The sequence below is a fragment of the Oryx dammah genome, unplaced genomic scaffold (assembly GCF_014754425.2).
Source record: "Oryx dammah isolate SB20612 unplaced genomic scaffold, SCBI_Odam_1.1 HiC_scaffold_28, whole genome shotgun sequence".
In the NCBI taxonomy this organism is placed as follows: domain Eukaryota; kingdom Metazoa; phylum Chordata; class Mammalia; order Artiodactyla; family Bovidae; genus Oryx; species Oryx dammah.
In genome coordinates this window covers 92,044,835-92,170,598 of record NW_024070212.1, presented here as the reverse complement: position 1 = coordinate 92,170,598, position 125,764 = coordinate 92,044,835, and the positions used below count along the sequence as shown (strand labels likewise).

Here is a 125,764-nt window from a genome sequence, read left to right as displayed (position 1 = left end):
TTTCTACTAGACTGCAGAATCATGGTTGCTTGGTGAACACCATTGGGATTAAGAGATCTATGAGCAAAATTTCCTTATATCTTTTCTAGTTGTCAGAGTAGTCAGCCTTCTCTAACTCCTAGTTTGCACATGACATATACAAGTTATGCTTTTTATTGAATGAAAATCAATCACTCACGCTCATTTTACATTAACTATACTTCACTTTCAAAAAGAAAGAAAGGAAAAAAGAAAAGGCAAAAAGATAGTGAACTTCCAGATGTTCAAGTTGGATTTAGAAAAGGCAGAGGAACCAGATATCAAATTGCCAACATCTGCTGGATCATATAAAAAACAAGAGAGTTCCAGAAAAACATCTATTTCTGCTTTATTGATTATGCCAAAGCTTTTGACTGTGTGGATCACAATAAACTGGGGAAAATTTTGAAAGAGATGGAAATTCCAGATCACCTGACCTGCCTCTTGAGAAACCTGTAGGCAGGTCAGGAAGCAACAGTTAGAACTGGACATGGAACAACAGACTGGTTCCAAATTGGGAAAAGAGTATGTCAAGCCTGTATATTGTCACCCTGCTTATTAGCTTCTATGCAGAGTACATCATGAGAAACACTGGGCTGGAGGAAGCACAAGCTGGAATCAAGATTGCCAGGAGAAATACCAATAACCTCAGATATGCAGATGCCACCACCCTTATGGAAGAAAGTGGGGAAGAACTAAAGAGCCTCTTGATCAAAGAGGAGAGTGAAAAAGTTGGCTTAAAGGTCAACATTCAGAAGATGAAGATCATGGCATCCGGTCCCATCACTTCATGGCAAATAGATGGGAAAACAGTGGAAACAGTGTCAGACTTTATTTTTTGGGGCTCCAAAATCACTGCAGATGGTGACTGCAGCCATGAAATTAAAAGACTCTTACTCCTTGGAAGGAAAGTTGCGACCAACCTAGACAGCATATTAAAAAGTGGAGACATTACTTTGCCAACAAAGTAATGTCCGTCTAGTCAAGGCTATGGTTTTTCCAGTGGTCATGTATGGATGTGAGAGCTGGACTATAAAGAAAGCTGAGCACTGAAGAATTGATGCTTTTGAACTGTGGTGTTGGAGAAGACTCTTGAGAGTCGCTTGGATGGCAAGGAGATCCAACCAATCCATCTTAAAGGAGATCAGTCTTGGGTGTTCATTGGAAGGACTGATGTTGAGGCTGAAACTCCAATACTTTGACCACCTGATGTGAAGAGCTGACTCACTTGAAAAGACCCTGGTGCTGGGAAAGATTGCGGGCAGGAGGAAAAGGGGATGACAGAGGATGAGATGGTTGGATGGTATCACCGACTCAGTGGACGTGGGTTTGGGTAGACTCTGGGAGTTGGTGATGGACAGGGAGGCCTGGGGTGCTGCAGTTCATGGGGTTGCAAAGATTCAGACATGACTGAGCGACTGAACTGAACAGAAGAAGGTAGTAGCTTAAGTGTGGATGTCATTTGCAATGTTCAGATCTTTACAAGGTTCAGATCTGTGCCCCAGTGTGAGTCCCTCATAGCCAGCCTAGGAATGTAGATCTGCTGGCAAGTCAAGTGTTTTTCTCTGACCTCTTCAGCAGGTTGCCTCATTTAACAGAGAAAATGGTGCAGGTGCCTGGAAGTCACCAGAATGTATAAAGCAGCTCTAGAAACATAAGGTTTGTGAGAGGAGTAGTGGAAGAGAGGGCTGGAAAGAGAAGCAGAGGCTGGCTGGTCTAAGGCCTTGGAAATCACATTATTGGGAATTTACTTTAAAAGCAAAAGGTTTGAAGCAATGGAGTAACCTGGTTATTTATGCATGTAAGAAAGACAGCTCTGGGGCTTTGTGGGTTGCTCAGGGGTAAAGAATCTGCCTACCAAAGTAAGAGATACAGGTTTAATTCCTGGGTCAGGAAGATCCCCTAGAGGAGGAAATAGCAACCCACTCCACTATGCTTACCTGGAGAATCCCATGGGCAGAAGAGCCTGGCAGGCAATAGTCCATGGAGTCTCAAAGAGTCAGACATGACAGCACACACACATACTCGCACAGGCTGCAAATTACATTGGAAACAAAAGAAAAGAAAGATAGCTCTGACTGTGGTGGGTGTGATAGATGGAGTGGCAAGGGTAGGGAGCAGGGAGAAAGCAGAGAGGGAACCCAGGTAGAGATTGCTGTAATAATCCAGGTGAGAGATGAAGAGGACCAGAACTCACGTCAAGGTATGGGGAAAGTGGGAGGTAGAGGGATCCAGTGTGTACTTAGGAGCTGGTGGCAGATTAAATGTAAGATGTTGGGGAAAGGGACTCAGCAGAAACAACCAGGTAGACAGTGGAGCCAGTCACTGGTAATGGGAATGGAGAAGTTCCTTCAGGTTATGTTTTCCTGTATAACAATCACTCCCCAAAGTTCAGTGGGTTAAACAGCAATAATTTATTATTTCTCACAATTCTGTGGGTGGCTGGATGGGTTCATTTGCAGATTTTGTTAATATCTCAGATCATTTGTGAGCAGCATTCAGCTGGAAGGTCACCCCTAGGTCTGGCAGTTGGTGCTGCCTGAGGGCCGAGTGCCATAGTTTTTTCCCAGGAGGCTTTTAATCCACTGGCAGGCCAGACCAGTTCACATGGTGGTCTCGGGGCAATGTTCCAAGAGAGCAAGGCAAAAGACACAATCTGAGGCCTAGCCTCAGAAACTGCAAAGCATCCCATATGCTGCATTCTATTGGCCAAGTCCAGTCACAAGCCTGGCCCAGATTCAAAGGGCTTTTATTGAGAAGAGCAAAGTGACTTTACAAAGAGGCATGAATAGAGATGGGAGGAATCTGTGGCCTTTAACCAATCTACCACAGGGATAGGAACAGATTTGGATAATGAGAAAAATGGTTAAGTATTCCAAACACCACTTCTTGCACTAACCAGCCCTTCTTTCTTCTCTGTGCCTCAGTCTTTTCATTTGTAAAATAAATGAAAATGCGCAGTGAGGACACTGCCCCATCACCAGCGCACACTGCTGTCCCCATGGGTGGAATCACACACACACAGCAGTTAGCATGTGAATAGTCAGAACCCAGGTCCCACCCACCACCCCTCTCTCTTGCCCACCCTACCAATCCTTCACCAAAACCTATCTGTACTATTTCCTGAGAGTGCTCCATTCCGTCCCTTCCTTGCCGCTGCATGACCATAGCCTTCTCACTGTCCTAGACCCACAGTAGCCTCCAAACTTCTCTTGTAACCACACTCCAACACTGCAGCAGAGGACTCTTCCTAACCCAGCTTAAATCTGTTTAATATGTATATATGGCCTCTTGTGGTCTGGCCCCTATGACCTTCTAGTCTAATTAGTGGACACTCCCCCATCTCGCCCTAAGCTCCAGCAACATTAAATTACTTTTAGTTCCCAGAGTGTGACCTGTTCCATAACATTGCCTTGAATTTGTCTCAGTTTCTCCCACTACCTTGAATTCACTCACTCATTCATTCCCTTACCCACACAGCAAATAGTCCTTGATCCAAGATGCTCAGGGTCCATGCAAGATAGCAGGTTTTGAGACCCACTGACCTGAGTTCACAAAAGCATAGGCCAAGCTGCAACCCAACATGATCTAGATCATTCTTAGACGGGGTCGGGGATATTTGCTGAATAGATAGGCATATAGATATTCACAAAAGATTTCTCACATCTACCATCTCATTCACCTTTCACATAAATTTATGAAGCAGGGATTAATTCATGCCATCCTGGATGAGAGGAAGAACTAAGTAGCCAATGGTTTCTTAGCTACTGAAAGTAAGGAAAGCCAAGATTAAAATCAGCCACATTTGGCAAGACGTGGCTATTTTCTTACTGTGGAACACATCACTGGAGAGAAGCCTAAGCATTAGGCCCCATGCTGGGATGCAGCGTTGAGACTTAAGCTGAGTCTTTATGGGTAAGTAGGAGTTAAACTCAGGGAGAAAGAAACTAGGCAGAAGGGCAGGCTTGAGCCAAGCCCAAAGGTATGAAATTATTCAAAGGCTTCAGGGAACTTCAGGGATTGTAAGTCTCTGGAAGCACAGACATGATGAGCAAAGTAGGTGATGAATGAGGTAGGAGGGTAAATCAGAGCCAGAGGTCAGCCAGGGCCTGGGGAGCCATGCTGAGGATGATGGACTCAAAGATCAGGGCAATGTGGAGCTGTTGCGTTGCTTTCTCCAGAGGGAACATTTGGTCCACTTTATACTTTAGAAAGAACTCAGCTTGGGGGATAATTACTTTACAATACTGTTATGGTTTTTAGAAAGAACTCAGTTTATACAGCGGAGATGGATCAGAGGTTCCAAGATACAGAGGACAAGGAGACCAGAGAGAAAGCTGGTGCAGTGACTTCAAAAGAAATTATGAGGGGACTTCCCTGATGAGCCAGTGGTTAAGACTCCATGCTTCCACTGCAGGCGGCACAGACTCCATTCCTGGCTGGGGAGCTAAGATCCTACAGGCCATGCAGTGTGACCAGAAAAAGAGAGAGAGAGAGAATGAGCTTGAGCTGGGAGATGCAGTGGGACATAAAAGGATGAAAAAGATAAGATTTGGCAACTAATTGGATATAGATGGGGGAAAAAGAAACGGAGGCAACTAGGGGAGTTTTGTGACCTGGGTGGTGCCAGTCCCTATGAGAATGGGAAGAGAAGTGACAGACACATGGGAAGTGGGGTCCAGAAGAAGGGGAACAAGAGCCCAGTGGTAAGAGCAGCAGCTGAACTGGAAATGATTATTCATAAATGTCTTCATTAATTTTATTTAGTTTTAAGCATGCCAACCAGAGGATCAGATGGTTGGATGGCATCACCAACTCAATGAACATGAGTTTGAGCAAACTCCAGGAAATAGTGAAGGACAGGGAAGCCTGATGTGCTGCAGTCCATGGGGTCACAAAGAACTGGACATGACTTAGGGACTGAGTAACAACAATCAGCATCTCAGTCAGGCCTTTCCCACAAAGCCCAGAAGCAGAATCTAGCACTATCAACTCCCTCATCTCTGCCTCCCCTGCCCTCTGGGCCTCCCTTTCCCTGTTAGAGAATATTCAGTCCATAATTTGACACAGACAATGACTAGACAGCATCCTGCTACCAGGGTTTTGGCTCAAAATCTAATTAAGATTTTACTGGGGAGCTAAATGAACCTCAGATCATCCCTCCCCCACCATCCAACAAGGGCCCACATTCTGTAGCCTTGGGGTGCTCACTTCCAAGGATGCAGAGACAATCTCCTCCAAGGCAGATTGCTTTGTCTTTGGACAACTCTTGTTGTCATGAAAATCCTCATCCTTACTGACACTGCCTGTTCATATCGTTCATCCTCTGCAACTGGTCCTTCACCCTTACGTCATTTATTCATTTTTTTCTACAAAGATTTGTTTGTATGTGCTAACACTTAGTGTTTCTGGCACAGAGTACACCAATGTGAACTAAACAGACAGAACCCTTGCTCATATGAAGGTTATGAATCCTAGAAGGACAGACAAACAGTAAATAAGGAAATAAAATCTAACATAATTCAGTTAGTGATGACTACATTTAAAGGTGATGGGATAGAAAATGACTGGCTGGGGCTGGTTTAGTCTCTGAGTCATGCCCGATTCTTGTGACCCCCATGGACTGTAGCTTGCTCAGCTCCTCTGCTCATGGGATTTCCCAGGCAAGAATACTGAACTAGGTTGCCATTTCCTTCTCCAAGGGATACTCCTGACCCAGGCATTGAAGCTGCATCTCCTGTACTGGCAGGCAGATTGTCTATTGCTGAGCCGCCAAGAAAGCCCAAAAGTGACTAGGGGAGGGGCTATTTTAGAAAGAAAGTCTCTCTAAGGAAGTGACATTTGAGTTGAGAGCTGATAGAAGAGAAGTCAGTCTGTTTTAGGGATGAGGCACTTAAGGGGCAGAGAGGACAGAAGATTCTCTGAGAATGAGACGATGGCTAACTGGTCTCACCAAAGCCTCCCGCTCTTGCAGAGTGTTTCCATGGCAATGGCATTGGCTCAGTTATGGTCGGTGGCTGGTGGTTCTTGTGTCTACAAGCCCACCCTAGGGACAAAATCCCCCTCAATCTCATCAGTTATTACTCACAACTGACCAGTCCTCTTTCTGAACCATTTCTGTTAAATAGGGGATTTAATTAAAATGAACTCAAAGGCTTTCTAAGAGGACCAGTGAGGGATAATCAAAAGGACATACACTTTGGAATCAGAGAGTTTGTTGTTAATGTTGTTTAGTTGCTAAGTCATGTCTGATTCTTTTGCAACACCATGGACTGTAGTTCAAATCCAACTTTCACCATTTGCTAATATGTGATTGAAGTACTGTTGATCATAGGTTGCTGATCTGTAAAATGGGGGTCAGAATTATTTCACTGGCTCCTTAAAAAAGTTCAGTTAAAAAGGATAGTGTATGTAATTTAGGGCATGCTCAATAGGATATTCAGTAACATCAGATACTTTTAGGGATCTGACAACTCTTACAACTAGGTTTATCATGCTTGCCAATGACTTCTCTCATCAAATACATGTCTAGGGAACTTAAGAACAGTTGCCACTTTCTTAGAAGCTATAAAGTGTCAGGTTGCCTCTCTAATCTTGGGAAAATATCTATGTCCTCTTTCTCAGAGGGCTTGCTGAAGGATACTGCTCAGGCTGCCTTGTGACCATTTGCCAAAGCTCATTCTCGTATTCCCCCTTGTGCTTGAAAAGGGAAATGCATTCTCTCCTGACTGATCAGTCTTTAGTCCGGCCTGAATATAGGGGCTGAAAGGAAGGGATAAACATTTAACTTAAGGAAATTTAAGCACTTAAGGAAAGATATACCCATCTGAATGCAGAGTTCCAAAGAATAGTAAGGAGAGATAAAAAAGCCTTCCTCAGTGCACAATGCAAAGAAATAGAGGAAAACAATAGAATGGGAAAGACTAGCGATCTCTTCAAGAAAATTAGAGATTCCAAGGGAACAGTTCATGCAAAGATGGGCACAATAAAGGACAGAAGTGGTATGGACCTAACGGAAGCAGAAGATATTAAAAAGAGGTGGCAAGAATACACAGAAGAACTATACAAAAAAGATCTTAATGACCCAGATAACCATGATGGTTTGATCACTCACCTAGAGCCAGACATCCTGGAGTATGAAGTCAAGTGGACCTTAGGAAGCATCACTACAAACAAAGCTAGTGGAGGTGATAGAATTCCAGCTGAGCTATTTCAAACCCTAGAAGACGATGCTTTAAAGTGCTGTACTCAATGTGCCAGCAACTTTGGAAAACTCATCAGTGGCCACAGGACTGGCAAAGATGAGTTTTCATTCCAATCCCAAAGTAGGGCAATGCCAAAGAATGTTCAAACTACCACACAATTGCACTCATTTCACATGCTAGCAATGTAATGCTCAAATTCTCCAGGACTAGCTTCTTCCATGGATAGACCTAAACAAAGGAAAGAACGGAAAAAATCAGTGATGTTTATTGCATGATAGGATAAATGCAACCTCATTAACAAATTCAACCAAGTCCTTTTCTCTCTACATTCATCTCCCACCACCAACCCCCTTGATCCTTGTTCTCTGGATATGCAGAATGACTTACAACTCCCAGAACCTGCCTTACAGCTAGGCATTTTGCATAGGCCTTTGTTTCTACATCGAGTGCCTTCCTGAATACTCCTCCTTTATAAAGAAGACTCCTCCCTACTCATCCTTGTGTCTATCTCATTCTTACTTGGAGGGAATTTAATCACTCCCTCCTTTGTACTACTTGTGGACCTTAGGATTGCAGTTGGTACATGATAGCTAAAGTAAAATGTTCAGCCCTAGGAAACTGGGCCCATGCTTTAATACAAGTATTCATTTATGGTATACTCATGGATTAAGGAGCCGGGCAGGCTGCAGCCCATGGGTGTTGCAGAAGTCAGAGACCACTTAGCTAAAGGTTCTGCGCACCGGGGCTTCCTTAGTGGTACAGTGGTTAAAACTCCATGCTCCCAGTGCAGGGAGCCAGGGGTCGATCCCTGGTCAGGGATCCTGTGCGTGCAGGCTAAGTCGCTTCATTCGTTTCCAACTCTTTGTGACCCTATGGACTGTAGTCTGCCAGACTCTTCTGTCAATGAGATTCTCCAGGCAAGAATACTGGAGTAGGCTGCCATGCCCTCCTCCAGGGGATCTTCCCGACCCAGGGATCGAATCCATGACTCTTAGGTCTACCTGCATTGGCAGGGGTTCTTTAGCACTGCCACCACCTGGGAAGCCCAGATCCTGTGCACCACAACTAAAACCCAGTGCAGCCAAATAAAAATAAAATAAAGATACTGAGCACTAGAAATACAATAATAAGCAAGCCAGATACAGTCCCCAGTCTCACAAAACTTACACTCTAGTAAGGAAGGCAGACATTCACAACTAATCACATCAGTAATAACCACTGTGATCATTGTTTTGAAGGGAAAGTGATGGGAGATATAAAAGAAAGAGCTGTATTGGTGCTGTGATCATGGAATATTTCACAAAGCAACATTTAGGTGGGATTTCTGAAGAATGAGTTGGGCAAATATATGGTGAAGGACACTCCAAATAAAGGGAAAAGCATGTGTAAAGATCATTGAGTACCTTGGAAAAATGGAAAGAAAACCAACGTGGCTGGAATTTGTGATAGAATGAGAGAATGACAGGCAGTGCAGCTGGAGAGAGACTTGGGAGCCAAATTATACCACCCATTTAAACAACATTATTGATTTTGGACTTTGTCCTGGAACTAATGGAGGAGAATCAGCAAAGAGTATCAAGCATGAAAAATGAAACAATCAGAACTCTGTTATAAAGAGAGCAGTCCCTGTGGAGAACATCTGGAGAGAGGGGCAAGGATGGATGCAAGGACACCACCTAAATAGCTATTCATTTATTTAGCCATCTCATTAATATTTATTGAATGCCTACCACATGCCAGATTCTATACTACACCTTGCTGCTGCTGCTGCTGCTGCTGCTAAGTCGCATCAGTCTTGTCCGACTCTATGTGACCCCATAGACGGCAGCCCGTAGACCCCATAGACGACGTCCCTGGGATTCTCCAGGCAAGAACACTGGAGTGGGCTGCTATTTCCTTCTCCAATACATGAAAGTGAAAAGTTAAAGTAAAGTTGCTCAGTTGTGTCCAACTCTTAGCGACCCCATGGACTGTAGTCTACCAGGCTCCTTCACCCATGGGATTCCCAGGCAAGAGTACAGGAGTGGGGTGCCATTGCCTTCTCCGATACTACACCTTGAGGATACAGCAATTAACAAGATGGATAAAAGCCCTACCTGATGGATAGTACACTGTAAAAGTCTAGGTGACAAATGCTGGTGGTTCAGACAATGGTGGTGATGATAAGGATGAAGAAAAGTGTGTTAGCCAGCTTGGGCTGCCATCATCCAGTACCACAGACTATGTGAGTTAACAACAGATTTGTTTTCTCACAGTTCTGAAGGCTAGAAGTCTGAGATCAGGATTGATTTCTTAAGGCCTCTCTGCTTAGCTTATACCCACTCCAATGTTCTTGCCTGGAGAATCCCAGGGACGGAGGAGCCTGGCGCGCTGCCATCTATGGGGTCGCACAGAGTTGGACATGACTGAAGTGACTTAGCAGCAGCAGCAGCAGCAGCTTAGCTTATAGAGAATCATCTTCTCCTTGGTCTTCACGTGCTCTTCCCTGTGTGTGTCTATGTCCTAATCTCTTCCTCTGAGAATATAAGTCATATTGGATTAAGACCTACCCATATGACCTCATTTTAACTTAATCACTTCTCTAAAGGTCATATCTCCAAATATAGTCACATTCAGAGGTTGGGGGTTAGGTCTTCAACATATTAATTTGGAGGTAGATACGATTCAGCCTATAACAGGATTTAAAAGATATCTAGGAAAACGAATGAACAATAATTGATGATTAAGGAGTAAGAGAGAAGGAGATGTCAAGGATGGGTCTCAGGTTGCCTGTATGCTCAGTCCCTAAGTCGTGTCGGACTCTTGTGACCCACCCCATGGACTATAGCCCGCCAGGCTCCTCTGTCCATGGGATTCTTCAGGCAAGAATACTGGAGTGCGTTGCCATTTCCTTCTCCAGGGTCTCAGGTTTCTAGCATGTGAAATAATAGGGTGATGCTATTGACTCATTTGGTAAGGAACACTGAAAGAAAGTTCACTGTTCACCAGGATCCATTTCCTGTTTTTCAGTAGTTGCGGTTCTCTTGGAGTACTGAAGCAATGTACAAAAATATATAGTTTGGCCAGGAGCATATCACAATGTTTATTGGCACATGATATCAAATACATGGAGGAGGGATTGGATCATCCATGCAAGTCTGAATGAGAAAGAGCTTTCAAAAATGACTTTATCAGCCAAATTTTCCTCATTCACTTCCAATCTCATATCTCCAGTTGCCAAAGCCAAAGTGTAACGTAGAATGTTAAAGAGAGAATGAGGTGAGGAAAGCTTGACCATATGTGTGCTAAGTCTCTTCAGTCACGTCTGACTCTTTGCACCCTATGGACTGTAGCCCGTCAGGCTCCTTTTGTCCGTGGGATTCTCCAAGCAAGAATACTGGAGTGGGTTGCCATTTCTTTCTCCAGGGGATCTTCCCGACCCAAGGATGGAACCCAGATCTCTCATGGCTCCTGCACTGGCAGGTGGGTACTTTACCACTAGCACCCCCTGGGAAGTGGATCAGGCTAAATAGCACATAAGTCCACAGATGGTTTGTTTTTAGATAAGAAAATACCAATGCTTATTTACATTTGCACAGGAATAACCCAATAGGGATAGAGAGATTAATTATATAAGAGAGAAAAGGGAACATATACAGAAAAAAAAAAAAAAAAAGTCTGAAGACAGGTGGGGGATGACTCCAGAACTCAATTAGCCTCTGAAAAGTAGAAATTGGGCTTCCCATGTGGTGCTAGTGGTAAAGAATCCGCCTACCAATGCAGGAGAAGCGAGAGACCTAGGTTCAATCCCCATATCGGGAGGGTCCCCTGAAGTAGGCAATGGCACCCCACTCCAGTGTTCTTGCTTGGAAAAGTCCATGGGCAGAGGAGCCTTTTGCGTTTTAGTCCATGGGGTTGTAAAGAGTCGGACACTACTGAGCTACTGAGCACGGGACAGAAGTAAAAAATATCTCTTTCACTGGAATAAAAGGATAGGATAAAAGGATGAGACAGATGCAGGGAAGGTGTGTAGATTTACCAGTAAAAAGTTGAGGGAGTTATATTAGAAGATCTGGATAAGATTAAAGTGTAATGGAAGATACTGATCAGTTAGGTTGAAAGGATAAACAGTTGATTGTAATCAGAGAATATTTCTGGATTCAGGGTTTGAAAGGTAAAAGAGTTTTGAGTGATAACACGATGAGACCATTGGAGTGGGTGGGTGGCTGAAATAGAGTAGAGGTTATTGATGCTAAGGAGGTCAAATAAACAAGAGGCCAAGGTAATAGATGATGGTTTTTCATGGATCTTCATGAAAATGGAAAACCAAACTTCAGTTGACTTAACTTATTGGAATATCAGCTCATACATCTTGAAGTGCACAAAGGGGGATACAAGGTTGACTTAATCCACTCCTCCAACCATGTTTCACTTCAATTTTGTCAGTATTTCATCCCCTTCACGTGTTGGTTTCACACTCCATCTAGTAGCAAGTAAGAATATCCTGTGAGACCTCTCAGAATTTCTAAAATATTAATTTGAGTTATAAATCATTCCAAGAGATAAATTGTTATCCAAACTTATTTAATCATGGAAAGTCTTTCTAGGGGCACTAGTGTTGCATGGAATATACTTTGGGAAATGCTGCTATAACCTTGTTAAGCAACAGCTATTGACTCCTACAGTGGCTAGCCACAGAAGCTTATACTCTGGTTTATGTAAGAAGAAAAAAAAAATCATACTTGTTAAACAACACTGACTAGATCACAAACTACCTGGGGATGCTGGAGTACCAGGCTTGGGGGTATACACTGAAGACTTGCTGGGGAAGACACAATTGCTGTCACCACTAAGCACTAAATTTGTACTGCTAACACCACTAGCCTCCAACACTGGACAGCTCAGTGGGCACTATAACCACCACTGCCCCAAGAACTCAGTCTTCCTGCAAATGGTGTTATCTTGTGCTGCATGAAAGTGTACCTGCTTGGGTGAGCTGGGGTCATTTGCCTATAGTCTAGCTGCAAAGGGGGCTGGGAAAGCAATTATCTGGTATTTCCAACCTCTAAAACGGAAAGAGGGTCCCACCTCCCTCCAAAACTTAAAAGGTAAAGGATTTTTAGAACCTAAGAAAGATAATTTAATAATTTTTAAATATCTATATAATATACTAATTTCTTTGCCCAACCTGAACTATATTATTTCCCACCTAGTCATATTTAAACTTAAAAATACCTCAATATAAAGCAACTCAAAATACAATTACCCATTCACCAAAAGTGGTACAACCCAAAGTCTCATCACTTATGACATCAGTTACAAATGTAGAATTTTCAAGTGATATTTTTGGAATATCATTTAGATATGACATCTTTTCTAAAATATGTGTGTATTTATGCATGCATGTATGTACATATTTGGCCACGCTGGGTCTCAGCTGCATCAAGTGGGATCTTTAGTTGCAGCATGTGGACTCTTAGTTATGACACTTGGGGTCTAGTTTCCTGACCAGGGATCAACCTCAGGCTCCTGGCATTGGTAATGCAGAGTCTTAGCTACTGGACCACCAGGGAAGTCCCCTGTATATATGATATCTTAATTAGGAAGTTCACCACTATAATAAGCAAGGTCCTGTTGTAGATAATAGGAACCATGCTAGCTATTTTTAATCAGAAAGCATTTAATACAGGGAATCAGGTATTGAAATGATCAGAGGAACACACATTAGCCTGGTCCCCAACGAAGGACTCCAAGAAAATCGTCATCTGTCCTGACATGGGAAATGAAACTTGACATTAATCTGGAAGGTAGAGAATCAGGAATCTGCTCTCTAAGGTTCTGGTTCTGGAATCACACCATCTTGGCCATCACGTAATCTTAGCCATCATCTGGCATTAAGGAAGCTGTTGTCCTGGAACACACTATGATAGTTATTAACACAACCTGAAATCAGGAAGCCGCTGCCAGAATAGTTGACTCCAAGGCCACGTCACACCTGTAGTCACACCAGCAAAATGGAAGCCTCACACTCTGCAACTCTTCCCCAGCAGTTCCATCTTCAGATCTCACATGCAAGCATCACTGTAAAGTGTGTTCACTGCTCAGAAAATACTGAGTGAGACAGCATGGTGGCAGGTAGGGCGGTCAGCAAGTGGCACAGATGGTGGTACCAAAGCAGAAACTTGGTGGAAGGGAATTCCAGATTAGGAGTCCAATAAAATCAGATCACTGCTTCATCTGAGATCAAAGGGATCCAGTGTAATTAAACTGACACGAGGGGGAATTCCCTGGCAGTCCAACAGTTAGGACTCAGTGCTTTCACTTCCAGGAGCACAGGCTCAACCCCTGGTCAGGGAACTAGAAGCCTACAAGCCGAGCAACATGCCTCCCCGACCCTTAAACAAAGCACAACAACAAAAACCTGACAGGAGGTCCCTTGCTGGAGTGTCCGGATTGTGTCGCCAAGTCTAGAGATTCAGGGTTGTTTGCTGCAACTGGGAGTTTGGGCACTCAGCAGTGACAGGTGGCAGGTTATCCTTGGAGAGGTTGTATAACTGTGATCGGCGGCCCTGATGTTCATGGCCTAGGGTGGCACAGGAGAGCTACCCAATGAAGGGAACAGAAGTGGTGCTGAGGAGCTGGAAGGGCCACCTAGAAGGGCCTTACTGACAAGATAAAGGGGCCAAGTGCATGGACTGAATAGTGGAGGCTGATAAAATAGACATCCCAGCAGATGCCTTCATGGAAAGTTGTGCCAAGACCAGGTAGCATACATTATACCTCAGAAGATGCTAGCCTGGGCAGTGTCTCTTATCTGAGGTCCTGACATCATATAATTCTCTGAGACTTAATGCCATCCAGGCGAAGAAGAAAAAGAAATCCTGAAGTTGACCTAGTTTAAACCTCAAATAACCTAAAAAACCTTGAGCCTGATTTTAAGAGGTTTCGCTGTCTTCATGCAAAATGACAGTTTAAAGAGGAATTGTTATTGGAATATACAATTGTTTCTCTTTTTTTGTAATTGTATTAGTTGGTTTGAAGATTTATACTTGCTACACAGCCTAAGTCATTGATGCAATCCTTGAGTTGGTTGACTTGAACAAATTACCTAGTATGGTGTAGTAAAGGCATAGATACAGTGGCCAAATTGCTCACATTCAAATACTAACTCTGATCCCAGTAGCTTAGGTGAATTACTTACCCACTGTGTGCCTCCATATCCCTATCTATATTTTATAAACTACAGATGATGATAGAAACAGAATCAAATCCATCAGGTTATTGTTAGGATAAAATGAGTTAATGTGACTGGAGGACTTAAAACAGTTCCTAGCACACAGTGCTGTATAAATATTTGCACCTTCAGCTGAAGAATGTTTGAAACCTGTAGTCTTGAAACTTCTATGGTTGCATGATCCCTGAAAGAATTTTGGAAAACTATGTACTTTCAAGTTGACATCTAAAAGCGTCACCATTTAAATAATTGCAAAGGACATAATTTTTACTGTACTGTAAATGTTAACATTTAGAAAAAGTTATGTCACTTAAAAAAAATATATCCATTAGAGCCTAAGTACCGCAGGAATTTTATATCCACTTACCCACTTAATTTTTTTCTATCTTATTCACTTAAAATTAATACATGGGCAGGCTCTTAACAGTTGGGAATTTTACATCATTCTTCTTTTTGAATTTTTATTTCACTCTATCCACAGAATTATAAACTAACATAATATATTTATTGGAGTAGGAAATGGCAGTACATTCCAGTATTCTTGCCTGGAAAATTCCATGGAAAGAGGAGCCTGGTGGGCTGCAATCCATGAAGTCATGAAGAGTTGGACATGACTGAGTGAGCACACGCAAAGGATTTATATGTTTAAAACTCTCTTACTGATTATCACCATGTCATACCTCCCAATAGTAAATATATATATTTAATTGGAATTAAAATGCTAAAATTTTCTTTGGCTATAAGAATCTAAGATATGTTAGACAATTTTTGTACCCTACTTTACAACCTCTTGATCTTTTTCCTGCTTTGGCAGTCACTGTGGTAACCAGCTACATTCGGAGGTTGAGGACACCACCATAAAGCTGCATTCCCTTGTCTCTTGTTTTATGCTTCCATGGCTTTGTCGCCTCTGTGTCTGTTCTTCCAGGAAATTAGCTCCTCGGTGCAACTCTGGACCAATGAGGTAACCAGCTCAATAATATCCTCTACTTTGGTTCTCCCTCTTGTGCTTCACTTTCACCAGTCCCTCATTCCTGTTCCTTAGAATCTCTTCCTAAAATATATTACCTGTATAGGCCTTATCTCAGGCCCTGCTTTTAGGGGAACTTAAGCTAAAATCTTAGAGTTAAAATTTTTCTTCCAGATTCAGCTATTGTTACAAGAATTAGTATTAGTATGTTAATCAAAACAACACACATTACAAATTATAATAATTAACACTAAAGTTTTATTAAAACTTTAATAAAACTATATCTCAGTGACATGACTTTTTAAAAATGTCATCATATATCTGTGGAAAGAACATTACTTACAGCTATGAGACAGGATTCAGCATTAACTATTTTTATTTCGAGTATTCTCAAAATGTTTAAAAATTTTTTCAAACAGATTTTAAGCATATGCAAAAGTTTTAGCTTATTAATGAGGACCAGCAAGATGAAAAAACCAACTCAAAGTTGAAATAAGATTATTAAGTCAGATACAAAACTGGTTAATGGACCTATCTTCTCTCTGGGAAAGAAATCACTTGCTTATTAGTTTTCTGTAAGTTAACATATAACTCTATAAAGCGGTAACATGTCTGTACCTAATTCATAGTAAATCAAGGACTTCCCTGGTCATCCAGTGGTTAAGAATCTGCCTTGCAGTGAAGGGTCGGCAAACTAAGACCTCACATGTTACAGAGCAACAAAGCCCAAACGCCGCAAGGAAAGACCCGTTGTGATGCAATGAAGATCCCTCGTCCCACAGCTAAGACCGACACAGCCAGGTCAATAAATATTAAAAAAACAGTAAATCAAACTAAGCTATGTTCTCTCAGAAAGTCAGTTAGCCTTTTAGGCAGGCTTGTTACAACAATGCTCTGTGCTTGTCTGCTCAGTCACTAAGTCATTTTGTGACCCACGTAGCCCGCCAGGATCCTCTGTCTGTGGGATTTTCCAGACAAGAATACTGGAGTGGGTTGCCATTTTTTTTAAATTCTCTGATTTACTCATTTAATAAATATTTATTTACTAAATATCTCCTTTGTGTCAGACATTTCAAGAATCTTGTCATATACTCCGAATAATACTGATGAAGTACTTGCCTTCCTGCAGCTTACATTCTCAAAGAAAGAGGTAGAGAATGAACTTGTAACTTCAGCATAGTTATGAACAGCGCCCCTGTCACTCTCAGCGTTCCAGTGGAGGTGATACCTTATAAGATCCCTCTTTTTATACTGTTGAAATAACACACAGGGTAAAGAAAAAGAGAGTATGGGGGAGGGTAGGCTGTTACTATTAATAAAGTCAGTGAAGCTTTAATGAGAAATGATGGAGCAAAGCCTGTAGACAGCACAGGGAAGAGTGGTCCAGGCAAATGAAGCAGCAAATGCAGACTCCGATGCAGGGAGGCCCCAATATTTCCTAATGTTAATATTATTTTCTTGAAGGAGGCAGGAAAGGCTTTAAGCAGGGGAGTGACATGGTCACATCTGTGTTTTAGAAAGATTACTCTGGAGGAAGTTAAGGAGGATGGATGACAGGAGAGAATATCAGAGGCAAGTAGTCAAGTCACAGGCTCTAACAGTAAATAGGAAGTAGAAAAGGCCTGCCCTGGACAAAACAGTGACAGTGAAGATGGAGGGAATTTGGATATCTGAAAAGTAGAAGAGACAAGCTCTGACGTCCATTAGATTGTGGGAGATGCAGGTGTGGGAACAGCCCTAGACAGAGCTCTTGGATTAGGCCCTCAAGGTTAGTTTTCTTCCTAAAGTGCTCTCCCTCCACTCCCCAGTAAGAAAAAGGCCATCACAACACATTTCCTTTTAAAGTTTTATTAAAGTTTAATGGAACAATTAATATTTTTTCTTTTTTTGTTGTTAATCCCAGTACAAAAATACAGTTGATGACTTGACAAAAATGGCTCAATCTAGGGCTAGAAGGTTTCTTCAACAGTTAACGGGGGAAAAGAAAGCATGCTTCCAGCTGGGGCCAGTCCAGAGCACACAGCCATTCCTGCACACGCATGCGCGCAGACAGGGAAGCCAAGCCAGAGAAGAGGAAGGAAGTTGCAGGCATTCAGGAAGAAGCCCAAGATTATTCCCAGGAGAAAAAGAAGAGATGGGCTGAGCTCCTTGGTGGGGCAGAATTACAGCTTTACATTTAGAATTTGTCTTAAATAATAAGCTCTTTCCGCAATTTTTAACATTATAGAGAAGATGCTTCTGGTCTCTTTTCACCACCAAGGTGAGTTAAGCAGGAGGAAATGGAAAGATTCAAATACTGCAGTGTGAGGAGTAAATCTCCAAATGGCTCAGGTTTTATGTCAAAAGGTGTCATTCTTTACCTTCAATGACAAAGAGATATTTAGGTGAGGGGACAGGACAAGGAAGTCTGCCACACTCTGCTGGATCACAAACATGGAGACCAGTTTCTGGCAGCAGAATTCTTCCAACAGTGAGGGGGCCCTTCTCATGTGGGAAGGAGCAAGGTTTTCCAATCCATTCAACTGTTCTGATTCCTCAGTATTCTCTTCCCTGCTGCTTTCTTCCAGAACAATATCTTTGAGGAAAGAAGGGATGCATTCATGTTACAACTCATCTTCCAGATGTTTCTCTCTGAAGGCATCACCCGTCAGCCTTTCCTGAGCTTCCTTCATCCCCTGGACAACTGTGAAATAAACATTGAGGGGAAAAGTATGAAGCAAGTCTTTCATTTGACAACCAACACATAATTTTCTGTTTTAGGAGAAATGTAAGAGGAGCATAGGATCTGGATTTAAGATCTAATTCTGGATTTTAGCCCAGCAAAGTCTCTTGAATTTGTTTTCTCATCTATAAATAAGGTGATGTTACAAACTTCAAACAGATTACAAAAATTAAATGAGAGAATGAATAATAAATGTCCTTTGTAAACTATGAGGTCCTACAAAAATGTTATTTAGCAGTTACTTTGGCTTACCCTCCAGGATTAGTGTTGAACCCCTGTCATAAGCTGGAAATATACACGACACTAAGGGAATAGAAAGCATCTTCCTATCATCTCCATCACCTGTTTGGGATGAATGCTGCGTTTATTTCATTTTCTGTGGAGGTTACACTGATATGTGAGCAAGTATGTGTGCTTACAGGGAGGATGGTTCTTCACGGAAAGAGGTGGTTATGTCCAGTACCAATTATGTATGGAAGAAGTCAAGTTCTCAGGCAAAAGAGAAACCTAGAAGGCAAGCCCTGGGTAGACAGGAGATGAGTCTTCTTGTCTATCTCGGGAATCAAAGAGGGAAGCTGGGTACAGGCTCCCTGTACAATGGCAGGCCAGGTGTTAGGGTTGAGCCACAATCTGTGGATCTCAGAAAGCATACCAGGTAGTAAAGTTTGTTACACCCATTTAGTTTTGCCCAAGCATTTAGTAAAGTCATGTTTGAATATTTCAGCTTCATGTCAGCTGAGCCATGGGGAATTCAGGTAAGGGTTCTGTGTCCATATCTGGACTAATATATTAAAGGATGATGCCCATGTCAAGATGGCAGGGGTAACTGCATGAAATTCTGAAAGGAAGGTGAATTTCAAGGGTCAAGAGTTGGGGACCTAAAGTTCAGTTGCCCTTCTCCATGTGGAAAACTTCCCTCTAATACCAGCCTCCAGGGATCTGCTTTTGGCTAGGGAAGATAACATTCTCCTTACCCATGGGAAGGAGAGGATAACCTCTCCAGATCTTTCCTCTCCCTATTCTGAGAAACAAGAGTGCTGAGGACTCAAAACATAAAATGATCAACAAACTGGCAGCATGACAAAGGAAGACACATGGCAACTTAGAAATAACCCTCTTTTACAGATGGCAGGGAGAATTCAGAAGGAAAACAGTGACAGTATGTGGCATGAATTCCAACTTCTGCCTCTAGAATGGTTGCACTCAGGATTAGAGAACAAAAAACCATGACTGACTTGTGATTTCAATCTTCCCTCACGTGTTTGTGCTGACGCTGTGCCCTCCGCCTTCAATAATGCTTTGCACATCCCTCTGCTGGTTAGGTCTCATTCTGTTATCATCACCTCTGGCATGACTCATGCACTCTCCACGTTGGGCTACACCTGACACACTTTTCCCTTGCTTCCTTAGCTTGAAATGTCCTCTTCATATCTGACCAAAGAGACAAATTCTGATCTGTCTAGAGCAAGTTAGTTTACTATCTATGAAACCTTTCAGAATTGATCCTCTAACAGCATTCCCCTACCTTTGAATTCTTACAAGAATAGTGTTAGTGCAGTGGAAAAAAACTAAGTTGTAGACGGAAATCCTGGCTCTGTGACTTATTAACTGTGAGTCCAAGGGCAAGCGACTGTTTCTGGAAGCCTCAGTTCTCCAGTTTCCTATGGGTCAGTTAGCTTCCTACTGGATTGTAGGAAGCTAGAGGAGGGGCTTGCTCTTCTCTTTCTTCTATATCCTACATAGCATCTAGCCAAAAGCTACATGCAGAAGATGCTTAGCGAACATGCTGAATTAGTTTCCCATCAAACCTCGCATGTGGTTCATTCTAGTTAAACCTAGCAGCAACCCTCCCTCTTCTCTCTCAACATAACCATACCTTGCTCAGCACTGATGTAGAAATACTTGTAGCTGGGGTTTCCATTCTCATTGATGATTTCAGGACGCACTTTGCCACTGGGATCTATTGTAGACAAAATGGCACAGGGGTTGCAATAACTACAACCGACAGGTACTTCAAGCATTATATGATATACTAGGCCTTCTGGAAAATGAGACCTGCCCATCTTTGCAGCCCATTATCTCACCACCCTACCCCCTGTGTTTTACATTGCAATCAAAATGAATCCCTTGGAATTCCCTGAACACAACCCACCCCCACCCTCAACCATGCCAATATGCTGTTCCACCTTTCTGGCATGTTCCTTTTCTGCTTGATGATAGTGGGATCCTATATTTTTATTTGTATTCCCCATAGAACCTAGCAGAATGCTGATCAAAGACAAGGTGGTCATTAAATATCTCCCAGGAAATTGTTTCTGAAAAGATATTTGTCTGGTTGCAGTGTCCCATTGCCTCAGCTGTGCTACAGGGCGAGGGTGGGAACTATGGCTTCTCTCGGCTCCTGTGGTGCCTAACTTGTGGCTGAAGCAAAGATGATTGCTAAACGAATAAATAAATGATCAGTACTCTCCCATTGCTCACAAAAGCAGTTTGGGTATGCCGGGGGGAGCGGGGGGAGGGTGTTTTATTGTTTATCACAAAAGCAGCTAGTTAATGGGAAAAGTTTTCTTTCAGACCTGAGGCTCTGGCATTTAGAATCCATCACTCTCTTTTGAAAATGGCTTTTGTTTTTAGCCATAACAATATAATTTCACTAGGTGGAGTCAGTGCCTTGATGCACTTCTCTCTCCTTCTGTATGGATCCCAAGATTAAGACCTTTCACCTTACCCAGGAACAGGATTCGTGGAATATAACCCCCATCGGGGCTGAAATCTTCATCTTTGGGCTCCTCTTCATCCTATTAAGTGTAAACCTCAAGTCAGATCATGTTCCTTCTCTCCTCAAAACCTTTCAGTGGCTTCCCCTCCCACTCAGGGTAAGTCCTTGAAGTGGCCTGAGAGGCCCTACATGACCTCCTACCTGGGCACTTCTCTAATGTCATATCCCACCTCTTCTTTAGTTTTTCCCAACTACACTAAGTTGCCTGTTGTTGCTATCATTAAACAAGCCAGGCATGCTCCCCACTCAGGCTTTTGGACTTGTTCTTACCCCCTGCCTGGACATACATCCCCCTTTATCCAGGTGGCTCACTCCCTTTTCTGCTTCAAATCTTTGCTCAAATGCCACCTTCTTTTCTAACCACCTAATTAAAACTGCAAACTGTCCCCTCCATTCTTCATTGTTAGCCACAGCACTTACCACCATCTGACATATTTTATTTATTTGTCTGCCTCCCCATATTCAAGTCCTCATATGTAATTTAATGCCAGCAAAGAAATTTGTCTGTTTTGTTCATTGCTTATTCGCAATACCTACATTACTGACTTGCACAGTTTTTCTTGAATGCATGAATTGATAAGATTGACATTTTAGTACAATTGTGAAGTTACAGTCCTCCCAGGAGACATGACCACACAGCTAGCTTTCTTTTTAAGAAATCTCTCAAGTTGGGGAATGCTCATTGAACACATTTGTGTTTTCTTTGAGTGGTGATTCTAAGTTACCATAGAAAATGGTGAGGAGTTGAGATAGGAATCAATAGTAACTTTGTCATTTATAGTGTGATTCCCATTTCAGAAGTTATACCAAAGAATATAACTTTGCCTTCAGTGAGGTGTGTTAGCATTCAGGCTATCTACTAGCTTTATTTTTTATTTTTTAAAATTATTTGTCTGGGTGTCAGTAGTTGTGGCACATGGGCTCAGTAGTTTTGAGTCCTGGGCTCTAGAGTACAGGCTCAGTAGTTGTGTTGCATGGGCTTAGTTGCTCTGCAGCATATAGGATCTTCCTGGATCAGGGATCGACCTGTATCTCCTGCATTGGCAGGTGGATTCTTTACTACTTAGCCACCAGGGAAGCCCCTATCCACCAGCTTTATAAGCAGTCCCTTAGCTACCTCAACATTAACTGTTAATGTGTTCAGATTTCCAGTCCTATGTTCAAATAAACATCATTTTACAGAAACACAGGGCTAGGAGGATCATCACAGAGTATCCAAGAATCCCACATTTGAAGAGTACACCCTAAGAGGCAGTACAAGTAGATCACAGTACCTATTCTTATCACTTACTCGGCTCTTGACTAAACCACCTAACTCCTTCAGGTCTAAGATGCTCAATGTGTAAAATGGGAATGGTATCATTGGCCTAAAAATCCCTTCTAACTCCAAGGTCTGATATTCTGACTTGGGATTCTAAGACCTCTGGTCAATGTGAAGAACATAAAAGATATCTAACCAAGAAAAAGGAAGCTGTACATATAAGCCCAGCACAGAGAAGGATTTCAACTGAATCCTATTTTTCAGGGAATTGTGGCCTGCACGTATGACTACATTTTTAGTTATACAAAGATGTAAAACCATGACATAATCACAAACTAAAAATGAAAGAATCTTCACTTAGTCATTTTAACCAATCTTTCTTTTCCTACTTCCTCCCACAAATGGGGGCTGGATGGTTCTACCATATCTGATACAAGCTTTAGTATTAGAGTGCAGAAGAAAAACACATACATACAAGTAGACAACTCTGCTGCGTAAGATTTTATACCATCAAAGATGTTAATTCTGTAACAGTGAAGACTTAAAATCACAGCAGAAAGGAGAAACTCTGGAATTCTTACCTCAAGATTTACCATAACAAAATTATGGGAAAGTTCTGAAATTTCTGTAGATTCTGCAAATTTGGGCTTTAAAGCTGGGGGTGGGAAGCAACAGAAAAAAACATCATTGTCATATCCAAACCTTAATTTGCTGAGATGATTCATGTAACTGACAGTTGTTCTAATCTTAAGACCCAGAAATCAGGACACCTGAATTCTGGTCCTGCTTCTGCCACTGACTTGCATAGCTGTGTATCCTTAAGTGATTGACTTCATTTCTCTGAAACTTTCACCTCATTTATAAAATATAGATAAGGAACACTGATGAAAAAATTACCACTATTTGCTTTTTTTACATATTTCAATAACATCTACTTAAGAACAGATGTAATAAAGACAACAGAGAAACAATACTCTACCATTAATGCACGTGTATTACTAAACCAATGGTCTGCACTAATTTTTTACTTTTTCCAACAAGATTTTATTAAGTGTAGCATACCAAACAAAAGAAGAAATCCACCTGGGAAGATGCAGGGTGGTGTAACAGAGAGAACACATGCTGCATAGTAAGAAAACCTTACTAATTCAGTTCCCACCTCCTCCAGGAAGACTTTGATAACCAATCGTCATATCTTTTTTTGTATATACAACTCTTCATACAACTACAGGCACTTAATCCCATACTCTATATAACCATATCTTAATTGCCACATCCTTCAATCCCTTGCAAATACTACTGTAAATTTCTTGAGGGCAGGGAATCTGTTCCATGTATTTCTTTGGTACTCCTACAAGCAATAAACAGTGCTGAGGCAAAGTTAGTGCTATTTTTAAAATGTTAACATTTGAGAACACATCTGAGGTCTGATCATTTCCACCTACCTTTGCAAGCTCCACACCAGGACTTATGGATAATCACCATCAGGGGCAATCCACTTAAAAACAAAACAAACAAATTATAAACTAGTAATTCCACTTTTTGAAATGCACTCTAAAAAATGACCAACCAATGAAAACAAAGATTAATGTACAAGGATGCTCATGGAACATAATTTCAATAAAAAGAAATTTAAGACAATCTATTCAATAATAGTGGATTATTATAACAAAATTATTGCTAAGTTCTGATGTTCCAGTAAATTGTGCAAATTTGGGCTTTAAAGCTACAGAGAAGAGATTTTTTTTAAAAATTACATTTTCAAATGTTATGGCTATATAACCACTGAAATGGTAACAAAACTTTTCATTGGTACACTGTTAAAATAAAAACTAGAACATAAAATTATTATCTGTGTTGTTGTTGTTTGGTTGCTAAGTCATGTCCAAATCTTTGCAACACCATGAACTGCAGCACACCAGGCTTCCCCTGTCCTTCACCATCTCCTGGAGTTTGCTCACACTCATGTTCACTGAGTCAATGATGCCATCCAACCACCTCATCCTGTCGCCCCCTTCTCCTCCTGCCCTCAATCTTTTCCAGCATCAGGGTCTTTTCCAGTGAGCTGACTCTTCGCATCAGGTGGCCAAAATATTGGGGCTCCAGCTTCAGCATCAATCCTAACAATGAGTATTCAGGACTGGTTTCCTTTGGGATTGACTGGTTTGACGATCTTGCTATCCAAGGGACTCTCAAGAGTCTTCTCCAACACCAAACTTCAAAAGGATCAGCCTTCTTTACGGTCCATCTCTCACATCCATACATGACTACTGGAAAAACTATAGCTTTGGTTGTGGACCTTTGTCAGCAAAGTGATGTCTCTGCTTTTTAATAAGCTGTCTAGGTTTGTTACAGCTTTCCTTCCAAGGAGCAAGCGTCTTTTAATTTCATCACTGCAGTCACTGTTCACAGTGTTTGTGGAGCCCCTCAAAATTATTACCTATAGTTTCAATTATACAAACTATTTAGAAAATAGTCTAAAAGAAAATGTTTTAAAACATAATAGAAGTTATCTCTAGATAATGGGATTGTGGATTTTATTACACTTTTTCTGTATTTTTCAACTTTTCTACAATTAAGTGTAATTTTTTTTTGGAGGGGGCAGACCTGTGGGATCTTAGTTCCCTGAGCAGGGACTGAACCTGGGCCCCAACACTGAAGGCACCAAGTCCCAACCACTGAACTGCCAAGGAATTCCCAATTAAGCATAATTTTTTTTATCATCAGGGAGGAAAAAGCTTTTTCTTTTATAAAATAATAAGCACCATATTCCATCTGAGTCAGTCTTGGCCAGCTGAAGCTCCAATACTCTCAAGGCTCAAATGCCAACTCGTAGAAGGGTCCTATGTAAGCAGCCACTGGCTTTCTCCGTCATCCACCCCCATGTCACGACATTGTCACAGGCGTATACTACTATCAGAGCATTTGGCACACTGAACTGTATTTATTATTTACTCATCTCCCCTCACTGGCCTTAGAGCTTCCTAAGGAAGGGCCTCTTAGCTGTCTCTATATACTCTAGAACTAGTACAGTATTATTGGTAGCCAAAACGTATATAGTATTTACTATGTACCAGGCACTACTCTACAGCAGACTGGTTCCAAATTGTGAGAGGAGTATGTCAAGGCTGTATATTGTCACCCTGCTTATTTAACTTATATTCAGAGTAAATCATGCAGAATGCTGGGCTGGATGAAGCACAAGCTGGAATCAAGATTGCTGGGAGAAATATCAATAACCTCAGATATGCAGGTAACACCACCCTTATGGCAGAAAGTGAAGAACTAAAGAGCCTCTTGATGAAAGTGAAAGAGGAGAGTGAAAAAGTTGGCTTAAAACTCAGCATTCATAAAACAAAGATCCTGGCATCTGGTCCCATCACTTCATGGCAGATAGATGGGGAAACAGTGGAAACTGGCTGATTTTATTTTTCTGGGCTCCAAAATCACTGGAGATAGTGACTGCAGCCATGAAATTAAAAGACACTTGCTCCTTGGAAGAAAAGCTATGACCCAACTAGACAGCATATTAAAAAGCAGACATTACTTTGCCAACAAAAGTCCATCTAGTCAAAGCTATAGTTTTTCCAGTAGTCATGCATGATGTGAGAGTTGGACTATAAAGAAAGCTGAGCGCCGAAGAATTGATGCTTTTGAACTGTGGTGTTGGAGAAGACTCTTGAGAGTCTCTTATACTGCAAGGAGATCCAACCAGTCAATTCTAAAGAAATCAGTCCTGAATATTCATTCGAAGGACTGATGCTGAAGCTGAAACTCCAACACTTTGGCCACCTGATGCAAAGAACTGACTCACTGGATAAAAACCCTTATGCTGGGCAAGATTGAAGGCAGGAGGAGAAGGGGATGACAGAGGATGAGATGGTTGGATGGCATCACTGACTTGATGGACATGAGTTTGAGCAAGCTCTTGGAGTTGGTGATGGACAGGGAAGCCTGGCGTGCTGCAGTCCATGGGGTTGCAAAGAGTCAGACATGACTGAGCAACTGACATCTGTTTACTACTAATTTCTCAAGGGCAAAGACTATCTAAACCATCTTTCAAAAACATAAGCACTTATCTATTATTTGTTTAATGAGATAAATGAAAGACAAGTTTAAAGGGCTTTTGCCTTGAAGAACAGAATGAAGCACCCAGTTAGGGAAGTTGTCATGATCGTGACTCCATGTTAAGACCAAGACTCACTGAGAACTAGCAAAGTACTTCTGATAGAAGGCATAACAGGGATACATCTCTATCTAAAATGTTACATTAAGTAAATTATATGAAGAATATAAAGCTACATTAAGAGAAAGAGATGCCAGCACACTTTTTATAAAAGATTTTATTAAATGAAATAATCTAGTAGTTTTATCTTTCAATTCCACTAGAACCAAAGCTTCCCAAGGTTAGAAACCAGTGGATCTATCTGTGACCCCAGGCCCCAGGTCAGAGACCAGCCAAATGCAGGCACAGTACTTAAAAAACTGGTATGAAGAAAAGGTCAGCACAGATGCAGAATTGTGCTATGTTCAGTTCTGTTCACAATTATTATAAACAATTCATCCATCCTGTCTGCTCTCCCACACTTCAGATGTCAGAAATCAATGGTGTGTGACAGCCCAAACAGAACTCAATCTATGCAAGCTCTGTCCACTCAAGCTCTGTCCTCTAGAGAACTTTGCCTAGATCCTCAGACAGTTCTCCATTCTCTGTATCAAATTTGCTGTAACTCAAGGCCTGGCACAGAGGGGTCCAGGAGGGTATGAGTACCACATACCAATATATCACGTCAATATATTCTGCAGAACTTTATTCTTCCCAGACAAATATTGTAGTGGTTAGACAAGAAACCATGGTTTTCCCACTCACTTGCTCCGGTTAGTGCAGGCTCTGGCTCAGATACTGCAGAAACATGTTGGCCAGTTGAGGCAGGTTCTCATTGTTGGGATGCATTTTGGTGTAGGAAATAAACTGACGACGGAGGCGACTCAGCTCTGCCATGGTCAAAGGCCTGGTAAACCGCAGGTGTTCTGTGGTGCCAGGAAGCTTAAGCAAGTCTCCGGGGACTGCACTCTTCTGCGCTTCCATCAGTCCTGCAAGCACCTGGCTGGTGACCTGGTCCAACTGGTGCAGAAAGCTGCCAGAAGCAAGTGGCTGGGACTGTGTAGACTGATGGGGTGGAGGAGCCCGGTTCTCAAACAGGGCAGCTCTGATCTCTGCCAGTGGCAACGGTTCCTCTAAGCCCACCACGGTGAACAGGGGTCGGTCCCAGCGATTCCGGGAGTCGGGAGCTTCGAAGCGCAGCGCTAGGGCCTCCAAAAGTTCGGGAGGGTAAAAAGCACCAGACACATGCTCTGCAGATTTCTCGGATTCCGAAGCCACGAGAGCTGGAAAATCTGTCGCCCTGGTTTCCTTTGGCTCGGATTCCGTAGGTACTTCTGCCTGGGCTCGCCTATTTACTACAGAGGCCACTGCCTGTGGTTCCCCGAGGACATCGGTGCCCACCGCCAGAGGTCTCCCTCCCTCCTCAGCTCGCGGTGTCCAACTCACACTGACGTTCCGGTTTGGATTATCCACGGCGCCTGCCATCCGCAGTCCCCCGTTCAGACTGCCTGGTCGCACGCAGTAGACGAGGCAGAGCGGAGTGCGCGCCGCCCGCGCCAGGCAGTACAGCTCGTAACGGAAGCCCTTGATGTAGTTCAGCGAGTCGAGGATGACCACGTCCTGGCGACTCAGGCGCCTCTCCACAGCCGCTCGCAGGGCCCCACGCAAGGCCTTCTCACGGGCTGAATCGCCATACACTGTTGCGTCTTCCGCGCCGAGCACCGCCGCATCGTCCACCACCTGCACCGCGCGGCCCTCAGCTGTCAGGGCCGCGCGGAGTTCCTCTACGCGCCGGCTCTTGCCGCTGTACGGCAGCCCGCAAAACACCACGAGCGGCATCCTCCCAGGAAGCGGCCATGTGCAAACGCGCCGCGTCAACTTCCGGGTTGCCGGCGGCTCTGACGCAAGCCGGAAATGAAAGCCGCACTTCCTGTATCTTTTAACTCTTACAGGCCCTCTTGTTGCTATGGAAACAGGAGCAATAAGCCAACTAGAATCAGGTCCTGCTCTCTGCAAAAGGAGCTGGAGCTTAGAATGGCATCTGTAATCTATATCAAATATTGTAGGTCTTGGAGAATGTGATCTCCTGATGGTCAATGACTGTGTCCATCAATTTACAGTGGGGGCCTTAAGTAGCATTGAATATTGCTCAGCTATCAATACAAAGAAATAGAGGAAAACAATAGAATGGGAAAGACTAGAGATCTCTTCAAGAAAATTAGAGATACCAAGGGGGCCATTTCATGCAAAGATGAGCACAATAAAGGACAGATATGGTATGGACCTAAAGAAGTAGAAGATATTAAAGAGGTGGCAAGAATACACATAACTATACTAAAAAGATCTTCAAGACCCAGATAACCATGACGGGGTGATCACTAACCTAGAGCCAGATATCCTGGAACACAAAGTCAAGTGGGCCTTAGGAAGCATCAGTATAAACAAAGCTAGTGAGGGTGATGGAATTCCAGTTGAGTTATTTCAAATTTTAAAAGATGATGCTGTGAAAGTGCTGCATTCAATATGCCAGCAAATCTGGAAAACGCAGCAGTGGTCACAGGACTGGAAATGGTGAGTTTTCATTCCAATCCCAAAGAAAGGCAATGCCAAAGAATGCAAACTACCGCACAATTGCACTCATCTCACATGCTAGCAAAGTAATGCTCACAATTCTCCAAGCCAGTCTTCAACAGTACATGAACCGTGAACTTCCAGATGTTCAAGCTGGATTTAGAAAAGGCAGAAGAACCAGAGATCAAACTGCCAACATCCGCTGGATCATCGAAAAAGCAAGAGAGCTCCAGAAAAACATCTACTTTTGCTTTATTGACTATGCCAAAGCCTTTGACTGTGTGGATCACAATAAACTGTGGAAGATTCTGAAGGAGATGGGATACCAGAGCACCTTACCTGTCTGCTGAAAACTCTTTATGCAGGTCAAGAAGCGACAGTTAGAACTGGACATGGAACAACAGACTGGTTTCAAATCTGGAAAGGAGTATGTTAAGGCTGTATATTGTCACCCTGCTTATTTAACTTATATGCAGAGTACATCATCTGGAATGCTGGACTGGAAGAAACACAAGCTGGAATCAAGATTGCCAGGAGAAATATCAATAACCTCAGATATGCAGATGACATCACCCTTATGGCAGAAAGTGAAGAGGAACTAAAAAGCTTCTTGATGAAGGTGAAAGAGGAGAGTGAAAAAGTTGGCTTAAAGCTCAACATTCAGAAAATGAGGATCATGGCATCTGGTCCCATCACTTCATGGGAAATAGATGGGGAAACAGTGGAAACAGTGTCAGACTTTATTTTTTTGGGCTCCAAAATCACTGCAGATGGTGACTGCAGCCATGAAATTAAAAGACGCTTACTCCTTGGAAGGAAAGTTATGACCAATCTAGATAGCATATTCAAAAGCAGAGACATTACTTTGCCGACTAACGTCCGTCTAGTCAAGGCTATGGTTTTTCCTGTGGTCATGTATGGATGTGAGAGTTGGACTGTGAAGAAAGCTGACTGCCGAAGAATTGCTGCTTTTGAACTGTGGTGCTGGAGAAGACTCTTGAGAGTCCCTTGGACTGCAAGGAGATCCAACCAGTCCATTCTAAAGGAGTTCAACCCTGGGTGTTCTTTGGAAGGAATGATGCTAAAGCTGAAACTCCAGTACTTTGGCCACCTCATGTGAAGAGTTGACTCATTGGAAAAGACTCTGATGCTGGGAGGGATTGGGGGTAGGAGAAGGGGACGACAGAGGATGAGATGGCTGGATGGCATCACTGACTCGATGGACATGAGTTTGAGTGAACTCCGGGAGTTGGTGATGGACGGGGAAGCCTGGTGCGCTGCAATTCATGGGGTCGCAAAGAGTCAGACAAAACTGAGCGACTGAACTGAACTGAACTGAAGGATGCCAGATAAAATATAGGATGCCTAGGGCTTCTTTGGCAGTCCAGTAGTTAAGACTCCAAAATTCCACTGCAGAGGGCACGGGTTTGATCCTGGTCAGGGTGCAAGATGTGGCATATATATATATACACACATATATCACATGTATATACATATATATACACACACAAATATGTAATATATGTATACACACACAGAGGATGCCTAATTAAATTTGAATTTCAGATAATACATATTGCTTTTAAAATAAGTATGTCTCAAATATTACTTGGAGCATATTTAAAATTACTTACTGTTGGAAATTTGCTGTTATGACTCAGGTAACTCAACCTGGGGCCCTCTAACAACCCAGAGGAGTAGAAAAGGGTGGGAGGTGGGAGGAAAGTCAGGAGGGAGAGGACATATGTACACCTATGGTGAATTCATGTTGATGTATGGCAGAAATCAAACCAATATTGTAAAGCAATTATCCTTCAATTAAAAATAAATTTTAAAATAAATGAATAAAATTACTTTTAATCTGAAATTCAAATCTAACTGGGCATCCTTTAAAAAAATTTTTTTATTGAAGTATAGTTGCTTTACAATGTTGTGTTAGTTTCTACTGTACAGCAAAGTGAATCACCTGTATATATACATACACCCCCTCATTTTTGGATTTCCTTCCCAGTTAGGTCACCACAGAGCACTGAGTAGGGTTTCCTAAGTTAGACAGTAGGTTCTCATTAGTTATCTATTTTATAAATAGTATCAATAGTGTATTTATGTCAATCTCAATCTTCCAATTCATCCCACCACCCCTCCTTGTCCTCGTGGTGTTCATAAGATTATAGTCATCCTCCATTTGTGTTTGCTAAATTTGGCAACTCCACTCCTGCAGAAGATATGAGTCTCAGAGCCATGAAGCTATAGAATCTGTTCTAGCAAAAGCAAGCATTATCATTTGGTAGGTACAGAAGTATGAATGTTTCTATGCAAGGAGATGTGTGTATAAAGTAAGTGCAAACATACTGGATTTTTGTATTTCTCCAGTACAGTATAGACTATTCAACTTGAGACTATTAGGCAGTATGTTTTACTGGCTGAGTGTAGATCTGAAGTGTCTGGGTACAGATCTTGGCTCTACCACTTAACTAGCTATATGATTATTTAACTGTTCTGTGCCTTAGTTTTCTCATCTATAAAATGAAGATAACAACAGTACCAACCTCAGAAGAGTTGTTGTTAGATGAGTTAATTCACATAACAAATGTCTGGTGCATAGTAAGCACTTAAAAACATTAGCTAGTATTATTACTTTTGTTGTTATGCAACTACTCCACTGCTCTGCCCTGGCATAACCCTTCACCTGAAATTAATGCTAAGTTGATGGCTGGAAGGTGTTCTAGACAAGCGAAAACCATATCTTGTACCTGGCAGCTGCTTCCTTCTTCCCATCTTCTAGCGTCCTCCAATGAATGTGATCTCCAAAACCTGGAAGGAAAGAGCCTCATAAATATTCACACATGAACAAAGGGCAAAGACCCATGAAAGAAATGTAGCATATTCACAAGATACTCATAAAAAAGGCTTTCCTTTGTCAAGAGCATGGTGTTCAAGTCTCAACTCCACCGCTTTCTAGGTGTATAGAACCATGGACAGTCCCATACCTCAAGTCTCAGTTTCATACCTGCAAAATGGAGATAATGTCACCTAATTCAGTTTTTAAGGAGATTAAATTATTAATGGTATGAAAACCTTTGTAAACTAACAGAGTATGCAAATAATACTATAAAGAATGAATGAGAATTTTCCACAGTTATCTTAAAGCAAGTCCTAACAAATCATTGCTAGTTGGAGTCAACATAGCAGTATAGTTTAAAGAGTCAGAAAGACATTAAATGTGTGAATTTTGTAAATGAAGTAAGTTCTTGAAGTCCCAATTTCTTCATCTATAAAATCAAGAATAATACCCATACCTCCAAGTGGTGGTGTAAGGATTTTAAGACAATATATTTTGAGATAATATAAAGTTATTCTTGTTATTTTTCCCCACACTTCAGTTAGAGTGATCTTTTAAAATCACATCTTTGCTTGGTAAAATATCTTTCAGATGCGTTTCAAAGCCCAAAAAGGGAAGGTCAAACTCTTATAGCAGGGTTTCTGAAGCCTTTCAGAATATGGCTGCTACCCACCTTTCCAGCTCACTTTCCACACTTTTCTTAAAATCTTACACAAAAAACTAATTTTCAGGAGCAGTTCTCTCAGGATTACTTGAGATGCTGTCTCCCAGGCTTGAAATCCTAAAAATTCCCACCAAACAAAACATAACTCTCGAAAAATAAAAAACCAACACTAATTTTCGTTTCCTTAAGCCCAATATGCACCCTCTCTCCCCTTCAGCCTTCATAATCACTGCTTCCTTTGCCTTTCCTCCCACTGTCACCTCCAGTTCATTCTTCAGGTATGAAACTAGCAGGCATTTCTTCTGGTAAATCTTCTCTGACTTCCCAAGCACTCTATTCTTATCCCATTACAGCACTTCCCAGGCTGAACTGTAAATGTTTATGTATATGTCTCCTTCACTCTAAAGGAAATTCCCTATGGGCTGGGACCATATCTGTCTTATTCCCTCCTGTTTCCCTAGCATTTAGCACTACACAGGGCTTCCCTGGTAACTCGGACAGTAAAGAATCTGCCTGCAATGCAGGAGACCTGGGTTTGATCCCTGTGTGGGAAAGATTCCCTAGAGTAGGAAAGGGCAACCCATTCTAGTATTCTTGCCAGTAGAATCTCATGGACAGAGGAACCTGGCAAACTACAGTCCATGAGGTCACAAAGAGTTGGACAAAACCAAGCCACTAACATTTTCATTTTTCATGGCTATAGTAAGTGCTCCACAAAATATTTATTGAGCAAATGAATAATAGGCCATCTCACATAAATAACTTAATTTTGCATCTTGAAAATAGTGACCATAACAACACTAGCTGTTATTTATTGACCAATTTACACATGTCCTGCACATCACACGTTATCTTATTTAAATTTATTCTTAACAATAACCCTTTCACTGAACCTCTCTATATTTCCATTAAAATACGCATAATAATAGCTGTATCTTGCCTTTCCAACCCTGGTGGCACAGGGAATATATATATAATATATATATGTATATATATGTATGTAATATATATATATATGTAATTTAATGTTCAACAACAATCTTATGAGATGCAGGTTTTCTATTGGTTTTTCGTTTTTGAGGTTCTATAACTTAATTGAACCATTAGCAGTTAGTTCTCATCCACATTTATTATATATATATATCTTAAGACAGTGCTTATCAGATTGAAAATGATCAGTAAACAGCACGTTTTGTCATTCTTTACAGTTGAGGCTTTTGAGACTCAGAATACACAGCCTATACCAGGTCACATAGCTGATAAATGGCCAAGTGGGGGTTTTAAGTTCAATTTTATGACTTTTGGTTACTACACATACTGTCCTTGAGGCCTTTCTTTCCCAGAAATTTCCATCAGCTTAGCACAGGGAAATAAAGAGCTCATCCAGATTAGCAGTAAGAGGCAGTATCCAAACTAACCATCACTTTTCATTCCAAACAGCATGGGCTACTGGCCAAGGGAAAATGTGTCACTTGCCTACAGCCCAAAGTCTAATCCTGGAGAGAGAACAAACAAGTGACAGTGAAACTGGGAAGATCCCCAGGAGAACTGGAAGGTGCCTTACTATGACCATCATCATTGTACCTGTCAAAACCTAAACTCAGGCAACAGAACCCTGCTTTGAAGAGATGCCTGACTAGACAGTCTGGAGGGATATCCACCTACAAAACAATGAAATCCTACATAAAATAGACTTTCCAAAAGGCACCCACTGGGCTCAAAGTAATAGACACAAACACAAAGTAAGCTTAAATCAGACAAGGAACAATGAGCAACAAGCAAAAGGCAAGGCTAACCTGAACGCAAATGTCCATCATCATGTGGCAAGATGAAAGAGATGAATCTGAGACTCCATTTTAACCCAGCTGTCAAAAGCAACTAGAGTGATTCCAGGGCACTAATTAGTAGCCCCTGGTTTCCAGATGAATCAAATGCCAAACTTTCCTAGAGGAAAGCATTACTAATGTTAGGCCTCCAGGATAACCTATATAAATAACCATTATGAGCTTACAGTCATAGATCACGAAACCTATAAGCAAAGAAGTCACCACAAGTAAGAGCAGAACCAACAAATAGATAAGAGGACTTCAGATATTAGAATGATTAGGCATAGGATACAAAAATTACTGTTATATAACCATTGAAAGAAATAACATATGGCATGACAAAAATATGCATCTAACAAAACACAAAATAGGCAAAACTGTAAAGGCACCAAATAGAAGTTTTTAAACTAATGTGGTTTTTGAAATACAAAATCAATGAATATTCAGTGATACACAGAAGTGAGTTATTAAGCCATAAAAAGACATAAAAGAGCCTCAAGTGCATACTGGTAAGTGAAAGATGCCCATCTAAAAAGGCTACATAACGTAGGATTCCAATTCTACGGGACTGGTGTTCTGGAAAAGGCCAAACTATGGAGACAGTGAAAGACCACACTAATGCCGGGGAGACTGGGGCAGCGAAAGGCGTCGTGGAAAAGGGCTCACGGGGACTCTGCGCTTTCTGCACAATGTTTCTATAGGTCTTAAACTGTTCAAAAATAAACTCTACTTATTAAAAAACAATTCAATGGCTAGGTTAAAATAGCAAACTAGAGACAGGTGGAAATGTGAATCAGATGTTATCCAGAATATAGCACAGAGATAAGAAGACAGAAAATGTAAAGGAAATAGACAGTAAATTAAGAAAAGGTTGGTATATATAAAATTGGAGTCTCTGAATGTAAACTTGAAGGAAAAAAACTTATCTGAAGAGATAATATACTGGGGTGGGAACTGGATGACTGAAAAACAAGAGTAGAAGGAAGAATATACCTCTTAAAAGTATTAAACCATGCTAATGTATCATATCTATTTAAAAACACATTTGCATTTTTTAGAATGAAAAAAAGATGAATGATAGCATTTTCAAGAACCAAGATAAAACAAGGATCTGCAGATAGTAAGAAGCACGATGTATAGCTGACAAATTACCAAAACAAATCACACACATATAAATTGTAGTGAAACTGCAGAACAACCAAATACTAAGATCTTAAAAGCATTTCAAAGAGAAATGACATATTTCCATTCAAAGACTGACAATTAGACTGACAGTAACAAATTGGAAATCAGATGGCAAAACATCACCTTCAACATGCTGAAAGAAAATATCTCTAAATTTAGAATTATGTACCTGGCAAAACTATCTTTCAAGAACAAGGCCAAAATAGACATTTTTAGATAAACTGAGGTATTTTTCTACCATCAGGTAGTCACCACTCATTATTTCAGTAAGTATTTATTGAGCAGTATTATGTCATGGTTAAGAGCCTGCACTATGGACCTGGACTCCCTGGCTTTGATTCCTGTAGTTCTGTAGCTAACTAGCTGTGCGACTTTGGGCAAGTTACTTAAACTCAATTTCTTCGGGTGTAAATGAGAGTAACAACAGCACCTACCTTGTTGGGTTGCTTTGAGGATTAAATAAATCATTATGTTAAAGGTCTTAAAACACACAAAAGACGTTGAATTGCCAAAACAATCTTGAGAAAAAGGAACAAAGCTGGAGGCATCGTGTTCTCTGACTTCAGACTATACTACAAAGCTACAGTCATGAAAACAGCACAGTAATGGCACAAAAACAGATACACAGATCAATGGAACAGAATAGAAAGCCCAGAAATAAACCCACATTCTTATGGTCAATTGGTCTATGACAAAGGAGGCAAAGTATACAAAAAAGAAATGACAGTTTCTTCAATAAGTAGTACAAGGAAAACTGGACAGTTACATGTAAAAGAATGAAATTACAACACTTTCTCATACTACATACAAAAATAAATTCAAAAGGGATTAAAGACTTAAATAATAGACCTGAAACCAGAAAACTCCTAGAAGAAAGCATAGGCAGAACACCTTTGACACAAATCACAGCAATATTGTTTTGTATCTGCCTCATAAGGTGAAAGGAACAAAAGTAAAAAGAAACAAACGGTACCTAATTAAACTTAAATGCTTTTGCACAGCAAAGGAAACCATAGACAAAACAAAAAGACATCCTACAGAAAGGGGAAAAAAATGTTTGCAAATGCTATGACCAATAAGAGGGTTAACAACCAAAAATACATAAATAGCTCAAACAGTTCAATACCAAAAAACCAAAGAACCCAATTAAAAAGTGGACATAGATAATTTTGCTAAGAAAATACAATAGAAATTATCAACTGGCATATGAAAAAATACTCAAAATCAAGAGAATGCAAATCAGAGCCACAATGAGATATCACCCCATACCTTTCAAAATGGCTATCTTGAAAAACACAAGAAATAATAAATTTTTCTGGCCTTCAAAATCACTGCAGAGGGTGATTGCAGCCATGAAATTAAAAGATGCTTACTCATTGGAAGGAAAGTTATGACCAACCTAGACAGTATATTAAAAAGCAGAGACATTACTATGCCAACAAAGGTCCTGTCTAGTCAAGGCTATGGTTTTTCCAGTAGTCATGTATGGATGTGAGAGTTGGACAATAAAGAAAGCTGAGCACAGAAGAATTGATGCTTCTGAACTGTGGTGTTGGAGAAGACTCTTGAGAGTCCCCTGGACTGCAAGGAGATCCAACCAGTCCATCCTAAAGGAGAGCAGTCCTGGGTGTTCATTGGAAGGACTGATGTTGAGGCTGAAACTCCAATACTCTGGGCACCTGATGCAAAGAGCTACCTCATTTGAAAAGATACTGATGCTGGGAAAGATTGAGGGCAGGAGGAGAAGGGGATGACAGAGGATGAGATGGTTGGATGGCATCACCAACTCAATGGACATGGGTTTGGGTGGACTCCAGGAATTGGTGATGGACAGCTGGTGATGGCCTGGTGAGCTGTGGTTCATGGGGTCGCAAAGAGTTGCACACGACTGAGCGACTTAACTGAACTGAACAGATATTAGAGAATAGGTGAGTGAGTGTCGCTCAGTCGTGTCCGACTCTTTGCGACCCCATGAACTGTGTAGCCCACCAGGCTCCTTCATCCATGGGATTTTCCAGGCAAGAATACTGGAGTGGGTTGCCATTTCCTTCTCCAGGAGATCTTCCCGACCCAGGGATTGAACCCAGGTCTCCCGCATTGTTGGCAGACGCTTTACCGTCTGAGCCACCAGGGAAGTCCTAGAGAATAGGTGGAGAAAAGGAAACCCTTGCACAGTTAGTGGGGATATAAATTGGTGCAGCCACTGTGGAAAACAGCTTGGAGATCCCTAAAAAAACTAAAACTAGAACTGCTATGTGATTCAGCAATTTCACTCCTGAGTATATATCTGGAAAAAACTGAAAACTAATTTGAAAAGATACACATACCCCAATGTTCACAGCAGCTTCCCAAGTAGTGTTAGTGGTAAAATGGTAAAGTGGTGTATCCTACATTGCTACACCTGCAAGAGACATAAGAAACACAGGTTTGTTCCCTGGGTCAGGAAGATTCTGTGGAGGAGGATATGGCAACCCACTCCAGTATTCTTGCCTGGGAAATCCCATGGATAGAGGAGCCTGGTGGGCTACAGTCCATGGGGTCACAAAGAGTTGGACACGACTGAAGGGACTTAGCATGCACTCTGCTTTACTGACTATGCCAAAGCCTTTGACTGTATGGATCACAATAAACTGGAAAATTCTGAAAGAGACTGGAATACCAGACTACCTGACCTGCCTCTTGAGAAATCTGTATGCAGGTCAGGAAGCAACAGTTAGAACTGGACATGGAACAACACACTGGTTTCAAATAGGAAAAGGAGCACGTCAAGGCTGTATACTGTCACCCTGCTTATTTAACTTCTATGCAGAGTACATCATGAGAAACGCTGGACTGGAAGAAACACAAGCTGGAATCAAGATTGCTGGGAGAAATATCAATCACCTCAGATATGCAGGTGACACCACTCTTATGGCAGAAAGTGAAGAGGAACTCAAAAGCCTCTCGATGAAAGTGAAAGAGGAGAGTGAAGAAGTTGGCTTAAAGCTCAACATTCAGAAAACGAAGATCATGGCATCCGGTCCCATCGCTTCATGGGAAATAGATGGGGAAATAGATGGGGAACAGTGGAAACAGTGTCAGACTTTATTTTTTTGGGCTCCAAAATCACTGCAGATGGTGACTGCAGCCATGAAATTAAAAGACGCTTACTCCTTGGAAGAAAAGTTATGACCGACCTAGATAGCATATTCAAAAGCAGAGACATTACTTTGCCGACTAAGGTCCGTCTAGTCAAGGCTATGGTTTTTCCTGTGGTCATGTATGGATGTGAGAGTTGGACTGTGAAGAAGGCTGAGCACTGAAGAATTGATGCGTTTGAACCCTGGTGTTGGAGAAGACTCTTGAGAGTCCCTTGGACTGCAAGGAGATCCAACCAGTCCATTCTGAAGGAGATCAGGCCTGGGTGTTCTTTGGAAGGAATGATGCTAAAGCTGAAACTCCAGTACTTTGGCCACCTCATGCGAAGAGCTGACTCATTGGAAAAGACTCTGATGCTGGGAGGGATTGGGGGCAGGAGGAGAAGGGGAAGACCGAGGATGAGATGGCTGGATGGCATCACTGACTCGATGGACGTGAGTCTGAGTAAACTCCGGGAGTTGGTGATGGACAGGGAGGCCTGCTGTGCTGCGATTCATGGGGTCGCAAAGAGTCGGACACGACTGAGCGACTGAACTGAACAGTGTTGACAGCAGCATTACTTACAATAGCTAAGATATGAAAATAACCTAAGTATCTATCAACAGATAAATGGATAAAGATGGGTATATATAGGGAAATCTGCTGGAGGTCCAGTGGTTAGGACTTGGGACTTTCGCACGTGGTGGCCCGCGTTCAATCCCCGGTCAGGGAACTAAGGTTCATAAGCCACATAGTGTGGCCAAAAAAACCAAAATGGCGTGTATATTCATATATACAATGAAATACTCCTCAGTCATAAGAAAGAATGGAATTTTGCTATTGCACCAATATGGACGGACCTGAAGGATATCAAGTTAAGTGAAATAAGTCAAAGACAAATATCATGTTTTCATTCATACATGGAATACAAAAACTAAAAGAAATGATTGAATATACCAACAACAACAAAGAATTTAGAACAGTGTCTGGGACTGAAGACTTATGTATTTGCCATTAACATACCAAGCAATATTTTAAGTACTTCACCAATATAGATCCTCATAACAACCCTAGAGATAGGTACTCACTAACCCCATTTTATAGATGAGAAAACTGAGGCAAAAAGTTTACATAACTTTCCCCAGTTCACACAGCTAATGAGTATCAGATTTGTAATCTGAACCTATGCACTTAGGGTCCAAACTCCTTGCTCGAAAGCACTAAATGGCTGTCCTTCAAAGTAGAAGGAGGCAAGGACAATGAGGCAAGGGAAGGAGCAGGCAATACAGGACCTCAGAGGCTTCTATAAAGACTCTGGCTTCTAGAAACTTTTAGAGGGTTTTGAGCAAAGTAGTAACATGACGTGATTTGTAATTTAACAAGACTGCTCTGGTTTCTGTGCTGAAAACAGATTACAGTGGGTGTTACTACAGTGGATGTTGAACTGTGTGTCTCTAATCCCCAGTGCCTCAGACTGTGGCCTAATATGGAAACAGGGTCTTTACAGAGGTAATCAAATTAAAATGAGGTCATCAGGGTGGGGCCTCATCCAATATGACTGGTATCTTTATTAAAAAAAGGGAAAGTGGACACAGACACATACACAGGGAGAAGAACACAGACATCTCTAACAGGCCTGGTACAGATCCTTCTCTCAGCCTTCAGGAGGAACCAATGCTGCCAGAAGCTTGATTTTAAACTCCTACTCTCTAGAAATATGAGACAACAAATTTCTGTTGTTTAAGTCACTCAGCTTGTGTTACTTGTTATTGCAGCCCTAGTAAACTAATACAGAAAAGGCAAAGGCAAAAAAGCAAAAGAGACTAGGAAAGTGGTTACTGCAATAATTCAGGCATGTGATAACAGTGGTTTGGACTAGCTGTGATGGTGGAGGAAGCACATGCCATCAGATTCTGGACATATTTTGAAGGTAAAATCAAAAGGATTTTGTCCTGGATAGGGGGTGAGAGAAGTTAATGATGACTCTAAGGTTTTTTGGCCTGAGCAACTAGAATGGAGTTGTCATTAATCGAGATGGGGAAGAGAGTAGGTGGAGTGAGTTTTGGAAAGAAACATTAAAGTGCCTGGATATGGATACACTCATTTTGTGATGCTTACCTCTCTGGTGGCTCAGATGGTAAAGTGTCTGTCTACAATGCGGGAGACCTGGGTTCGAGCCCTAGGTTGGGAAGATCCCCTGGAGAAGGAAATGGCAATCCACTCCAGTACTGCTGCTGCTGCTGCTGCTAAGTCGCTTCAGTCGTGTCCGACTCTATGCAACCCCATAGACAGCAGCCTACCAGGCTCGCCTGTCCCTGGGATTCTCCAGGCAAGAACAATGGAGTGGGTTGCCATTTCCTTCTCCAATGCATGAAAGTGAACAGTGAAAGTGAAGTTGCTCAGCTGTGTCCGACTCTTAGCAACTCCATGGACTGCAGCCCACCAGGCTCTTCTGTCCATGGGATTTTCCAGGCAAGAGTACTAGAGTGGGGTGCCATTGCCTTCTCCGACTCCAGTACTACTGCCTGGAACATCTCATGGACAGAGGAGCCTGGTAGGCTACAGTATATGGGTTCGCAAAGAGTCTGACAGCACTGGGTGACTTCACTTTCACTTCACTAGATATCAAAACAGAGATGCTGAATAAGCAACTAAACATCTGCGACTGGAATTCAAGGGACAGTTATCAGCATGCAGATGTTATTTAAAGCTTAAGAGTGAAAAGGATCACCAAGGGAGTGAGTGTAGATAAAGAGTTCAGGAACCCTGGAGCACTACTAGATAAGGGAGATAAAGAAGCAACCAAAGACCAGCTGGTGACAAAGAACAGGCACCAGCAGCACATGGAATTCCAGAAGTGTTTCCAGGATGTTTCAAGAAGGAAGGATGATCCACTGACTCCAGTACTCCTATTAAATCAGAAACTTCGGGATTTAGCAAGTGGAGAACACTGCTAAAGCTGAAACTCCAGTACTTTGGCCACCTCATGTGAAGAACTGACTCATTGGAAAAGCCCTTGATGCTGGGAGGGATTGGGGGCAGGAGGAGAAGGGGACGACAGAGGATGAGATGGCTGGATGGCATCAGTGACTCGATGGACGTGAGTCTGAGTGAACTACGGGAGATGGTGATGGACAGGGAGGCTTGGCGTGCTGCGATTCATGGGGTCGCAAAGAGTCGGACACGACTGAGTGACTGAACTGAACTGAACTGAACTGAACAATGCAGACCTTGACAAGCCCAGTTTCAGTAGGAGTGAGAATGAAAAGATGATTAGAGCAAGATCAAGACAGCCCAGGGGAAGAATTAGGGAACAAGCACACACAGCTCTCTCAAAGAATTTTGTTGTGCAGGGGCAATTGCTAGAGGGTGCTGTGAGTCCGTGAAGGGTTTGTATTCAATATGGAGGAAAGGATAGGATGTTGAAAGCTGATAGAAATGATATAATAAAGGCAGGAAAATTGAGGATACAGGACGAAAAGGGAGAGCCAAAAATATCGAGTAGATGAAAGGAGATGGGATTTCCTACTCAAGTAAAGGGACTAGCCTTTGCTAGGAGCACTGACAGTTTATCTAGTAAAGACAGAAAAGGAAGAACATATGGACACTGGTACTACAAGGTGGGTAAAATCAGTAAAATCAAGGTGACAATTTTTGACAGATCTCTTCCAAGTCCTTCAACCTTCTGTTAAATAGGAAGCATGGTGACTGGCAAGGATTGTGGAGAAAGTACTACTTTTGAAGAGACAAAGGTAAATATGAGATAGTTCTCTAGGAGAGAACCAGAGAAACTAAAAGGATACTAAAGGGCAAGTTTCAGGAAAGAAGTGATTCCAGAATAAAGCCTAACTACAAGGAACAGTGAGCAAATTAACTGGTAAACATGTGGATATATCCAAATACATTTGTATAAAAATTTTAATGCTCAATTTATAGTTAAAAAAGAAGAGAGAGAGAACTAAAGTATTGGACAACATAGCTTATAAAGAAAGAGGAAGTGACTGAAATTAGAATGCTCTAAGGCCCACCAACTATTGGGGGGGTTAAGATATTAATGTTAGATTTTGTTGTTAAATATGTGAGTAAAATTCCACAAGTAACCACTAAAAGAAAAGAAGGGTGCCAACTTCCAAATTAAATAAAGGCAATAAAGCAATACAAGAATCAGCAAAATTCAACCCCCAAAGAAAGGGAGAAAAGAATAGAAAAAAACAGCAGCGACAGAAAATTGGATGAGAGAAATAAGACCAGCTCTGTCAATAATCACTACAAATATAAGTGAACAAAACTTGCCAGGTAAAGGTAAAGAAAGAAACTGTCAGATTTTGGTTTTAAAAAAAATCCTCTATGATGTTTACAAAAGCACCTAAAACAGAAGGACTTGTAAAAGTCAAAAGTAAAATGATTGAAAACTATATCCCAGACAGACATCAGGCAAAACAAAATTAGGCAAGCTAGATTACTATCAAGCAAAATAAAATTTCTCCATAAACATGGACTACTCAGAAGCTAGCTGACAAAGCCTACAGTCATAGGTTATAGCTAAGAGAGACCCTAGGGGAGTGGGGCTTCCCTGGAGGCTCAGATAGTGAAGAATCTGCCTGCCATGCAGGAGACCCGAGTTCAATCCCTGGGTCTGGAAGGCCCCTGGAGAAGGAAATGGCAACCCACTTCAGTATTCTTGCCTGGAGAATTCCATGGACAGAGGAGCCTGGCATGCTGCAGTCTATGGGGTTGCAAGAGTCGGACACAACTTAGTGATTAAACCCAGGGCAGTGCTATTTAACTGATCTTTCTCCAATGACGGAAATTTCTATATCTGCACTGTTCAATATGGTAGCTACAAACTGTTGAGTACCTGAAATATGGCTAATGCAACACAGAAGCTGGATTTTTAAAATTTAATTTTAATTAATTTAAAATTTGAGTGGTAAGGGCCTATCACTACTTCATTGGACAGCACAAAGTTGCAGATCAGTCCAATCCTCTCACATTACAAAGGCCTGGAAAAGGGAAGAGGCTACCAGAGACCACAAAGGAAGCCACAACCAAAATTTAGTCTGATTCCCAATTAAAATGCTTTCCCAGAGCCCAACACTTCCCTGGCTGCCTTAGTGCATTGTTTCCAAGAGTAATTCCAGAGGTGTAATTTGAAACAGTTCACTATGTGTAAAAAATTTCTTTGAAAATTCATATTAAAAGGTAAATTGGAATTTTTCATAAGTAATAATCACCACCATGATGTTTTGAGTGCTTACTCTATGGAATAATGATGATAATGTGTTGTGTGTTAGCTGCTCAGCTGATTCCAACTCTTCGTGGCCCCATGGACTGTAGCCTGCCAGGCTCCTCTGTCCATGGAATTCTCAGGCAAGAATTCTGGAGTGGGTAGGCATTCCCTTTTCCAGGGGATCTTCCCAACGAAGGAATTGAGCCCAGGTCTCCCGCATTGCAGGTCAATTCCTTACCTTCTGAGCTAATAGGGAAGCCCTGATTATGATAATATAATAATATTAATAATGACTAACACTTATATGGCATTTACTATATGCCTGGCATTGTTTTTCATGCTTTTACATGTATTAAATTATTTAATCCTTACACTTATGAGGTAGAAATGCAATTGTCTTCATTTTATAGACAAGGAAGGTAAAGTTAAATAGCTTGCTAGTAAATGCCAAAGCGGGGATTAGAACCTACGTGGTGGAGTTCCAGAGTCTGTAGTTTACTCACCATACTTCACTAACTCTCCTGCAAAGATAAACATGAATAAATGAATAAAGGAACGTGGCTTTCCCAAAGCAGAAGGAAAACACAGACTTCAGTTCTGGAAAACCTGGGTCCTTATGTTTCCCTTCAAAAATAACTTGAAAACTTGAAAAGGCACAGTGCTTACCTTGTTGCTACCTACACCCTGACAGCACCCACACTCATACCCATGCCAACATGGAACATTTGAAGATAGTCCAGCTTCCTCAAGTATCACCTGCACAGCCACTTTATTTATGCCAGTTATCTGCAGAGTGAGCTGAAAGTTCCCACATTAGCAGCTCCTTCGCTAACACATTAATTTAAAAGGTGGGGGAGGAAAGTAAGTGACTGTTTCCAAACACAGGATTTACATCAGAATTCCCAAGCCCTTCAGGCTAAAACTGTTTTCCTGAGGGTAAGCTAAGGACATCAGAAAAGTATTACCCACCCTCTCCCAGCTGACAGAACAAAAGGTTAAGTGTCCGAACTGGCAGCCAAGCCTCTGAAACAGGGAACACTGTACCTGAGAGGTAGAATAACACCACGGCTAAATAAAGTCTGTATGCATCAAACAAGTCATGTATGTGAAATATGACTAACAAAAATATCTGTCTCTTAGGCTTGTTGTGAATGTGAATAGGATACAGTATGGAAGGTAAACACCCCATATGTGTCAATGCCAAATGGTTATTTCAGAGACTTGACAAAGTCATCCATTTCTGTTTCAGGCAGGAGAGTGTATGAACCGCCCCCACTGATAACTTTCCCTTTTCTCCTTCAAAGGAGTCTCTACACTCAGAGCAGGAGAGGCGTACTGTTGAGGACAAAAGCTGTGGAATCTCCATCTCAGCTGGTCCACTTACTAGCAATGTGACTCCTGTATCCCATTTTAGACTCTTCATCTGTGTAATGGGGATGATGATTACATCCCTTATCTACTTATCATGAGGATTTAACCAGTCAATACATGAAAAATACAAAGAACGGTTCCTGGAATATAGCAAAATGTACAGTAAATGTTAATCACTACACTTCTTCCCACCGGTGGTACATTCCAAATGTTGAGCACACAGAGAAGATTATTTTAGAACTCTAAGATATTAGAGCTGGAAGGACTCTTAGGAATCATTTCTAGTCCAACTTTCTCATTTAATAAATGATCCCCAGGGAAGCCAAGAGCTGGCTGACCAGGATTAAAACTCAGGCCTCCTGATTTCTATCCAGTGTTCACATCACATCACTGTACTTCCTCTCTGCAAACTATCGGCCATCATCTGGAAAGAGTCAAATCTGCTTAAACTTCTGGGAAGAAATCTTACTTATCACTGCTCTGGGTAGCACTTTTCTGGGAGGTGGGGTGGGTGAACTATAATCTGTTTTCCAAGAATCCATACCCAGGAGATACAAAAAAAAACAAACAAAAAAGTTTGGTTTCTTATTAATTTCTTTCAGGAACAAGTCAATATTTTTCCTTGGGTAAATATAGTAAAAAGCATTAAATAAATACTTTCTAAGTTTGTAACACAGTACTAAGTGCCTTTTGTTTGTTCATTTAATCCTCACAGCCCCTTCCCCACCAAGTTGCCCTTCTATGTGTTCCTGCAGTTACCTGCCATTCCCCTGCTGACAGTACATATCACAGTGCCATGTAATTTGCCTGCTTCTTTGTGCTGATAGTCTTCAGACCATGAGCTGAAAAAAGACAGGGATCCCAACGATCATGGGTACCATTCATTTCTTCTTTCAACAAATATTCCTGAGCATGAATAAGACAGAAATAGTCCTAACTTACTAGGGTAGACCATACTTTCCAAAGATGATTGCAGTAATATCTCCCATTCCACAAGCTCTTTTTACAATGTGACCTCAACATTCCTCCTGTGGGGAATGGAAAGGAGGTAGTTAATGTCCCTTCCCCTTGAACAGGCGCATGGAGTACAGTGGAAGTGATGCCACGTGACTTTTATGACTAGATGACAAAAATGCCATGTATTTTCACCTTGTCCTCTTAGGGTGCTCACTCCTGGAATCCAGCTGTCATACGGTGAGGAAGCTCACACTAGCCCACGAAGACAAAGCACATGGGGAAGTAACCAGCTCAGCTGAGGTCCCAGACTCGGAAACAAGGGATACACGAGGGATACACTGTGCCCTGTTTGACTTTCTGGCCCACAGAATCATGAGCATAATAGAATGATTTCTTTCCACCACTTAATTTGGGGTGGTTTATTATGCAGCAGTGGTAAATGGATCAACCACATGGAGCTTAACATCTAACAAAGAATACTGAATATGTGATGCCAAGGTATTGCCTACGCCTAACACAGTTAACTGGAATAATAACTGGGTAATTATTTGTTGCATGTGTGAGATAGCTGTTATTATGCCCCTTTGGCACATGAGGAATTGAGCTTTGAGAAGTTTTAGCAACTTGTCCTAGGTCTCTCAGAAGGCAATGGCAACATACTCCAGTACTCTTGCCTGGCAAATCCCATGGACAGAGAAGCCTGGTAGGCTGCAGTCCATGGGGTCGCTTGGAGTTGGACACAACTGAGCGACTTCACTTTCACTTTTCACTTTCATGCACTGGAGAAGGAAATGGCAACCCACTCCAATATTCTTACCTAGAGGATCCCAGGGACAGGGGAGCCTGGTGGGCTGCCATCTATAGGGTCGCACAGAGTTGGACACAACTGAAGTGACTTAGCGACTTAGCAGCAGCTAGGTCTCTCAACTGGTTTGTGGCAGACTAAATTAAAACTCAAATCTAAACCCACTCCTAATACTACACACTAATGTCTCCTTCAGTATTCAAAATTTTACACAAATTTTACAGTAATCTGCTTTAAAATGGGACTGTCAGTACTTAAAACATTTTGGCCCAACAGTTCCCTGTGGTTTCATCACTGAGATGGAAACCCACATATCACCTTCTCAGAAAAGCCTCCCCTGACCTTCCTAGCTCAAGTAATGTCAGCTCCCTCATCCTTTCTCAGTCTTTCTACTCCATCAGTTTCATTTTCTTCCCAGAACTCATCCCTAGCTGAAATTATCTTGTCTATTAATTTGTTCATGTACCTACTCTGTCTCTCTGAATTGAACACAAGCTTCATGAGAGCAGGAACTTTGTGTGTCCTGTCCACTCCTATATCCCTGGTGCCTAGGATCATGCCTGGAATATGGTAGGTAATCAAAAATTATTTACTGGATGAAGGAATGACTGCATTCAGGTGCACTGAATGTCCACCCAATCTCATTACCCACCAATAAATGTGCAAATAGGGAGGATAAAACACAATTTAGAACAGCAGGGCTGTAGTAAAGACATTTCATACAGTAAGGTCAGTACAAAAACGAAACAAATGAAAAAAGGAAGGGAAAGGAAATACACACTACCTACCACACAACCACCTAGAAAAAGCATAAACCCTGAGTTCCAATAAAGATGTAGACAATGGGATGGATGGAGTAGGGGGGTCACACCTCTTGTTCTCCATTCATAACGACTGTCCCCTCACCCTTCAAAAAAAATCAGTTTCTTCAGACACACTGACTGAACTACACCAAGGACAACGGTTGAGGACCGTCTAACATCAGACCTGCGAGCCTTCATCCAGCCCTTCCTTTGGCATCAGTCACTGCTCCCTGGGATGCAGGTGCTGTTCCCTACAAGGTAAGGAGGCAGTAACCTAGCTCTTCAGGGAAGAGGGGAGAAGGGAAATCTTCAGACCCAGGGCAAAGGTCTAAATACGCAGGTCCCCAAAGGTCCTATTTCTCCCAGGAGGGAAGGTAACAGTGCCTGAGGACCTACCATGTTTTTCGAAATATATAGGCCATTTCTTATCCCAACCCAAGAATTTAGGGAGGCCTCAACTAAAACTTCCCCATCTCAACATCCCCCAGACCACTACTCCTTACCCCAAACTCCAGGAGCAGTTGGAGAGGATACAAAGAAATCTAGCGTGGCCAAAGAGACAGAACGGGTAAGGCAATCGTGTTAGGACAAGAAGAGGGCTGTACTGGGCTAGGGCCCAGGATAAGTAAAGATTAAGAAAAGAATGCAGTCTGACCCTTTCCAAGCCCACTAGGTCCATCAGAAGAGGTGACGAGGAGCAGGAAACTGAAGCCCAGCAAACAGGTGGCCCCGAGACGAGGCCATAGCTCCATGGTGGTAGATGCGCGGAGCCACTGGGCTGAGCAGACGTTGAGCCGACGAAGTCCTAGGAGAAGGTCCGTGCGGTTTCCCAAGTGCGGATCAGCCCAGCCGCTTGCGTTCCCAGATTTTTTTTTTTTTCCTCCTAACCCTGAAGGAAGTGATGTTAGACGGATGTGGGTGGCGCCTGCGAGGTCCGGTTTGGGACGGAGTGAGAGTTTAAAGGTGCAGATCACGTAGAAGGTACGGGAGTTGCTTTGGGGCGCTATTTGCTTCACCTCGGGTTCTGGACGTTTAGTCCGAGGACCGAGAAAGAAAAGATGGGCCGAGATAGTGGGGGTGGGGAGTCTCGGGAGAACCGTTGCTGGTTGCGTCCCCCAGCAAGCTAGCCCCTCCCCCTCAAGAACCACTGCACTTAATAACTACACAAATTACTGATCGGTGAAGTCAGCCGCTCCCAACAGTGGGCCTGTTGCCCATTGGCTCCGGGTCTCCCTTTCCCCACCGCAAAAAAAAAAAAAAAAAGGCAGACAACCGGATTTCATTCTCAGGTTACTGCTCGGGTCTGGCACAGGTCTGCCAAATCTGTTTTGCGGTGCGTGGTCTCGTGCCTGCAAGAATGCCCCTTTCTGCTAGAGAAGAAGCACTGGACTTTATTTGCCCTTTTAACCTAAATTCTTCATCTCAGGAATGATGCAACCAACTGACGCAAGCTCCGAGAAAACCAAACTTGGAATGTCTCATTGCAAAACTGACCTAGCTCTTCAGGGCACCAGGTCATAATTCACTGCAGGTACTTAGAATTGCAAAGCTGCTTCTTAAATCTACTTGTTTTTGTTATTTTTAAACTGGGTTATTTCTCAGTTTTCCTCTCCGATGCAGAGCAAACAGGTCAGAATTTCCCGTCTCTCCTCCGGAATGGAGGCTAATTGAGTCCCCACACTAGTGAGATCGCACTAGTTAAGTTTGGCAGTGCGCGTGCGTACGTAATGTCCAGTGAAAGACAACTAGCAAAAGGACAAACCTGAACAAAAATACACACCTCCCCTTTATCAGACTCCCTACAAATTGCAGGCACGGACACAATGGAACTCCAGGGGGACTGCAAGCTCCAGAATGCAGCGCGGCCACTGCACCTGCCGTTTTTCTATTGGGAGGCGCAGAGCGGCTTGGCTTTTGTAGTTCGTATATGCGATCCCAGGATAGGCTGCTCTGGTGAGAGAGAGGCGGGGCAGGATGTGTCACGTGGGTCCCACTCCCGCCGCCGCGGCCGCCTTCGTCTTTCTCTGTCTCGACTGAGGTAGCCATCTTGCTCTTGCCGCGTGCTGGTGTTGGAGGACCCTCCCTGCTTCAGGTGAGACCCCCGGCGGTCCCGCCACTCCACGGCCATAGGCCGCTGTGCACGGTCTCCCCCCGCCCTCTTCTTCCGACACCCGCCAACCGCTTGGGCTGCCACTTCCGCCGTGGCGCGCTGAGTGGGGGCGGAAGCGGCTGGCTTGGCCTGTCGGTTACCGGCGGCGCAGCTGGGGGTCTGCACCTGAGGGAAGGTCCCCAGCACCACCGCTTTCCGTGGGGGCGAGCGGGCCAGCGCTTGTTGCCGCCCAGATCAAGTCCCAGGAGGCAGGTGGTCCCTCGCCTCTGTTTTGTTACTCCTCATTATTCACAACAATAACGCTGTGAGCTTTTTACTACCTATTTGCGGTCACCTCATTTGATCCTCCCACTCGACAGCTAAGGAAACTGAGGCTAGCAAGCCCCGCCCCCAGGCTCTGGAGACCGTATTCAGTTGCATTGCTGTTCACCTTGTAATGGCAGGATTTGTTTACAAGGCTGCCACCCTCGCTGAAACATTGCCTTGCCCATCATTCTAGCCCTATCACACTGCCTGGTGCATAGTAGGCTATCAGGAAGTTGATGATTGACCGACAGGCAGTGTTACACATCTAGTGAATGGCGGTTTCAACTTCCGTTCCCACGGTCTTTCACTGTACCAGCTCTGTCCCTTTAGTGGTAACAACAGTTACCAGTTTTTGAATATCTGCTGTGAATATCCCTGTGCTTGATAACGTAATCTTTACCTCTGAAAACAAAAAAATACTGTGAAGTTTGTGGTGGTACACTTTTTCTAATACGGAAGGAATACAAGTTCAGAGAAGTAAAATATGTTTCTGAAGCCCTAACTAGTAGAACCTTGATCCTTCTGATTCCAAAGCCTGTTCCTCTCTTAGAGGCCACATAATAAAATGTCACGATTAAAGATTGAATTTATTTTATCTCTGTGTAAAAATGAGGTATGTGTAAGTGCCTACTATAATGCTTAAAACTTAGGCACTCAGTAAATGTTGGTTATAACCTCATTATTTGCACCGTTTCTTGAATCCTTGGGGAAAAGACTAAAAGATCCTAGGATCCCCAAGGAAGAACTCACTAATCGTGGCCTTAAGAAGTTACTTCTCCCTTCTAGGCCTAGGAGGGCCCTTATTTCCAAATCTGTTAAATTGGAAGGGATGTGAGCTGTTTTGTGTATTTCTGATTTAAACCCTGCTGCTGCTTTCAAGTATTTGAGATGGCATCCTATACAGGACAGAAATAACAGGTACAATAAAAAGAAAGGTTGATTGAGGAACAGGGAGTTAAAGCAGGTGATCTTTGAGATCTCTTCCAGATTCTGAGCTTGACATCTCTTCTCTCATGAACTGAATCCAGTCCACTTTCTTACTTGAATTCCATGCACCCTAACCTGGTAGTAGACAAAGAACCACTTTTCTTCCCCTTCCAACTTTGAACTTCCAGCCTCCCTAAAATGCTTTTTCTCTGAGATACTCCTTGAGAACAAGTTTTTGATTATACTTATTACCTGGAATGGAATCTGTTTTTGTTTGCACATTGATTTTTAAAAGAGTTAATTTTGTTCTGGCTTTGTTTCAAACAGATCAAGGCTCTATTTTGACTTCCATCTCTTCCATCTCTTCTCTTGGGGATTGTTACTTCCAAATGCAGAAAAGCCCCAAAAAGTTTATCTTGTATCTGGTTCTAATATTTTCACTTAGCCCCTTTTTTAATAAAAAATTCCTTTGGCTCTTTGTTAGTTCACTACACCTTCATGGCCACATTACTTTGAGAACAGTGAATTTTGGTCCTTTTCTATAGAAACTGACTGTAGAGATTGGGATTTACATCAGCAGATTTAAGTCAGTGTCAGATTTAAGTTGAGATTGCCACACACTTAACCCTTTTGATTTTGTACTCTATTCACACTTACTCCTATAAAAGAATTTTTTTAGCTGCTTGAGCGTTGTGATACAGTGATGAGTAAAGATTGAAGAATTGTAAATTCTAAATGTTATTTAGGAACTGGACTTCGCCCTTAAAGCAGAGAGATACACAGGTTTGTATCTTAAGTACAATGTCAGAATACAGAATGATTAGTACTTATATAATCTTTGATTCTTTCATCTCTAAAATGAAGAAAACTATATCTTTTTTCATCTGGATGATGTTTATAAGGAGTTTAGAGAATCAACCAAAAAGTTTTGACAACAGCCTTACCCTTTATTCCCTCTGCTGTATCTCAATAGTGATCTGTTGATCTAAGAACAAGTAAAATAAGACTTTTAACATTGGTTTTTATTTGTTTATATAGTGTGGAATGTTATGACCCATTATAAACTGAAGAACTTTTTTTTCCTTAGTAGGAAAGGGCTGACCAGACTAGGATTCTTGACTTTATAATGAACTTAGAGTTTTCAAAATCAAGATGAGCCTTTAAAAGTTTATTTTTAAGATTCTCCTCTTCCCTGCAAAATTTTGTATTAATGTAGCAGAGAGAGGTTTTTGTCAAATTGTGCAAGGAGTCATTTTACCTTCTGTGCAAGACTGTCTTGACAATTATGACATACTATGTTAGTGCAAGGTGTTGAATGAACTCTGTGGAAAGTGCTGCAGAAGCACCGAATGTCTGAAAATCTGGTTCTCTTTTCCTATTATTAACATATCAACTAACCTTGAATATAGGATGCCATGACTACCTCATATCTTGACAGCTAGATAGACTATTGAATTTTTTTCTTTGTCCAGATTTTTCTTTCTTTTGTCTTCTATCTATGATTTTAAAAAATAATACAGAATATGATTTGAGAGAAAAAGTTGTGGTAATTTGCTAATAGCTCTCTTCTGTAAAAATCTTTGGGGAAGAAACTGGTGTACCTACAGAGATTTTAGAATTGGTTAGGTTTTATTGAGTACCAAAGTACTGAATTACACTTTTAAGGAGGGATCTTCAAATAAGTAACTTTAAATCTCTTTCTATTTTCTGTTTGTATATACGGCTCCCTCTTGGTATTACTTAATTTTTGTTCTTTTGCTATCTGACTTATGAAGCTACAAAAAGTTATTAATATTTTTAAAAATATAGACAATATTATCATGGTGGTGGTGCATATTACAGGTTCAATGAACCAGTAGGTACTGTTAACAGTTATTTTGTTTTGGTAAATAAAACGGTGACTTTAACAAATTTATTTTTCCCCCCCTAGATTTACCAACAGCATGAATCAAGAAAAGTTAGCCAAACTTCAGGCTCAGGTCCGGATAGGGGGCAAGGTGAGTGTGGCATAAGAAAAATTGATAGGAGAATGTGTTATTACCAGATAGTAGTATTATTTTGGATTTGTGGTCATTGAAGATCTAAAGTTTTTTAAATTAATCAAGATTAAACCACATTCCAATTTGAAAATAACTTGTCTAGATCTAAAATAGGTAATTAGAAGATATCTCTCTGATGGGTGCAATTGAAATAGCCACCTTTGAGATCTTTTAACATTCTGGTGGTTAAATGATATGAACAAGTTATTCAGTCTTGTTAAACTTCCATTTTTGCATCTGTAAAATAAAAATGATCCTACATAAGATGCTTCTAAATATTAGAGTAATATTTATAAAGCACCTCAAACAGTGTCTGGCACAGACTAGACACTTATTAAAAGACAGCTGTTATTATGTTAGACCCACCGTCAGATATTCCTGGATATTGAGGTTACCTTATCTTGACTGGATACCCCTACTGCTTCAGTTAGGTTTACAATGGGAGATGCAAAAGCTGATGGTACATTTGTTCATTGCTAGGTTTTCCTCCCAAATTCCTACTTGTTTTTCTATGTTGGTGAAGGTGAATGTGATCATTCTTATTCCATGTACTTTGAAACTTAAGTTAGAGTTAGTTCTGATCACTGACAATCTTTTATTCCCTTTAGTTCCAACCCTGGGATCAAGGAGAATATTCTACCTTTATCTCTGCTCAATACAATCTTTGTAAAAAGAAAAGCAAGAATAGTGTTTACCTCAGACCTAGGGAGGGGATAGGTAGGACAGTATGTAGCAGCCCCACTGTGTCATTTACTTTGATAATAACTATAGCTCCTGGGGATAGGAACAGGAGAGGGGGAAGGGAAGAAACAACTAGTATTAATACTTTCTCCTTCTTTCCTGCTAAGTCGCTTTAGTCGTGTCCGACTCTGTGTGACCCCATAGATGGCAGCCCACCAGGCTCCCCCGTCCCTGGGATTCTCCAGGCAAGAACACTGGAGTGGGTTGCCATTTCCTTCTCCAATGCATGAAAGTGAAAAGTGAAAGGGAAGTCGCTCAGTCGTGTCCGACTCTTAGCGACCCCATGGACTGCAGCCTACCAGGCTTCTCCGCCCATGAGATTTTCTAGGCAAGCCTTCTTTCCTAGTAATGCAGTTATCTGACTCCAGACTCATAGTAATAAATTCATGTAACCAAAGTACTAGTCACATTGTAGCAGCAAGTAATGTAATGTATCAGTACAAAAGTTAGGAATATTCAAGAAACAGGGAATATGCCTGGAAGAGCTTGATACAGCACATCACTATTGTATATTTTAAGCCAGAAGGTTGGCACAGTCATTCAGCTAGTTTATTGAGCAACTGCTAATGTGCCAAGCATATAATAGATAAATAAGTCAAGGTTTCCTGCTCTTGACACAGTTCAGCTTGGAAGGGAGATGCACTCATAATTACACTACAGAATAGTAAATATTAAAATGAAGTATAAGGTGCACCTGAGTCAAGGAAGTCATCACTGAGCAGAGATTTGAAGAATAAACAACAGGTATGAGAACAAGCAGATAGGGTGAAGGGTGAGATTGTCATTCTCACACATGCAAAGGCTTATGGGATGCTAAGATGCATAGTGGATGGCATGATGCTTAGTGGAATGGCTTGCTTTAATTTGTTACAACTGGTGGCTCAGAGGTTAAAGCGTCTGCCTCCAATGCGGGAGACCTGGGTTTGATCCCTGGGTTGGGAAGATCCCCTGGAGAAGGAAATGGCAACCTACTTCAGTATTCTTGCCTGGAGAATCCCATGGATGGAGGAGCCTGGTAGGCTACAATCCACGGGGTCGCAAAGAGTCGGACACAACTGAGCAACTTCACTTTCACTTTTCACTTTCAGAGTTTAATTTAGAGTCAGATCATAGTTTTGTTTGTCATACTAAGGAGATTAGGATTTTATCCCATACGCAAGGTCAACTACTGAAGAATTGAAGAAAAAACAGTAACAGTGATTTTAAAAGATCGCTGCTGGCATTGTGGAAAATGAAAAAACAAGTTTGGCATAGAGGAGAAGCTACACCTTGTAGTACGTGGGACACAAATTTAGGGTTTGTATGTGACACAACTTAATGATGTGGGGGACAAAGGTGAGAGAGGAGTCTAGGATAGCCTCCAAATTTCTGGTTTTAGAGCTACGAAAATTAGGAAGTATAGGAAGAATAGTTTGGTGGACTGATGAGCTTCTAGACAAGTTGATTTTAAGGTACATAAGGATCATTTGAGTTGTAACCAGTAAGCAGTTGAATCAGGAACACTTGACAAATTAATGGCCATCTATCTTAATCGTCTCTCTTAGTCCATCCTTTAACTAGATTTCATTACAACCTCTGCTTCTACTCATGGGGCTCTCTTTCACTCCCACCAGAGTTTCTAAGACTAAGCCTCCTGCCTACCCTTTATAAGGCTGATTTCCTGAGTAATACTACAGAAGCTACCCAGAGATTAAAATCTCCTTTCCTTTCTTTTTACTCGTGGCAAGTCTCAGAAAGATTTAGCTTTCAAGATACAGGCTACTGTTTGTAGTGCTTCAGCTCTGCTTTAGGTTATATTTATTTAAATTGGCTCAGGAGTTTAATTCATTGTCTTAAATAGTTTTTCAATGGAAAAAATTACTTAGAGTTTCAAAATATCCATTTAGAAATGAAGTTTTCCTATCTTGGTAAATAGTATAATTTTCATTTGCTCAGGTCAAAATTCTAAACATCATTCTAGATTCCTTTTTTCCCTCATATCCCATATTTAGTCCATCAGCAAATCCTTTTGGTTCTTCTGACCATCTTAGCTCTCATTATCTCCACTGCCACAGCCCTCATCTCTTGTCAGGACTTCTACAGTAGCTTCCTGATTGATCTCATTATAGTTCATTTTCCACAGCAACCTCAGTCATCTTTTAGAATCATAAATCAGATCAAACCATTCTCATGCTTAAAACCTTCCAGCAGCTTCCAGTTGCAGTTGATATGAAGTCCAGTTCCTGCTCATGGCACATGAGGCTACGTGATTTGGCCCTTACCAGTCTTTCTGATTTCATTTTCCTTTACCTTTCCCATTATTTATTCTGGCCATACTGGTCTGCTCTGTCTAGAAATGACAGGTTCACTCTTGTTTCATTTTTCTTGGATCACTCTTCCCCTAAATCTTTTCATGATTCTCAGCTTGTATGCCACCTCTTCAGAGGGACCTTCCTGAGCATTCTAATAAAGTAGTGCTTTGCCCCCACCCAATATTTCTGTTGCTGTTTTTTTTTTTTTAACACACTTATCCTGTTTAAATAATCTAATCTGTTTATATATTGACTTTTCCTTCCCATTGTAATGTATGCTCCTTGAAGTAAAAACTTGATCTTTTTCATTCCTAGGTTCTAGGACTCTAGAACACTCATATAATAGGCATTTACCTGTTATGTCATAATCTCCAAAGTTTCAGAATATCTTTAGAGGGTGGTAGACAGTATAAAAAACTTTCCTTATTTGTTGGAAATTTGAAGTAAAGCACACTTCAGGATATTTTGAAGTTAAAAAATTATTTTTTTGTTAGAAAACTTTTGAAAGAATGTATTAAAATGACACAGGGTAGATATTGGAAAGAATAAGAATAATTGGCTAGAAACTAACCTTCAAAAATCTGAGTTAGGCTGACAGTCACAACTCTGTGACTATAAGAAGTCTAATTAACCATTACTATTAAGTCTGCAATTTTTTCTGTGAGTTTTAGGAAGAATATTATGGAGAGGAAGACAAGTGATTACAGTTATCAAATGCATGGCATGCTAACACTTTTGTTTGGTTATCTTTCAGGGTACAGCTCGTAGAAAGAAGAAGGTGGTACATAGAACAGCTACAGCTGATGACAAAAAACTTCAGAGTTCTCTAAAAAAACTGGCTGTGAATAATATAGCTGGTATTGAAGAGGTATGATCACTTTGTAAATTGTTATGTGGATAAACAGAACATTCACAAATGATTATCCAGACTTTCAAATGCAACATATCAGCTTAAATGAATCTGAAACTCTCTTTTTGAAGGACTGGAGCTATTGAATTTGCCTACTGTATGAAATTGGATTGTCAAAAAAATGATTTTATTAGATGGTTAAGGAATTCATTATACTTTTCAGACTCAAAGTACTGGGTTAGCCAAAAAAGTTCATTCAGGTTTTTCCATACTATCTTACCAGAAAACCTGTATGAATTTTTTTGCCAACCCAATATTTGCATATATGACAAAATTATGGACCTACTCTTTAATTCTAATGTAAAATAAGATTTTTTTCCTAATAATACAGAAATAAGGAAACCCAAAATTTCTTCCAATAAGGTGGACTTTTTTCCCATAAGAGTACCCTTCTGCTCTTCACAGTCTCTCAAATTATTACTCAGAAAGCTCTTGCAGTAGCTTTACATGAATTGCATTTCTTATTAGACCACTTTCAAAAACTATTAATTTAATTCTAAAATTATTTTGATGATACTACTTTTCTCAGATTGGAAGCCAAAGATTGATTTATGCAAGAAAAATTTTAATAACACCAGCTATTTGTGATCTGTTACCATCTAGATCTACTTCTACCTGATGATTCCATTTCTGATAGTTACCAGTGTTTAAATTTTCACTACTATCAGATTTCAGTACATCATTACCAGATGTAGTACTACCTCACAAGTTTTAGTAGATTATTAAGGCACATGTGCTGTAAAACGTAGATCAGAAACAGTGTAGAGGTGAGGATCACTATTAAAGAAATAGAAGAGTAACAAAGAAAAGGCAGTGAAATGGCAAAGTGCTACATATTCCTTCCACCAGGGATATATGGACAAATAAATACATTGTTTAAATCTGCTTTGTACTTTCAAAATTAACATACTGATAAAATAGTAGGGAAGGTAAGTCACATGTATCTTTTCTCCTTATAGCTAGATATAGCTGCATTCTTACCCTGATAAGTATTAAAACTTTATTTGCAAGTCTTGAAATTAAGTATTTAAAATGCTTTTTTTCCCCCTGAGCTATTAAAAGTTTTCATATATTTTCATTGACCTAAAATAATTTTCAGAGAGATCATTCTCTATCTGGGACATATTTGAGAAAAAGCAGATCTAAGCTTCTCTTTAAAAATTACAGCTTCATTTAAAAAAAAAAGAATAAGTGGCAATAATGGACATGAACTCTGATAATATTAAACCTAACCTACTAATAAGTGTTTAGGCAGTCTTATATCTTTGCCTATCTTTCTACTCTCCCAACTCCAACCCCTCCCCACTCAACCTCAACACTATTGACACTTTGAACCAAATAATTCTTTACTGTGGAAACTGTCCTGTGCATTCTAGGATATTTGGCGGTATTCTTGGCGTCTCCCCACTAGATCTTCAGTTAAGACAGCCAAAAATGTCTCCAGACTTTGATGCAGGTCCTTTGGGGGGCAAATCACCCTTCGTTGAAAACACTTCTTTAGAGAGAGGAAAAGATTTTATTTACCTCCTTGAAGTATAGATTTTATCTCCAAGGGCATGCTTTTCTAAATGTTTGATTTTGTTCAGATTTGGAAAACTCTATTGCCCTTATAATTAATAAAACTTTTAGTGTTTTACAGTGAAATAACAAACCGGTCAGTTAGTAGTCTTTGATCTCTTCAGCATATAATCAAACCTAATTATAGTGCTCTGCTGAGGTCATAGTACTTTTGTAGTTCAAATTGTCATACTCAATATTTAATGGTAGTGAATATCTGCTATATGCCAAGCATTTTGCTAGGCAGTGGTGCATAAGATGTTATTCATAGTCTCTGTCCTTTAAAGCCTAACATCTAGTAGGGAAGCTAGTCAGCTAGCCAGATAAACAAAATATGTATTATGCATTTTAGCTCCACAGTATCTCTTTAAATTAGTTATTGTTGGTTATAGATAAGAAAGTTGAGACTTAAGAGAGTCAGGTACCTGCTCAAGATCACATAGCTGGTATGTGTTGAATTCCAGGTTTGAGCTAAGTATGTCAAAACCAGAGTTCATTTTATTCATTGATTCATCTTGCTTTGGTCTTCTTAGTTACACTTAGGCCTACTCTTGACCTTTTCCTCTCCTCCTGCCCCTCCTTCCTCTCCATTCTTCCAAAGTCCCACCAAAGAAAGGGACAGTACCTGCCTTATCCTGTATTATTGAGTACCTGCCATGCAGAATTCATTACTTACACCATCATGGATAAATGAAATTCCCAAAAGTATTTCTAAGGACATTGCTTTTTCTCCTTTTCAGGTATTAATGTAGGTGTTATTTTGTCCTATAAGTCTTCCTGGTAGCACACATACACATGGAAAGAGAAGTTAGATGCCTTTCCTATGTACTTCCATAATGCCCTGTATTTAATTTTATTACAGCATATATAAAGCTATATTGTTAATTCATTTTTGTTGGTGTTGCCAATGCAATTCTGTTTGGGGAGTCATAGCTCCAAAATGTTGCACAGAAAATTAATGGTACATATAGGCATATACTGATGCAATGGACATGAACTTGGGCAAACTTACGGAGATAGTGAGTTTCAGGGAGGCCTGGTGTGCTGCAGTCCATGGGGTCACAAAGAGTCAGACACAGCTGGACAACTGAACAATAGCAACAGTAGACATGTTGACACTCTTGTTGCACCCATACCTCTGTATGGGTACATAAGTGACGTCTTCCAGTCCTCACTAGTCATACAGAGAAAATACACATAAAGAAAATTAACAACATGAAGTAACAGCTATAAAATTTCCGAATGTTTGAGCCTAAAATGGGAAGTTTTACTTTTTTCCTTCTTTCCCTCTTTCTGAAATTGATTTTTTGAGAACCAAGATATTTGTACTTTATATAACACTTTGCAGATATAAAATAATTTTATTTAGGCATATCTAGTATACTGCATATAATCTGGTTTGCCTCAAGCATTACATTTGTGTTACTATAATTAAACTATTTTTTTCTTCAAGAAAATGTATGTCTCATCATACATTTAAAAACAACTTTAAAAACAGCTTCTTGGAAGAAAAAAGAAACTACTACCTTAAATGTATACATGAAAACATGCAGTTTTCAGAAACATTAAAATAGGAAAAAATATATATGTCTTAGAATAAACACATTAATTACAGCTTGGGCTGTTTTGAACTTTTTCAAAGTACTAAACTCTGGAATATACTATCTTTTAGGGTTTTGGCAGTTTAAGGAAAGTAGATAAAAACTTGAAAAGAGCAGATAGGAATGGTAAGAGAAGATAGCAATGGTAACATTGTGAAACAAAAACGACATTACTATGTTTTCTATACTTTGACCTTCAAAACATCAAACCAGTAGAAAGTACTCAATTTGGTGGCTTGGGCACAGAGAGATCAGTGGTAGGTTTCAAAAACTCATTGCACTTTTGCTTAGTAAAATTCTGATCTTACTTTCTAGGCCTTCAGTATTGGTGATTATTTTTTCCTCTCCTTAAGGCTTAATTTATGTCCTCTTCAGATATGTAAAAGCTAAAGGACTGTTTGAATTAAGAGGGACTTCTCTGATCTTTTATGTATTAATTAGTTGTTGATTTGAGGTAATAAGTTTAATTGTATGTAGATTTCTTTTACCTGTCACCAAAGACAGAAATCCAAAGCTGTCAGAAAGGGGCAGGGGAGGGCCAGAGACTGTTCCATACAAAGAAGCCAAGTAACTGACCAGATTTTAGGAAGGAATGACTATATGAACTCTGACAGTATAATCCAGAACTCAATTCCTGAAAAATTCTTATGTTCTATGACAGTTGAAGATACTTAGATGTGCTTCTTATTTGGTAATCTGATTGAATATAGTGACGGTGTTGTCACCCTGATGATAACATGAATCTATCAAAAGTAGAATCTGTTTCTTTTCTCAGAGACAATTGATTTTATCAGATGTATTTGGTAAGAAATGTCACCAAAAATCTGCTTCTCTGGTTCAGATGGTCTAGTTGCTTCATGGAATTTTACTGTTATCTTCAGAGGACAGCTTCTACCTTAACTAAGGTATATTCTGTCTCTATGAAACCTTCCCTTCTTTCCAGGCATAATAATCAACACTTTCTCTGTCCTTCTACTCCCCTTAACTTAAATTGCTCTGCTAGAATATGTTTATTATTACAACCTCATATTGTAGGGTATGGTTACTTACTTATTAACCAAGTAGTCTGTTTGCCGTAGTCTCTTGATTACAAGAGTCTTGACAGCAGGAACTGTTTATTCATCATTTATAGTCTACAGCATGCTGACTCCCATGGACGTCCCAGGTTGTTTGGGGCCTGTTAAATGTAAAAGATACTGATTATTCTAGGTGAAATTGTTTAGCAAGAAGTTAGTCATAGAGAGCTAGAGCTCAGGAGAAAGCTTAGGACTGGGAATTTAAATTTTGTAATTGTACACAAAAGTTTTACTGTTCATATTTTCCTTTTCTTGAACCACTTGTACAGAAAAAGGACTTAAAGTTCCTAAAGTTACTGGTTGACCCTTACTGTGGTTCCTTTTTCCTTCAACCTAGAACGTCAGGTGCCAGTGGGTGTACAGCTCTGAATGCAGGAGAATTAAAGGAAAGCACTCTGTCCCATTCACCGTATTATTACATGGCAGTCTTAGTTTCTTTGGATATCTTGCTTTTTTTTTTTCTGGCCGTGCTGCCAGCATGTGGGATCTTAGTTCACTAAGCAGGGATCGAACCCATGCCCCCTCAGTGGAGCATAGAGTCTTAACAATAGGACTACAAGGGAAGTCCCAGATACCCTGCTTTTTTGGTTTTATGTTTTTCCACATTTTTATGTGAAAATAAACAGCATAAAATCTTCCATTTTAACCTTTTTTTCCGTTCCCTATGTGTGAATCCTTTTTTAACCATTTAAAGTTTTTAAAATTTTTTTTAACTATTTAAAAATTTTTAACCATTTAAAAAAATTGAATTATAGTAATTTACAATGTTGTCTTAGTTTCAAGTGTACACCAAAGTGATTCAGTCATATATATAATGACTGAATTACTTCACTTAATTTGATCATTTCTAGGTCTATCCATATTGCTGCAAATGGCATTATTTCATCCCTTTTATGGCTGAGTAATATTCCATTGTGTGTATCTTCCACATCTTTCTCTGTTCATCTGTTGATGGACATTTAGGTTGTTTCCATGTCTTGACTATGGTAAATTGTATTCCTTTGAATATTGGGATGCATGTATCTTTTCAAATTTTTGTCCAGATATATGTCCAGGAATGGGATTACTGGATCATATGGTAACTCTATTTTTAGTTTTTTGAGAAAGCTCTATACTGTTCTCCATAGGGGATGCATCAATTTACACTACCATGTAGGAAGGTTCCCTTTATCTCCACAGACTCTCCAGCATTTATTATTTGTAGGCTTTTTAATGATGGCTTATGAGGTGATACCTCATTGTAGTTTTAACTTGCATTTCTCTAATATTTAGCAGTATTGAGCATCTTTCCATGTGCCTACTGGCCATCTGTATAATATCTTCTTTGAAGAAATTCTATTTAGGTCTTCTGTCCGTTCGTTGATTAGGTTATTTGGTTTTTGTTTTGTTTTTGATATTGAGCTGTTTACTTTGGAAACTGATCCCTTGTTGGTAACATCATTTGCAAATATTTTCTCCCATTGAGTAGGTTGCCTTTTCATTTTGTTTATGGTTTCCTTTGCTGTGCAAAAGTTTTTGAGTTTAATTAGGTCTCATTTGTTTATTTTTGTTTTTATTTCCATTATTCTAGGAGACAGATCCAAACAAATAATGCTGCAATTACATTGAAGAATGTCCTACTTGTATTTTCCTCTAGGAGTTACATTGTATCCAGTCTTACATCTAGATCTTTAATTCATTTTGAGTTTATTTTTGTATATGGTGTTCTTTTACATGTCGATGTCCGGTTTTCCCAGTACCCCTTACTGAAGAAACTGTCTTTTTTCCCATTGTGTATTTTTGCCTTCTTTGTCATAGGTTAATTAACCATAGGTGCATGGGTTTATTTTTGGATTTCCTTTTCTCTTCCATTGATCTATGTGTCTGTTTTCTTGCCAGTATCATGCTATTTTTTTTTGTTTGTTTGTTTGTTTTTTAAATGGCTGCACTGGGGTTTTGTTCCTATGTGTAGGCTTTCTCTAGCTGCAGTGAGCAGGGGCTACTCTCTAGTTGCGGTGCACTCGCTTCTCACTGTGGTGGCTTCTCTTGCTGTGGAGCATGGGCTCTAGGTGCACAGACTTCAGTAGTTGTGGTGCATGGGCTCAGTCGTTGCAGCTCATGGACTCCAGAGTATGGGCTCAGTAGTTATGGTACATGGGTTTAGTTCCCCTGTGTCATGTAGGATCTTCCTGGACCAGGGATCAAACTGGTGTCCCCTGCATTGTGAGGCAGATTCTTAACCACTGGACCACCAGGGAAAACCCAGTATCAACTGTTTTGATTACTGTAGCTTTGTAATGTCATCTGAAGTCAAGGAGCTTGATTCCTCCAGCTCCATTCTTCTTTCTCAAGATTGTTTTGGTTATTCAGGATCTTTTGTATTTCCATACAAATTAAAAAATTTTTGTTCCAGCTCCATGAAAAATACCAATGGTAATTTGATAGGGATTTAATTGAATCTATAGATTACCTTGGGTGATGTGGTCATTTTGACAATTATGGCTCTCCCAATCCAAGAATATGATATCTTCCCATCTGTTTGTGTCATCTTCAATTTCTTTCATTAGCATCACAATAGTTTTTAGAGTATAGATCTTTTGCCTCCCTAGGGAGGTTTATTCCTAGGTATTTTATTCTTTTTGATGTGTTAGTAAATGGGAATGTTTCCTTAATTTTTCTTTCTGATATTTCATATTAGTATATAGAAATGCAATAGATTTCTGTAAATTAATTTTGTATCCTGCAACTTGACCAGATTCATTGATGAGCTCTAGTAATTTTTCAGTGACATCTTTAGGATTTTCTCTGAATACTACTGTCATGTCATCAGCAGTGACAGTTTTATGACTTTTTTCCCATTTTGGATTCCTTTTTTTTTTTTTTTTTTCTTTTTCTTCTCTGATTGCTGTGGCTGGGACTTCCAAAACTATGTTGAATAAGAATGGTGAGAGTGAGTATCCCTGTCTTGTTCCTGATTTGGCAGGAGATGCTTTCAGCTTTTCACCATTGAGTATGATGTTTATCATATGTGGCCTTTATTATGTTGCAGTAAGTCACCTATATGCCCACATTCTGGAGGGTTTTCAATGTAAATGGATGTTGAATTCTATCAGGAGCTTTTTCAGCATCTATTGAGATGTCCTGTGCTTTTTATTCCTCAGTTTGTTAATATGGACTGCCAGGGAGTCCCCTACCCTTTTTTCTTTTACAGATGATTTCACCTGTTATTCTGCTTCCTCTTCATCATTTCACTGATACTGTGTAGCATTTGCCAACAGTCTCCTTAAAATTTTGTGCTGTGCTTCTTGTCCTTTCTCCTCCTTTGTCTTGTCCTTATTTCTTTTGGTGTCTCCTTTTCTTTCCCACCTCACTGAAACCATTATTTCCACAAAATTTTGTCATTACTATATTTGCTTCATTAATAGTTTTCAGAATTGGTCTTGGGACCACTTTTATTCAGAATCATATAGGTTGCTTTTTAAAGTTGAGACTCATCAGTCCACTGGAGAGGTCCAGAATTAGATTTCCATTTTAAGCATTTTAAGTATACAATTCAGTGATGTTAATTATACACACAGTGTTTTACAACCAACACCATTGTCTTATTTCCAAAATTTTTCATAATCCCAAATAGAAACTCTGTACCCATTAGAAATAATAACTCTTCATTCCTCTTTCTCCCAGCTTCTGATAATCTCTAACCTACTTTGTACTTGCCTGTTACAGGTATTTCATGTAAGTGAAATCATAAAATAGTTGTCCTTTCATGTCTGACTTACCTCACTTAGCATGTTTTCAAGATTTATCTATGTTTAATGTGTATCAGAACTTTACTCCTTTTATTGCTGTATAATATTCCATTCTGTGGATAATACCACATACTATCCACTCGTTTATTGAGAAACATCTTTTGTTTTTAAAACAACTTCCCCCCCCCAGTATAACTTTTACAGAAAGTTAGGGGTATACATAAAATATGAAAAAATATTAATATTCAATCATAACTCCACTACTCAGAAATAATTATTATTAGTCATATCTTTCTTTTTCATCTTTATATGCATATATATATTTAACATATCTGAGACTACAGCTAGATGTACAATTTAAAACCCTTCCATTTTTGAATAGTATTATAAAAATTGTTTCCTGTCACTAAAAAACTCTTAAGCATCATTCTAAGTGTCTGTATATATTCCAATATGTGAACATAGAATATTTTAATGTTTTTTCTCATTTATTATGCATTATAATGCTTTGATAGTAAAGAATCACATATTTAGACTCATATATACATAAATGTTTATCTTCATCTCTGATTTCCTCCAGATAGATTCTTGGAAATGTAGTTACTGACCGAAAGATCATTAGTATTTTTAGAACTCTTCATCCATATTGCCAAATTAATTTTTAGAAAACTGTACGCCATTTTACACTATCTACAGCATAGCTACAGAGAATCCATCTCATCAGACTCTTGCCACTAGAGCATAAGGGAAAATGATCCCAGCGTATCATATAGTCTAATGACATCTGTTAACTTTCACTCTTATCAATAATAATAGGTTATGCCTCATACTAGCCATACTAGCCAGAAATAAGCAGGAACATAAAAGGATTCAATGTGAAAGACAGACTTATGGGAATGCAGAGGCTGTAATCTTCAAAATCTGACATCCTTTAGCCTTACAAAATCCAGACACTTATGTGCCTTATTAAAATGTTTATTATTTCACCCCCATTAAAATATAGCAGAAAGACAACGAAGATTAATTTTCTGATAAACATTTAAGTACCACTACATATAAGAAGCAGTAGCAATACAACTTGATTTGAAGACAGCTGTCAATTATGAACTGCAGTTAACTGGCCTAATGAGGACTTGGGGACACATACAAAAAAAGGTCACATAGCAGAATTTAAATTTCCTCTCTGAACTGAGAGGGCAGTTACCAGCAAGAACTATGGGGTCAATTATAACTTTGTAAGCTTTTTTATAGCCAAAAAATCTTACCACTGTGGAGGAATAAAGCAGGCATCATAGCTAGAAGGCTGCTGTGGTTAATGTATGTACCCTGTTCAAAGGCTAGCAGTGGCGGGGGTTGTTAAGGTTTTGATAGCATAATTGAGCCACCCAGAAGTTGCCTGGAATGACTTAAAATGGCCCTGAATTCCGTAGAGCATTTGGGCTCACTCAGAAAGGCTAGAACAGTAGGAAGATAGGCCTAAAAATAGTCTAGGAGGTTCTGGGAATCTCCATTGGAGGAACTACTGGTGCTATTTCTAAACCTTAGTATGACCCCTCATCTAGCATTTGAGGTATTGAGGTGTAATAGCATCCATGATTTCAGAATAATCTGTATAAGAGGTGTTGATTCATTCAGCAAATTTGAGTGACTGACATCATGAGAAACGCTGGGCTGGAGGAAGCACAAGCTGGAATCAAGATTGCTGGGAGAAATATCAATAACCTCAGATATGCAGATGATACCACCCTTATGGCAGAAAGTGAAGAGGAACTAAAAAGCCTCTTGATGAAAGTGAAAGAGGAGAGTGAAAAAGTTGGCTTAAAGCTCAACATTCAGAAAACTAAGATCAGCAGAGGGGGTGTGGCCTGCTGACGTTGGGAGGTGGGGATAACAGTCGCAAGCAGGTGCGACGCCATTTGCTGAGGCCAAGTGTCAGTGAAGGCGGATCTCGGAAGACGTCCATCGGTAGACTCCCGCAGACGCGATCCAGTCTTTCGCAGTCAGTTCGTGTCACCCTATCTCAAGCGTCTCCCTTCGGAGGAGTTGCCGCCACCACCTGGAGAGAAGTTGGAGACGCCTCAAGTGCGTCATCACCGCCATGCCTAAGAATAAAGGTAAAGGAGGTAAAAACAGACGCAGAGGCAAGAATGAGAATGAATCTGAAAAGAGAGAGCTAGTGTTCAAAGAAGATGAGCAAGAGTGTGCCCAAGTAATCAAAATGTTGGGAAACGGACGATTGGAAGCGATGTGTTTCGGTGGTGGTAAGAGATTGTGCCACATCAGAGGGAAACTGAGAAAGGTCTGGATAAATACCTCAGACACTCTGTTGGTTGGTCTTCGGGACTACCAGGATAATAAAGCTGATATAATCTTAAAATACAATGCAGATGAGGCTAGAACTCTGAAGGCATATGGTGAGCTTCCAGAATATGTTAAAATAAATAAAACTGATACATTTGGCCCTGGAGATGATGCTGACATCCAGTTTGAAGACATTGGAGATGATGATGAAGACATTGATGATATCTAAAGCGAACTCAGCCTTGCACATTCCAGTTTTCTCTGAAGATTATTCAACAGTTTGGATGTTAACTGTGACTCATTAAAATAAAAGTTTCATTAGCAGCAAAAATAAAAAAGAAAACTAAGATCATGGAATCCGGTCCCACCACTTCATGGCAAATAGATGGGGAAACAGTGGCTGACTTTATTTTTCTGGGCTCCATAATCACTGCAGATGGTGATTGCAGCCATGAAATTAAAAGACGCTTACTCCTTGGAAGGAAAGTTATGACCAACCTAGACAGCATATTCAAAAGCAGAGACATTACTTTGCCAACAAAGGTCCCTCTAGTCAAGGCTATGGTTTTTCCAGTGGTCATGTATGGATGTGAGAGTTGGACAATAAAGAAAGCTGAGTGCCAAAGAATTGATGCTTTTGAACTGTGGTGTTGGAGAAGACTCTTGAGAGTCCCTTGGACTGCAAGGAGATCCAACCAGTCCATCCTAAAGAAGATCAGTCCTGGGTGTTCATTGGAAGGACTGATGTTGAAGCTGAAACTCCAATACTTTGGCTACCTGATGCGAAGAGCTGACTCATTGGAAAAGACTCTGATGTTGGGAGAGATTGAGGGCAGGAGGAGAAGGGGATGACAGAGGATGAGATGGTTGGATGGCATCACCGACTCAATGGACATGGGATTGGGTGGACTCCGGCAGTTGGTGATGTGACAGGGAGGCCTGGCGTGCTGTGGTTCATGGGGTCGCAGAGTCGGACACAACTGAGCGACTGAACTGAACTATGTGCTGACACTTGAGGGAATGCTGTGTCTCATAAGACAGTGACCTCTAATCTCAAGTAATTCATCTTCTAGTAAGGTCAAAGATTGCAAACACAATTATACTACAAGATAATTTTGTATAGTATCAGTTTTTATGAAGTCGGAAGGTGCATAAACCACCTTAAGTTTTCACAGAGAAAGAAGCATCTGACCCGTGTCTTGGATAAATTGGAACTTGCAATGTGGAGAAGCAGGAAAAGGTTCTTCTAAACAGTGAAAACAGCCTATATAAATACACTATGCATGTAAGGACATAGTAGTTTCTGGTAACTTCAAAACATGTCAGTATTATAGAAAATAAGAGCAAGCGCATCTGGAGTTCTGAACTGGGGTCAAAAAAAAAAAAGCCTCTTCCTCTATAATTCAAGTAGCATTCTTTACCTCAGCTACCTTTTAGGTGGAAAAAGCACTGACATAAAGGGGATACTTGATTGATTGAAAAAGGGACCTGAGAGCTGGTACGGTAGGTAGTTTAACAGTCTTTATTTGTCTGCTCCTTGTCCTTCTCCTATATATAGGTTGTATGACTTAACGTAGATCAAACAGCAGTAAAGTCACTGGAGAAAGTGAAGTCTTCATATGAAATGCATACAGTTTGCTTTGTCAGTTCAACAAATTCCTTATCCTTCCTTTTGCCTCTTAAATGAGTTGGGAAGTGTCCTGTTCATGTTGCTCGCTCAATAATTAATCCTTTGATAGTTCTAATAGCCTATATCTAGGAGCCATATATAACCATGTTATTTGCTCAGTAGAGGGGAAGGAATGTTAGACTGAAATAAAAGATTCTGGCCTTTGTAACCTCTAGTATTTCATTCTCTCTACTCTAAAATTAAACTCTCCACCTCTTTCTGGACGTTTCTATTCATGAAGTTACATCTTTTACACAACCTCATTTAAAACAACCATTAATAAATTTCTGTTTCACAATCTGACATGGAATAGATATGACATATATTATTCATATATCTGCTGTTACTTAACCTGTACTCTGAGATAGATAATTCTCTGACAAGCGTTTATGGTGCCACCCAATTGAATTTTTATAGACAAATAGGTGTTTAAGAATGTGAGTAACATCATAGAAAAGAAACTAAATAAAGTTGGGAAGCCTAAGTTTAAGTTCTGAGTTTGTACATAATCAGTTATTTGTCCTGGGTATATTGCTTACTGAACAATAATATTACTTAATCAAGAACTCTTATCATTAGTATTTATTTCTTTAACAGGAGATTTGAACTAGGAGACCTCTAAGTTCAACAAATATATGGCCTGACTTTTTTTGAGCAATACTGATTTTAAATCTCTTGTGACTGTAATGTTTGTAAATAAAAAATAACTCATATTCCAATGTTGGGATACTTTTCACCCCTGGTGGTGGTATAGAAGTCATTTATTAAGTTAAGTGATGGGTCTTGATTTGGAAAAATGTAGTCCTACCATATCTTTATTCTTTTCCCATACTAAAATTATGTGATTCTGGGATAGATCCAGAAAAGCATCCCATTTCATATCTGCTCTGCCACTGCTGCCTTCTCATGCCATTCCTCTCTCATACTTTAAGCTACTTTTCCATTGAACTTTTCTACCTACACGATAATTATCTTCAGAGTACAGTTTATTTTTTCTAAAGTTAACATAAATTATTTTTAAATCATGATTTTTGTTCAGTTGGATTAAATGCTTACTCTGTATAGTATTTGTGGGATTTAGTTACAATTTTCTAGGGGACTTGCCTTTTATTTTCTCTGTGTTCCAGGTCTTGCCTGAAATTTAGAAGCCCCTTTCTTCCCCTTCCTTTCTGGTGCTGTGTGTCAGTGGTGGTGATCACCTCTGAGGAAGAAAAGCCCACTTCCACTGACCATGGAGAACACTCAGCATCTCTGCTTGATTCTGACAAGGGCAGTTTTTGGATGGACCATGAAATGCTTCTAAAGTAGCCAAGAATTAACTCTCCTAACTTTTTTATATAATAAGCATGTTACCACCAAGGTAACTTACCCAGTGAAGTCAACTGCATAGTGTAATCACATTATTTACACATTTAACTTATATGCAAATATAATACATACAGCTCTACTAAAACACAGCAAGAGTGAGAGAGAAAAATAACATTTTACATAGTGCACACACATTCAACCTTCCTTTTCAGTGAGTCCCAGGCAATGGATGAGATTAAATCTGAAGCGGTTCATATTGAGGAAAGCTATTGAAAGAATATGGAGATGATTTTAAGGGTTTCCTAGTGACTGATAAATGTTCAGATGGCTAGGCAACTGAGTGGGAGAACTTCTTGTCATTTACAAGGATTATTGAAGGTTGTTGAGAAGCTCCACTTAAAAGGATTAGAGGAACTGACAAAATCTCCTATGAAGAATGACAGGAGGAAAACAAGTTAAAACTTCTATAAATTTACTAGATATTCAAAAGAGTGAAACCCTGATTGATTAAATTTCTGAGTGTTCTTTATGGGTTTTCAGTGGTTATTTTTACCATACACTACTATCTCTTTACCACCCGTTCCATAAGTAAGATGCCAACTATTGTACAGATACAGTAGTATCTGTATGGATTTAGTTTGATAGTGTAAATTGAGTAATATAATGGGTAATTTCATTAAGAAGCCAATTCTTGGCTGATAACTCCCTTTTTAAAAAAATGTGGGCATGATCTTCCTTCTCATAGTAGAAATCTTTGAATTTAAAATCTAGATTCCAGGGAATTCCCTGGCAGTCCAGCAGCTAGGACATGGCATTTTCACTGTTTTGTACCCAGGTTCATTCTGTAGTCAGGGAACTAAGATCTTATAAGCCATGTGGCACAGCCAATAATAATAACAAAACAATAGAATCTAGATTCTATAATAAAGTGATTATTTCTTTACCATCCTAGTAATTTGTGCCATAAACACCATTTTACTTTGTTGCTAGGGTGTTTTTCCACCCAAATTCACTGCTTAGATAATTATTACATCAGGATTGCAAAACTACCTACCAGGTAAAAAACAAGAATTGTTTTTAATTGCTTTTTAAACAGATATTTTTTGAGTTGTACCAAATAAGTGAAATACATTTTTTTCTGTGATCATACAGGTGAACATGATTAAAGATGATGGGACAGTTATTCATTTCAACAATCCTAAAGTCCAGGCTTCCCTTTCTGCCAACACCTTTGCAATTACCGGCCATGCAGAAGCCAAACCAATCACAGAAATGCTTCCTGGAATATTAAGTCAGCTTGGTGCTGACAGCTTAACAAGTCTTAGGAAGTTAGCTGAACAGTTCCCTCGGCAAGGTGAGTATTTCAGGTTAATGCCTCTTTCCCTTCTCATCTTACTTAAAGAACCTAATGATTTAAAGGTATCTATTTCATGCTGGAAGGATTTGCCTGTTCATAAATTTTACTTTTATAATGTTACTTGTATGCTTCATAAATTTTTGAGTTTGTTCCTTCAGTGATTAATGCAGTGCAGTCTATAGACTATTTGGATACATTTGGTGGTAATATAGAGAGTTGGGAGGTAATTACCTAAAAGGAAATTTTATAAATAGTTGATTTGGTATTCACTTCTGACTAATAACAAGAAGATAGTGATATCACAGAACTATATTTTCATTTAATATTGTTGATGCTACTACAAATGAAGCAACTGTAAGTTCTGAATGTCCAAATAGTCCTGGTTTCAAATTTGTCGTGTCATTCCTGAAAATCAGAGCCTTTTATTTCAGTGTTCATTCTACAAAGCTCGATACTTTTATGCCAAATGAGATAGAAAAAAATCTTAAATGTTGATTTTTTTATTTGAAGAATATGGAATTTGGAGAATAAATTTAACTATAACATCTTTATTTAAACTCACCTAAATTATTCCATTTTGCATGTTGTACCTTCACTACACATTGAGATTGCCAACCATATTTAGTGTATATCTAAAGAAGTTAAACTTCTATTAATTTTTGTATTAAATAGAAAATATGGCATTTAGATTAGACAATATTTAGCTTCTCCTGAACAGCTATGTAAGATTTGTTTCTATAAACTATGTAGACAGGCAAAAAAAAAGTAAACATTGTAAGTGTTCCATAAAGGTCTTTGTTCTCAGTGACTAATTTTAAAGTAAACTTTTTGTAGTGCTGGATAGCAAAACCCCAAAACCAGAAGACATTGATGAGGAGGAGGATGATGTTCCAGGTAAGCAACCTTTCTTTAGTTTTAAGACTTTTTGCATCCTGTTTATCTCATTTAATTCATTGTGATTTTTCAGTTTTTTGTTGATGGTGAGCTTGTGAATTTAAATGGATTCATAATGATGTGCATACAATCTAATCAAAAAACCCTCCCATTTAGAATGGGGAATCAGAAATTGCTGCATTTACTGAGTTAGAATATGCCTTTATTAAATTAGAATCATTGTGATTATGAATTTATGTTATAGCATTTCTGTAGGAATTATGATTGACATATGAAAATGCTGTTCACCTTAGTAGTTTGCTTAGGCAAAAAAGGACTAACATTTCCTTAAGGTTTCTATTTAAAGCAGAAATTGAAGCATTATTAGTGAAATGCCCCCAATTTGTTTCTGCCTCTTGCCCTATGTCTTTTCAGGCTAATTCTGGTAGCAGTATTTGTTGAGCCAGAAGATAGGGATTGCATTTACTTCCTTTTTTGTAAATTTAACTCATTAACTTTTTTTTTTTTTTTTCCAGATCTCGTAGAAAATTTTGATGAGGCATCAAAGAATGAAGCTAACTAAGATCTTTTCTGATTTTTGGAAGCTGGCATGGACTAGATTAACAAATCAGCTATGTGGTTCCAAAGTTTTACAGACACGGAGAACATCAACTGTTACTAGTTCAGTAATATAAATATTTTGTATATTGATAATGCTGTTTGTTCAGCATTTTTTGGTCATTAATTTTGCATTTTGCACTTCCTCCCAGGATCTATTCTTTTGGTCAAAATACGAAGTGTTGGTGCAGTTTGAGGGTCTTTTGGTTTTTGATTCTTGGTTTTTTTGTTTTGTATTGGGGTATTTTAGGTGTATGTATGTGTGTATGTGTGTGTGTGGGTATGTGTGTATACAGTGGAGAGCAAATTGGAAACCAGTTTTATTTATCCTCCTCCTTACCCCAGTAGAAATAAAACAAGTCTTTACATTTGTTACTTTTTATTTTTTCTAATGATGCACAGAATTAATAAAAAGTGAGGGTCTTGGATTTCAAATCTGAGGAGATTTTTACCGTTGGAGGTTTTGGTTTTAATTTGCTTGGTTAACATATTTCTCATATATTTTTCTGGGCTTAAAATGTCTTGAGATATTTTGCCACCAGCTACAGGCTGGCATGATGGGTAGCATATCTTTGGTGCAGTTGCCTTAGATTCACTTACCTAGTTAGACCCAGAAGAATTTCTTCTACTAGCTTTCTTCCTGAATGCCTTGTTTCCTCTCCTCTCAGTCTCCAAATGGCCTGGTCAGCCTGTAGCAATGCTCTTCCTCATCTTCCATCTAGCTTGAGAAGGATGTTCTCCGTATAGAATTAAGTGAGTGCCTAATCCCTCTTTTTGTAAGATGGTTTCTTCATCTTTGAGGAACAACAGCTCCATCTTCAACTTTTTAATTTTTTTGATTTTACAGTTTGGTAGATTTCAAATTGGAATAGCTAGCATGTGCTTGCTAAATAATTTTATGCCAGCCTTATCCTGTGTTCTAGCTGTTCTTAATAGCAGGTGCAAAAATGCCTCTTTTTCAGCAAGGTTGAAGTTGGGAATGTCCTTTCGAATCAGAAAAAATAGGCCATAGACTCATTCCCCAGCACAAATGGGCATTCTTTGAAATGGTACTGGCCCCAGGAGGACTTCTTCAACCATTCCTCTACTCCTGGCCTTGAACCTACCTCTGGATTGGATCTTACTATTATAGCTGCTCACAGCATCCTCCTGCATGTTTGGGTAATGCTTTGGGGGAATACTGGTAAAACACAGTATTTATTTTTTCACCTCCTTTCAGAGGACTTGGAGGTAAGTTGCATTCATTCACTGAAGCTTCCCTCTTGCTGTCTGATGATAAAAGCTTGCACTTTGTTATATCAGCATTTGTTAGAGCCAATATTTAAGAATAAGATTTAGAAAATCTGTCATGACCCATCATAAAACTTCTGGCTTAACCTTGCAGCATATCAAATCTTGTTTCAAGCTAGATATCTTTATTTGATATCTCTAGTGCAAGACCAACAACATATCAAGAGATCTATAGACACGAAAGCAAAGCTCTTGTGTTTTTTTCCATCCAGACACCTCAATTTATTTTATACATTTGTTGGTTTTTCCTGTTATGTTTTATATAATATATGGACTTAACTACAAAATAAAATAACAGTAATAAAATAACAAAAGAGGATAATACTTCCTCTTGTGCTTCTCCTTTTGTTGTCTACAGAATTTCCTCCTTTTGTATTTCCTCTCTACTCCTCACCCCAAAATGAATTGCAATCTAGTCATTTTTTGATATACTGCTTCCTACATTGTTAGATCAGCAGGTCTACATGGTCTCCATAGTCCAGAACGCTGTTCTTTTGACTTTCCCTAAAGGGTTTGTGGGGGCCAAGAGAGTTAAAGGGACTTCAAGTGGTTAAGAACACAGAAGAGACAGGTAGTATAGCAAATGGTTGGGCCGTGGGGAGGTCTCATTTGGAATTCAGGAAAATTAGGTCCTAGTCCAAACTGTGACATTAACCATATGACCTTGGGCAGGTTCCCTAACCTAACAACTTTGAAATTCATCAGCAGTCAAATGAGATGTTTCAGAATCAGTATTTCTTATGTTCCTATAGTTCTGTGAATCTCATTTCTGAAAATCCTCAAGTAGGTATTTTATCATCTTTTCAAAGATGTCTTTGTATCAATACCCATAGAAATTTTTTGTGTATATATACTTCCTCTTTTACATTTTTATCACATTTTAACTACTCACCCAGAGGAGCTCTCCTCAGTATTTTGTTTCATCCTGTTGACAACAACTCTTAATGGCTGGCCTCTCTTGTGTGTAATGAGCCAATATTCTTTTTTGTTTTATATTTTCATAACTTCACTTTTCCTGGACAAAGCATACTGAGATCCTGACTCAACCCAAGGAAATGTTCCTGCCTTCAGAGTGAGTAGGTATAGGTAAGAATGTTGATGAAACTTCTGTCAATTGTAGTGTTCTTGGCATAAATATGAATTATATAGGTTTTTTTAAATATATGAAGTAGTTACTCAGCATTTACTTTTTGCTAAGTTTATGTGTTTATTGCCAAGATAACTATAGAAGAATTTTCTGGGGAATTTCACCTTAAAATTTTGGGATAATTCAAGAAATGTCTGCAGAGAGTTGATTGATAATCTTGGTTTTTGTGGTTAGTCCTTTCAGTTTTTATAAAGGTCCTTATTTATCTGTTTTGGGGAAGCCCAAAGTAAATAATTGGAACCTTATATTTGTTTTACCCCTATTTTTCCTGTTAAGTAATGGCTTAAGAATACACAAGCATCTTGATTTGTTGTTAAGTAACTAGTGTTTATGGGATTCCATTAAATTAATTTTAATAAGCCAACAGGTTCTTGTGAAAACCCACATTGGGATGTGTTTGTTTCTTTGTTTCAATTCAGTGTTTAATCCTAAGTGTGCTATATATCCACAAATAAAATATGATAAAGACATATCAATAGTATGGGATAGTAGAAGATGCACAGGTTTTTAGATGGAGATCAGTTCCATTGCCTACTCTGTGATCTATGTTATCTTTTCAATAAGGCTGCTGTAATGCACAACTCTAGGGGTCACCATTCATATTTGTTGTGTTCCAGTGGTTGCCATTTTCATACAGTGTAATGTCACTAATGCCTCTATACTAGTATAATGATGGCCTTGCTCTCTGAGCCTGTCTCCTCCCCTGTAAATGGTCCCTGAGTCAAACAGGCTTCCTTCAGTTCAGTTCAATTCAGTCACTCAGTCGTGTGGGACTCCGCGACCCCATGAATCGCAGCATCCCAGGCCTCCCTGTCCATCACCAACTCCCGGAGTTCACTTAAACTCACATCCATCGAGTCGGTGATGCCATCCAGCCATCTCATCCTGTCGTCCCCTTTTCCTCCTGCCCCCAGTCCCTCCCAGCATCATTTCCAATGAGTCAACTCTTTGCTTGAGGTGGCCAAAGTACTGGAGTTTCAGCTTCAGCATCATTCCTTACAAAGAACACCCAGGGCTGATCTCCTTCAGAATTTACTGGTTGGATCTCCTTGCAGTCCAGGGGACTCTCAAGAGTCTTCTCCAACACCGCAGTTCAAAAACATCAATTCTTCAGCACTCAGCTTTCTTTATAGTCCCAACTCTCACATCCATACGTGACCACTGGAAAAACCATAGCCTTGACTAGACTGACCTTTGTTGGCAAAGTAATGTCTCTGCTTTTGAATATGCTATCTAGGTTGGTCATAACTTTCCTTCCAAGGAGTAAGCGTCTTTTAATTTCATGGCTGCAGTCACCATCTGCAGTGATTTTGGAGCCCCCCAAAATAAAGTCAGCCACTGTGTCCACTGTTTTTCCCATCTATTTCCCATGAAGTGATGGGACCAGACCCTCTAAATGATTAAGGTGAAGATGAAAGATTATTATAAAGTTTGTTATCTCCCAAGCCATGGCAGAAAGGAGCTTATGGTTCTAGGCACAGCAAGGCCCCATCCAACACTGCCACCCTCCTGTTCAAGCTGAATTGCTCTGCCACACAGTTTGCCTAGATTATCATAGCCTCCTTATTGGGCTTGCTTATGATTCACTTGCTCCAATCCATCCTTTATAAAGTAAAGTTCATATCTGAGCATAACAGTCTTAAATTTGTAACCAACATACCACTTTGTTTCAAGCATTCATTCCTTTGCACATGTTTTTACTGTAGGACAATATTCAGATTGATTTTCTTCATACTTCTCCCATCTAGATTGTGAGCACCTTGATGGCAGATGGTGTGTCATACATCTTTATTCCCAACATCTTCCATAGTGACAACATGTAGTCTACTTACAGTCATAATAACCAACACTTACTAAATCCAAAGTTATCTCATTTAACTCTCACTCTCAGGCAGATGTTATGGTCTAAAGCAGAACAAAAATGGTGTAGAGAAGTAGCAACATAACTAATTGGTGAGAGAACCAGAATTCTAATCTAAAGCCTCCAAATTCCAGGTCTAAATTCTAAATATCACCCCACATCACTCAATGTTTATTGAAATGAAAAGTATGTATATGTGGCCTCTTGATAGAAATCTTCATTAAATATCACTCAATATTAGCCTGAAAGTTAAACCTTAAGGATTACTCAGTAAGTTTGAGAGGTGTTTTTTTTTTTTTTTTTACAAGCAGGATTCATAGTTCTTGTGTATATTCAGGAGTTGACTTTTACAAACTTAATAATTGGATATTCTGCATACCTGGGACAGGATCTTTGGTCATGGTATTTGGGCCAAAATTCTTAGGTTGCATGTGTTGATTTCCTTAGCACTGGTGTTTCTTCTCAAAGATTTGCCTCCTTTTAGGGATAAAAGAAAAGGATAAACTTGAAGGAGGTAGTGATGAGTTTATCCTGCAGTAACACCTTTTTTTTTAATGTGTCTTAAAAACTAGCCCACAAAAAAGAACTAATAAATAAATTCAGGAAGGCTTCAGGATACAAAGTCAACACACAAAAATTAGTTGCATTTCTATACACTGACAATGAACAGCGTAAAAAGTAGATTAAGAAAGTAATTCTGTTCATAACAGGATCAAAAAAGAACAAAATACGTAGAAATAAACTTTACCAAGAAGGCAAAAGACTTTACAAAACATTGCTGAGAAATTAGGACATAAATAAACTGACATAACCATGTTCATGGATTGTTGTTCAGTCTCTTAAGTCATGTCCAACTCTTTGCAACCCCATGGAATGCGGTATGCCAGGCTTCCCTGTCCTTCACTAGCTCCTGGAGTTTGCTCAAACTCATGTCCATTGAGTCAGTGATGCCATCTAACCATCTCATCCTCTGTTGCCCGCTTCTGTCCTCAGTCTTTCCCAGCATCAAGGTCTTTCTGAATGAGTTGACTCTTCGCATCAGGTGGCCAAAGTATTGGAGCCTCAGCTTCAGTATCAGTCCTTCAGGGTTGATCTCAGCCCTGAATATTCAGAGTTGATTTCCTTTAGGAGTGACTGGGTTGATCTCTTTACAGTCCAACAGACTCTCATGGATTCATGGATTGGAAGACATATTGTTCAGATGTAAATACTACCCAGAGAGATCTACTGAGAGATCAATGCAATCCCTGTCAAAACTCCAATGAAGTTTTTGCAGAAATAGAATAACTCAGGACTTCCCTGGATGTCCAGAGGCTAGAACTCCATGCTCCCAATGCAGGGGACCTGTGTTCAAACCCTGATCAGGAAACTAGATCCTACATGCCACAACTAAAGAACCTGCATGTGGAAATGAAGACCTGGTGCAGCCAAATAAGTTTTTTAAAATAGAAAATTCTAACTTTTGGTGGGGATGTAAATTGGTGTGATCCTGTGGAAAACAGTATGGCAGTTCCTTAAAAAAAACTATTCTACCATATGATCCAGCAACTCCCCTCCTGGAATATATTTTTAAAAAATAATAATTCAAAAAGATACATATACCCCAGTGGTCATAGCAACACTGTTTACAATAGCCAAGACATGGAAGCAACCCAAGTGCCCATCAGCAGATGATTGGGTTAAGAAGATGTGATACAAATACAATGGAATATTAGTCATAAAAAAGAATGAAATGTCATTTGCAACAATGTGGATGGGCCTCAAGAATATGCTTAGTGAAATAAGTCAGAGAAAGACATACTATATTACATCACTTATATATGGAATCTTAAAAATAATAAAGTGAATCTATATACAAAATAGAAACAGTCTCATGGATATGGAAGACAAACATTGCCAGAGGGGAATGGAAAGTGAAAGTGGAGTCTCTCAGTCGTGTCCAACTCTGTGACCCCATGGACTGTTGCCTACCAGGCTTCTCAGTCCATGGAATTTTCCAGGCAAGAATACTGGAGTGGGTTGCCATTTCCTTCTCCGGGAGATATTCCTGACCCAGGGATTGAACCCAGGTCTCCCGCATTGTAGGCAGATGCTTACCGTCTGAGCCACCAGGGAAGTCCAGAGGGCAGTGGGGGGAGGGTCAAATTAGGAGTATGAGATTTAAAGGACACAGGACTTCCCTGGCGACTTAGTGGTAAAGAATCCGCCTGCCAATGCAGGAGACATGGATTCAGTCCCTGGCCCAAAAAGATCCCACATGCCGTAGAGTAAGTCCACAGGCCACAACTACTGTGTTTTAGGGCCTGAGAGCTGCAACTATTGAGCCCTTGTGTTGCAACTACACCTAAAATACATAAGCAACAATGCAAAAGAATGAAGTTATACCCTTACTTTACACCATACGTGGCTCAGACGGTAAAGAGTCTGCCTGCAGTGCAGGAGCCCCGGGTTCAATCCCTGGGTCAGTAAGATCCCCTTGAAAAGGAAATGGCAACCCATTCCAGTATTCTTACCTGGAAAATCTCATGGACAGAGGAGCCTGGCAGCCTGAAGTCCATGGGGTCGCAAATAGACATAACTGAGTGACTTCACTTAAACCGTAGCCAAGTTAACTAAAAAAGCACATACAAAAAAGTAAGTAAATTGAACTATATCAAAGTTAAAAATTTGTGTGTCAGATTACACTACAAAAGAATGAAAAAGCAGCCCACAGACTGGGAGATAATATTTGAAAATTATCTGGTAAACGATTAATATGTACAATACCAACTGAACAAAAAAAAAACCAGCCTAATTGAAAAATGAGCAAAAGATTTGAATAGACATTTCTCCAAAGAAGATATACAAATAGCCAATAAACTGAAAAGATGTTCAATGTCATTATTCGTTCAGTTTAGTCGCTCAGTCGTGTCCGACTCTTTGCGACCCCATGAATCGCAGCACACCAGGCCTCCCTGTCCATCACCAACTCCCGGAGTTCACTCAGATTCACGTCCATCGAGTTGGTGATGCCATCCAGCCATCTCATCCTCTGTCGTCCCCGTCTCCTCCTGCCCCCAATCCCTCCCAGCATCAGAATCTTTTCCAATGAGTCAGCTCTTCGCATGAGGTGGCCAAAGTACTGGAGTTTCAGCTTTAGCATCATTCCTTCCAAAGAAATCCCAGGGTTGATCTCCTTCAGAATGGACTGGTTGGATCTCCTTGCAGTCCAACACCACAGTTGAAAAGCATCAATTCTTTGGCACTCAGCCTTCTTCACAGTCCAACTCTCACATCCATACATGACGGAAATACAAATCAAAACCACAATTAGCTACCACTTCACACCTATTAGGATGATCGTTAAATGTTGGCAAGGATGTGGAGAAATTGGAACCCTTGGGCATTGGTGGTGGTAATGTAAAGTGGTGCAGCCATTGAGGAGACAATATAGTGGCTCTTCCAAAAATTACATACCAATGGTCTAGCAATTCCACTTCTAGGTATATAGGCCCCAGATCTGAGATACAGAGACTCAAACATATTTATCGAGCTATGTTCATAGCAGAGTTGTTTACAATAGCCAAAAAAGTAGAAACAACACAAATGTCATCAACAGAAGAAGGAATCAACAGAATGGCTATACATACAATAGAATATTATTCAGCCTTAAAAAAAGAAACTGATACGTGTTAAAAAAAAAAAAAAGATGAACCTGGAAAACATATTTAGTGAAATAAAGTGGACACAAAACTACAAATATTATAGATTTGTGTAAGTTGTCTTACAGAGTCTGAACAGTGATTACTAATGGGAGGAGGCGGAAGTGGGGTGTGTCTGTGCTAAGTCACTTCAGTTGTGTCCAACTCTGTGTGATCCTATGGACTGTAGCCTGCCATGTTCCTCTGCCCATGGGATTCTCCAGGCAAGAATACTGGAGTGGGTTCCCGTGCCCTTCTCCAGGGGAATCTTCCCAACTCAAGGATTGAACCCATGTCTCTTACATCTGTATTGGCAGGCAGGTTCTTTACCACTAGCGCCACCTGGGAAACCCCACAGGAAATGGGGAGTTACTGAGTAGTGAGTACAGAGTTACCGTTCAAGAGGATGAAAAAGTTCTAGAGATGGATAGTAGTGGTGGTTGCAGTACATGAACATACTTAATGCCACTGAAAATGTATACTCAAAAGTGGTTAAAATGGTAAATTTTATATTGTGTATATCTTACCACACATACACAAATCAAACTGTCGGCATGCCTCTCAGTACTCTTAAGAGGTCAGCCAACAGTAAGTAAGTGTATCCCATCACAAAACTGTTTGCCACAGCATCAAGTTGATCCAGGGCACAGTGTTGAGGGCCGTTGGATATAAGTTTTGAAGGGTCAAGGATGGATAGGAGCCAATCCCTGCCTCCATGGTACTTAGTTAAGTTAGAAAAATAGCAAACAAAAAATAAAAGATCAAGCAGCTTCAACTGCATCCAACAAATTCTGGTAAATTCTCTTTTCATTTTTATTCTGTTACAAATTTTTTCTAATTTTCCTTGTTATGGCTTCTTAGATACACCCATCCTTTCAAAGTGGACATTTGATTTCCAAATACATGGGGTTTTTAAAGTATCTTTGATATTAATTTCTCGTTTAAATGCTTTCTTCTCTGCGATCACCCTCTGTGTTTTTTCAGTCTTTTAACTTTCTTGAGGCTGACAGTGGCTAAGCCAGATATCTCTCTTGGCAAATGTCACATTGCACTTCAAAATATATGGGTTATTTTCAAATATCTTTTGATGTTGATTTCTAACATAATTCCACAGTGATAAGAGTACAGACTGTATAATTTCAATATCTTTAGACCTTGCAATTTTTGTACCTTGTTCTATGTCCCTAGGTATGTTCCAGTGTCTCCTACTTTATGGAAACTTGAATAGAATTTGTATTGTATCCTGCTGTTGTGTGAAAACTGTATAAATCTTAATTATGCTGAATTGGTTCATGGTGCTTTTCATGTCTGCTATATCCTTCTACTTTTCTGTCTTTTAATTTTTGAGTTGGATATTAAAACTCCAACTAAAAATCTTAATTTATTTACTTAAAAATAATTTTCATAGTGTAACTATATGTAACTTTGTTGTGTATTTTCTAAGTCTCCTGTAAATATGTTACCATACTTTAAAAAATAAGAAAGAGAAAAAATAAAATATCATGCCATGGACCAGGTAAGTACTGCAGATTCTGTTTAAGTGTCACAGAAAAAGAGGATATTCATCCCATCGTTAACACAAGCCCAGTACGTACCCCTTCTAAAATTATTTTACATCCACAGATCCTGCTTAAACCCAAGCAGCCGTTTTCAGGGTGACTCCACTGGAGTCATAGATGGTCAGACCAAGGTTAGAACATGATCCAAGATCCAACCCATAGGTTAAACTCTATCAATCTATGTATTTCTAAGAATTTTGTACTGTAATACAGACTCTGTATTGTACAGAGTCTGTACTCTTATCACTGTGGAATTATGTTAGAAATCAACATTCCATTATTCAGAGATAATGGAATATGAAAAGTAGGATAGCGCTAAAACACTAATGTTGGGTCATGAGCAAGCAGTGGGAGCTGGTAAGAATGATACGGAATGAAGAATGAATGAAGTAGAAATGACAGCTTCAGAAAATGGCTTCAAAATTCTTGTCCCCATGATGCACAGCTGTCCTTTTTCTGACCCTGGGTTACTAACTTGTCAGATTTTTGTGTTCTTAAAACATCCCCCTTGGGGACTTCACTGGTGGCCCAGTGGTTAAGACTCCACACTTGCACTGCAGGGGGCACAGGTTCCATCTCTGGTTGGGGAACAAAGATCCAGCCTGCATCATGGTGTGGCCAAATAAACAAACACCTCCTTCTGCCACCATTACTGTTTGCTTAAGCTAGCTTGAGTGTTCTTTGCAACTAAATGATCCTAGAGAGAGAACATTTGAATTTCCTCTGTAAGAATCTCTCGATTATAGATGAAAAAGATCACTTTAGAGAGCTGCTTGTCACTGGAGGGCTTCAAGCAGGAATTTAATTTTTAATGAAGGAGTTGGAATAGATCAAGGTATTTTCGGTCTATTATAGGTCACTGGAAGTAGCATGAAGGTATAAGATAGAGTGGTTAAAGAGGATTTGAAGTGCCAGCAGTATTTCTACATTCAAGCCTTAGCTCTAACATTTCATATCTGCCTTGGATGACTTAGCTCCCTAAACCTCAGTTTTCTCATATGGGGAGAGATAACACCTTGTAGGATTTTGGGGGGAAATAAATGTATATGAAGTGTGTGGAACTCAATAATTGAGTTTTTATTGTTACAGGATGACTGATGTGGCTTGTTCAAATCAAATCATGATGATCTTGGCCCAATTCATGGTAGATCTTTAGCTAATAGACTTGTTCTCAAGTTTTTCCCATTTGGCCCCACTTTGTTACTACCTGAATCCTAGGAAAGGCCAGGCTAGAGGAAATAGATGAATCAAATGGCATGCAAATAGTAAGAGTAAAATTAGACTGAGCTACTTGGGAACAGGGAATAGGTTTTATTACATCCTTGTGCTTTCAGTGTCCAGGACAGGACCTGGCATATGTTAAGCACGTATTAAGCAAACTAAAATCAACTAAATTTAGAAGTGCATGAAAGTCCATATATTTAATCCAAGTGGTGACCAGGGGTTTCATACAGTGTCATTCTCTATCCCAGATAGCTCAAGTATTATGAGATCTCTCGTGATAGGGCCCAAGCAGCAGTGGTGCTCATATCTCAGTTTTGATCTTTCAGTCCTTTCTTCTGGGCCCCCATCAAAAGTACCAACCTGCACAGTTAGGCCACTCAAGATGGCTGTTCTCTTGCTCTCTCTAATGCCCTGCTCAACCAGTGCTTACTTCACCTGTACCCTATTCATATGATTGACCTTCCTACATACTTGCCCCAGGTCCCAGCTATGGCTTGTTCTAGCTTTGGATCAGAACTCTCCATTATGCTTATCAAAGGTGTGATTAGGGGCATACCCTTCTGTTGCTTTCCCTGATAACTGAAAAGCCAACCTGACATCAATTTCCCCTATAACTGGTAACTGCCCTCTCCTGCTGGGAGTGAGGGCTGCTGCCATGTCCTGTCTGCTGTCTGCTACACAGAGCAGGTGGGGTGCTGCTCCAGGACCTTGCTTCAGACATACAAGTTCGCCCATTCATTAAACTGTTGAAGTCTCTGTTGCTGACTCTGGGCTCTCTCTTTGGTCTTTAAGCTGGGCAAATACAAGGCTTTCAGGCTTGTGGGATGGAAACCAGCAAACCTGTACCTGCTGATAAATGGATCTTTGCAGTATTTCCAAGTGTAGAATATGCTGCCTCCAAAACCCAAAGAGGCTTACCAAATGTGCTTCCTTCTTGGTGGTTAACAGGTGCATTGTGCAAATGGTTTTTTTTTTTTTTTTTAATGGTGGAGGCAATGTACTGGATTGTTCCAGATCATTCAACCTGTAAAAACTTCACTGATGTGGTTGAACTCTAAATATTTGTATAGTTTCTCCCCCACATTCTAGAGTAGCATATGTCTTATTAAGGCATCCAGGATATTTGCCTCTTCTATAACATCTGATGGTATTGATATACTGGATCAATATGATGTTCTGCAAAACTTTCAGACAGTTCATATACCTTTGGACTACAGCATGACAGAGAATATGACACTGGGGGATGACCATGAATGTAAAGTTGCCCATCCTATGTGATCCTCTTTCTATATGGGTGTGGGGAAAAAACACAGTTTCTAGATGGATGTTTACACACCATGTACTACAGGCTCTGTTAAGCACCTCTAGAAAGACATCACATCTGACACAGCAAGTGTAGTTGGAGCCACTGCTTGATTAAGTTTGCATTGTTTGTCATCTTTCTTGATCCATCAGTTTTTGCAGAGGTCAGACTGGTGAATTAAACAGGAATATGACAGGGACCATCATTCTGTTATTCTTTAAAGTTTTGAGGGAAGTACTAAACTCTTCCATTTCCCTAAAATGTGGGAGATTTTTTATTTATTATTTTGACCGTTGTTGAGGAGCAGCTTCAGGGGCTTCCACTTGGCCTTTCTTATTACCACGTAGCAGAAGGCAATGGCACCCCACTCCAGTACTCTTGTCTGGAAAATCCCATGGACGGTGGAGCCTGGTAGGCTGCAGTCCATGGGGTCAAGAAGAGTCGGACACGACTGAGTGACTTCACTTTCACGCATTGGAGAAGGAAATGGCAACCCACTCCAGTGTTCTTGCCTGGAGAATCCCAGGGACGGGGGAGCCTGGTGGGTTGCTGTCTATCGGGTCGCACAGAGTCGGACACGACTGAAGTGACTTAGCAGCAGCAGCAGCTCTTATTCTATAGGTCAAGAAACTAATGTGAGAATTCTGTTGTTTCTATGTAAACCCATTCAAATTATATACATCCAGGAACAGGAGAAATAACTGGGTAGATCCATGCACTAGTGGAATCACTGTGAGACAGACCTGGCCTAAGACTTCATTTATTATCTAACTCATATATGCTCCTAGTCCAGTAAGGAAACAATGCTAATGCTTTATGTCCCTGGGTATCAGTGTTAACTTGGACCCTCTATCCAACAACCCTAGAAATATCTGGGTATTTTCCTAACTTCAGTATAGAGTTTCTGAATAAATGGCAATAGATTCATGTGGGGAAGGACTGCAGGAATCACCAGTATGTATACTTACTGTGGTTTCATAGGGTCCTTCCTCATGGGAATCTGGTCTCCTTCAGTTGATAAGTTCTAGGTTTGATAACAGACAAATATTTGTGACTACCTATTTCCAGTAGAGCAGCGGAGCTCAGCCTTCTCATCCATTTTTTAGTAAATAATTAAACAATTTTAATTGTGGTAAAAAGCACACAATATATAATTTGCCATCTTAACCATGTTTAAGAGTGCAGTTCAGTAGTATTCAGATTATTCACATTGTTGTGCAACAGATCTCTAGAGTTTTCACATCTTGCCAAACTGAAACTATTCATTAAACAACTCATTTCCCCCTTCTTTTTAGTTATATACAATGGGCATTCCATCTACCTTGGCCCTAAGAACACCATGTTCTTTTTTTTTTTTTTTTCACTGTGCTACCTAGTTTGCAAGATCTTAGATCTCAGTCCAGGGATTGAAGCAGGACCCCCAGAAGTAGGAGCTTCAGAGTCCTAACCACTGAATGGCCAAGAAATTCCTGAACCTGACGTTCTTTGAACCATTGCCAAAACCCCTGTGGGCCAGACCCTCCTGGCTACCATTCTAACATTAAGCCCCACCCTTCTCCAGGTGGTTAAGGACCGCCACCTCAGTCAGTTCAGTTCAGTTACTCAGTTGTGTTCAACTCTTTGCAACCCCATGGACTGCAGCACGCCAGGCTTTCCTGTCCATCACCAACTCCCAGAGCTTGCTGAAACTCATGTCCATTGAGTTGGTAATGCCATCCAACCATGGTTCTCTGCTAATCTGCATTCTTATCCTTGTTCCTATTAGGGAGCCCATCTCCTACCATCAGTCCTTACTTAGAGACCACATCTGCAACAAGATTCTCAGTGGTGCTGGCATTTTCCCTATCTAGTACATTCCTTGTTGTACCTGATAAACAGAGTGTCCTCCAGGCCTTTCCAAGAAGCATGATCTACTGGTGGTCTTTTTCCATCTTAAATAATAGACCCATTATTGCAGACCCACTTTATTGAGTGTTTTGATTTCTTTCACCAGTTTACCATGGCAATTCTGGCATCTCTATTTATTTAATGTGGATGTAGCTATCACTTTTTTCAAGTTGGAAAGAGCCATCCTGGCAGTGTATAGATCCATCTTTTAGGGGCCCTTGCTGCGTTAAATCCTTTGTCACAGCAGAGTGTCCTGATACTGACCAACTCTCCTTTCAGTTCAGTTCAGTCACTCAGTCTTGTCCGACTCTTTGCAACCCCATAAACTGCAGCACGGCAGGACTCCCTGTCCATCAGCAACTCCTGGAGTTCACCTAAACTCATGTCCATTGAGTCGGTGATGCCATCCAACCATCTCATCCTCTGTTGTCCCCTTCTCCTCCTGCCCTCAATCTTTCCCAGAATCAGGGTCTTTTCAAATGAATCAGCTCTTCACATCAGGTGGCCAAAGTATTGGAATTTCAGCTTTAGTATCAGTCCTTCCAATGAATATTCAGGATTGATTTCCTTTAGGATGGACTGGTTGGATCTCCTTGCAGTCCATGGGACTCTCAAGAGTCTACTCCAACACCACAGTTCAAAAGCATCAATTGTTTGACACTCGGCTTTCTTTATAGTCCAACTCTCACATCCATACATGACCACTGGAAAAACCATAGCCTTGACTAGATGGACCTTTGTTGACAAAGTGATGTCTCTGATTTTTAAAATGCTGTCTAGGTTGGTTGTAACTTTCCTTCCAAGGAGTAAGCGTCTTTTAGTTTCATGGCTGCAGTCACCATCTGAAGTGATTTTGGAGCCCAGAAAAATAAAGTCTGACACTGCTTCCACTGTTTCCCCATCTATTTACCATAAAGTGATGGGACCAGATGCCATCATCTTCGTTTTCTGAATGTTGAGCTTTAAGCCAACTTTTTCACTCTCCTCTTTCACTTTCATCAAGAGGCTCTTTAGTTCTTACCTTTCTGCCATAAGGGTGGTGCCATCTTCATATCTGAGGTTATTGATATTTCTCCCGGCAATCTTGATTTCAGCTTGTGCTTCTTCCAGCCCAGCGTTTCTCATGATGTGCTCTGCATAGAAGTTAAATAAGCAGGGTGACAATATACAGCCTTGACGTACTCCTTTTCCTGTTTGGAACCAGTCTGTTGTTCCATGTCCAGTTCTAATTGTTGCTTCTTGACCTGCATCCAGGTTTCTCAAGAGGCAGGTCAGGTGGTCTGGTATTCCCATCTCTTTCAGAATTTTCCACAGTTTATTGTGATCCACACAGTCAAAGGCTTCGGCATAGTCAATAAAGCAGAAATAGATGTTTTTCTGGAACTCTCTTGCTTTTTCAATGATCCAGTGGATGTTGGCAATTTGATCTCTGGTTCCTCTGCCTTTTCTAAAACCAGCTTAAACATCTGGAAGTTCATGGTTCACATATTGCTGAAGCCTGGCTTGGAGAATTTTGAGCATTACTTTACTAGAGTATGAGATGAGTGCAATTGTGTGATAGTTTGAGAATTTTTTGGCATTGCCTTTCTTTGGGATTGGAATGAACACTGACCTTTTCTAGTCCTGTGGCCACTGCTGAGTTTTCCAAATTTACGGGCATATTGAGTGCAGCTCTTTCACAGCATCATCTTCCAGGATTTGAAATAGCTCCACTGGAATTCCATCACCGCCACTAGCTTTGTTCGTAGTGATGCTTTCTAAGGCACACTTGACTTCACATTCCAGGATATCTGGCTCTAGGTGAGTGATCACACCATCATGATTATCTGGGTCATGAAGATCTTTTGTGTACAATTCTTCTGTGTATTCTTGCCACCTCTTCTTAATATCTTCTGCTTCTGTTAGGTCCATACCATTTCTGTCCTTTACTGAGCCCATCTTTGCATGAAATGTTCCCTTGGTATCTCTAATTTTCTTGAAGAGATCTCTAGTCTTTCCCATTCTATTGTTTTCCTCCATTTCTTTGCACTGATCACTGAGGAAGGCTTTCTTATCTCTCCTTGCTATTCTTTGGAACTCTGCATTCAAATGGGTATATCTTTCCTTTTCTCCTTTGCTTTTTTGCTTCTCTTCCTTTCACAGCTATTTATAAGGCCTCCTCAGACAGCCATTTTGCCTTTTTGCATTTCTTTTTCTTGGGGATGGTCTTGATCCTGTCTCCTGTACAATGTCACAAACCTCCATCCATAGTTCATCCAGCACTCTGTCTATCAGATCTAGTCCCTTAAATCTATTTCTCACTTGCACTGTATAATTGTATGGGATTTGATTTAGGTCATACCTGAATGGTCTAGTGGTTTTCCCCACTTTCTTCAATTTAAGTCTGAATTTGGCAATAAGGAGTTCATGATCTGAGCCACAGTCAGTTCCTGGTCTTGTTTTTGCTGACTGTATAGAGCTTCTCCATCTTTATTCAACCTTAAATTCCACCCCATATATCCAGTCCTCAGGCATACTTTACTGGTAATTGCCATACATGTAAGTCATGTCCTATAGCTATCTGGGGATATAATCTTGCCTACTTGGGCTATTTAATCCTAGTTATGAGTCTGGGGTCAGGAGGAAAAATCAGAGTAGGTCCTAAGGACTACTTACATTGTCTTCTAAGGTATCTACAAAGTTGGGAGACATGGGCCTTTATCTTTCTACCTGGGCCAGAGGATTTAGAGGAATCTTGGGATTCAGGCATCCCAGATGAATCTACCTAGATATCTTCACCCCAGATCTTAAGGTCCTACTTCTTTTCCATCAAAACTTAAGTCTTATAAGGAGACTTTCTGACACTGAGAATTTGGCCTTCTGAAATTCTCTCTTTCTTAAAATTCTGACTGATAATTAATTAACTCTGATCACTGACTGCAGGAGATGAGGGTCTCTTTAAAAGCTAACAGTGAGGTCCTTTGCTTTAAATTGTTGGTTAATGGATCTTAGGTCATTTTCTTTTATCAGTCTTTCATCAGACTCTTAGCAACAGTCACCCACTTCCACAATCCTTATAGTTGCTATTTCTCATATATTTGTTAAATGTCTTAGACATTGCCCGACCTAGACTGAGCATCCCCTTCCTTCCGCTTGTGCATGCTGTTGCTTCAGTTGTGTCCAGCTCTTTGCAACCCCAAGGACTGTAGCCCGGCAGGCTCCTCTGTCCGTGGGACTCTCTAGGCAAGAATACTGGAGTGGGTTGCCATGCCCTCCTCCTGCCATGCCCTCCTTCTTGACCCAGGGGTGCAACCCGTGGCTCTTCCATCTCCTGCATTGGCAGGCGGGTTCTTTACCACTAGCGCCACCTGGGAAGCCCTCCTTCCTCCTATATGCCATCCCAATTGACTACAGATAAAAATCTTTGCTGGGAAAGATTGAAAGCAGGAGGAGAAGGGAACAACAGAGGATGAGATGGTTGGATGTCATCAGCGACTCAATAGACGTGACTTTGAGTAAGCTCTGGGAGCTGGTGATGGACAGGGAAGCTTGGTGTGCTGCAGTCCATGGGGTCACAAAGAGTCGGACACGACTGAGCGACTGAACTGAACTGATGCCAGGAATTCTCGTATTCCATCTACCACATTGCCATCCAGTCCTTGTGTCATCCAACTTCAGAATCAACATCCATCCCTAGAATCTCCTTTCTAGGACTACTCTTGGCTCCAAATGTCTTAGGTTAGGTTCTCTAGAAGCAGAACATGAGGGCTTTGCTTTTAGGAAAAGAGAGATAGAGCAGCATAGGAGAGGGAAGAAAAACTAAAGAAGGATGTGGATTCAAAGACTGGTATTGTTCTAATTCCACCGAGAAAGTCTGAAATAAGAACTGTGCCCCATTAGTCTTTTGAGGCAAAGGATTATGTCAGTCATTGACAGTTCTTCTCCCCACTTCCTTTACTGCCAAAAGAGATGGCTCCTCCTTGCTTGAGAACAAGTTCCAGAAAGGGGACAACCATGAGTTATTGTCAGCCACCACTGGCAGGAGCTGGAGGATGGATGCATCAACTAGTAAAAAAGGATTTGAGTTGGTACTAACAGCATCCCTCATAAAAAATATGTATTTTTCTTAAGCTATGGAGACCTGCATATATGTAGCACTCATATTATCTTCAAATAATAATAATACATGTTTACAGTCCCTTTTCTACAAGTCCAAAACCTCAACTAAATTCAAGACAGTTTGAGAGAAAAGTATATTTTTAATAAACTTGGTGCAAATGCTGCAGAAATATAAAAGTGTTGGATTATAGGGTACTGCCTCAGATTCAGCTGGAGTGTTACTTGTAAGACATATGTCCCATATTACATTTCTTTATCCCAAAATACTAGTTCTGGGAAAAAAAATCTGGCTCTGAGCACTTTACATATGAAATTATGGACCTGTAGCTACCATTTGTCAAGGTATTAGCATAACATCTGTCAAAAGTAATCCTTAACAACCCTGAAATGGAGATTTCCCCATTTTTCAGATGAGGGATCAGAGGCACAGAAAGGTTAACTCACTCATTCAAGGTCACAAGCTAGCAAATGGAAAAGTCAGATCTGTGAGACTTTAAAGTCTGCTCCTTCCCAGTACACCATGGCATCTGCTAGTGACATCATTTCTAGTTTATGTAATATTAGCTGTCAGTAATCTGTGATGTTTTGCAAAGAGCACTGTGAGTTCTAGCAATTCTACTACCTGAACATATTTCCCTAGATTTGATGATTTTAATGGTCTTTTCTCCCCCTAGGGATTCTGTGTGAATCCCTGCACACTGACATAGGTGGATTTCTATCATTGCTGTTTAACATTTATGGAGAGTTCTGTGCTTTAGCTTTGCACCAAAATGATAGTTTTCTATTTTACTTACTAGCATTTATTCCTCTGACAGAATAATTTGCACAGGATTAGAAAAGGACTGCTTATAAAGACATCATTGTTGTCGTTGTTCAGTTGCTCAGTCATGTCCGACGACCCTTTGCGACCCCATGGACTGCAGCCCGCCAGGCTTCCCTGTCCTTCACCATTTCCCAGAGCTTGCTCAAACTCATGTCCATCCAGTCGGTGATGCCATCCAACCATCTCATCCTCTGTCATCCCCTTCTCCTCCTGCCTTCAATCTTTCCCAACATCAGGATCTTTACTAATGAGTTGGCTCTTGGCATCAGGTGGCCAAAGTATTGGAGCTTCAGCTTCAGAATCAGTCCTTCCAATGAATATTCAGGATTCATCTCCTTTAGGGTTGACTGGTTTGATCTCCTTGCAGTCCAAGGGACCCTCAAGAGTCTCAGCACCACGGTTCAAAAGCATAAATTCTGCACTCAGCCTTCTTTTTGGTACATCATGGTCAGGTGAAAGGAAAACTGGTTTGGGAGTCAGACATAAATTTAAATCTAGTTTTTGCTACTTCATTCATTCACTCAAGCTTCAGGCTTCTATTATGACTGAATACTATAAGGTGGATTTTTTCCAAAATATGTACCAAGCAATATAAGAAATCAAAGTTCCCTTATGTAGATAACAAAAAATGTTTGTGAAAGTGTAATTTTTTTTCTTTCACAAAATGAGTATAAGAACATTCATATCTTGTATATCCTTTGTGGACTGACTGATCACCAAGTTCAGGTTATCTTGATGGTGACTGTATCCAGGGAGCCAGAATCTAGGCCAATGGTTAATTTCCCAATGCTCATTTTATATAATTAACTCTTACAGTGATATTGGGCTATCTGTCCCACACACAGCTCCTGGAGCAAGTGGGACAGCAAATAGGACACAGAGATGGCTCTGTGTCACATGGCTTCCTTAGGCTCTGTGGTAAATGCCGGAGGCAAGTTTTTCCTACCCCAGGGGCCACCCAGCCCTGACATTCATAAAGGTTACAAGAGTATTTTTACCTTGCCATCTGTATTATTTTATCTTTTTTTTATATTCTTGGAGGATTGTTTATTTTTTAATCTATGTATTTTTAACTAAAAGATAATTACTTAACAATGAATGTTGCATTGGTTTCTGCCATACATCAACATGAATCTGTCATAGTATTTTACCTTTTATCTTACTTTTTTTCCCCCCTCAGAGGCTTGAGATATATTTTGGGCAATAATGAAGAACAATGAAACTCATTTGGCAATTGGCTTGAGATTCATTTCCTTAACCTTATTGCCTGGGTGGTGCTAGTGGTAAAGAACCTGCCTGCCAATGCAGGAGACATAAGAGACCCAGGCTCCGTCCCTGAGTTGGGAAGATCCCCTTGAGGAGTGCATGGCAGCCCACTCCAGTATTCTTGCCTGGAAAATCCCATTGACAGAGGAGCCTGGCAGGCCACAGTCCATAGGGTGGCAACGAGCCAGACACGACTAAAGTGACTTAGCACCCACGCACAATAAAATACATAGAACCAAAACCCAAGGCAGGGACTTGTGGTTCAGTGATTAAGATTACATGCTCCCAATGCAGGGGGCCGGGGTTTGATTCCTGGTCAGGAAATTAGATCCCACATGTTGCTCCTAAAAGACCCTGCATACTACTAGGACTTTCCAGATGGCCTTAGTGGTAAAGAACCTGCCTGTCAATGAAGGAGACATAAGAGACTCGGGTTCGATTCCTGGGTTGGGAAGATCCCCTGGAGGAGGGCGTGGAAATCCGCTCCAGTATTTTTGCCTGGAGAATCTAATGGACAGAGGAGCCTGGCGGGCTGCAGTCCACAGGGTCACAAAGAGTTGGACACAACTGAAGCAACCTAGCACTCATGCACCCTGCTACTAAAGATCCCATATGCCACAACTAAGACCCAGCACAGCCAATAAAATCAAACAAAACACCCCCAAGGCGTAAGAATGTGAAGTTTTCCACAGGTTTGGCTGTGTTCTGTTCCCCAAGACATCATCCAATCATGATCTGTAATTTATTAAACTACATAATCACTTTTTATATCACAGACGAGCTTGTTCAATGGATTAGAAGGACTTAATTTTGGCTAAATTCAACTCAAGTTTGCATATACTGGTCTCCAAGTGTAGTGGGAATTCCTAATAATGTGCTTTCACAGCCTTGAGCAATTTCACAAAAATAGCACTTGGAAAAACAGTATAAGTTAAGAAACTATGTAATGATTATTCTTCATGTTTTTCTTAGAATAATAACCTTGTTACAAACCCCAAGGCCAGACCCCAGAAGGGATTATGATTGGGATCGTGAAAGCATGGACTTTGGAACACCGGGTCAAGTCAGGTATGAACACTGCCTTTACACTTGCTGATTGTTCCCAAGACTTTCCCAAAAGGGAATGGCCTGGGGTAAAAACAAGGAGAGCTGGACTATGTCAGTGTAGTGTCTTGGGGAAGAAAGATCAAAGAAAGTTTTGTAGTCTGCAATTAAAAATAAAAGCTGGAAAAATAAATAAATAAATAAATAAAAAATAAAAGCTGGACTCAGAGTGGACTCTGCACCTCAGTCCAATAGAGACTGCGGGTACCCTGACCCATTGCACCAGATTTTGTGTTCTGTTTTCATACTCGTCGCTCACTCCCGGACATTTAAGGCAACATCCAGGTACTGTTTTAGAGGCAAAGTGGGAAGTGGCACTAATAGCCCATCTGCACACACACCCTCATCCACCCTGACTCCAGTTTTTCTCCTTAATTCTATATAGAACACTTTTTAAGAGCTAGGCATTCTCCCCCTCTGGATGGCTGTGTTGGTTGGAGTCCTCCTGGAAGCAAGACAGAGAAAATGCAATAAATCTATTGGGGGTAACATCTGTGGAAGATAAGCAGAGGAGCAGGAGCAGAAAGTGACTGAGGGTCAGATCTTTTACAATGTTTCTTTCCTCTCTGAGTCATTTTCCTTCCAAAATAAAATTCAGCCAATATCTGGATTTAAATATGCTAATCATGAACTCCAGCATTAAAGAGGCGCATACTCACTATGTTTAAGTGAGCAAATCCCCTTTTCCAAGGCGGTTATTAGTGTGGGTCTTCAAAGCATCCAAGATGGGATTATCATACAAAGATTTATTAGGGGAGATTCCTCTGTAAAAGAGAACAGGCAGAGAACTGGGACAGGCTGGGATTGCTGTCAGACTACCATATAAATCTGACCCTAAGTGAAAGAGAGAAGAAAAGACACCCCCCAGACTTCCTTACAGTTAGAGGAAGGTTGGCAAAGCCATATGGAATCCCCAAGCCAAAATCAGTGATCAGAGGAGTCCTATGTCTTCCAGATACAGATCTGCCTTAGTATTCTGCCATACTCAGTAATTGAGTCAGCCCCTGGAAGGCATACAGTACAAATGTGGCAATAGATCTCACAATTCAGCAACCGGAGTCTTGGTCAAATACCCTCCCTGGTTGGAATTCTCCAAGTCACATTCTCATGGCTACCACCTAAATATAATCATTAAAATATTTTGTAATCCATACACACAAGGGTAGCCATCAGCTTTACTTTTTAAAAATAATCATCTAGGGTGAACTTGGATAGCTTTTCACCAATCATTCTATTTATTTCCAACAACAACTTTGAGATATATACTAATATTATCTTTGTTTTATCAATGAGAAAAATATGGATCAGCAAGATTGGACAACTTGGTCAAGATTCCACGGTTTGCAAGTGTCCTGGCTGGAATTTAAGCACAAATAGATTTGTCTAACTCTAAAGCCAGTGTGACAGGCATTGTGTTTGGGCATGAGGAGAGTTTACAGTGCTGATAATCCTCTGCTCCCTAGTCTTCATAGCTGTAATTTATTGATTTTTTTGTCTGTGCTAGTCACTATGCTCAGTGCCCTACCGACATTAGCTTCCTTAGTCCTCAACACACTTCCTGTTGAATGAAGTTTAGAAAAATCATAGCTATAAACTATAGCTAATATTTATTGAGCTCTCACAATAACCTTATGTAGTAGGTGCTCTTTTTATTTTCATTTTACAGATGAGAAAGCTGAATTAAAGCACCACTGGTTTAATAGCTTTCCCAAGGTGGAGTGGTGGAGTCAAACCCAGGTACTCTGGTCTCAGAGCTTGTTTACTTAACTACTATGCTAAACTGCCCAATGACAGGAAAGCTGGATTTGCACCTCTAGTCTGTTTGACTGACTCCAAATTATTTTCTGCCCAAATGATATATTGCTCCACTACTTAATTGTTCCTCATTCCCTTATACTTTTTTTTTTCTTTTGGATCATGCACTTTCTCAACACACTCACTGAGTACCTACTCATATGCTATATGCTGCGGCTGCTGCTTGTGTAGCTCAGTCATGCTGGACCCTTTGCAACCCCATGGACTGTAGCCCGCCAGGCTCCTCTGTCCATGGGATTCTCCAGGCAAGAATACTGGAGGGGGTTGCCATTTACTCCTCCAGGGGATCTTCCTGACCCTGCACTGGCAGGAGGATTCTTTACCACTGAGCCACTGAGCCACCTGGGAAGCCCCCATAAGCTACATATATGTACTATATGTGACAAACCCAAACAAAGAAGGATTATGGAGCCATAAAAAAAAAGTAAGGAAGGGACTTTCCTAGTGGTTCAGTGGCTAAGGCTCCACACTCCAAATCCAGGGGTCCCAAGTTTGATCCCTGGTCAAGGAACTAGATCAGATCCTACATGCCACAACTAAGGATCCTGCATGACGCAGTGAAGATCCTATATGCTGCAACTGAGACCTGGCATAACCAAGTAAATTGAACAAACAAATAAAATTTTATTTTAAAAAAGAACAGAAGAGCTTATTATGATACAGCATAATCTCCGGGATATATTGTTAAGTGAAAAAAAGCAAAGTACAGAAGAGTACTGTTGGCCCTCCCTAATCCTATAAGAAGGAAGGGAACTATGAAACAAATGGTCTGAACTCTTAAAAAATGTCAGGGTAATGAGCGACCCCCCGAAAAAAAATTAAGAGGTAAATATGAAAAGACAATAAAGAGACTTGACAAACTAAATGCAACTTGTCATTCCCCAATAGGTTCCTGGATCTGGGGTGAGAAGAGTTATAAAGTGTTAAGTCCTGAACTATAAGGGGTCTGAAGTATTTCCCCACTTTCAGTGTTATACAAACACACACACAGAGGAACATGATACTTCTGGATCTGGATCAGAAATCAATCAGTTCAGTCGCTCAGTCGTGTCCGACTCTTTGCGACCCCATGAATCGCAGCACGCCAGGACTCCCTGTCCATCACCATCTCCCGTAGTTCACTCAGACTCACGTCCATCGAGTCCATGATGCCATCCAGCCATCTCATCCTGGGTCGTCCCCTTCTCCTCCTGCCCCCAATCTCTCCCAGCATCAGAGTCTTTTCCAATGAGTCAACACTTCGCATGAGGTGGCCAAAGTACTGGAGCTTCAACTTTACCATCATTCCTTCCAAAGAAATCCCAGGCCTGATATCCTTCAGAATGGACTGGTTGGATCTCCTTGCAGTCCAAGGGACCCTCAAGAGTCTTCTCCAACACCACAGTTCAAATGCATCAGTTCTTTGGTGCTCAGCCTTCTTCACAGTCCAATTCTCACATCCATACATGACCACTGGAAAAACCATAGCCTTGACTAGATGGACGTTAGTAGGTAAAGTAATGTCTCTGCTTTTGAATATACTGTCTAGGTTGGTCATAACTTTTCTTCCAAGGAGTAAGCGTCTTTTAATTTCATGGCTGCAGTCACCATCTGCAGTGATTTTGGAGCCCAAAATAATAAAGTCTGACACTGTTTCTACTGTTTCCCCATCTATTTCCCATGAAGTGATGGGACCGGATGCCATGATCTTCGTTTTCTGAATGTTGAGCTTTAAGCCAACTTTTTCACTCTCCTCTTTCACTTTCATCAAGAGGCTTTTTAGCTCCTCTTCACTTTCTGCCATAAGGGTGATGTCATCCACATATCTGAGGTTATTGATATTTCTCCCGGCAATCTTGATTCCAGCTTGTGTTTGTTCCAGTCCAGCGTTTCTCATGATGTACTCTGCATAGAAGTTAAATAAGCAGGGTGACAATATACAGCCTTGACGTACTCCTTTTCCTATTTGAAACCAGTCTGTTGTTCCATGTCCAGTTCTAGCTGTTGCTTCCTGACCTGCATACAGATTCCTCAAGAGGCAGGTTAGGTGGTCTGGTATTCCTATCTCTTTCAGAATTTTCCAGTTTATTGTGATCCATACAGTCAAAGGCTTTGGCATAGTCAATAAAGCAGAAATAGATGTTTTTCTGGAACTCTCTTGCTTTTTCCATGATCCAGAGGATGTTGGCAATTTGATCTCTGGTTCCTCTGCCTTTTCTAAAACCAGCTTGAACATCAGGAAGTTCACGGTTCACGTATTGCTGAAGTCTGGCTTGGAGAATTTTGAGCATTACTTTACTAGCATGTGAGATGAGTGCAATTGTGTGGTAGTTTGAGCATTCTTTTGCATTGCCTTTCTTTGGATTAGAATGAAAAGTGACCTTTTCCAGTCCTGTGGCCACTGCTGAGTTTTCCAAACTTGCTGGCATATTGAATGCAGCACTTTCACAGCATCATCTTTCAGGATTTGAAACAGCTCAACTGGAATTCCATCACCTCCACTAGCTTTGTTTGTAGTGATGCTTTCTAAGGCCCACTTGACTTCACATTCCAAGATGTCTGGCTCTAGATGAGTGATCACATCATCATGATTATCTGGGTCTTGAAGATATTTTTGGACAGTTCTTCCGTGTATTCTTGCCACCTCTTCTTAATATCTTCTGCTTCTGTTAGGTCCAGACCATTTCTGTCCTTTATTGAGCCCATCTTTGCATGAAATGTTCCCTTGGTATCTCTAATTTTCTTGAAGAGATCTCTAGTCTTTCCCATTCTGTTGTTTTCCTCTATTTCTTTGCAATGATCGCTGAAAAAGGCTTTCTTATCTCTTCTTGCTATTCTTTGGAACTCTGCATTCAGACGCTTATATCTTTCCTTTTCTCCTTTGCTTTTCGCCTCTCTTCTTTTCACAGCTATTTGTAAGGATCAGAAATAGAACTGTTTTTACTGACATAACAATCTTAGCACCAGTTTTCTCTGTCCAATTTTCCCATGGGGTGGCAGAAAGAGAGCCTGACATAATCTGCACATACAGTGCAGTTTGTACTATGTAAGAGAGACTCCAAATTTATGAATCCTAGAGCTTATCTAGCATAGCCTTCACAGCTGCCCATCCTTCCCTCCAGAAGTGAAGAGAAATGCAATAAGTCCTATTTAGGGAGAGGTTGGAGTGAGCACTACCTTTCTGGACAAAAGAGCTATGCGGAGAGAGAAAACTTTAATTCTCCAGAAGTCTCTATCTCCAGGATTGCTATTCAGTCATCCTTTAACTCAAGTTGCCAGAATTTGTTTTCTCAGCCCTAACCATGCAGAAATGTGAAAATATTTGTGGAGAGGTTGTTTCTTGACCTAAGGGATTTAGTGGGACAAGGAGTGAAATCTGCATTTGAACTATATATTAGACAAAAATTTGGAATGAATGTCAAATTTCCTGAAATTGATAATTGTATTATGATCTATTTTAACGTTTCCTTTTTCTTAGGAGTAAAGTGTCGTGATGTCTGCAACTTCCACACAGTTAAAAAATTTATTCAAAGCAATAAGTCAAAATGTTGATTATTAAACCTAGGAAGTTGAGTTCATGGATATTTATTTAAACTTTCTGTATGTATGAGTTTTTCCACAAAAAGGGGTCTGGGGGGAAAGACATAATTTCTATTCTCAAGGAGCTCACAGATTAAAGGAGAGGATCAGTAAATGTAAGTAAATTTGATGGGTGAAAACCCAACCTTTCTTTCTATGCTTATGTTGCTATTTATCTTTCTTCCCAGCTGAATTTTTGTAAGGTATATGTAAGCAGAGACATCTTTCCTACACTAGTCTAATTAGTATTCAGTTAGGCTCTAAGCCTGTTCAATATATTTCTGTTGAGTGAATCTTTCCTATTAACAACACTTCAGTGCTTCACCATAACCTAGAGGCAATTAGCCTGGCATTACAAATCCTTTACTCAGCCTCATCAATGACTAGGTCTTTCAAAATATTGTTCTCTCTCATGCTTCCATACTTTTATAATTTTTGCTTCCTCTTCTGAAATGCTCTTTCCCTTCTCTGATTGTCAGATGCATCCTACTATTATTCAGGACTTAGCTGAAATGCCACTTACTCTGTGTTTTCATAACATTTTGTATGTGACTCTCAGCATATCATCACTATCATCATCATCATTATAGCATCCCCCATGCCTCTTTACACACACACACACACACACACAATTATGGATATTCTGAATCCTTAAACAACCCCTGAGGAAGGTATCATTACCCTCTTTGTATAGAAGAGACTAGTTCAATGATATAAAGGGGTTTGCTTAGTTGCATAGCTACTAAGTTAATGAGCCTGCTTTCCAAACCCAGGTGTGTCTAATGCCAAAGCTATTATAATTGATTTTTCCCACGTATTTTCCTCAGAGGAAATTACTTGTGATTTCTTTTTATTTCCCCAGGGCTTACAATGTAACTGGTGAGTAGTAGACACTCCATAATATATCTTTGTGGAAAATTGTTGGTGCACACCATGTCAGATCCTACTTCCATAAGCTTTTAGTATTTTCCCACCTAAATACCCTACCTCCCCTCTGCCTATGTAAATTCTATCTATCCTTTGAAATGCCTACTCTGTGGATTCTCCAATTGTTGCAGCCTACACGTAGCTCTTTCCCCTGTTTCAATAATGCCAGCCTACACATTTTTGTCCTGGATTATATTCTACCCTGCACTGGGCTTGTATTGTCTTATTCATGGCTAGCTTCTCAGGACAAGGACAGAATCTTCTCTTTGGAATGCCTCAGAGCACATAAGACAGGTCTGATCACTAGGCTCTTTGCTTAGAAGACTTCTTTCATCTACAGCCAAATAGCCTTCAGTAACACTGGGAGGTTACATTCAGTTCTACACATATTTGAAAGTGGCAGTTGAACTCCTACTCTCTGAATAAGATCCTTCCCTCATTAGATAGGAAACTGACTTCTGTGGAGGCACAATCTTATTATTAACATAGGATAAGGATTGAAAACTGAATTGAAAACTAACTATATAGAATCCACCATCAAGTTCTACTTTAATTCCAGAATCCTTCAATTGCACTCTAGATTGTTCCACTGAAATCCCCAAGTTCTATTTTGTGAACTCCAAATTCTAACACTGGACTTCTAGGCCTACACTGAGCATATCTGATTCTACTAATGCAAACCATACTCTACTATCATTCCATAAAATTAATCTATCAAACTATAGATTCTACTCTGGGAACCCAGTTTATGTTTAGAATTCCAGGTTGTATTCTCTGAGTCCTATGTTCTCCCCCTGGGTAAACAGATTCCAGTATTAAATAAAGCCTAAGATTCTGCTTTTAGAATTATAGCATCTATTTTGGCAATACTAGATTCTATTCCCTAGATTCTAGATTAAAATATTCCAGTAACCCCAGAATCTCTTTTCAAGGCCCAAGATTCTAACATTAGACTTCCAGATTCTATTCTTTGAATCACATATCCTACTTTGGAACGTGATATTGTACTCTCTGAACTCAAGATCCTTTTAAAATAGATCTGTTTATTTATTTTATTGTTTGGCTGTGGTGGGTCATCATTTGCTGCATGCAGGCTTTGTCTGGTTGCAGAGAGCAAGGGCTCCTCTCTAGTTGCAGTGCAGGCTCCTCATTGTGGTGGCTTCTCCTGTTGCAGAGCACAGGCTCTAGGTGCACGGGTTCAGTACTTTCCACACACGGCTCAGTAGCTGTGGTGTACGGGTTTATCTGTGCTATGACATGTGGAATCTTCCCAGACCAGGGATCCAACCTGTGTCCCTTGCATTACAAAGCAGATCTTTAACCTATGGACCACCAGGGAAGCCCTGAACTCAAGATCTTAATATTGGACTTTACATTCTACTACTTCAATTTAAGATTTCATTATTTGAATCTCAATTTCGAATCTTGGAACTCAAGGATCCACTAATTCTGGATTCTGCCATTAAAACCCTAGGTCTTTGTCTCCCCAGAAAAATTCAAACGTTAAAACTCAAGGTTCTACTCTCACAAACTAAACTTATACTATATAAACTTTACTTGCAGAATAGATTACATTATCAGGATTAAACCTGAAGGTTCAGAGCTGAGTCTGAAATTCTGGTTGTAAAATTTTGAACTCCAATTATTGAGATTAAATTGAGGTCTTCATTTGGAGCTCTAAATTCAGGATGAAATCATTTATGTTTTATTCAGTTTTTATTACATGAGTCCCTAGTCTACCATTGGACATAAAAATCACTCAAGATGCTGCTATTGGCATAATTTCTATTAGTTAAACCTCAGGTTTTACTAATAGAATTTAAAGTTCTTCTAAACTCTAGAATCTAGACGTACTTCTCACAGTACTTAAAAGCATGAGCTCTGGAGGCATAGTTGCTTAAGGTCAGATACTATCTCTGTTCTTCCCAGGTGTGACCTTTGGAAAATTATTTAACCTCTCTATGCCTCAGTTTCCTCATTTGTAAAATAGGGATGATAATAGTAGTACTCACCTGACAGGTTTTTTGTGAGGATTTACATGTAATAACAACAACAGCAACAACAATAATAATACAGGTAAAGGACTTAGAACGATGCTGGGCACATGTGTCTGTGTGCTGCTCAGTCGTGTCCGACTAATTGCGACCCGATGACTGTAGCTCCCTGGGCTCCGCTGTCCATGGGATTCTCCCCAGGCAAGAATACGGGAGTGGGTTGCCATTTCCTTCTCCAGGGGATCTTCCCGACCCAGGGATGGAACCCACACCTCTTGTGTCTCCTGCCTTGGCAGGCAGATTCTCTACCAACTGCACTACCCAGGAAGCCCAATAATAACGATGACAATGACCATACAGATAAAGGACTTAGAACAATGCTTGGCACATAGTAAGCACTTAATCAGCGTTCGCCATTAGCATTATCACTACTGAAGGCTGATTCTAGTACTAATCTAATATGCTAGATTTCAATTTTGGAATTTCATAATTCAATATTATACCTTAGGTTCCACCGTGACAACTCAAGACTCTCTATTGGAATGCAATATGTGCTCTCTGAACCCCGTATTCTGTGCTTGGATTTCAGGCTCAGCATTCAAACTTCAATACTGTATTATTGGAACTTAAAGTTCCAATCTCAAAGCCCAAGGTTCTAATAATATTGTAAATTCCATGTTCTATTCTTGTAACCCCACATTCAAGTTAGGAACCATCGGTTTCTTTCTCTGAAATTGAAATTCTGCTATTGGACCTCTAGATTTTACTCTCATAACTGGAGTTTTGTTTTATTTTTTTCCAGAGATTTTACTATTAGAACTCCAGGCTCCAGATTCAAAGTCTGAGACTCGAGTACTGAATTCCTGTACCTACTATTGAAACTTCAGGTTCTAGTCTCTGAACCTGGGCATTCTACAGTTAGAACTCAGCTGCTACTTGGAACCCCAAAATTCTACTACTGGAAGAATAGGGTTTATTCTCTGAACTTGAATCCTACAATTAGATTCCAAAATCACAATCAGAAATTCTACTTCTGGGGAATTCCCTGGTGGTCCAGTGGTTAGGACTCAATACATTCACAGTGGTGTCCTGGGTTCAACCCCTGGTCAGGGAACTAAAATTCTGCAAGCTGTGTGTAGTGCAGCTGGAAAGAAAAAAAAGAAATTCTACTCTGGAATTTCAATAATAGCAACCTTGGATTCTATACTAGAACACAAGTTCTAATTTGCAAATTTTATACTTTATTTTTGACCTTTCAGTTCTATCAAAGTCTGAGATTCTAATACTGAACACCAGGTACCAAATCTGGAATTTCAGATTTTACTATTTTACTCCAGATTTCACTATTTTACTCCAGATTTCATTCTTATGACCCCAGATTTGACTCTTGGTTTTCTAGCTTCTCTCTAGAGGATGCCATCAAATGTTTCTTGAGAATTTTCCAGGCATTCTTACTTGACTCTACACTGTCCTGAACTGTACTGTCAAGTTAGAATTCCTGGGATAACAAATCCCCTGATGAATAGAGTCCTTTGGCAATGGCTATCACAACAGAGAACCAGGTTAACCTATGGCAAAATTAAGTTAATGACACTTCCTATAGTTCCTCTTCCTCCCCCTATCTGCCATCTCATCTTTGTGGCTCTTCTTCAGGTCCCCTGGCTTAAAATTCAACATTCAAAAAACTAACATCACGGCATCCTGTCTCATCACTTCATGACAAATAGATGGGGAAACAATGGAAACAGTGTCAGACTATTTTCTTGGGCTCCAAAATCACTGCAGAAGGTGATTGCAGCCATAAAATTAAAAGATGCTTGCTCCTTGGAAGAAAGCTATGACAAACCTAGACAGCATATTAAAAAGCAGAGACATTACTTTGCCAACTAAGGTCCGTCTAGTCAAAGCTATGGTTTTTCCAGTGGTCATGTATGGATGTGAGAATTTTACCATAAAGAAAGCTGAGCGCTGAAAAATTGATGCTTTTGAACTTTCGTGTTGGAGAAGACTCTTGAGAGTCCCTTGGACTGCAAGGGGATCAAACCAGTCAATCCTAAAGGAAATCAACCCTGGATATTCATTGGAAGAACTGATTCTGAAGGTGAAGCTCCAGTACTTTGGCCACCTGATGTGAAGAGCTGACTTATTAGAAAAGACCCTGATGCTGGGAAAGATTGAAGGCGGGAGGAGAAGGGGACCTCAGAGGATGAGATGGTTGGATGGCATCACTGACTCGGTGGACATGAGTTTGAGCAAGCTCCGGGAATTGGTGATGGTCAGGGAAGACTGGCATGCTGCAGTCCATGGGGTCTTGAAGAGTCATCAGACACGACTGAGCAACTGAACTGAACTTTAGGTCCCCATTGCGCTGTGCACACTCACTGCATCCATCCAACCCACTTAGGTCAAGTGGTTTTGAAATACATTCATGTTTTAAACTTTTCACACTGAAGTGCAAATGAATTAAAGTATTTAATACATTCCCCCATCCCTACCTCCACTTAAATATTTAAAATTTAAAATCTCAACCAAAGAGATGAAGCTCCTAAAGTAACACTACACACATTCTCAAAAAAAGAGGGAGGTAATTTGGAAAGAAAATCAGAATCTCTGATGGACCCTTGAAATCAACTTACCTAATTGATTGATTGGTCTTTTCAGGTGCTAGAGGTAAAGAATCCTCCTGCCAATGTAGGAGACAAGTGGCAGCCCACTCCAGTATTCTTACCTGGAAAATTCCATGGACAGAGAAGCCTGGCAGGCTACAGTCCATGGGGCCACAAAGAGTCAGACACAACTTAGAGACTGAACAATTCATTGGTAATGAAAAGATTCTGGGATTTGGGAAAGCTCCCTTATTTCTCACTTCATTTGTAAAGTGGGAATTAAAAATTCATGTAGATAATATACATTAAAAAAGTGCTTTATGAACATTACCCAAGTATTTGTTGCTGTTGTCCCTTTTGTAAAGAACACTTCCTTGACTGCTTTAATCGTGACTACTGTGCCACCTGTTGGACATAGCTTGAATTACACCACTGTTTTTCTAAGTGTCACTCAACAATCACTCTCGATTTTCTTTGGTACACTTGAAGATCATTAAGATTAAATATATATATATATATTCCCTTGATTGGTTTCACTGAATTTATAATAAGTGATTTAAGATTAATGAGTTTTAAAAAAGATTAATGAGTTCAACAAATATCTACTGAACTTTTATCAAGTGGATAGAGCCAAGTACACAAAGAGGGAGAAGTCTTAATGCCTACCACCAAGGGAATGAGAGATATGCCAGTGTGTTAGGGAAGACATCAAAAAGTAGGTGATCTCCTACCTACTCTGTTCCAGGGAACTGAATCATGGGAACTAAGAAGTGCTGATCCCATAAGAGCAGAACTAGTAAGCCCCTCAGAATTTATGTCCAGTATTCTCACTGTGCAGATAAGGAAACAGGCCCAGAGAGAAGCAGTGATTTGCCCAAGGGTCATAGTGTATTCCAGTACTCTTGCTGGAAAATCCCATGGATGGAGGAGCCTGGTGGGCTGCAGTCCATGGGGTAGCTAAGAGTCAAACACGACTGAGCGACTTCACCTTCACTTTTCACTTTCATGCATTGGAGAAGGAAATGGCAACCCACTCCAGTGTTCTTGCCTGGAGAATCCCAGGGACAGGGGAGCCTGGTGGGCTGCCGCCTATGGGGTCTCACAGAGTTGGACACAACTGAAGCGACTTAGCAGCAGCAGCAGCAGCACAGTGCATTAAAAAGCAGAGACATCACTTTCCTGACAGTATAGTCCATATAGTCAAAGGTCCATCTAGTCAAAGCTATGGTTTTTTCAGTAGTTATATACAGATGTGAGAGTTGGATCATAAAGAAGGCTGAGCACTGAAGAATTGATACTTTCAAATTATGGTGTTGGGGAAGACTCTTGAGAGTCCCTTGACCACAAGAGATCAAATTAGTCAATCCTAAAGGAAATCAACCTTGAATACTCATTGGAAGGACTGATGCTGAAGTTCCAATTCTTTGGCCACCTGATGCAAAGAGCTGACTCATTGAAAAAGACCCTGATGCTGGGTAACATTGAGGGCAAGAGGAGAAGGAGATGACAGAGGATGAGGTGGTTGGATAGCATCATTGCCTTGATGGACATGAGTTTGAGCAAACTCAGGGAGATAATGAAGGACAGGGAAGTCTGGCATGCTACAGTTCATGGAATTGCAAAGAGCTGGACAAGACTTAGCAACTGAACAACAACACATAGCAGTAAGGCAGACTTTAGGGACCCTGACTAACTGGGATTTGCTTCTCTTTAATTCATGACAGAATATCCTTTCCTAAAAGCATGCATTTAAGGGTAGAGATCACCTGGAGAAGAAAGGGGACAGAGAGGGAGAAATAGGAGCCTTGACTCCTGGGGACAATCCAACCCTCTCTCCAGCTTTTCTAGGAGCTGGCTTTGTTCGAGGACTTAAGAGGTTGTTAGTGGGAAGACAATTGTTTCTGACAAGCAACTCCTAGGAGCAGAAATGAGATTTGCCCCCTTCCTCTACTCAAAATTCTTTTACTCACGTGGAATTCATTTGATATGGCATATTCCAGAATCTTTGGGCCCATCAAAGAAATAGCAGAGTCCAGTTCTGTGGGAACTATAGGCTGGGAGTCAGATGACCTGGGTCTACCTCAACTCTGACACTATCATTCTGGGTGGTGATACTTGAAAGCTCCTCCTATTCTCTGAATTTTAATTTTTAGTTTTTTCATCTGTGCAGTGGGATATTTGTACCCAACCACCTGTAAGGAGTCTTTCAATCTGTAATTATGGTTTTTTTTAAATTGCTACACATTTAAATTAATTTATTCATTTATTTTTATTGGAGTATAATTGCTTCACAATGTTGTCTTAGTTTCTGCTGTACAACAAAGCGAGTCAGCTATATGTATACATATATCCCCTCCATCCTGAGAACGACACCTTTCTAGGGCTTCAATTTTTCATATTGCCCAGTAGGAAGCTCCCTACTAACTAGAATCAAGGGGTTCTGATGGCCTGCTCTTGTGCTGAGTCAAACACAGTTTTCTAGTTGACATAACCTCCTCTAACCACAGGAGAAGGTGATGGCACCCCACTCTAGTACCCTTGCCTGGCAAATCCCATGGACAGGAGCCTGGTAGGCTACAGTCCATGGGGTCCCAAAGAGTCGGACATGACTGAGCGACTTCACTTTCACTTTTCACTTTCATGCATTGGAGAAGGAAATGCAACTCACTCCAGTGTTCTTGCCTGGAGAATCCCAGGAATGGGGTGCCTGGTGGGCTGCCGTCTATGGGGTCGCACAAAGTCAGACACGGCTGAAGCGACTTAGCAGCAGCAGCCTCTAACCATAGCAGTTCCATGCTAGACTGATCTCTCTCATCTGGAAAAAGAAAAAGCCTTTTAGACAGGAGCTTTATCATGCTAATCTGACACCAACTCTGGTTTCGTTACTCAGCATATTGAAAGTGAAAGTGAAAGTTGCTCAGTTGAGTCTGTCTCTCTGCGACCCCACAGACTATACAATCCATGGAATTCTCCAGGCCGGAATACTGGAGTGGGTAGCCTTTCCCCTCTCCAGGGGATCTTTCCAACCCAGGCACCGAACCCAGGTCTTCTGCATTGCAGGCGGATTCTTTACCAACCGAGCAAATATGAGATGATCATTATTATGCAGAGGGAAGGGTGATATGGAAGCTGAACCTCTCTGAATCTCAGCTTCTTCATCTATAAAATTTTTTTTTCTTTTTTTTTTTCATCTATAAAATTTAAAAAATATCTATAAAACACCGACATCACGCGGTTGTCGTGAGGCCTAAATAAGAGACTGTATTTGACAGTAACAGGCATATATTTCAAATGCATCCATCTTGTTTGGGTTTCCGAGACTCCCCAGTTTCAAATATTGTTTCTACAATTTCAGTGCCTCTCAGCAGCCAGTGATATTTTAGACATAAGCTGGGTCATATCCCTCCCCTGGTTGAAAAGCCTTCAAGGCTTCCCACTGTCTGTAAGATAAAATCCCAACTCCTTATCATGAGCTACACATCCTTTGTGATCTGACATCTGCCTCTCTCTGGTCTTACCACTTGCCACTGACTCCTTACTCTGGCCACTCCAGCCACACTGGCTAACTCAGGTTCCCAGGTCATCATGCATGGGTCTTCCTGGTTAAATGCTCCTTGGCCTGCAGGTCCCAATTTACATGCCACTTCCTCAGTAACAAGTTTCCTGGACCTGGTTTCTCAAAGATCTTTTTGCCCAAGTTCTTCTCTCTCCTAATAATCTATTTTTTTTTAATTACAAATGACTAACTAGTAATAATCCTCTCAATACTTCTAGGCCTGTGCTGTGGTACTTTTGCACCATGGAAGACAACTCAATTGTGTGTCAGTATATTTGGGCTCCAGTCCTAAAATTTGTTTCATGAACATGAGCACCCTGTCTTTTTGAGCCTCATTTCCTCATCTATAAAACAGGTTTACTAATCCCCTACCCTACTCACCATATAGAGCTATTAAGGGGCTCAAACAAGATGGTGCATGTACAAAGGCCTTGCAAATTGTAAAGGGCTGTATTTAAAAGTAAAGGTCTATTATTATTAATAATCCTCTCAAGAGAGACTCTGGGTAAATAAGATAATACTGAAGTAATATTCCAAGTGATTGAGGCCAAGGAGAGAGCTTTGGCCTGGAGGCCAAGTTTGAACCTAATCCTCTCCCATGGGGCCAGGTCTCTTGTTTAATCCCTTATTGAAGAGAGAAGCTTGGATATCTCCCCAGTCTCTTTAATGCCTCAGGGTGTAAGGAGAGAAAAGTCCAAAAATAAGACACGGCTGGTTTGCTTGCCTATTGCTGTCTGCCAGGACAGGGAGAGGCACCTGGTGCGTCTCTTCTTGTGTCCTGATGCTTCTCATGCCTCTTTCCCCTAGGGGAGGTACCCAGCATTATTAGGACTCTGGAGGAAAAGGGCTTTTTTATTAGCTAAACTGATGACAACTGTTTTATACACCATCGCTGCCCATGGTCACTCTGGCATGTCATGGAATACCCAGGGAGGTGGTGTCAAAGTGTAAAAGAACAGTACATGATTCAAAGGTTAGCCATCCATTCATTCACTTGTCTGTAACCTTGGACAGGTCCTGGGTCTCATGCCCCTAACATGTAAAATGATAATAGATTATAGGATCATTGATGTCCTTTCTAGCCTGTGGTGTGCTGGATGAAGCACACCAATTTACCTATTTTTTTCCTTTGACTGCTTGTACTTTTGGTGTTATATTTACGAAGTGTTAGTCACTCAGTCGTAGATGTAAATCTTTGTGACTTTGAATCGGGGGTGATGTCTTAAATATTCAAGGTCACAAAGATTTACATCTATGTTTGCTTCTAAGAGTTTTATAGTTTTAGGTTTTACATCTAGGTCTTTGTTCCATTTTGAGTTCATTTTGTATCTGATGTGAGGTAGGGTCTGACTTCATTCCTTTGCATATGGATATCCAGTTGTCCCAGCACTATATGTTCAACGGCTATTCTTTCCTTGTTGAGTGTATAGCACATTATCATTTAAAATATTCAAAACATTGAGAATTAAAGTGCTTTGTTTCTTTGTAAAAAATTATTAAGAGTAATTTAAACAGTCCTTGCCTTCCTGTTTTATATCTTAAAATATGAGTGAGCAACTTTTCTATAAGTAGAACGTGGTCCTACTTCTCTCTGTTTGGATCCACTTTCAACATTGCATTCTTTGTACTTCCAACATTGTAAAGTATCTCTAAACTTTTTAAAGTGAAGTTTTTTGCCAGGGTTACTTTCTCTAAGACACCTTCAGTCTTTCCCTCACAACCACTGTCCTCAATGATTCAATAAGCTTGCCTTCACTAAGTTTCTCTGGGGACACACGCATCTAGTGCCTTGCAAATGAAAGAAGTATCATTTCCATGCTCAACTATTTCTTCTGTAATTCTATGTTCAATTAAAGTTTCACTTTCAGTCTTCTCATTTTTTGTTACCTTGCTTCATTTTTTTGGGTTAATTCCCTTTTTTGATTATTAATTTCTGTTTTTTTTTGATTATTGATTTCTGTAAAATGTCATGTGGGTTTTGTCATTAGTAAAAGAAGAGGCAACACAATACACACTTTATTGTCTGTGTAAGAACTGAATAACAATGGCTGTACAGTGATCAATTCCTGACACTTTGAAAGAAGTGATGTGATTGATCACAAGTCATAAAGTGCATCTGTTATTTATACAGTGATTTGTGAACCAAAGAGACAGCAGCAAAGTTTGTACTTAGTGCAATTACTTTCAATTAATATACTGTGATAAATGAAATGTGAACTGTCTTGTTGGACTGATGTTATTTAACTAAACTGGGAACTAAAATTTGCACATTTCAGAACTTTGCAAAGCAAGTTGCCAGTATGGATTACTCTAACATAATGTTTATATAACTTTTCAAAATGGCCACATTTAACAACTAGCTCACAAAGTTTCTTAAAATTTAACAATTTTCTCTCATGAGCCAATAAAGCTGGCTCCACCCTATCACTGTTTTCAGCTTATATATTCCTCAGCTCTATGAATCCAATCCTTCCTTTCCTCAGCCAAAACACATACTAACACATACATATGGTGTGGTGTGGTTTAGCTGCTCAGTTTCCGACTCTTTGCAACCCCATGGACTGTAGCCTGCCAGGCTCCTCTGTCCATGGAATTCTCCAGGCAAGAATAATGCAGTGGGTTGCCATTTCCTTCTCCAGGGGATCTTCCCAGTGCAGGGATGGAAGCTGGTTCTCCTACACTGCAGGCAGATTCTTCACTGACTGAGCCACCAGGGAGGCCCAACACACACTATAAATACACCTAAAACTAAGCAAAATGTCCTTTCTTTCCAACTCTGTATCCCTATAGCGTCTGGATCATAGTTAAAAATCAGTGTCCGTAGGACTGACGTGAACTCATATGAGAACACACACACGTTATTTGCTCATATGCCCAACTGGGGTGTAGCTTGTGAGTAGCTAAAAGCTACTTTTATCACAAAATAAACTTTATGAGTCATCAGGCTATAATGGATACTGACTATTTGGCTCGTCTACTCTGCTCCAAAATATTTTTTGTTTATTTGATTTTCTGACAGTGAGAGGACACATGTACATTGGGAAGAATAGGAAGGGGTATAAAAAAACTATTAACTCTCTTCTGAAGCTGACAGAGATGGGAAACAGTGTGTGAGGTTCCAAAGATGAGAAAAGACAAGGGAAGATAATTTACCTTGAGTGTTTACCATGTACTTGGCACTTTCTTGATGATGCTTTCAACCACATACCATACAAATGAGTAAAACAAGACTCAGAATAAGAGGCTACCTTCAGTCAAATAGCTTGAAGTCAGTGGAACTGTGATTTAAACTCAGATTTGCCAACTCCAAAGTGCAGGTTCTTTCCACCATACTATACTATCTCTGAACATGGCCAGTAGTATGGAACAGGCTGGTGTGCTGAAGCAGCCCTGATTATTGAACTGGACACCCTGAGGTAAGGCCCAGAGATTTGAAGCCCTAAACAACAATTTTCTTCTTCAGTCCAGTCCATGTTTATGTCATTAGAACCCAGGTGTGCAGTCTCTATCCCAGGATCTTTTCATTGTACATACCTGCCATGTTGCCTCATATGTAATCCTTATGAAAAACCCATAATAAACATTCCCCAGTCTCAAGTGTATCTCCATACTTTCTCTCTAGGACCAGAGAATGGCAGTGTGAGTCATCACAGGCAGAGGGTTAATAATTATGCTTATGGAAACACCCTCTTGTGTTGTTATTCAGTCAAATTTGACTCACAGGAAGATATTTCACTCACATTATAAATGTTTCCAGTAGTTTTCCCCTCCCTGGTGGTTGGTGCATATTCCCACTGTGTGTGTGGGAGGAGGTGTGGTGGTGCTGAAGCAACAAGAACACTGAAGTCAGAGGGACCAGATTTGGAATCTTAGCTATGCCACTTACAGCCACCTGGAACTGGTAACCTCAGTTTCTTAATTTGTCAACATGTTGCAGCAGCAGTCGTCATTTTTTTCTCTCAAGCCCACTATTTCCCCACGGTTGTGGCCCAATCTGATAGCCATAGACCGACCACCCAGTTGCCTAAGCCAGAAATCCGAGTCACCATTGACTTTTCCCTCTTTTTCACATACCAATCCCATCATGAGTTTGATCATTTTGCCTTGTGAAGTCTCCATTCTCCCTACTCTACCTTAATTCAGGTCACCATCGCTTTTGACTAGATTATTGCAATAGACACTTATAAATGGCTTCTATGTCTCCAAATTTGTGTCCTCTACTCTATTTTCTTTTTTATTTACTTTAATATTTATTTTGGGGATGTGCTGGGTCTTCGTTGCTGCCCACAGGCTTTCTCCAGTTGCAGCAAGCAGGGACTACTCTCTAGTTGCGGCACACGGGCTTCTCACTGCAGTGGCCACTTTGTATGACAGTTTCCAGGTCCATTCACATCTCTGTAAATTGCACAGTTTTCATGGTTGAGTAATAGGCGCTATCTAGTAAAACTACATGTGCATTTATCTCTTGAGCCAGAAGTATAAATTCTTCTAAGAATTTCCCCTGAAGATACATCTACAACATTATAAAAACATAGATGAACAAAATCATTTGTTGTTACATTGTTTGTAATGCAAAATACTGGAAACAACATAAATACCCACATGTAGGAGAAAGTGTAGAATAAACTATAGACAAGGTTCTCAAACATTTTGGTAACAGGCCCCCTTTACTCACTTATAAATTATGGAAGACTGCAGAAATCTTTTGTCTGTGTGGATACCTGTTAATATTTATCATCTTAGAAATTAAAACTGAGAAAATAATTTAAAGAATTATTCATTTATTTAAAATAACAGTGAACTCATTATATATTAACATAAGCAACTTATTTTAATGAAAAAATAATTGTATTTTTCACAACAAAAATATATTATGGAAACTGGCATTGTTTACATTTTTGTAAATTCCACCCCTGCTCCCAACCAGAGTACCCATCCCCCTGCAGTGGAAGCTCAGAGTCCTAACCACTAGACTGCCAGGGAATTCCCTTTAAATCTCTTAAAAGTCAGTCAATTAGGAGACAGTTGGATTATCATATCTACTTCTGCACTCAATCTCTTGGGATATGTTTAGTTGATGTATATGAAGAAAATCTGTCCTTAAAGGATACATAGTTAGAAAAGTGAGGAGTACATTAACAGTCATTTCAGATAATAGTGGATATTTTCTTTGACACTACTTTAAAACCTGACAAGCGGTAATTTCTTTTATATAATATATACATATATATATACATATATATGTATGAAAAGTGAAAGTGTTAGTCGCTCATTTGTGTCTGATTCTTCGGGAGCCCATGGACTGTAGCTTGCCAGGCTCCTCTGTCCATGGAATTCTCCAGGCAAGAATACTGGAGTGGGTAGCCATTCCCTTCTCCAGGGGATCCTCTCAACCCAGCGATTGAACCTAGGTCCCCTGCATTGCAGGCAGATTTTTTTATCATCTAGTCACCAGGGAAGCCCATTCATGTGAAGAAAAAATATTTATATATACTTACATACACATGTATATTTTTTATTTGGTTGCACCAGGTCTTAGTTGCAGCATGCAGGATCTTTTAGTTGTAGCATGTGGGATCTAGTTCCCTGACCAGGGATCAAACCTGAGCCCTCTGCATTGGGAGCCCGAAGTCTTAGCCACTGGACCACCAGCAAAGTCCTGACAAGTGCTAATTTCTTAATGGTTAGCTATAATATGGAATCTGAAACCATATCAATTAATTTTTTTGCATGCGTTTCCATTAAAATCTTTTGGTCTATATTACACTTTAAAGGGATATGTTACCCACATATGTATTTGTAAAATCACGCATTGGTCATCTGAAAAAAAATACTAGTACGCTGAGTTATGTAGACCTTCCAAATGTTGACATATTTCATTACACAATTAAAACAAAAAACTCCACAACATTTGTTAATAATCATCCCTCTCTTCAGAAAAGTCTGGGAAGCTGTCAAGTTTATGTTAGTAGAAAGCTTGAATTTTATCCTTGGCAACAGACACTGTTAGTTCCTTTCCTTGAAGTGACAAGCTCACTTCAGCCATTATCTAGAAAATGACTGCCAAATTCCCAAGTCTGAATACCAGAGTTAATCTGTTCTTTAAAATAAAAATGAGGTTCAAGTAAAAGTGGAGTGTGTGTGTTTGTGTGTTCTCTAGCTCTACTTACTGAGAGAGCCCAGAAGCAATGGCATCATAGTGGCAATGAGCACACCTACCACCTAGATCTTAATTTCTAAATAGCTTCCTTCACTAAATAGAACTAAGGCTTTTAGAGGAAATGGGTGTTTCCAGGGCTGGGACTAGGAAAGCACAAGGCCAGCCTGGGATATAGTGCCAGCTACTGCTGCTAAGTCACTTCAGTCGTGTCCGAATCTGTGTGACCCCATAGACGGCAGCCAACCAGGCTCCCCCGTCCCTGGGATTCTCCAGGCAAGAGCACTGGAGTGGGTTGCCATTTCCTTCTCCAATGCATGAAAGTGAAAAGTGAAAGGGAAGTCGCTCAGTCGTGTCCGACTCTTCGCGACCCCATGGGCTGCAGCCCACCAGGCTCCTCCGCCCATGGGATTTTCCAAGCAAGAGTACTGGAGTGGGGTGCCATCGCCTTCTCCCATATAGTGCCAGAAAGTAAAGTTAATGCTTAGAAGACGATGGAAAGATGATAAATGAACAAAGAAGCCAACCAAATTTGAAACAATTTTTCCATCAAAAGAAATAATGATGGTAATGATTATAAAATTCAAAGAATAAAATAAAAGTTGATGAGTTTATTCTGATATAAATCAACAAGTTGATTGATAAATGGGGGAGAAGCAAAAAGCTCTCCCATAGCGTAGGCAGGCAAATAAAAAAATACATTGGGAATGATAATGATGGAATTAGAAATTTGGCAACAATAAAATTAATAACTACTTCAAGCAAGAGTTATCAACACATGTTAAAATTTGTAATCTCTCTAAAAGATATTAATTACAAAGAGCAAAATAGTTACTGACACTGGATAAACCTGGCAGATACCATCTTAATCAATCAAGTGATCATCATTAGTCATCAGTTCAGTTGCTCAGTTGTGTCTGATGACTCTTTGTGACCCCATAGACTGCAGCACACAAGGCTTCCCTGTACATCACTAACTCCCAAGCTTGCTCAAACTCATGGCCATCAAGTTGGTGATGCCATCCAACCATCTCACCCTCTGAAGTTCCCTTTTCCTCCTGCCTTCAATCTTTCCCAGCATCAGGGTCTTTTCCAGTGAGTCAGTTCTTCGCATCAGGTGGCCAAAGTATTGGAGCTTCAGCTTCAGCATCAGTCCTTCCAATGAATATTCAGGATTGATTTCCTTTAGGATGGACTGGTTGGATCTCCTTGCAGTCCAGGGGACTCTCAAGAGTCTTCTCCAACACCACAGTTCAAAAGCATCAATTCTTTGGCACTCAGCTTTCTTTATGGTCCAACTCTCACATCCATACATTACTACTGGAAAAACCATATCTTTAACTAGATGGACCTTTGTCAGCAAAGTAATGTCTCTGCTCTTTAATATGCTCTCTAGTTTGGTCATAGCTTTTCTTCCAAGGAGCAAGTGTCTTTTAATTTCATGGCTGCAGTCACTCTCTGCAGTGATTTTGGAGCCCAAAAAATTAAAGTCTGTCACTGCTTCCATTGTTTCCCCATCTATTTTCCATGAAGTGATGGGACCAGATTCCATGATCTTTGTTTTTTGAATGTTGAGCTTTAAGCCAACTTTTTCACTCTTTCACTTTCATCAAGAGGCTCTTCCATTCCTCTTCGCTTTCTGCCATAAGGGTGGTATCATCTGCATATCTGAGGTTATTGATATTTCTCCCTGCAATCTTGATTCCAATTTGTGCTTCATCTACCCTAGCATTTCCCATGATGTACTCTGCATATAAGTTAAATAAGCAGGGTGACAATATAGTCTTGATGTACTCCTTTCCCAGTTTTGAACCAGTCTCTTGTTCCATGTCTGGTTCTCACTGTTGCTTCTTGACCTGCATTTAGATTTCTTAGGAGGGTAAGGTAGTAAGTGAACAAAACTGATATTACTACCAGTGATGGGATGTACAGTTAGCATGTGACTTCTGATATGATGCATTGAGAAGGACACAACATCAATTCTGTAGTACTCCTGCCAAAAATGCATAATCTGAATCTAATCAAGAAGAAATAGCAAGCTAAAATTGAGGGATATTTTACAAAATAAATGGCATATATTCTGTAAAAATGTCAAGGTCATAAAAAACAAAGACTGATAAATAGTTCCAGATGAAAGAATATTAAAAAAAATTTTGACACTAATTATAACGTGTGATCCTGCACTGAATCCTGGGCCAGAAAAAAATATTTTATTTTCCTGTAAAGAATACTAGTGGGACAACTGGCAAAATTTGAATAGAGTCATAGATTAAGTCACAGTGTTGTATCAATATTTTCTGATTTTGATAATTGTATTGTGATATCTGTACTATTTTGGAGAAATACACTTAAAATATTTAGGAATAAATGGATCAGAAAATAATAATACTTTCTTTAAATATATTTATATCTCTCTGTAGAGATAGAAGAAAGAGTGAGAAAGGAGCACGCATGCACAGAAGAAAGATAGAATAAAGGAAATGTGGTTAGATACAGGAGTCCTGGATTCAACCCTGGATTGAGAAGATACTCTGGAGGAAGGTATAGCAACCCACTCCAGTATTCTTGCCTGGGCAATCCCATGGACAGAGAAGCCTGGCAAGCCACAGTCCATAGGGTTGCAAAGAGTCAGACATGACTAAAGCGGCTTAGCATCCACCCACAATAAAATATATAGAACCAAAACCCAAGGTAGGGACTTGTGTTTCAGTGGTTAAGATGACATGCTCCCAATGCATGGAGCCAGGGTTCAATTACTGGTCAGGAAATTAGATCCCACTTGCTGCCCCTAAAAGAGCCCATATTTTACTAGGGCTTCCCAGATGGCCTTAGTGGTAAAGAACCCACCTGCTGATGCAGGAGACATAAGAGACCCAGGTTCAATTCCTGGGTCAGGAAGACCCCCTGAAGGAGGGCCTGGGAACCCACTCCAGTATTCTTGCCTGGAGAATCCCCATGGACAGAGGAGCCTGGCAGGGTACAGTCCATGGGGTCGCAAAGAGTCGGACAAGACTAAGCAACAAAGCACAGTGCAGCACAAGGGTGAAAGATATATGGGATTTTTTGGGGTAGTATTTTTGCAACTTTTCTTTAAATATGAAATTATTTCAAAACAGAAAGTTAAAAAAATCTCACAAACATACATTTTGTATTATGTCTTCTAAATATTATATGTTTCAGAAATATATAGAAAAATGATTGGCATCATCAATGGTCTTTTTTACTTAATGCTTCATTTGATATTGAATCACAAGCAGTATTAAATGTCTTTTAAAACTCTTCAAAAATGCAATGAGTAGATGCACAATATTTGTACTGAGATTCTGTAATTCATTTAAGGTTTTCCTTACATTTTTGTGTCATAAACCTACAGTAAAATCTATAATAAACATCTTTTTGCACATATGTTTCTTCACGTATTTGATTGCTTCCTTAATGTACTTATTTGGAAAGTGGGAACTGCTTTCTTCCTTTTGAAATGACACAAGTGACCTAACCAACTCCCAAATGTTCCCAATTTTCCTTTTTGTGTTGCTTTACTGACCTGACGTCTAGTTTCCTCTAGGGCTCTCCTGTTTGGTAACAAGTAACTCTGAATTTTGGTTTGAACCCTGGCTGTGATTGGTCAGAGGGGTGGGGGAGACCGTAGGTAGCAACAGCAGGCTGGGCTGCAGGGCAATCACCTGTTGAAGGAGAGTCCTACTCTTTGGTGGACCCTGGAAGTTAACAGGAAAGGCCTAAAAAGTAATTGAGTGGGTCGGTTGCATTAGTCTTGTGCACATCAGGCTAAACCACTGTTTAGTTCAGCTTAACATCCCCTGATGTACAAGCTGGATTTAAAAAAGACAGAGGAACCTGAGATTAAATTGCCAACGTCCTTTGGATCATACAGAAAGCAAGGGAATTCCAGAAAAACATCTAGTTCTGCTTATTGACTATGCTAAGGCCTTTGACTCTGTGGATCACAACAAACTGTGGAAAATTCTGAAAGAGATGGGAATATCAGACCACCTTATCTGTCTTCTGAGAAATCTGTATACAGGACAAGAAGCAACAGTTAGAACTGGAATGGAACAACAGACTGGTTCCAAATAGGAAAAGGAGGACGTCAAGGCTGTATATTGTCACCCTGCTTATTTAACTTAAATGCAGAGTACATCATGCAAAATGCCAGGCTGGATGACTCACAAGCTGGAATCAAGATTGCCGGGAGAAATATCAACAACTTCAGATATGCAGATGATACCACTGTAATGGCAGAAAGTGAAGAGAAACTAAAGACCCTCTTGATGGAGGTGGAGAAAGAGGTGAATGAAAAAGCTGGCTTAAAACTCAACTTAAAAAAAACTAAGATTATGGCATCTGGTCCCATCACTTCATGGCAAATAGAAGGGCAAAAAGTAGAAACAGTGACAGATTTTATTTTCTTGGGCTCCAAAATCACTGCAGACAGTGACTGCAGCCATGAAATTAAAAAACGCTTACTCCTTGGAAGAAAAAGTATGACAAACCTAGACAGCATATTAAAAAGCAGAGACATCACTTTGCAGTCTGTATAGTCAAAGTTATGGTTTTTCCAGTAGTCATGTGTGGATGTGAGAGTTGGCTGAAAGTGTCCAGTTCTTTGGGATCCCACGGACTGTAGCCTGCCAGGCTCCTCTGTCCATGGAATTCTCCACGTAAGAACACTGGAGTGGGTTGCCATTCCCTTCTCCAGGGGATCTTCCCAACCCAGGGACTGAACCTGGTCTCCTGCATTGCAGGCAGATTCTTTACCATATGAGCCACCAGGGAAGCTGGTACCAAAGAATTGCTGCTTTTCAACTGTGGTAATGGAGAAGACAATTGAGAGTCCCTTGGACATCAAGGAGATCAAACTAGTCAATCCTAAAGGAAATCAACCCTGAATCTTTGGAAGGACTGATGCTGAAGCTGAAGCTCTAATACTTTGGCCACCTGATGGGAAGAGCTGATCATTGGAAAAGACCCTGATGCTGGGAAAGATTGAAGGCAGGAGGAAAAGGGGATGACAGTGGATGAGATAGTTGGATGGCAACACTGACTCAATGGATGTGAGTTTGAGTAAACTCTGGGAGATAGGGAAGGACAGAGAAGCCTGGTGTGCTGCAGTTCTTGGGATCACAGAGTCAGACATGACTGAACAGAACAATAATATCCCCTGAGGTGTACTCTGTATTGAGACGTTGTGGGAACACAGAAATGAATGAAACATTCACAATCTGATAGGGAAAACATACAAGCAAACAGATATTGACAGGGTAGTAATGAGTACTTATAAATTGGAAAGCACAACGATTATCAAAAACACAGAAGAGATTTTTTGCCGAGCAATCCGTGAACCGTGAAATTCCAGATGTTCAAGCTGGTTTTAGAAAAGGCAGAGGAACCAGACATCAAATTGCCAACATCCGCTGGATCATGGAAAAAGCAAGAGAGTTCCAGAAAAACATCTATTTCAGCTTTATTGACTATGCCAAAGCCTTTGACTCTGTGGATCACAATAAACTGTGGAAAATTCTGAAAGAGATGGGAATACCAGACCACCTGACCTGCCTCTTGAGAAACCTATATGCAGGTCAGGAAGCAACAGTTAGAACTGGACATGGAACAACAGACCGGTTCCAAAGAGGAAAAGGAGTACGTCAAGGCTGTATATTGTCACCCTGCTTATTTAACTTCTATGCAGAGCACATCATGAGAAACGCTGGGCTGGAAGAAGCACAAGCTGAAATCAAGATTGCTGGGAGAAATATCAATAACCTCAGATATGCAGATGACACCACACTTATGGCAGAAAGTGAACAGGAACTCAAAAGCCTCTTGATGAAAGTGAAAGTGGAGAGTGAAAAAGTTGGCTTAAAGCTCAACATTCTGAAAACTAAGATTATGGCACCTGGTCCCACCACTTCATGAGAAATAGATGGGGAAACAGTGGAAACAGTGTCAGACTTTATTATTTTGGGCTCCAAAATCACTGTAGATGATGACTGCAGCCATGAAATTAAAAGATGCTTACTCCTTTGAAGGAAAGTTATGACCAACCTAGATAGCATATTAAAAAACAGAGACATTACTTTGCTAACAAAGGTCCATCTAGTCAAGGCTATGGTTTTTCCAGTGGTCATGTATAGCTGTGAGAGTTGGACTGGGAAGAAAGCTGAGTGCCAAAGAATTGATGCTTTTGAACTGTGATGTTGAGTCCCTTGGACTGCAAGGAGATCCAACCAGTCCATTCGAAAGGAGATCAGGCCTGGGTATTCATTGGAAGGACTGATACTAAAGCTGAAACTCCAATACTTTGTCCACCTCATGTGAAGACTTGACTCACTGGAAAAGACCCTGATGCTGGGAGGGATTGGAGGCAGGAGGAGAAGGGGATGACAGATGATGAGATGGCTGGATGGCATCATTGACTCGATGGACAGGAGTTTGAGTAAACTCCGGGGGTTGGTGATGGACAGGGAGGCCTGGCGTGCTGCAATTCATGGGGTCACAAAGAGTCAGATACGACTGAGTGACTGAACTGAACTGATAGAGTAATACTCCTGTTCACAAATATAGTATTAATTTCTCCTTCTTTCTTCCCTTCTCTCTTTGTATTCAGTACATCTACAGAAGTGGAATTGGAGAGGAGAGAAACTCAATGATTAAGTAACAGATAGAGGGACTTCCCCAGTGGTTCAGTGGTTACGACTCCACGCTTCCAATGCAGAGGATGTGGGTTTGATCTTTGCTCAGGGAATGAAGATTTCTCATGCCACATGGTGAAAAAATTAAAGTTAAAAAAAAAAAGTATAATTTATCAGGTGTAGTGACCAGTTGTCCAGGACAGAGACACAAAAGTTAATGACGATTCCTATGCCATTCACCAAGCCAGAAAGTGAATACCTTTGTTCTGAATTTTCTTTTCTCAGCCTATAATTGACAAATAAAAGGACTGAATTTTAAAGAACAAATTTTAAGGATCAAAGAAAATTTTGTTTGGGGTGTTATAATTTAAACTCACTTGAAGAAACCATTCTTAGAAATACGTGCTTTCTATAGGATGTACGTGGTATAAAAGTGAAAGTGTGTTTACTAGGCGGAGAATAAGGAGGTGCATTACTGTCACTGGATAGGAGTGGAAATCAATAGAAAAATTGAGGGTAGGGTAACCAAATCAATTGACATCAGGCCAATGTAGATTAAACTGAAAGAGATTTACAGTAGAGGAGAACAGATGAAAGACATTTCAGAAGCAGAGAGCAGATTGGGTAGGAAGTATTGAAACCATGGAATAAAAGCGTAGATGAAAGGATTTAAAATGGAGTACTATAATCAGAGCAATGGTAGTGATGATCAAGGCAGCCTCTTTGAGCAACATAATTTGAATATAAGGGGAGAAAGTGTGAAGCAAGAGGAAGTTGGTCCTGGGAACAAATGAATCATCTTCACCTAGTAGCTACACCCTGTGTAGCATGACTATTCATAAACAAATGCAGATTTCCTGCTGGTGGTAGTGAACCAGGCTTGAAAAGCACAGTGCCAATGTTAAGCTGCCAAACTAATCTTAACTAAAGAGCTCATTTCTCTAGATTGAAAAGTTCTAGCAACTGTCATAGCTGTACAGCATTTCCAGAATACCGCAGAAAGGACTGTTAGAGCATCACATGGTACTTGAAGAAGGCATTTCAGGGTCTACTTCCAACTTTTCCTTACACTGGATGTATTTCACATGTAAAATGGTGGTAGAGTAGTACTTAATTCCTAGAACTGTTGTGAGAATGAATCATAGTTTCCTTCGGAGCCCCAGTTTCTCTTGTTATAAAAAGGGGATAGTGACTTTTTTTGCAATGTGACTCAGAAGTAGGTGGCAAAGGCACATGCTGGAACAGCTTTCATTGATTGGAAGAGAGCCGTTAGGTTATATTTTCTCTGAGGTGGCTGCTCAATTATTATTTGAGAGTTCCCAGAGACCTTATATAATTTTCTCATTAAGATTTATTATTATTAGGACATAACCTAAGGTAAGGTGAGATTGCCTTGTAATTATTTTTTCAGACAGAAAAATATACTGGTTCTATGCTGATATCTGCCGTGCAACAAAATGTCATAGGATCCAGTATACTGGCTCTATTAGCCTTCCATGCGGGGATGTTATATAAATTCAACAGTGAAATTTAGGGAGATTTTACCCAGTCCAAGAATGTTGCACCTTTTTTTTTATACACCCAAGAAAGACTGCAAGGGTGTTTTTGGAACCAACCATAGTAGGAACTAACATTCATTGAGTATCTTTCATGGGCCAGTTCCTTTACATAAATTCTGTCTAATCTTCACAACAACCAGCAAGGTAGGCATCAGAAAACCAAGGTTCTGAAACATTATACAATTCGCCCATGGTCATAAAGTTACACTGACAGAACTGCAGTGGGCTGTATTAGGACCTGTCTGCCATCACTATACCACTTTATGACAAAATATCTATTTGGAAAAATTGGGGACCAGAGGATTTAAAGAATTTCTCAGTTTCCCTATTTTTCCTCTGATGGTCTTTTCGTTGGTTAGAGTTTGAGTGGGATCGAATGTGGGGGTGTCTGTATTCAGAACAATTCCACAGCCCCTCCACAGTCCCGGCTATGTAACAATTTCCTTCCTGCAAAACCTCACCTGGGATTTGGCAGGGGTTGCGGGAGGAAGAGTAGAGATGGAGGCAGGGGGGTAGGTTAGTTAGAATAGCTGGATAGTTCTTCTCTTACCTTTAAGTTACTTATGAATTTCCGGACAACTCATTGGTTAACTCTTCTCTTGCTCGGGATATTATTATTATTTTCTATTTTGGGGGAGGTTGGGAGTTAAGGGTTTGGAATCTGAAGGAAATTCCTCAAATGATTTGCCACTAGATCCAAAATAAGTTAAGGTCAAAGACATTCCTTCGTCTGTTTTGGGAGAGGACTGGGTGGGGGTGGGGTGGGGGGGAGGGAGGTGGATTCTGGGTCACTTCTTATATCCAGATAACACTGAAGGGATTAGGAGGGATCCCCCTTGAAAAGACCGCCTCACATTCCCGCTCTCAGGTGAAGGTCCGAGTGCCAGGATTGTTCATGTACCTTCTGGAGAGAAGGAAAAGGTGCAAAGATGCTCAGGGCCTGAAGATTGGGAAGTGGGGAGGGGACCCATCAAGCTCGGTGGGGACCGAGGGGCTTCCGGCTCCCGGGAGGCGTCGTCGGGGGCGGGCAGGGGACCCGAGGGCGGCGCGGGGAGCACTCAGCCCCCGCCAACCCCAGGCCGCGTTCCCTCGCGTTCCCTACCGCTCGTGCCCTGGCGGCCGCCGCAGTCCCGGCGCCGTAGCCGGGCGTGGGGCCCAGGGGGCGCTGTGGCCCAGCGGCGCCGGCGGCAGGAGCGGCCACGGCGACGCTGGAGGCTTCGCGGAGGATCCCCGCCTGCAGCACCTCGGTCGTCCCGCCGCAGCCTTGCGCCCCCGGCCCGGCTCAGCGGCGCTCCTGCGGGATCCGCGTGGCTGCGGCGGCCCGGGAGCCCGATGCGGTCTGGCGGGCGCCGGGCCTCAGCAACAGCGGCGACCTCAGCCCCTGCAGGAGTGGGAGGCTTCGCGGCGGCGCCTGGGGCCGGGCCGGTGCCCTCCGGAGGAGGCTGTCGGCTCGGGGACGACCCCCCGGGCCATGCTGAGGCGGCAGCGGCAGCTGCTCGAGGTGAGTGTGGTGCGGCGCGGTCCCGGGCTCGCTGGCCTTCGGCCGCCCAGGAGGGCCCTGGCGGCAAGTCCTCGGGCCGGGCGGACGGGGCGTCCTGCCGCGGCGGCCGCCTCCCCACCCCGCGGCTCGGGCGGGGGCTGGGGGTGGCTCAGACCTTCCTCCTCGCGTCCCCCGAGAAGCTGGAAGCGCGTGGGGGGCGACTAGGCCCCGCGACGCCGGGAAGCCCTCGCTCCGGCCTGGGCAGCGGGGCGGCCGGGTGTGTGAAGCCGGGGGCTGGCAGGGGCGCTGGCAGCCTTTGGATTGGCCGCGGGCCTGGGAAAGCGCAGCCTCTTCAGGGCCCCGCACGTACATCCCGGAGGGAGGCAGAGGACGCCTGTTTGCGAACAGCCTGGGCTTTTCCGCGCCCGGTGCTGAGTCCCGCAGAGTCCCGGGGGGAGGGGCGCGAGGGCAGGGTGAGAGAGCCGGCGCCGAAAGTGCGGGGCCCGAAAGCCCTTGGAACTCCTGGAGTGTCATTCCCCCACCTGACTGGGCTGAAAACAACCGTTTGCGTCTTATTTGAGGTGCAATTTCATGGGAGCTCATCTCTGCCTTCTTCTGTTACGTTTTGCTGCTAAGCGTGGTCTGTCTTGGAGAAAGCCCCCTTCCAGCTTTGCGATGTTAAGTTTCCTAGATAAATACTGACAATTAGAAAAACATCGTGTTTTTTTTTTTTTTTAAACGAAGGTCTGGTCCCCCATCCCCACCCCTGCCATAAGAGTGTAAATATTTTAATGCCTCAGTCCTCGTTACAAAATTGTTTCCCTAAATAGATCCATAGGATGAATAAGATGATTTTAAAGTCACGCTAACTATCCTAATAACATACCTGACAGAAATAGGACATATTCTAAATTTTAGTAGGTAAGTGATTTGTCCTAGTATGAATGTAAAAAGAAAAGTTAGTGATCATGATTTGATACCTTAGTCAGATATTTGAGTATTTATAGTTAATGAGAAACGTGGTTCGGATTATTCTTGTTTTCTGTTATGCATGTGAAGGTTGTAGAATTAATTGCTTATAAAACTTATAATCCTGAAAAAAATATGCTTATTGTAGAAAATTCGGAAAGTACACAGAGGTGCATGCCAACCCTCAGTAAATAT

The 125,764-nt window shown here is 40.7% G+C and overlaps 5 protein-coding genes and 1 long non-coding RNA gene across 11 annotated transcripts in view; 4 read left to right on the top strand and 2 right to left on the bottom strand.

Annotated features, from left to right (window-relative positions):
- Window positions 1–16,424: 16,424 nt before the first annotated feature.
- On the bottom strand, window positions 16,425–49,268 carry TXNDC12 (thioredoxin domain containing 12). The gene is made up of 7 exons (XM_040231179.1): window positions 48,300–49,268; window positions 31,598–31,658; window positions 23,614–23,666; window positions 22,750–22,823; window positions 20,857–20,926; window positions 20,005–20,088; window positions 16,425–18,089 (listed from the first exon to the last, which is right to left on the bottom strand). The coding sequence occupies exons 1-7, from the start codon at window positions 48,394–48,396 to the stop codon at window positions 18,010–18,012; spliced, it is 519 nt and encodes a 172-aa protein (XP_040087113.1). The 5' UTR covers window positions 48,397–49,268; the 3' UTR covers window positions 16,425–18,009.
- KTI12 (KTI12 chromatin associated homolog) lies at window positions 26,494–28,493 on the bottom strand. Its single transcript, XM_040231170.1, has one exon. It carries the CDS (start codon window positions 28,110–28,112, stop codon window positions 27,048–27,050), a length of 1,065 nt encoding a protein of 354 aa, XP_040087104.1. The 5' UTR covers window positions 28,113–28,493; the 3' UTR covers window positions 26,494–27,047.
- Window positions 26,859–41,809, top strand: LOC120856152. Its single transcript, XR_005719393.1, has 3 exons — window positions 26,859–26,935; window positions 37,290–37,299; window positions 41,797–41,809. It is a non-coding gene; the product is annotated as an uncharacterized LOC120856152 (long non-coding RNA).
- Window positions 48,556–73,491, top strand: BTF3L4 (basic transcription factor 3 like 4). Of its 4 annotated transcripts, XM_040231183.1 has the most exons (7): window positions 49,648–49,736; window positions 51,734–51,770; window positions 52,918–52,984; window positions 56,813–56,926; window positions 71,361–71,562; window positions 72,400–72,459; window positions 72,975–73,491. In XM_040231183.1, the coding sequence occupies exons 3-7, from the start codon at window positions 52,931–52,933 to the stop codon at window positions 73,019–73,021; spliced, it is 477 nt and encodes a 158-aa protein (XP_040087117.1). In that variant the 5' UTR covers window positions 49,648–49,736; window positions 51,734–51,770; window positions 52,918–52,930; the 3' UTR covers window positions 73,022–73,491. The 4 variants fall into 4 exon arrangements, with proteins under 4 accessions (XP_040087118.1, XP_040087116.1, XP_040087119.1 ...); XM_040231184.1 differs by lacking the exons at window positions 49,648–49,736; window positions 51,734–51,770 and adding an exon at window positions 48,556–48,607; XM_040231182.1 differs by lacking the exon at window positions 51,734–51,770 and having other exon boundaries at window positions 49,460–49,736.
- On the top strand, window positions 66,852–67,604 carry LOC120856147 (eukaryotic translation initiation factor 1A, X-chromosomal-like). The gene has a single exon (XM_040231188.1). It carries the CDS (start codon window positions 67,029–67,031, stop codon window positions 67,458–67,460), a length of 432 nt encoding a protein of 143 aa, XP_040087122.1. The 5' UTR covers window positions 66,852–67,028; the 3' UTR covers window positions 67,461–67,604.
- Window positions 73,492–124,333: 50,842 nt separating the features above from the next.
- Window positions 124,334–125,764, top strand: part of ZFYVE9 (zinc finger FYVE-type containing 9) — a 182,539-nt gene continuing 181,108 nt past the window's right edge. For all 3 annotated transcript variants that reach the window (XM_040231136.1, XM_040231135.1, XM_040231134.1), the window contains exon 1: window positions 124,334–124,621. The gene's annotated coding sequence lies outside the window, so the exon portion shown is untranslated. The remainder of the gene's footprint in view (window positions 124,622–125,764) is intronic.

Bases quoted from the DNA above. Each gene is read 5' to 3' on its own strand.
- KTI12 (XM_040231170.1), bottom strand. From the start codon at position 28,112: ATGCCGCTCGTGGTGTTTTGCGGGCTGCCGTACAGCGGCAAGAGCCGG.
- TXNDC12 (XM_040231179.1), bottom strand. From the start codon at position 48,396: ATGGAGCTATGGCCTCGTCTCGGGGCCACCTGTTTGCTGGGCTTCAGT. The intron at 22,824-23,613 runs GTAGGTGGAAAT...TCCCACCCCCAG, and splicing joins CTGGTGTGGAGCTTGCAAAG to CTTTAAAGCCCAAATTTGCA. The intron at 20,927-22,749 runs GTAAGAATTCCA...TACACTTAATAG, and splicing joins TTGTTATGGTAAATCTTGAG to GATGAAGAGGAGCCCAAAGA.
- BTF3L4 (XM_040231184.1), top strand. From the start codon at position 52,931: ATGAATCAAGAAAAGTTAGCCAAACTTCAGGCTCAGGTCCGGATAGGG. The intron at 56,927-71,360 runs GTATGATCACTT...GTGATCATACAG, and splicing joins ATATAGCTGGTATTGAAGAG to GTGAACATGATTAAAGATGA. The intron at 71,563-72,399 runs GTGAGTATTTCA...AACTTTTTGTAG, and splicing joins TGAACAGTTCCCTCGGCAAG to TGCTGGATAGCAAAACCCCA.
- LOC120856147 (XM_040231188.1), top strand. From the start codon at position 67,029: ATGCCTAAGAATAAAGGTAAAGGAGGTAAAAACAGACGCAGAGGCAAG.